The sequence below is a fragment of the Labrus mixtus genome, chromosome 8, assembly GCF_963584025.1.
Source record: "Labrus mixtus chromosome 8, fLabMix1.1, whole genome shotgun sequence".
NCBI lineage: Eukaryota > Metazoa > Chordata > Actinopteri > Labriformes > Labridae > Labrus > Labrus mixtus.
Genome location: NC_083619.1, coordinates 13,120,717 through 13,242,612, shown reverse-complemented (window position 1 = coordinate 13,242,612; position 121,896 = coordinate 13,120,717). Strand labels below are relative to the sequence as shown.

Below are 121,896 nucleotides of genomic sequence, written 5' to 3'. Positions count from 1 at the left end.
CATGATGGTTCCTATGTTTTTTTTTTCTCCCACTTATGTATGAATGAAATATCACATTTGCATGTCCTGAAATGCATTTGATCTCTTCTATAAAATTATTTTAATATTTTGTCCTTCATGCAACTTTAGGCCTTTGAAATTCTTCCCTATGTTTTATTTTTCAAAATGTATTTTTGGGCTTTTAGACTTTATTTAGGTGGATAGGAAAGTGTATAGAGGAAATTTGGGAGATAGTGCGGGAACAACATGTAGGTATAAGGAGCTGCAGGTTGGACTTGAACCAGGGCTTCCCGCTTGGAGGACTACAGCCTACGTACATAGGATGTGACCTAACAGCTAGGCCATCATAGTCCCTCTTCCTAAGTTTTTAAAAGCCTATACATTACAATCCTTGACTGTGTTTACACTGACAACAAAAACGCAATCAACTTTTTGCTTGCTGAAATGCAATAATACAAAAGTAAAAATTCCCTATATAGGCCTACATAAACCATCACTCCTTCTCTCCAGCTGGTAACCTGTTGCTTTACAGTGACTCCTTCATATGTGATTTTCCACTCCACTATCAAGTTTCAGCAGGGAATACTTCCAATTAAAGAAGCAAAATGCTGTTTCATAGGGACTTTAATTGTGGCACCACTCTGACGTTGAACCACTGGAGTCTATTTCAAAGCAATGTCCCAGAATGATTAAAAAGGAATAAGTCCTTGGCCTAATTCACGTGCAGTAAGAAGAAAAAGACACTTCAGTTTGGATGGTTTGGAATAAACCAGTGTGTATGTGTAAGAAAAGAAATTGTGCATTGTCTTTTAATTCTAATGGGCTTCTGACACAAACTTTGCAGGGAACTTATCATGTTTTTGAATCTATACATGGAGATGGAGATTTCATAAAGAAATAAAATATTCTGTGGATACTTTAGACATTATATGAGATTCATATTTACTATTGTCTCTTGTGATTTCTCTTCATCAAGTTTGTGTTGTGGTTCAGTTTTTAGGGAGAGTTGATTTTTGCAGAGCAGAAAGAACAATATATCTGAGAGTTAGACACTGCCCTCTGTTGGAAGAAGACTAGAACTACAATGTACTGCCAACATGACTTATCTCTCTTTCCTGTCACACACTTCAGCAGTTTTGTGATGAGTCATTGAAAACAGTGTCAAAAGATTAGGCTACTTGTTTCCATGGAAGAAAAATGTGCATCCTCATATCAGTAAATATGGGCGTGTATTCGCTGCTGTTTGTTGCTGCCCAGCATACAAACTCATCTGACTCCTTTTCAATTGCACAAACATGTTCAGGCAAGAAGTCAAAAGTCATATTTCCCAAGTAAAGCTTTTACATGGTTCCTCCCCAATGAGTGGGGTGAGCACAAACTTCACACTCAAGCCGTTATAAAAGAGAGTACAAGATATTAGGGATGGGAGATTTAGTAAAGTTAGATAAACATTTTTAATTGTATGCACATTCCCCTATTTACTCTTGATGTCTTGATAGCAATCAAGATTGTGTTTTAAGTGTCCGCAGCCATTATCAAACATCTCTCCATTCCGTCTTCTAAATGTCCTGGACTAAAAATGAGTTAGAGTAGGCTACGTTACCGGTTTTGGTAGAGTTTAATATTCAAAATCAAGCTGAGTAATGTTTTTTTCTGTACAAAGCTGCCTACCCCAGCTTTGATCTTATTTACACAAGTGTAAAAAAAAAAAAATAACTCAAATAGCTTGTTTCAAAATCGAAGACTGCAATGTTTGGAAACTGATGAAGAGTCTGCAGAAACCTGTCAGGTAAAGCTGCTACAAAGGACCATAGACTAAATATTACTAAGGGCCCACAGTGCTTCGTGCGCAGCCGCAGTGGTGCGCCACTGTCCCTCAGTGGGCGGGAATAAGAGGTCACGTGACAGTGGATTTAAGACGCAGTCATGTGGCTATTGAGACCCACCGTGTTGTTAGGTGTGTTGGGCAGCAAAGGATTGGTAAGAGGCATGGTAAGTGTAAAGACAATATTAATATCTGTCACTTTGTGTGTATTCCAAGGGTGTTAATTAAAGTAAATATGTTGCCTGCATGCTGAACGACGTGTAGGTCAAATAAAGATTTTCTATTTTTAAATGCTGCGTAACAAGTAAATGGGTCCGGTGTTGACGCAGCAGAAACGCTAACATGATGCTAGCTTAAGGATGTAAGATAAAGGCTCACGGACGGTATCTAATTTTCGGTTTATTACTTTCGGTTTTCACAGACAATTAACTCAAACATCTCGGTTTTTCTGTAATGAAAGTATGACTGGTGTTGGTAGCTGTCAGCGCTCATCATGAAGGGATGCATATGGCGATAACTGTGCCAATAATTCTGAACACCGGTGATGTTAATTAACATCAGACAAACGCGCTCCACCGTTTATGATATCCGTTTAACTCGTCCACTATTTTAATATGATCAAACCTCTAAATTGTGTTTCTATGTGCCGACTTCCTCAATCCTTAGTGAGATGGCCTTTTTTTGCATAAAGGTGAGTAATTGTGAAATGTGCAGTCTAAACCTGTTCTGTGCGTAAATTCAAGGGTTGAGTCACGTTATGGTGAAACAAATGGGCCAAAGTGCACTTGGTAATAAACGGGGCCACGGTTAACATCCTTTCATCTAATCTACTTGCATGTGTCTTATTAGGCTTGAGCTTACTTATTGCCCTTTGGTCTGTTTTACTTATTGCCCTTTGGTCTGTTTTACTTATTGCCCTTTGGTCTGTTTTACTTATTGCCCTTTGGTCTGTTTTACTAATTGCCCTTTGGTCTATTTTCGTTGTGTTCATCTGTGACACTCTACAAACCTTTAGCTGTATTACTCAATCGTTCACACTTGCTTATTCATATTATTTGTCATTTTCCTCTTTGCAGTGTGCTCAAGCAACTGACTGGCAGAGTGCCAAGTCAATATACGAGTTTTCTGCCGATGATATTGATGGGAATGAGGTTTCCCTGGAAAAATACAGGTATTAAATGTTAATGAGATGGATTGCTTGTTGAATGTTTGAATGTAAGCAGTATAAAGTAGAAAATACTTTTTTTAATTTTTTTTTTTATAAAGAGCTGTCATTTACATATGTTTACGTAATTTAACTTCTTGTTTGCTCTGTTTTTTTTTGCCAGAGGATATGTGTGCATCATTGTAAATGTAGCCTCTAAATGAGGAAAGACCAAGGTAAACTACACTCAGCTAGAGGGAATGTACGCCTCCTATGCTGAGAAGGGTTTACGCATCCTGGGCTTCCCATGCAACCAGTTTGGTGGACAGGTAAAAAATCATTCATGTGATAATTCACTCTTTAATATTGTCAATGTTTTCATTAATAACAAACTACTCTTAAATGGTTAAACTACAGGTTGTTCATCTTAAAACTTCCACCAGCTCAACACTCTAAGAGACTAAACTCATATTAATAGTATTGTCATGCATGTTATTGTCAAATGTAAAACGAGACCTTGGGCCGTATTCACGAAACCTCGTAAGTACTGATTGTTACTTCTAGTGACAAAATACTCAGAATCATGACATTATCTTACAATTTCCATGTGAACATGAAAGTTATTCACAAAGCGTCTTAGCCCCAAAGAGAGCTCCTAAGGTGTAAAACTGTTAGACTTTTAACAGTCTTAAGAGTAGAGAAACTGGAGAAATGTTCTACGAAGACATCATGAAGTATATTCTTATTGAATCATAGTTGGGCCGAACAGACAATTATTTATGCAGGCAAATCAATCCACCGATGACATTATTCAGTGCAAAGTTAGACATGCATGTTTAGTTTCTCTACATGTGGTTAACTCACATGTGCATCCAATCACTAATTAAAGCTCTTCACATGCTGATGCTGCTGCACAAGTGGTCATGTGATTGCGAACATCTTGTAGGCTATATTAAATGTCTTATGATTGATCAGATAGCGATGTTAACTTCATAGTGTTAATTATTACACACTGTCTGACTAGATTCTATGCTTGGGCCTAATCTACTTCACTGTCTGTCTATCTGTCTATACCTCTTTCTTTCAATTTGTTTGCATCAACCAATCACAGCTTCCGAAAGTGTCATACCTAGCCAAGGGGTCAACCACACCTCCTCACAAAGATAAAGTTGTATCTCTTCCTCGCGCTGAGAATGTTGATAAATCACTCCTAAGCTAAAAATCTGTGCTAGTATTTTTTTAAGCTAAGTTAGGAGCTCTCTCCGAGAGGAACGTTTGTCAATACGGACCCCAGACAGGATGGAAGTCATCTAATTTCCTATTTCCCTCTTTCTATTTAATATGTTTTTGAGAAGGATTGTTGATTAATTAAGATGCACTAATAGAGAAAATGTGCCATATCCTGTTAATTTGCAAAACTTCCATGTTAAATTTGAATCTTGTTGTTTTTTGTGATCTAGGAGCCAGGGACTAATGAACAGATCAAAGAGTTTGCCAAAGGTTACAATGCTGAGTTTGACCTCTTCAGTAAGATTGATGTGAATGGTGACAATGCTCTCCCTTTGTGGAAGTGGATGAAGGCGCAGCCGAAAGGCAAAGGACTGCTGGGGAAGTGAGTTGTTATGTTTTTTATATTTATTTAGTTAAATAGTCTATCAGTCATGATTGTGTATACAGAATTTAAGTGAGCATGCATTTAATTTGTATTCATCTAGAATGTGAACTGTCATACATATGGATGAAAGCGTCTGCGAAGTGAATTGTAACTTGTAACATATCCTCTTGGAGTTTCTATTGCTTCATCAGACTCTTAGCTTCCTTTTTTAAAGTCACTTTGGTTGAATCACAAGTTTTTAAACTATCGCTTAGATAATGCTTTCTTCATTTTTCCGTTGATTTCTTTATTTCATCTTGTGGTTTTGTTCATCGTATTCTTCTACAGTATGATTTCTTTTAATGGAGTAATATGAAAGATATGTACTGAATTTAATCATAAAATGACCATTCTATATCATCAGACATTGAGGAAACATGTTATGTTACCAGTATGTCCGCCTAAGTTTAAATTCCAGTCAGAATTGGTCTGTATTTTAACTAGTTTTGACCAGAGAACTAGACAGTTTTAAAGCACCCCCAAGACCAGAAACGTAGTAAAACTAAGATAAATAGAAGAGGAAACTAGTCTATTTATTCTAATAAACTAGGATAATTGGTTTCAAGACCAATGCAGAGCTGACTGAAGCTTCCCCCGTTCTCGAAATGGCAACCCACATGTTAACGTTATCATCACCTTAAATATTAAACTATAAAGATACCAAATAAATCTTTATTATTCAAAAGAAATTGATGCAATTTTGTAATCTTGATAAAAATGTTTTTTGTGTTTTCATTTTCACATCAAAGAGTCACTTAATTTATATGTAAGAGGTTGTTTTCAATTGGGACCAAGCTGAGTCATGACTGACCAAAGACGCTGTCATCAGTGAGGAAGTTAAGGCAGTGTTGTTGTGATGTAATGCAAGTTTTTTTTTTTTTTTTTTCTCCTCTCTTCACAGCAACATCAAATGGAACTTCACAAAGGTGATTTTAATAATAAGCTGTTTAATCTAATTTTTATATTCAGTAGAGTGTTGCTTTCTTGTTCTTCCCCAAACCTGATTAAAGTACGAGTTGTGCTAATATTTTGATGTTTAATTTCTCCAGTTTCTGATAAATAGAGAAGGACTGGTGGTGAAGAGATATGGCCCAACAGACGATCCCAGCGTAAGTGGCTTGTGCTCTTTTTTTTTTTTTTTTTTTTACCTCTGTGGGCATTCATGTTGGCATTTTTTTTTTTTTTTACTTTAGCTATTTTTACAGATTATGAAAGATGATTATATTTAAGGTGGTTAAAAAAAAAAAAAAAAGGATTACAAGAGTAGAGGAACTGGTAGTTTATAATTCCTTTATCAGATTTGTGCCCTTTTGTCAAGTGTTATGTCTTCATATCAGACAGTTTTTCTCTGTCCATGGTGCGTTTCCCTGCTCACCATCTCGGTCAGTAAGATATCTTCTTATTTCTTTCTGCAGGTTGTTGAAAAGGATCTGCCTACGTACCTGTAGTACTGCTGTTTACCATGTGTTTTGTCTGACTCCTGACCTCTCTCATGGACTCGAGGGTGTTGATGTGTGTATCTGGACCAGTGACGGCCTGTCTGTAAACCCATTACTGGGTAGGGCAAGCCTGATGATCCTCAGCGTGCAACAAAACTCCAGAACCACCCACACCAAACCCATAAGACCATGAGAGAGGACATTTACAAGTTTTTCAAAGTGGTACTCTCCGCCTTTCACTTACTGCAAAATAGAAATGGCTTTTCCTTTTTAAATACCAACTACTGAATTCCTAAATGTTAAGTACCAGGTTTGTTCATGTGTCAACGTCAGTTTCTTTAAGAACATAAGATGCCATACATTGCGCTGATTATTGAAAGCTACTGATATTGTTTGCACTGATTTCTGTAACTCATGACTTATCTGTAAAAATTGGAAAATAAATGCTGTCTTAAACATTAAATTGTCTCTTAACATGTCCATATTTAATCTAATTGAACAGTAGCTCTCCGGCCGAATTTGGAATTGTTACTGAAAGTTTTTATGTATATTACAGAATGTTTACCACAATACCATTAGAGTTGATAAAGTATAAGCAACTATTTTATTAGTATTTATTTTTTAGCCCTTTTCATAGATGGGTCACAAAGTGCTTTACATCCACAAAACAAACATGAGAACAGGACATGTTGGTAAAGTGTTTGCCTCTCAACCGGTAGGTCGAGGGTCCGATCCCCAGCAACATGTCCGATGTGGCCTTGGATTTAACCCCGCTGCTTCAGTGGTGAAAAATAAATTCTGGAGCCTGACTACAATGTACTGAGTTGTTGTTTCTTAACCTAATCATTTCATTAATGAATGAATCAATGTAAAACGTTGTTACTAAGAAACCTGGTACAAGGTAAATATGTGAAAAGTTCACTATTATCCAGATGCTGTTTATGGAAAATGGTACCTTTTCAAGTTTTCAGGAGACAATTGAGCAGCAAATAGGGCCCTATTAATTATTCTTTTGATATAGGCTACATTGGTATACGTTTTAAATGCTTCTGCTTCTGTGTAAATAGTTTACTGCAGAAAAAGATGAAACGTGAAGAAAAAATACGATTTTAAAACCTTAAAAGTCACAAATTGAAATATTTCAATTTCTAATAAAATATAAAGAAACGAATCAAGCCTTGTTTTTTAATAAAATATTAAACTTAGTCGCCTCCTTCCCTTCCACTGTTAAAAAAAAAAAAAAAAGCGGTGCGATGATCTAACGCTCAACCCGCTACTCGTCATGATGCTGTACGTTGCGTGAGAATGATGACGCACTGTAGCGGCAGAGATGATCAGCACCGCTGGATATGAACGTGTGGCTAAGCTTGGTTAAGTACGGCGACAACAATACTGTCGTGAAATGATTTAAATGTAGCTTAAAGAAAGGAAGATGGGGAAATGACAGGATTTCTACATCCTTTCTCAGCGCTTACCACCTCATCTTCTTGTCACTGAGGAAGGTATCTGCGCGTCGTCGTCAGGAACCGTCCGGGAGATGGACGGGGGGACTGCGGAAACCGGGAATGACGGGAGGACGAGTGAGGAGGCGGGCGCCGACCTCTGTTTACAGCTTGACCTGAGGGACACCGGTTTGTATGACTCATTTTGCGTTAAAGTCATGTAGGCCTAATTTCGGTCAGCAGCCGAGTCTAATCATTTTGGTGGGCTTATTTAAACCTCGCCTCCGGTGACAGCAGGTTCACTGTGGGTAGACGTGTGGGCAGCATCTTACTATACATCATTTGACATTGTCAAAGCACGTTTACCTTAAATATTACCTAAAACATGTCATTAAAGCGGTGAGTAACCTTTTAAATAGAGGAACCTAAGCTGTGGAGATGAATAATAAATTGCTAGGTTAGATGACAGTGTCAAGATACAAGTCAGTGCTGCTCTGTTTTAAATGGCTCACAGTTGTTGTTCGCTGCAGGCTTGCACACACACAAGGTGCAAATTAGTGATGTTTACACACCATTACACGAGACCTGACAAATATGAACTACACAGGGATGACTGTTGCATATCTCCAGAATGACTGTGGAGCTGTGTACATGTAGGCTCCACACGTCCAGTACATCATTTGTATGCAAAGCAACTACAACACATACTCTGCACCCTCAGGTGTCAATGCTCCTCTCTTCAACATCTATCTGTCTCAATTATTCTTACCAACTCCTTTTTGCTCTTCCAGGCTAAATCTAAAAAGGGCTTTACATAATCTGATATGGAATTATATTATAAACCACACACTAATCCCTTGTGGGTATCAATTCCAAGCATCTCTGTGGATGTCATGGCTATAAATATGACAGAACGTGCATGACCACTTTATGAAATGTATGTGCACATTAAAAAAAAAAAAAAAGACTTAAGGGGGTCCCACATGTTGTTTGTGCATTGTATGTGTATGCTCATATATATAAATGTTGCATATGGATAATTATTGTTAAATCCACCAGATTATATTTGTGTGCAGAAAACCTCTGGGCATGAAACCCGCTCCTGCATTGAGTGTCACATTAACGTTACAGCAACAAGCTGCCACTTTCTCAGCTAAGAGAGATATCTAATCCTCTTTACTTATGACACACACAAACAGGCCTTAAGGCAGAATTTTCTTACACTGGCACAAAATGTTTCATCACAAGAATATCTGAGTGATTTCTCTGTTATTAACATTTCCACAGCGTTTTAACTCAAACACATTCAGGTACATATTATACAGTACATGTTATTTGTTGACAGTTCAATGTCATATTATTCCAGCCTGACCCTAATCCCACAGAGATTCATTGTGTGTGTCTGCCCTAGGAAAATCCTACCCACTGTTCCACTTGACAGGCTTTGATACAGAGTTAATCTGCAGGTTACAGGTGTGGCCAAACAGGATGTCCCATCACTGCATGAAAATCCCCCCCCCCCCCCCCCCCAAAAAGGACATACCTATACAAACACATGTTTTTGTAATGAGCTAAAGTACTCAGAGAAATGCAATAAACTTGACATAAATTGAAGTTGCTATTAAACAGGAAATTTGTTTTGCATTTTTTAAGTGAACAAAATTAGTTTTTTCTCAAAATAGAATTTTATGGTTTGGGTTAGGGTTTAAATATCATGTAGTGTACAAAAATAAAACTGTCATTACATTTTAGTTGATTGCAGTGTTTCCCCTATACAGTGTCGTCCCCCCCCCCCCCCCCCCCCCCCCCCCCCCCCCCCCCCCCGCGCCCCCTGAAGGTCAAGTAAAAAAAAAAAAGAAGCTTTTTGTGCCTTTATTGTTGGGATAGGATAGTGTATAGAGTCGGAAATCAAGGAAAGAAGTCATTTAAAGATACCTTTCCGATAGAAAACGACAGCTGTCATTAAAAGTAACCCATGAACACCAAGATTCCTTCAAGTGTTTGTGTCGTCGTGTCGCCGTGTCGGCATGTCGGCTTGTCCCCACCCCCCCAACGCTGTAAACCTAGGGGAAACACTGGATTGCTTTCAGTTTGCACAAGTTTAACTGATTATATTAAATGGACCAGTGATAGTGTCTCATGTCATTGTATCAATATTACATCCTATCTGTGTCCAAAGGATCATAATAACATCGTATCATAAAGCTCTCAGATTTGGTACAGAAATGTACTTCCCTTATATCCCTGTCAAAATTATTATTTTTTATGTTCTTGTAACTTTTATATCTGTATTATCGGATCAAAATACATGCAAAAGTAAGGACACTTTCCATGAGCCTCAGCTGTACCTTGTATGTGTATTGCTTATTAGCAAATAGTAGCATGCTGACATGCTTAACTTCTACGGTGAACTGTAATCAGCAAGTTTACATTGCATAGAATACAGGCATAGCAGAATCATACTTTTAATATTCCAAATTCTGATTGCGTGATTTTGTTTGCATTGATTCCCCACTAGTCTTAATTATTATTATGGATTATATTGTGTATCAACAAGTAATGTGTTTTGCCATGCCTTAGTTTGATGTTATCTCTGCAACAGTGTGCTTTACTGTATAATGGCTTAAAGGTTCATCATGTGCTTCATCAGATGCACTTTCTTAATCTTCTCTCTCACATGACCTGCGATTTAGCACGATAATGTTAACCGAGCTGTTAGTGGTGCTACAAAGTGCTCTGAACTGTCTCTTTTCCCATTCATTTCCTCCCTTCCTGCCCTCTGTTCCTCTTCTACACAAATACACTAATGAACAAGTTGGCTCCTTCATGTCAGTGGAAACGATTCTTTCTAATCCTTACGTGTGTGATTGGTTGTTGATGTCATCTGGAGACTTTAGCCAATGGCAGCACTCAGATTAGAGAGGAAGTCAATCCAATCCAGAGTTCCTACATGCTCAGTGCAAATCTCACTGATCCCGGAATAGAAAACAAAGACGACACTCTGCAGTAGTCAACTACTTAATGTGAGACTTTCTGCACCACCAGAATATTGATAACCTGTAGACATTGAACTCATCTGCTGGTGAGTTGACCAACGATTTATTTTGAATGAGACTGATGATGCTGAATTATGATGAAAGTTGCTAAATTAGATAAAATAGTCTAACTGGAGGGTCAGTTAGGGGTTGGTCTGGAACTGATCATATCACACTATCTGGCCCTGCAGATTGCGTTCTTTTGGGAGGCTGGGTGGAATTTGTAAACTTGAATTTCCAACTTCCTGTGCACCCAAACCTATTCAGATGATCATACAAAGAATAGATATTATATTAGGATGATTTCACATGTATATTTCTTTTTAGGATTGTAAGGAATGTAGCTCTGCTGTGAGGTTTGTCTTGATGTTGCAGCTTAAAGAAAAGGTCTCAATATTTACACAAGTAAATGTTAAGCAAATCAACTAGACACATGCCCTAACGAAAGGCTTTCAAAGTTGGGATTTCATGCTAAATGAACATAATGTTATACTGTTAGGTGGTGTACTTACCAAAAACTTCTCAACCTATTTCTCCCTCCTATTTTCTGTGCGTCTCTGCTTACAGATTCAGCCAGGAGAGCTCAGATAACAGAGGTGAGACGCTACTTCAATCCTGGGACCTGTCTATCTCAGAATTGTCTCTTTTTCTGTCATTTGTACCGGTTTGCTGCATGTTTCAATTCAAACCTCAGTAGGGACAATATACATTATAATACCAATGTTAAGTATAACCTGCTATTGTATTTCTCTTTTCTTTCCTTGTGACAGATGCCGTCCCCATTCGGCCCAGGCCATGAGAAAAAGATCGGCCACAGGAGGGTTGATGCCTCCGGAGAGACAACATACAAGAAGGTAAACTTTTTCTCTTTCTTTGTCTGTCTCTCTTTCTACTTTATGCCATAAATATTGTTTGTAGGTTTACTTATCATCACGATTTCACTAACTCATTCCACCCACACCGGCTTTCTCCACCTCCAGACCACCTCCTCTGCCTTGCAAGGGGCCATCCAGCTGGGCATTGGATATACTGTTGGCAACCTCAGCTCCAAGCCTGAGAGAGATGTGCTGATGCAGGACTTTTATGTTGTGGAAAGCATCTTCTTCCCGAGGTGTGTTTGTGTGAGAGGATGTTTATGTACACAAGTGTGTGATAAGTAACCTGAATAACTATTCATCTTCATCTCCTCTTCCATTTGGTCTGTTTCTACAGTGAAGGCAGTAACCTCACTCCAGCCCACCACTACCCAGACTTCAGGTTTAAAACCTACGCCCCTGTGGCCTTCAGGTACTTCAGAGAGCTGTTTGGGATCCGACCAGATGACTACCTGGTGAGATATTTATCACGTTGTTTTTATTTTGAACTGGTGATGCATTGTGAGAGGTTGAATGTCTAAAGTGCTTTTAAAGTGAAACGATTTTTTTGTTACATACAGAATCAGCACTAAGGTTATGTTTTATGTATTCAAAGTTTATTTAACCAGGCCTCATTGAGATGAAGAATCACTCTTAAAACACTGTCCTGGCTGAGACAGGCAGCTGCACATTTGACCAAAGTTACAGACACAACACGTAAAAACAATACAGGTTAACATACAGCATACCACATCAAAGTGATTATTTGAATGAGAACATTGAGAATTCATGTAACCTGCTCATTCAAAATGTGATTATCATCAGGCTGGTACTCTCCACTGATGAGTCTGGTTCTGCTTTGGGTTTCTATTTGGGCTGGGCAATTAATCAAGTTTTAATTTAAATTACGATTTTGGCTTCCCAGGATCTTGAAAACGAGATAATCAAGATTAAACAATTACAGTGTGACGCATGCCATGTTGCGCTTGTTTTGTCTGTAGGTTTTATCATGTGTGGTAAATTAAGCGCACAGCATGTCCTCTGCCCCTCCCACTAAAACAGCTCTCACTTTAATTTAAGTAAGGAGCAGAGGGAGCCATGGCATGACGTACTGGACTCTGTGGCTACTACTCTTTCTGTTTTGTTTTTGTGTCCATGTCTCCATGTTTCAAACTGTTAGATGCTGGATTTTGGCCACAAGAGTACAAACATAGTTAATTTATTTGTATTTATTATTATATGTTATATTATAAATGTGATTATGCTTTTTGCCAAAAACTAGCAGCCCTAGTTTCTGTCTCTTAAAACAAAGTTTTTCCTTGCTACTGTTGCAAATATTATGATAATAGAGAAAGGTGTAGCCCTGCTCTGTATGGAAAGAGTCATGAAATATAACTGTTGTTGTGCTTAATAGATAAGAATCGTTGATTGATTATATCGTTGGATTGTAGCCGTCCTGAAAAATGTATACCTCCTGACAGCTCTTACTACAGTATAAGGCCTCTGTGATTTCTCACGCAGTCTCATCTATGACCTCAGAAAGAAGGATCATGTTATGCATCGCATTGCTTTGAATTCATGTGATATTTTTGAATGCATTACATTTTGTATAAATGTGAGTGTATTTTGAATGGATTTTGAGTGAATTGGTGTTAATTTATATTTTTTTCTAACCTTTATAATAACCTTAATTTGTAGAGCACTTTTCAAAATCGAAGTCACAAGGACAGCCAAATAAAACATAAAACTGGCAGATCATATAATCACAGATAAAGATAAAGAAATAAACATTTTAATACATCAAACTCATTCAAAATCATATTTTTATCAGTTGTCTGGAAAATCTCTGATCTATGCCTCCTGCTTGCTGCTTACAGCAGTATTGTTAACACCATACCACTTAACAATGGTGAACTAAAAGATTTGTCTGAAGTTCTGTTTGAAATTTTTTAAATGATGATAAGTGGATTTATCAAAGAAAACATGTTCACTCCCTTCATGAACATTAAACGCCTACTCACATGAAAAGATATCGAAGGCGATGAACAATGGTGAAAAAACACATGCTGTTACATATTTTGCATGGGAGGCAGCACATCTACAGTACAAATACACGCACATGCATCGACATACAGTATTCTTGGCCTCACGTTTAAGCTCACGGTCTCCCTGTGCCAAAGGGAGATTAACAGACTAAAGCTTTCTTTTTTAAACTCCAAGTGCTGACAGCAGACAGTCAGAGTGTTTTTTTGTCTGTGTGTTGGTGGAGGAGAGGTGGAGCACGGGTATAATTGAAATTGAATTACTTTGTTAGACAAATTAACTAAAATCCACGGACACGTCCTCCTACTTTACAGTAAAAGTGTCCTGATTATAACCAACTTAACAGAACTGATGCCGTTATTTATAAAGTCTTAACGGTTCCTCATCATTGAAAGACATTAAGTGTCATTTTAAGTCAGTTGTTGCCTACTTCAGTGTTTGTGTTCAGCGGCTATGTGTGCAGTTTAAAATGGTTAAGTTACTGATTCTAAATGAATGTGTAAATGTCATAATGAACAGTTGAGACTCTTAACAGTGTGGATGTTGCAATTCTTCCCTCCCACACACAGAACGCCTTTCTACTCAGTCGTGTACACAGTTGCACTTAAAAGCAAAGTTCCCTTCTTGCTCAGCTGCTGATGAGCAATGCCATGTGAGTGGGTAGAGGTGTTAGTCTTTTGGTTGGCTTTTTGTAAGCTCTGTTGGATCCCACATTAACAGCGCTACACAGCCCTGCTGTACCCATGAAGTGTTCAACTAAGGATGAAATTATAAACTCGGGTTAAGCAAATCACTCAATTAAACATTTTCAAAGACATTTGGCAAAGGGACACACTCTTCTTTTTCTAGTCTGCTTTTTACTGTTGTATGTTGAAACCGTCTTTTCAGAGATTGTGGGTCAGATTGTCAAACTTTACTGTAGGTTTTAAACACCAATGTAATGTTAATCTTGTCTCCCTGTGTCTCTATCCCCCCAGTATTCTCTGTGTAACGAGCCGCTGATTGAGCTGACAAACCCAGGAGCTAGTGGCTCCATATTCTACGTAACCCGCGATGATGAGTTCATCGTTAAAACTGTTATGCACAAAGAGGCCGAGTTTCTACAGAAACTTCTTCCTGGATACTATATGGTAAGTCAAACCAAGCACCTTCCTCATAAGAATCCATTTACCTAAACCAAGAACAAACTCCGTTAAGTGAACAGTTTTGCAACGAGCATGCATGAATGGAATTCACATCCCAGACATATGACACAAGAAAACATGAAAACTCTATTTTAGTTTTTATTAAAGCTGCATCTTTTGACAGAATATTGTGAATACATATTATATATTATATAATGATAAGAATCATCATCATTACTGCGAGCCAGCTGGCTGAAAATCTAATTAATATAAAGGTTGTTGTGTGGTGTGGCTGGAGAGGGTCAGTATGTGCCTGTGGTCATAGTAATATGACTGAGTGCATTAGACTGTTTGTCTATTCGTGTGTGCTAATGTATGTATTTTTGTGTATTTGTGTTTGCATCAAGTGGCAAACTCTGGTGTTGAGAAATTTAAGCCAATGCAAAAATGCAAAAAACTGTTAATAAGCACATTGTGTGTGTAGGTAGGAACAAAAATGGCTTCACATAGAATTACGTGACTATGAGAGCTTTCAGTTGCTCAGTTACATTTGGTTTCTCACTATGTTGTTCTTAAACGACAGAAAAGTCTATTTTAACCTGTGGTTGCAAGACACAAAAGGCGTTATAGGAAAACGTACCAAAAGTGACTAAAGGTAATTGTTAAGTACTAAACCAATAATGATAACAATAATTCTAATAATAGTGATGATGGTAATAATAATTATGGTTATTATTATTATTATTGTAAAAGGAAGCAGAAAAAACACTAAATCATTTAAAACAGTAATTTCTGCAATCAATAGGTCAACAGTTTACCCAACACTTGCTGTAACAGACTGATGTCACTGCATTAAATACATCTTATCAATTGTGTTGCCAGAAGCTGACCTCATATTGTGACTGTGTTCATTTTTTGTCATGTCCTGTAAGTGTTGTAATGTTGTGTTCTGAGGAAAGTGGTTATTTAGGATGTTGTCCTGTTGTGAGATGTCACCACACAGTCACACTCTAAAGGTGGTTTTGTTCCTCAGGAATATTTGGGCTAATTGGGATCCTAATAAACTAAAGTACTGTTAAACTTCAGAAAGAAGCCCGTACCGATTTAACGCCTAGTCCTTTTTACTGGCCTGTTGTTGATGCACGTTTTGACCAATAAAGAAAGACACGTCTCAATTAGCATCTAGTGTCGAAATATAAAAATAAGGAGAAAACGCTGCATGGCTCCAAGAAAGAAAGAATAATGCTCATATGTGTACAGGCCATGAAGCAGGTTTGAATGCTGTTTTGCCAGGAAGATTAAATAAGTGATTTCATTTTGTTAATTGATATGCTACGTTTTCACACAGCTAAATATTCTTTCTGGTGTCATTTTCTATTTCATAGTCTTTCTCATCTTTGCTGCCTGCATGTGCATGAGTTTTGCTTGAAAATAATTAAAGTCCCGTCTTGTATTGACGCCTGTCGCAAATAAAGGCAGGGCCATTTTATAGACTGAAGTAAATAAAAGACATGGCTATCACATGCATTGCAACCTCAGTAGAACAGGACATCGCACATCCACTGAACACTGACCTCACCCCACTTCCCTCAGGACGGAGGTACAGAGCACTGAGGTGCAGAAGGGCTCGCCTTGGGAAAAGCCTGATCTCTGCTGTCAAAGCGGCCCTGAACAAACTTCCTGAACAGGCCAGAGAGGGAACTTGATTGTTTTGTACTCTCTGTTTTGTTTATCTGCTGTTCTTTGGTGGGAATTGTCTGTTTGGACAGAGACGGTGCTGTGAAGAGGAGTTTTACGCTGCACACTGGAGTTTCCAATACTTTAGTTTCTACATGTTTAATATGTAATTCTAATCAATTAAATACATTTTTTTGGTTTAAAATTCAGTTGCTAGCATAGACACATTCATCAGCTAAACACAACACACACTAAAAAGGGTAAATCAATGTAAAGAATTAATATTTTCAATAGACTTTTTTTTTATCTGCAGGTACATAAAAAGGTGTGATATATTCTAGATTAACTCTTTGCCCCCATTAGGAAAGGCCCAACATTTTGTAATACAGTCTCTATTCAGAGTTCTGGTTGGGTAGACACGGGACATGAGCGCATGGTCAGTGGCACAACACTCGCTGAAACTTCCAGTGATCTTTATCCTCTTTATCCTGCCCCCTGTTGTTTGCCCAAGTAGCAGTGACGTCAGCAGGTGACTCTAATAGAATTGAGCGGCAAGGTTTGTTCCTGACAGAGACACGGGCTAAGTACTATTAACAGGTTAATCATGCTAACTGGAGAAACGCACTAGTATGGGCTGATGCCTGTGGATGTCATGCTGTCCTGCAGGTGCATGGTGCTGCAGCCAAAATACATCAGGCTGTGTGTATAGGTGCATCATTTGGTGCAAAACTAGGTGCAAAGGGCAAATGGGTTTTCTGTAAACTCTTAATAATTTGCATTTTAAACTTAACATGAATACATTTATTCAGAGTTGAATCTTCCTTGCCTTGTAGAATCCAGTTGCGCTTACATCTAATGCGTCTCTATTTGATGCTAGATTTGAGCTGTTTTTAAGGCTGCGGTCACTTAGACTCACTGTGCCCATGTACACAAGAGCACACAGTCAATGACATTTTGTGATGCACAGGTTTTAAGTTTTGTCTCCTGCACAATCCCACCACACCAGAACCCGTTAGTTCATTTCTACATTAAATAAGACGCTGTGCACAATTATGCACGAAGCACAGCAGCATAACTTCATTTATTATTTGAATCTACAAAAATGCAATGGGATTGGTTTGTATTTAATCTAAATGAATGTTATTTGGCATTTAAAAAAAGGTTTTCAGTAAATCTAGATCTGTTTTATCAGCTATTTCACATGGCTGTTTTCTCTAATGCATTTGTAAAGGACACTGGACAGTAATACTGTTTGTTAGCATGTTTGTTGGTGGTGTTAGTAGTTAAGTGTGAAGCAAATATTACATTTTCTAAGTATGTTTATGAGTGTGTTTGTAAGAGTGTCCCTCTCACAGAGAGTGTACGTCATAGAGAAGTGGGTGTTGGGGCTGTAGGAGAAAACTACCTAAGGTACCTGAGGTGAAGCATTATGGAGGGAGATAATGGTTTTGCGTGTCTCTGTCCTCCTGCACAATGCCAAAGCAGGATAATGATGTTAGGGAAACAAAGGTTATCTGCCTCTAAGACCTGTATCCTTGACTTTAGACTTTAGACCAGCAATTACGGTACTTTGGCTGCCTTTGGAAAGCAATAGAGCACACTGAGCCTTTATTTATTACACATCTCTGGTGCTGTGCTTTCCCTGCACTGTATGCCGTTTAGCTCAGGATGTAGGAAAGGGCTAATAGACTGCATACCATACTTAAATAATGCTTGTAATTCTTAAATAATATTTTTTTTTCTACCATTGTCTGTTTTATGAACCCAGAACCTGAACCAGAACCCTCGGACTTTGCTGCCAAAGTTTTTTGGCCTCTACTGCGTCCAGTGTGGGGGCAAGAACATCAGAGTTGTTGTGATGAACAATATTTTACCGCGCTCTGTACGCATGCACCTCAAGTTTGATCTGAAGGGGTCCACGTACAAGAGGAGAGCTTCCAAGAAGGAGAGAGAGAAATCAAAACCCACTTTTAAAGACCTGGACTTTTTGAATGACATTCCTGAGGGCCTCAATCTGGACCAAGACACTTACAGCGCTCTGGTCAAAACACTTCAGAGAGACTGCCTGGTGAGAAAATCTATGCAGTTGATTTTTTTTTTTTTTTTTTTTTTTTTATAAAGTCACACGGCAAACCAAACAGAGGCCATAATTGTTCAGAAGTTTAAAAAAGTGTAAATAAAAAGCAAAGGAATATAAAAGTATGAAGCAGCTGAAAATGTTCTCACATGTCATAACTGTTTCCCTTCAGGTTCTGGAGAGTTTTAAGATTATGGACTACAGTTTGCTGCTGGGGGTCCACAACAAGAGCCAAGCAGAGCGAGACCAGCAGTCTCAGGGCTCACCTGCAGGAGGCGGGGATGAAACCAAGCGTGCAGCTCAGAGAGCTTTATATTCCACTGCCATGGAGTCCATACAGGGAGGCTCCACATGCAGAGACACCCTGGATCATGATGACACGTAGGTCAACTCAGTTGTTGCCCTCATTTCACATTACATCTATAGATGATGGTAATTTACTCTTTCCTGTTTGCAGTATGGGCGGAATTCCAGCTGTGGGCGCTAAAGGAGAGCACCTCCTGCTGTTCATTGGAATCATTGACATTCTGCAGTCCTACAGGTAGGCAGCCCAAATAACAAATAAAAGGTTCCATGAAATATAGGTAAATGATTGACTTTAAGAAAAGGATAGTATTGCAGTATACATTAAGGATGTATGGTAAATGTAGATTTGATTTAAAAACACCACTAACCAAAACTAGTGTCCGTCTCTATGGTAACCAGTTGTTTCCAGCAGCATAACATTTTTCGTAATATTGAATCCAAGTTTTCAAAGTTAATTTAAAATGGAGGTGTATTGTCATTCAAAGTGCTCTACTAATACCTTGACTTCTCCTCTCGTAACTGCCGTACTCATCATTTCAGTCAAATACTCAAAGGACATTTCAGGAGATATTAAATGACAAAGTTGGATTTTTGTCTGGCTACAAGGGCAGGAAATGATTAGGTTTAGGCTTACAGTAATCCTGGCATTATGTGTCTACAAGGAATATTAAAAGGCAGCGAGAGCACAGCGGAAAAACTAATCCCAGATGTATCTGTTTCTACATAAATACAAGTAGAGACACAAAACAGCTGTTGCCAGGACAAACATGGACACAATAACTGTGTGTTGGCCTGGACGAAATCAAGTATTAAAATATGCATAAAAATTAACTCAGTGGGACTGAAGTTACTGATTCAGCCTTGTGTTGCCAGGTAACTACAGTTAATTGTTCAATGACTTTAACCAAATGATTTAATTGTCTTGTCTGACAGACTGATCAAGAAACTGGAGCACTCTTGGAAGTCCCTCATTCATGACGGGGTGAGTTACATAACTGTCTGTAATCAAGAAAAGAAAAAACAAAGTCACTGAACCGTTTCTACTTTTTTGTCACAGTGTCTGTTTTTATTTGAAAAGGTTAATAAAAGTAACACTTTTTTTGTTTTAAAAGTGTAACATTAATACAATATCTTGAATTTCCTTTTCTTCCATTCTGTTCATTGTTCTGCCTCAACCCTCCACAGGACACAGTGTCAGTTCACAGACCTGGTTTCTACGCTGAGAGATTCTTCAAATTCTGCAGCACCATCGTCTTCAAGAAGAGCTGCTGTTAGTGAACACATTTTTATGAGCTATATCCTCCTGTGCCAATGCCAAAACACCGTACAAATATTACACTTTTTTACTTTTTGATGTGAGAATATTCAAAATGTCCCGTGCTTTCACAGCACTGCGATCTTCTCCATCTAAGAGAGGACGAGGGCCTCTTATGTCCAAGTCCAGTGCTGGAACGGGTTCAATTGGAAAGCGTCCCTCAGTAAGTGATGACCAGCAGGAAAACCAGGACAACTTGGATAACTTACGAGGAGCTCGAAGCTTTCCCATGCTGGAGGACAACGGTAGAACTTTTACACTCTTTTACTTGTGTATTAATCAAACAATGAGATAAGTTACACACTGCATCCATTAAGGATTCTCAACCAAGATGTAAAAAGGGATCCTTGATACTATTACACCTAAACTGGGTACTATAGGACTCTTTGGCAATGTGTCAGTAGCCTTCTTCAAAGTTTGTGAGAGGATGCTTTTGCAGCTTACTAGTGCTGCTTGAATAAAATAGTTGAGAACAAAGAGAGACCTTTGAGTGCTGGTTCTCCCTTGTTACACAGAGCCTCTCTGAACTTGGCACACTATTAGCTTCAATTGTCTGCAGCTGAGAGCTCCATTTTCCCTCTAAATTAAATGAAGTGAGCCTCTATCGATCCCTGAGGAGAAGTGGAAGAGCAGCAGCAGTATAAAAGCAAAGTAAAACTTTTAACAAAGCGAGACAAGATATTCATTAGTAAAAAAAGTATGTAAATGTAAAGTATGATAGATGTAGGGAAAACATTATGTCCGGTCTACTTTTACTTAGCTTCCTGGTTGAAAGGTTTGATGGAAATACCAATAATTCATTTGTTAAAGGCTGATTTTGGTGAAGCAAATCATTTCAGATTTTGGTCTTTCTTTTTGTATTTCACATATTGGGTTTATAAATCATGATCTCTTTTTTTTTTTACTTCTTTGGTAAATATCAGGAAAAGAGCCACCCTGCACTCCTCCTTCTTTTGAAGATGCCACCACAGCTTCTATTGCAACCACCCTCTCCTCTAACAACTCCCTACCCACAACCCCCTTCGATACACCTGAGCATCCGCGCTACAGGAGACAGATGCATTCCCCAAGTGTGGCAAGGTAAGAATGATGACATAATTATTTACTAATGTATCTAGAATGATGATATTCTGAAAGACAATGTGCTCTTCCCTTCAAACATTAAACCCTGCATCATCCTGTGTGCTTTCAGGTCACAGAAAGTTGATGGGGAGAAGCAGGACACCATAACAGTTCAGGTTGAGCTCAGGTACATGCAATAAAGAAATTCTAAAATCGAGAATTGTCCATAACTGTGTTGCAAAGTTTGAGTCTTATTGTTAAAACTCTTTTTATTCTTGTTTTAAACAGTAAAATCCCAAAGAGCACAGAGCTCACACAGCTGACAGAAGAAACCTCCCCCAGCCACTTGTCACCTGATCGCATCATTCCTTCATCCCTCCCTCCCTCTACCAGTCCAACCTCCACACATTCCTCCTCCACTCTTCCTCCTTCTTTCATGTCTTCCTCCTCTACCTCCCAATCAGTCGGCCAAACCTCCGCCACACTTTCCTCAGCCATCCGTCCCTCAACCAAACCCCTGACCTCTCCAACAGCCGATCAGTCTTCCACTCTCTCTTCTCCAGCTGCAAAATCCATGTTTCTTGCCCCTGTCCCAAACACCTCCACAGTCCCTCCTGCCTCAGCATTCACTCCAATCTGCCCCGCATCTCCTAACTCCTCCACCCAGAGCTCACCTCACCACCTCCCCTCCTCTATTCCTGCAAGCCCCCAGAGGCCTCAGCGGGCGTCGCGTCCATCATGCAATCAGCTGTCTTTGTCAAGCAGCCACAACTCACTGGATGGGGAGGTGCCGGTGTCTGACATCTACTTTGTAAGTTTCTGAAATTATGTCTCAGCCTTCTCGTTTGTGCTGGGGATGTAAAAATAATAAGGAACTAATGGTTAAGCTGCTTAAAAGTAGTGAAACAAAACCAGAAAAGCTGGAAATGAACTGCCATGTGCCCAAAAAACGTTTTCATGTGTAAGAATGGACAATTACTTTAACTTGTTCAACTAAAGATTTAAAATATCAGATCACATTTCCGAGAGCGGTCAGTACCCTGCAGGAAGCCCTCTATGGGGTTGTTTTGTTGTCAGTCCTCTAACAGAGGGTAAAGACCATTTTTCTTCTCTGGGTCTCTTGCAGTGGCCCAGTCAGGACAGCGTGGTAGAGTTATGATGGTGAGGGGGTGGAGGCTGTGTGTGTGTGTGTTGTAGTCTGCACGTACTTGGGGGTTGCTCTCGCTCTCAAAGCAGTTTTTTTTTCTGAAGCAAGAGGCTGCCAGCAGTCAAAGTTCATGCTTTTGAATGACTCGGCAAAACATCAGGGCTGTCTTTCCTGCAGAGCATGATGTATTTATATCTGTCAATCTGCATTCCCGCATCCTGTCAATCTCAATGGCAGTTTCCATTATTCTCCCTTGTTGTGGAACTTTCAATACCATTACATTGTATTGGACATTCTCCATTCTCCTCTTGTTCTCCTCTTTCCTTTCTCATTCATATCTTACTTTTCTCTTTAGTAATAATTCATTCATTTATCATCCCTTTATTTTCCTGTGCACTCTTTATATGGATTCATGTGTTCATCTGTGTGTGTGTGTGTGTGTGTGTGTTCATCCATTAGTATGCAGATGGCAGATATTGGGTGTACTCTCCAGTTCTTGGCCGCCGTAAGCTAAACTCTAGCTCAAGCTCCAATGTAAGTCATCACCAAAGTAGTTAGGGTCATGTGTTCCATCCCAATGCTGGTAACTGTCAGAACGCAGCTTGTTATGGATCTTCAGAAGTACTTAAGGTTCAACTGTATCTCCCACGACTTATTTTGTGGTAATGCCTGCAAAAAAAGGCATTGCATATTAATATGTGCAGCTTCTGAAGGGCCATCATGTGCATTGATATGGAGCATGCATACTTGTGTAACATGTTAGCAGCAGTAAACTGTAGTTTCGGTGTGTGAGGACCTCGGAGCTGCATCTGGAGGCGACTGTTTCGTGTTTACAGTGCTCAGCTAGATAGAGATCTCCCTTCCTCACATTGAAAATCACCTGCTTATTAAAGCTCCTTCTCACTTCACGCTATTCAAAGGCAAAACTTAAATAAGAATGCAGTAATATCTTCAATGACATTACCAAAACTCATCTGAAGATTGTATGGATATTTAGGTTTCCACAAACATATGTACATATCAAGAACATATGTTCTTTGTAACTGACAGCCTGTAGAGTTTAGTTCAGCTGTAATCATCCCACCTCCACATTGAGGAAGAGGAAAATCCTCTTGATGCAGTATAAAGCTCCCAAATATAAACTATAACTAAAAAAGCCCCGAAACCATCTCTCTCTTGCTCTTCTCTCATGATTCTCCTCTTTTCTCCTTTCTTGTGCTGCTGCCCTCTGCTGGCTGTTTTCGAAAACCAGCAGAATCAGGAGGACCGAGGCTGGGTGTACTCTCCTCTGCACTGCAGCTCAGAGTCCAGAAGAGACTCAGAAGGGGAGAGCGATACAGTGAGTATATACAGCTCACTCTTTAATTATTATACTGTACATTCACTGAACAAACACGTTTAATTACAATCACCTTTCTTAAACTTCTCTCTCTGCTCTTTCAGTAACTCACAGCGGAGTCAGCAGCGATGGGTGGAGCCAGATGCCGTCTCCATACACAGAAGCTGGTTGCCAAAACTTCATGTGGAGGCTTGCAGAGGCTAAAGGCAAACATACACTAAATTAAATTTAAAAAAAAAGAAGAAAAAAAAAGACGCACTGAGTCTGCGAGCAAAAAAAATATGCAAAATAAAACCTCAAGGCATGGAGTCCTGGACAATCTGACTGACATTAATACAAGAAGTAAACAGAGATCACATGGTACAAACAGCTGGAGGGCACTGTGAACAACTTAGGTTGCTGCTGTAATTTGAGGGCCATGCTGCACTGTGCCAGCTCTGGCTATGCAATACCGACATATAAAAACTCCAATCATGCATTTATTTTTCACTAGGGGCGTGGCAAAGTTGTATATACTTTAATTTATAGCACTTTATACATGTGGAGTCTGCAGTCATTTTTCTTGTTTTGTGATCAGCTGTTGTTTGATGACACTCAAAACAAAGTTAATGTGTGTTATTGTGTGTGCTGTGTATGAACCGTGGTGGTCTGTCAGTGGTGATCCACAGAAGATCTTACTTCAAGCTGACAATGAATGGTTGTATTCAAATTGCCTTATTGACTAACACATTTTCATACCTGTTTTTGATATCTTAATCACATGAAATCATGAAAAAAAATATTGTCATTAACTACCAAGTCTTTTCAATCAGAGTCAAACGGTATAGTTAACATGCATTACAACCTTTCAGGATTTAAAACTAAGAGAATAACCGAGGACACAAAAAATTCAGTTTTCTTTCATAAAGTGTAAATAGAAAGTGTGTGTGTGCTGAAGCACAGGCATGTAAGTCTGTCGTGCCCGTTTGTGTTCATTTGTGCATGTGTTTGCATGCATATTGATGTGTGATTGGGAGACATGTAAGTGAAAGTCCTGCTTAGTTGTCAAATTGTCAAAAGGTGTACGTTCTATTTGTTGTTATGGGCCATGAAAGTCTGGAGCAGCTGTGAGCATGTAAGCTGTGAGGGAAAAGAAATATGCCGTGTTATCAAATGACCAAACTAAACATAATGAGCTAAACTGAGTTAAACTGTTTTCTGTACAGTTCAGTAGCAAAATAACTAATATTACCACAAACGGTAGCCTTCTTCTTCTGTACATGGTGATGCTTGTTGCAACAAGATTGACCAGAATTAGACTTCCTGGCTGTATCATAAGCAGAGCTGTAACATATCACTGTATTCCTTGAGTCTGTTGATGCTAACCTGCCTGTTTGTAGGCAACAGTGTTTGTAGCTGATCACTGTGTTAAAATAAAATAAATATTATATTGTGTAATAAAAAGTCTTAGCTGATTTTGAAACATACATCGCACACAACCAGCTCCAAAAAACAAGTGAAGAGAATATATTTTACGTCGTTTGCATTGTTTGCCCACTAGATGGAACCATTGTGTCTCAGAAGTATGGATCTCAATTTGACAAATCTCGAGAGGAACCTCACACATTATTTTGGACTACTTCAAAATTCAAGACTTACTGTAGTTTCACTTTAAACTTAAACAGCACAGAGACATATGCCAATATATGAGCTGCCATCAGGCCATAATTCATTTGATTGTGTTCTTTATGGACTATAAAAGGGAGGGCCATATTTCAAACCTCACACCCCCCGCATGTCACTGTCTTTTTCACACACACACACACACACACACACACACACACACACACACACACACACACACACACACACACACACACACACACACACACCATCAAATCTTGATTTGTTTCCTGCTGCTGGCATCTTATTTGTCTTCACAGGCTTTGGTGCTAAAAATAAATTGGCATAAAACAGATAAGGATCAATATGGCTTCAACCAATACAGCCTATTGGGATCCTAGCTGGCTCTCTGCAATAACACAGACTCTATTTATACATTTTATACACACAAATACATTGGTAAACGGGACAAGGAAGGGGAGAGGGAACATAACCATTTTGGTCAAAAATCGCCCCCTAACAAGTAACAGTGAAAGCAGAGTGTGTTGGCTGTATTCCACACATGTGCGGGTACACTTGCATTACTGTGTGCATGCGTGTGCTTTATGTGTAAGCCAGAGTTGTGAATGTGACTCAAGGTGACAAGTCAGCCATGTCGGTCCATGATGGAATGTGTGATGGACAAGGATCAGCAGCCACCTGCTCAATTGTACTGGAATGAAATTGTTCCTCTCTTTCCTTTCCTTCCACTTTTTGTCCTTCTACCTCACACGCACACACACACACACACACACACACACACACACACACACACACACTCACACACACACACACACACCTTTAAACCTTCTGCTCCATGCCTCCAGATTTCTTTCTCGCTAGCATTCAGCCATGGGTTTCCTTCATCAGTTCAGTGGGGAAACTGACTGACTTTCTGTGTGCTCATTAATGCACATGAGTAAAGATATAACATTTTGGTCAACAAATATAATTGACACAGAATGTTGTAAAGGCATGTGACCAAAATCTGCTGGTTTTCAGCCTGCTCTGCTCTGACCGGTGACCGGCCAGTCTTCACAAGTATAGCCGATTTGTGAGCACAAGAAGCCGTTTCATGCCGTGCACACAGCTACACACACACTAACGGACAGCCACACACACAAGCTAACATGTCGGTAGTGTAGTGTAGTGTAGTGCCAATCAGCAGAGGAGAAAATGGTTTGACATACAGGAGGATACACGCACCGTTTCCCTGCACTTGCTCCCTCCTCACCTGTCTGCCCACAGCAGATCCACGTGTATTGGGGGTGCATTGCACCTCAAAATGTTTAATTAATATTCCTGTAATATTATTTGGTCACGGAGGAACACTTAAGTGATAAAAGCTCAGTGTATGAGCGCGTTATTAAAAAGTTTCACCTGATATGAGAAGTATCACTTTGCAGGAAATAATATAGAATAGGCTAGTTAACAGACAAACATGATACAAAATCTTTGCAAACACAAATAGGCTACTGTTCAGTGAGGCAGTCAGAAACAGAGGCAGACAGGTACGAGCCTGCAAGTGATCATTTCTTCAGGAGTCGTGGAGAATTCAGCTGAAGAGAGTGAAGCAGTAAACTTCTCTGTTTCTATAATTTGATTAATTAACGAGATACATACAAAAAATGAGCTAAAGAGTGTTAATAATGGCTCTTTAAATCTGCTGCTTTATATTAGAAGATAATTAAATACCTGTTTTTGTTTTACTTTACATATGAACACTTCCACCATAAATAATTACATATAAAATAAAGGAGACTGCAGGTAACAAAGGGTTTGACACTAAAAATGTTCTATTGGAGATTCATTTGAGATCGAGAGATGGTCATGTTCAGTTTTTAAGATTAGATGTTTTATCATAAACATAAAATGTATTTAAATCAAAGAAAAGTTCCAAAAAGGTATTTGTTTTTGTTTGGCCAAAGAAATAACAATTAGTGAATCTCTACTCAGGATGATATCCTGTCCTCTGATTACTGATTCGTGATCCAGTGAGTTCAGTTTCTGTTTCTGTGTTTGTGTTCTTATCTGTTATCCAATGAAATGAGTCAGATCAGATGTCCTCTTGTGGCAGATCCTACATTGACCCCACCGCTTCCTTGACCGTCCACAGACTCTGGTTGGGCTCGCCATCATGGAATCCTCCAGATTCTACTGCCGATCAATAGAAGGAAAAACAATAATCAACCAGTTCTTTCTACTCTCTCACTTCTGTTTCTTACATGAGACCTCATAAACTCATTTTCTTCCGTCTCAGTCTCTTATCATGTTCAACCAAAAAGTGATTAAATACTTCAATAATAATAAAAATGAGTTACCATACAGTATTTCGAAACACAATAGCCTAAACTTTTTAACACCAAACAATGAATTATGTATCTTTTTTAACACCATTTATGGTTTTTATTCACTTTTATTACCTTAAATTATAATCTAACATATTCAGAGCTTAAAAATGAAATGAACAGCTTTTATCATGAATGTGAATTGAATTATTATGCGTGTTAAATGAACAGGTACATTTTACTAACCACTCAGGTGTGACATACCATTCACTGGGTGTGTGTGTGAGTTCCGGTGCTTCTGCAGGATTTTCCACTTCCGCATTAGCTTCATTTTTCCACACCTTAGGTTGGAGCTTGGCTGCACGTATCATCCTTGATCTCTACAGGATGTATAATGCGCCACCCTCCCAAAATGTATGATATTCACGGGGGCAACAATTTAGGTCAGATGGTAGACCAGGCATCCCGTGTGTAACCAGGCTACAGTCCTCGCACTGGTCACAGGTACGACTCCAGATCCTGACAAGTTTGGTACATGTCATCCCCCACTTCCGTCCCACATTTCCTGTCTCTCTACATCTGTCCTGTCAAATAAAGGCCAAAAAGACTAAAAAAGAATCTATAACAAAAAACAACGACAATACTTTTCTTTTTTTTTGTCATTATGTTGCAACTCCTTCTCCTGCATTTTGTCAAGCGCATGCTGGGATAGCTTAGGACACCTGTTACTCTGAACAGAAAAAGAATGGCAATGATTATCATAACCCCCCACAGAAAGGGACAATACAAAGCAAAAATTTGTTGACTACAAAAAACAGACAAAGTTGTTATTTTCTAAAACAGATATAAAGAAGAATTATTCGCATCAAAATCTAAACATGGGCTGGAACCATAGACTGGGTGGAACAGGCTGTCACAATGTGGAGCTTTTATCTGCGGGAAACATAAACAAATGCCTTTGTTCCTTCAAAGGACAGAGGGGCAAAAGCCACAACAAACTGTGTGTGTGTGTGTGTGTGTGTGTGTGTGTGTGTGTGTGTGTGTGTGTGTGTGTGTGTGTGTGTGTGTGTGTGTGTGCGCGCGCGTGTGTCTTCCACGTGAATGGAAGAGAAAGGGAGAAAGGAGAGAGAGCAGAGAGATCAAAGCAGGGGGTATGTTTTTGAATCTCTGTGTGGGAGGTGCAGCCTCACCTACCCAGAATGCCTTGCCTCACTCCTCACAACCCACTCAGGTTTTTCAGGAGCATCACTTCTTTTCTCTTAACAGCAGGCAGATTATGATACTTTCTCTTTGTCAGTCATCCCAGCTATTCTCAGAGCGCATTGAAACGGTGACTTGGTGTGAACCAGCAGTTGACCTCTGATCAGTGATACAGAAAATGCATTTCCTTTGCATAGTGTTAACATTTCAAAAGTTATATAACAGTTATTTTCTGACAAGTAATCTGATTGGATCAAGGTATTTATGAGTGCTGATATACAATATGACAGCACAGGGACTTTAAACCATTTTTGTTTACTCTGCTGCAGGAGCTAACTGACTTGGATGGAATGAAAACACACTAAGAAATGTGTGTAATAAAAAGAATGAGAAAGAAGAATGCAGAAAAATGTTTATTTATAGAAAGAGAAAAGGTTGAAACGAGTGCTGAACTGGGTCAAAAAATGTAGATGAGGTGCTCTTCAAGAACAGGGGACAGAAGTCAAATAGCTAATAAAGAGTTGACTGTCCTGACAAAATTTGTAGGGTGGAAAGGCAGTTTAAACTGAAAGTCCGAGGCACTCTGATGCTGTATAAAAATCCTTTATTGGACAGGGATGTGTCTAGGCGTTTCAACTCAACTTTGCAGTCTTCGTCAGGACATATTTAACAGACAAAAACCAGGTGTTTGAATACAATTGAGACGTCATGTAAGTGATAGTCACATGACACATTGTTAAGGTCACAGAAAATGTATTTAACCAACAAACACAGCAAGACATATCAAAAAGAGATTTCATGGAATACCTCAGAAAATGTATGTTTGAGTAGGGTATACCGTAAGAAAAACACGTCAGTGCAAACACTTAAAGGGTTCTTGGTTTTTCTGGGTGTAGCTAGCGCTGTCGCCTCACAGCAAGAATACCTGGTTTAAATCCTGGTCAGACAGGAACCTCTCTGTAACCATATTCCATCGACCATTTTAAGGCACAAAACGTTTGTCCCTTTGACCTTCAATATGAATGTTGCAGAGGCGTAATGGGGTGAGTGTTATCCCCCTCTGTACCACCTTCGGCGGTAGTAGCAGAGGTGTTAAAGGGGTGCGACGGTATCAGCAGAGCCAGCATGGGGAGCACAGTGCTGTGTGTTTGTGCTTGTCAAACTGTATGTGTATGTGGAGCTCCAGCTTTGCTGTGCTTCCATAACGCAGAAACCATTGTAAATTCCAAGACTGGGACACCAATTTTTACCAAAGTTTAGTTTTGGCACTTTTGCAGAAATGCAGTCTGAAAAGGGTTAGTCTGGCATTGTCTCCCAGTGCATGCATGGGTTCCCCCCCAGGTTCTCCAGCTTCTTCCCACAATCCTAAAACATGCTCATTAGGTTAATTGGTGACTCTTAATTGCCTGAAGGTGAGTGGGACTGCTTGTCTGTCTCGGTATGTCAGCCCTGTGATTGAATGGCGACCAGTCCCGGGTTTACCCCGCCTCTTACCCAATGACAGCCGGGGGAAAATATCTTCAAAAAAGAACAACTTTGTCTTGATTTAGTTTCACAGAAAATGATTGTTTGTCTGATCTGAGCCCACCCCCACTCTCAATCCAACGAAGGGATGATCAAAGTGTGTTTTTGAAGTCAGTGTGAAGATCTACAAACAGATTCCTGTCAGTCCACACAGAGCGAATGTTCTGCCCTCTTACACTCACATGAAAAGCCATGAAAGTCTCTGCGTTGGGTCGTCACTGTCTTAAGGCAGTGTTTATCTTTGGCAGGCTGAAGAAAACAAAGCCATCGATTTCTAATCCTAATCCCCTTCTACAGCTCTTCTCCTATTGATCATCTATCCATCTGTAATGAGATGGAGGAATAGAGGGATGGAGGGCTGATGAAGGACAAAACTTTCTCTCCCTGAGTGCTAACGTCTTCACCTTCCACCCATCTCTTTTCAATCTGTCTTTTTCTCTCGTTTGTGGAGGTGTTACTGACCTGTCGTTCTTTATGCTGGAATAGAAAATAAATGCAGCCTGGTGGTTTTTTTTAGAGGTTTATCAAACCTGAGGGCTTGCAGGTTTGCCTAAATATTGGAATTGGATGACACGGATGAGTGCACCAAACACACAGAGGCACATGCAATCATACACAGTGAGAAAGGATTGAGTTTCAGTCCAAACAGCAGTAATGGTATTCCTGCTTGTGTAGCACAATGTGTCTGAGTCAATGATATTCTCTGATAGTGACCCTTTTCCTCTTTGCTCTGCTTAGACACGACCTAACAATCATTCCATTCACCAGATGTTAAAGAAAAATACCTGAAGATGTGAAGGAGATGAATTCCTGAGGTTTTCTTACAGCTCTTCTTCACTATTTGTTTTCTTGACCTATCGACCTGTTATTGGTTTATTATATGAATTTATGGCGTGTGATTATCAAAACAATTTTACATGTCAAATCAAACGCTTGGGTTTATCTAATTTCTGGCTTAAAAAGGAATGATCTCTTCAGTCTAATAAAACTAACCACAAAGCGCAGGGTAAAAAAAAAAAATCATATCTTAAAGAGCGGGACAAATAGTTTTGCGATACAGCAAACAAGCAGACTCAAAAGGGAGCACAAGATGTATTAAATGCATAACTTACTTTGTTTTCCGAAGTTTAACCATTTCTTCAGCTAACGATTGACTGATTTATTAATTATTTTAGTTTTGTACACAGATTCTATACAGGTAAAAAGGTATAAAGGTAAAACAATGTCATGTCAGCTGCCCATGAGCTTTGTAGGTCATATTATTCTATGGACATTATTGGACCCTAAACCTGGACAGGATGTCAAACACTGAAGAAGATTGGGAGGAAAACTCTGGAACACCTGCTGTTGATGTTGGAGATCCTTGGACGGTATTTGTGATGTTTGTGCACGGACTTGTTGGATTAATGTTAATCACAGTGTTACTCCCTGTGGGATCACGAGTAAACAATGGATCTGCGGTGGGAGGTCCACTAAGCCACACCCAACATTCCTCAGGAGTCACTACAGAAAGCTTATAGACATCATGGTGTGCAGATGATAGGAGCTTTCAAAATGGAGCTAACTTTTGTTATCCGAAAAGTTGCTGTGCTTGAAGAGCTTTGGAGAAAATGGGATAGTTTTGAAATATAATGCATGTCACTGCAAAAACGGCACCCTGAGGATGTTTTTTTCCCCTAAGTGTGTGATAATGGCTGCAGAAGATGTCATTAATAGCGGGCTAATGTGTGTCAGATGGTACCTGTCCAGCAGCCGCAGCAGCAGCAGGGGAGAAGGATCCAGGACACGAGTGACTGACCAGAATAATGAGAGGGACATGGCCTGCCAACTTGGGCAGCTGCTTCTCTAGCTGGAAGGAGTGTTTGTGTGTGTGTGTGTGTGTGTGTGTGTTTGTGTGTGTGTGTGTGTGTGTGTGTGTGTGTGTGTGTGTGTGCGTGTGTGCGCGTGTGTGTGTGTCATTTTCCTGTGCTCTTTCTGCTTATTTCCTAAATGTATTTCCCAACAGCTTATGGGAAATACAGCTACACACACACACGTGGCCTCACACACAGACAACCTCATCAGGGTAACCGTGGGAATGCCTGTGGCATTATGTCAGTCATTGAGGTGATGCCTTTAATCCTGAAACAAATCTAGACTTTGTCTGTTGTGTGTCTGGCTGTGTGTGAGTGAGCATGCCCGTGTGTCAAGCCCCAATCTCACAACCATTAGATTACGGCTGGCCGCGCAGCAAAGACACCCCGCTGCCACTCCCACATGGAGGAGAGAGCAGGATTAGCCAGCTCCATACCCGCCCTAATCTGGGGACAAAAACACACAATCGCCTCCCACTGAGATCCAGAGACAGAAAGATTCAATTTGATCTGCCCTACTCAATATAACAAGAGTGTCTTTTAGGGTTAAAATGACTACTGCTCACTCAACCATCAGTCAATGTAGCATCAGCTCTAAACGGTATCCTTTTTATCCCTGTGATCGATCCCTTTTGTCAGAGTTTGGAACACATACAGGCCCCGTGGCAGTGAACACAAACACAAAATGTTTTTTCTTTTCTGATACTAGACTCCAAATTTAAATTGCCTGCTGCCTTTGCTTGTACAGGAAGGACAGCTGCAGAGGCAATCAACTATTCTGGCATGATGCATTGCAACTTTATTTACAATTTGTCTGTTTTAATGTTCCCATGATTCAAAAGTTGATGTCAAAATGGGATTTTTCTTTCACATATGTTTTGGAATGATCAATCAGTTTGGTAATAGTTTTTATTCTACTGCCTGGCTAATGCTAGCATGGGAAATGGCTACAGTTGGGTGATGTTACATGAAAGAAATGCTTAAATTAATGCTAACATCATTAATTTCATCGTATCTTATAAATGTTCAAAAAAAAATATTTTTGCTCATAAGCAGTCGGAAATACTGAAACACCACTATCATTTGCTGTAACTAGTAGTGTATCTAGTTTTTTTCAAATTCAAAAGCGCAGTTACAATTACAGAAACATTACATTTACATATTACTCGTTACTTTAAGATATGTGAATTAGCTGGCAACAACAAAAGATTGGGGGTTTAGTGACATTGATTTGGCAGGCAAGTTATGCTAACGTCATTACAGTAGCATGCTTGGAGAAAGAACGTCATGTGCCGTCACACACACAGGCTGATGATCATTCAGGTGAGAGCTTTATTCAGTCTTGGAAAGACAGTATGTAGTATATGTGCAGGAAGGAAAACTTCACCGCCAAGAAAAGACATTCTAATCTCACGCAGCACTGAGCTAAACAACATGCTCCTACTAAACTAGCTGTCAGAGAGTCCTGCGCTGCGAACACCGGAGACCCAGTTCGAGCTCACAAATGGCTACAATGTTACAAAATATGCAAGTTCTTTCTTCTTACATTGCCACAGCAACACGAAATAATCTGAACATCAATATGACAGTGAAATCACGGTATTAGCTGGTCGCCATAGGCCACCATATAGGCAATTGACTGACAATGACCCAAGCCTATATGTCTGTCATCTGCTCTTGCTGTTGGCAAGGCAGAACATTGGACAATATGACAAATAGCTCATTATTTAAGTCAATCAATCAATCAATCAATCAATCAACTTTTATTTGTATAGCGTCAACTCATAACAAGTGTTATCTCGAGACACTTTACAAGAAGCAGGTAAAAAGACCTTACTCATTGTTATGTTACAAAAAGCAGGTAAAGGACCTTACTTATTGCTATGTTACAAAGATCCGGCCTATCCATCATGAGCACTTTAGCAAAGCAGCAAAAGTTACAGTGGTAAGAAAAAACTGCCTTATTAAAAGGCAGAAATCTTCGGCCGGATCCCCGGCTCATGACGAAACAGTCTTCACAGGCCTAGACTGCGCCGGGCTTGGAAAGGGATAGGGGGAGAGATGGGATAAGATGCAGGAAGAGGGATAGAGAGCAAGGGGGTGGGGGGAGGTAGACCGTCCATCAGCAATCCGGTGGGGAGGGGAGGGGGTGTGGGGGGTTGTTCTGGCAGGCCGCCAACCCACGATCCGGTGGGGAGGGGGTAGTGGTGGGGTGGGGGTTGTTCTGGCAAGCCGTCAACCGATGATCTTGAGGAGCCTAGGGGAGCTCAAGAGCTCCCAGGAAAGTAGGTGGTTAGTGACTGAGATTTATAGATAGATACATGCAGTAATATGATGTACTGTATATGCACAGAGAGAGAGAGAGAGAGAGAGAGAGAGAGAGAGAGAGAGGAGCTCAGGGTGCCAGTTCCCCCGGTAGTCTAAGCCTATAGCAGCATAACTAAGAGCTGGTCTACACCAGCACCAGCCCTAACTATAAGATTTATCAAAAAGGAAAGTTTTAAGTCTAATCTTAAAAATACAGACTGTGTCTGCCTCCCGGACCCCGGCTGGAAGGCGGTTCCAGAGGAGAGGAGCCCGATAACTGAAGGCTTTACCCCCCATAGTACACTTGGAGACTGTAGGTACCACCAGCAGGCCTGCACTCCGGGACCGCAACGCTCTCAAGGGACAGTACGGCACTAGTAGCTCCTTAAGATAAGATGGTGCCTGGCCATTTAGGCGTGGTCCTGTAAATGGGCATTCACGACATTCACGACATTCGTCACCTACTCTCGGCCTGGGAGAGTAAGTGTGTCCTGAGTCCAAACAAATATCTATAAACCATTAATATGTTCCTGTTTTGAATAATCCCTGTCCCGGTTTTAACAAATTGAAATACCAAAATAACACACAATGCTTGCGACACTGATCTTACTGTAGGCTATAAATGTCAAACAATGTCGTTGCTAAGGCTGTTGCTGTTATAATCAATTGAAAAAACAAAAACATCACTAATGAACCATGAGTCGAAGTTCAATACTGATGAGCAGGTAGTTGTTGATTAGCATGCCTAGCTCGTCACACTAGCAGGATCTGCTGTGTGATCAGCAGGTAGACTAGCTGTCTACCTACCTCTCAGAGGCACACTAGTGCTTTGAGCTAAATGCTATCGTTGGAATGCTATCCAGTTGCAACAACAACATTTACATAATTTATTTACTTGTATTTAATTGTGCGTTGTTTGGCTATCCTTGCTCTTTGCTACTGTAACACTATACATTTCTCAGTTGTGGGATGAATAAGTAATAAAGCTGTTGGCTACTTGTGAAGTTAAACGTCTCAATTGAGTGTCTTTCAAGCAGCAACCTCTGGTGTTGAAAAAAAGCCGAGTCAAGTTGAGTGACCTCTTGAGGATGTTCACGTACACAACCCAGTCAAAAAAGCCAGTTTTTACAGCAGAAATCAACATGTTTACAGCCTGGTTCAAAAAAACAAATTGGTCTGATTAGCTCATGTCTTGATCGGCACACACTGTATGGGGTTGAACTTTTTGATAACTCATCCATTTTGATTTTATGAGGGATAAGCGTTATTCACAATAAGGCGCTTAGCTGACCTGATTTGTCCAAAGGCTTAAAACTCACCTCAGCTCCAGCTCTTAGGCCGTGTTCACATTTGACTTCTTTTTTCAGAAAGAAGTGCTGCCTTCAGCGCCTTTTGAGTGCTTCTGTGCGAGTGTTCTGTAACTTTAACCACGGGATCTAGCCTACAGCGCAACCGTTATCGTCAGATAGCTTTCTACCGATAACGTTGTCTGGTAAAATGGCGAATAATGTAATGATTGGAGTCCCATCAATGGTGGTCGTAACGTGGTAGTAACATATGGGTGATGTTATTCAGGCTTCATCCATTAATTTTTAGTCTATGGTGCCTTTACATGCCAGCAATTGCTTATTAGCACTTCAAAGTCTTTGTTTGTTTCAGGGTTTTTTATTTATATTTTACCCATTAAAAGAAATTGAGCTCAAACGATGATAAATCCGTAGTAGAGGATAATTTCACGTAAGTTAATACAATTTATGTAAATCCATGAAAAATAACTGTGATATTATATTACCAATACTGTCACCATGAGCCACAAACGCAGACAGCAAGAACAACAGTGAGTTTATCTACCATTTGCATGCAGATATTTTTTACGAGAGCAGATGCCATTGTCTCACTTTGAGTAGAGTAGAATAATGCATCAATACAATGCCTACCTGCTAAATGCGTTGTCAGTGTGTCATTATTTGACATAAGCTGCCTGTTTCATCGCCCCCAGTTAAACTGACCCTCCCTCTGTCTCTCTGTCTCTTACTCAGAGGAAACTGCCTCATTAACCACCATCAGTATCTTGTTTGCTGTGTGTGATTTAGATGTTTTGATAGTGAGGCAGGGAGTGCTGTGTGTGTGTGTGTGTGTGTGTGTATGTGTGTGTGTGTGTGTGTGTGTGTGAGAGAGAGAGGGAGAGAGAAAGAGAGAGCATGCAGCTCTCATTAAGCTGGGGAAACATTGACATTTTGCCATCATATGTTTTCTTCTTTTATGTATTGGAGGGTTCCTCCAATCAACTCCCTGGTGTGTGTGTGTGTGTGTGTGTGTGTGTGTGTGTGTGTGTGTGTGTGTGTGTGTGTGTGTGGTGGGGGTGGGGGGTGTGGGGGTATTTTTGGTAGTGGTGTAGAGGAGGACAGATGTTTGCTGATTCGACAGGTTTGCACCGCAAACTCAGCCCAATTTATCCGACAAAAAAAACCTGGTGCCACACAGACGCTAATGGTGACAGCACACTCTTAATTTTCTCTCTTCTTAATTCAAGCTCTCTTTCTTCTCTCAGTTTTTCTCTCCCACTCTTTTTTCCTCTTCGCTTTTCTCTCCCTGCCTCTCTTTCACAAGCACAAGTCCAACACTGTGTGTGGTTACACCATTAGTCTTCTTCAGGAGTTGTTTCTTGTGGTGGGCACCTCTAAATAAGCCTCAACTTTCAAATTCAGAATTGAAAAACAAAGTGCTTGAGGCTCCAAAGCACACTCTGTGTACAGTACAGTATACATTATATGCAAAAGTTGAGTTTAAATCAAATTAAAAGCTACGTGAATGGATGAATTTGGGGATTTATTGCAATGCAATACAGACATCATTACAATATTTCCTCAGTGTTTCTATTTTACAATGTACAAACTAGATTTAAAAAAGGCCATAAATAAACATTGCTTTTTGTAGCTAAGTTTTAGCATTAAACAAGAGACATATACATTTGACACAGACAGATGACATTCTACTCTTAATGTCTAATTCAACACAATTTTACAATTCAAAAATAAAAACTGAAAATATAAAAAAACACAAGCAAATCATACAGTGTGTTAGTATCAACAGAGCGTGTAATGATACATTCTGTCTGGCTCCTCCCTCTCACTCTCTCTTTATTACTTTGCATATTCAAAATATTCAAAGATGGCTGAAGTCTTGACAAAAGAGATTCCAGGTTGTTTACAGTCACGCAAGGTACAACACACTCACACTAACATCCAAACCCTCTCTCTCACACACACACACACACACACACACACACACACACACACACACACACACACACACACACACACACACACACACACACACACACACAAACACACACACACTCACACAAGTATGTTCATACGAGCAAACACATTTTATTCAAGTCAAGCCCAAAGCAGCAAAAAGAAAACGTTGGAAGCCATTCTGCTTATGCACAGCCTTACATGTCAGCCTTCACAAAACCAGAGAATAAAATAATGACAAATAGAAGTGGATAAGAGGATGAGGCTTCAGTCTAAGCTCGCAGTAGCTTAATGCGTTCTGCTGCCATGTCCAGATCATGGATTTCAGAAAACTCCCCAGGACGGAAGTTAACAAAAGTGCTGCTTCTCTCTCTCTTCTTTTCATTATGTCTACTTCACTCCGCTCCTTGAAAAGTCCCTCTAAAGTGCATGGATGAGGTAAATGAAATTCTTCTCATGAACAGGTTGGTATTCGTTCTCCTGCTCAGACTGGAACCATTGTGTGTTGCATGTGCTGCATTTGAGACAACATTTCCTGCTGCACACTGGCAATAAGTAAGTCCTGGTGTGAGGGCGTGATAATTCCAACTCTGTCCATTTCCCTGTGGGTGCACAAACATGGATTTTTTTTTTAAATCACATAAAAGCACAACATGCTGAATTCATTTTTCATTATCACCAAATTGGAAAAAAAACAATGTGACTTTTTGTCAAAGTTTCCCCAATAGCTAACCCAGTCTACTAATTGAACCACAACTGACTATCAGGTTGTCATTGTGCTTCAAACCTAAATTAATTTGTTTCATTGATCATGCAGATCTATCACAGCACATAAAAGAGTAATGACAGGGCTTTACATTACATACAATTCAAGGGCCACGTTCTTTATTTGGCTAGATATTTTTATGTGATGGAAGGAATTTGTCCCATTAGTCAATAAAAGTTAGTATGATTAATTCACTGTTGGTTTGAAAGTCTTCAGTGATATTGTACATATGAATAAAATATTAAGTTACAAGATCAAAGGTATCCTTAAATAAAAGAATAAACTTGGCGATCACAACATTTTTTATTTTATTTTAAGTGCAAGCGCTGCAAGGCTCAAAATGCTTTCTCGTCAAACACTGCATGTGTCATTGTGCTTACTGGATCATCTAAGAGCATTTAAAGTCTCCCCATCCACACGCAGCAATTAGCCAAATGAATACAGGTTAAAAAAGTAGGCAGAAGAAGAGATTTTTTCTCTCAACATCGTAACCAATTAGTTAGACCATACTGAAGCCTTGGTGCAAATAAATCACAAATAAAAATCACAGGAAGAGCTAATATAAATATTAATTTGGATCTCTAGAATTTTTACCCTGAATGAATCCTGTCATGTTAAAGCACAAAGAGAGTTAATGAATTCATGCAAACTGACTCTCCATTTAGTCCATTTTCACATGAATTTGCACTTACTGGTGTGTGAGAGCCAGAAGGCCGTCGAGGCTGGTGTAGCCAGCTGCTGCCAGAGTGTCTCTGTACCGCTCCAGCCCGATGGACTGCAGCCACACGCACACTGACCACTCAGGCACACACACCTCCGGTACAACAGACACACACACCTCTGACCCCAAACCAGACTCCAACATGGTGGCCGTGGGTCTGAAAGAACAGAGCGTGAAAGTGAGTAGGTTGTAAATCTACTTATCTGGTTGACATTTCTTCAACCATTTATGTCCGTGTTAACATGCTAAGTTTGTACCTCTCTCCTCTTGTGCGGCGCAGCGTGCCGGGGTTACGTATCAGTTTATCCAGCATGTTGAGGATCTGGCTGAAGGTGGGTCTCTCTGCACGTTCCCTCTCCCAGCAGTCCAACATTAACTGGTGCAGCACCACAGGACAGTCCATTGGAGCAGGCAGGCGGTAGCCCTCCTCGATTGCTTTTATCACCTACAGGAAGGACAGAGGGGGAGGATTTATATTTAATGATACAGCTCAACTCCAACTGTAAGAAATCCCAACACCTTGGCCAATGTAAAAATGTTTCACTTATTTCAGAATAAAACAAGAATTTAAGAATATATTTGCTGACTCAGGAATGACCATTGACTCCTTACTTATAAAAAACTGTGCATACTATACTGTACAGTTATTGTCACAGCTTGTTTGAAAATACATTGTTGTACTTTATGGTTTTGAACAGGAAATGATTTAATATGTGTCCCAGCCAAACTGTTACTTGGAAATGCCACTCTTGAAAAAAGAAAAGAAAGCCACTCCTGTTGTCAAAGATTTATGACTTCTTTATTGTTTTCAAATATCTCACAAAGCTGTCTCACCACCATCTGTAATCAAGTTCAAATGTTTAGCAGCTGTGAGCAGCTCCTCTGTTTCCTTTGTACTTTAAACTTGGGGACAATAGTGTTTATCCGGAGGCACAGACACTGAAGAGACATCTGAACCTTTTGAACTGCCAAAAATCTCTTCTTTTAAAAATCAAAGGTTAGTATCATTGGTTTCTGTAAATCCAAATATATAGTTCTTAGACTTACTTCCACCTTAAGAATAAACACCACCCAAGGTTGGGGACTCAAGTTTAAACAATCATCTTATATTTGTTTACATTTTGTGAATTAAGCTCAATTAAAAGTTGCTGAATAAGCTATTCCTGATTGCACTGTAATCACCGATGCACAGCCAATCAGGGGATTAGTTTGATAACACAAACAGTAAACATGGTTGTTTACTCACAATGGAAGTCAAAGATCTGAATCTGAGTAAAAATAATGTTTCATTAAACCTTAAATTCCTCCATGAGCTGTAGGTCACAGCCTCTGTCTGCAGCAGAGAGCTGGATGTGTTGATAAGAGGCACAAACATGTAGAGTTTTTAAATAAGACAATACTAAAAACTGCCTCAGTATTTCATATTGAATAGACTTTCAGCTAAGAGTTACACTTGAAATGAAATTGAAGATGCTTCACTTGGTATGTGGTTGTGGGATAAGTCTGTGCCAACAAATAAGTGAATAAAATAAACAGTAGAGCAGCTCAGCGTTTAGAAAAGAAAAGGGAAAGTAAATAAGCTGTTAGAAAGTGTATGGAGAGCGGCTCATCAGGAAAGTTTTCTCACACTTCAGCAGGGCTTGAGTTGAAATCAATCATGTTTGTAAATTTCCATATACCAGACTGGCTCTGTGACCTGCTCAGACTTAACAAGCTTTGATGGCGTAGATAGAAGTGCCATTTGCTCTCAAATAAGATTTAAAAAAAAAAAAACTGAATCATCCCTAAATTTATTTAGTGTGCGCTCGTCTGAGAGAAAACTCAAAGCAGCCGTTTTTTGGTCATTTTCTATTACGTCTAAATATTCATCTTCCATAAAATGTCCTTGTGACGGGTGGACACAGGCTTGGCCTGCCGCCCTCTCTCTGGATGTTAAAAGGCAAAAAAATAAAATGTTTTAATGGTGCAGAGCTCTTTGGGTCAGAATACATTATGATGCACAGAGCACAGTTTATTTGCTCCAGAAGTCCTTTCTTAAAGTATCTAAATCTAAAAGTGGTGTCTTTTTTTTATTAATTTATCTGTTAAAACGGGGTCCAATTGAGTTCAATTTGTACAGAAGTAAAAGTTTAATTTGACTTCTACCACACAAATTATATTTCAGAAAAATGATGCTGTCTGTGACTGGCTGACACTGCTGAAGAGTTATTTAAATATTTGAGCCCCCTTCTCTTTCATTTGTGATACTATCATCCATTAGATCTTCAAAAAGCCTTTGACCCTTTAAACCTGACAAACATGTAAGACATACTGTTAAACTTTGTTTTATAATTTGTAAGACTGTTTAAGATAGTATGTTTGAGATGAGGCTTTGTCATAATGCGTGTTTAAACTTAACTCTCTCACAGCTGTTTTATAACTATGTGGATAACAATTAGCTTTGAGTTCCCTCTGGTACAATACACCAGAAGCCACCATATGTTTTATTTTAAACATGAAGCCTTTACTAGTAGAATAAATACATGAAATGAAATAATCAGCTGGTGAAGTTATTTTCTTGTGGCTTATATAAGAGATCCATATTCTGCATCTTCATTTGACATGTACTTTAAAAAGTTGTGAAGGTGTCGACTGGTGCAGACTCATGGGCAACGGATATAAGAATGACTCACGTCTTGGTTGTTCATGTCCCAGTAAGGTCTCTCTCCGTATGAAACCACCTCCCACATGACGATGCCATAACTCCACACATCGCTGGCCGTGGTGAACTTCCTGTAGGCTATTGCCTCTGGAGCTGTCCATCTGATGGGGATCTTCCCTCCAGGGGAAAGATAAGTCCCTGTAGGCTCCTGAAAGAGACCAAGAAGAAAGTTAGCTCAAAGAGTAATGGAATATCTTTATTTAATGATGTGATGGGAGGAACGGTTTTACTGTGAGGTTTATACTTTGACTTATGCCTATGAGAAGTCTATAACATGAATTTATTTAAGCATCACATTTCCATTAATGTTTAATGTGAGGGTGGAAAAGTCATTGATTTTAAATATAGAGACAGACAAAAAGCAGAATATATCTTTAGTTTTTAGGATCTGTGCGTCTGTGCATCTGTGCGTCTTACCCTCGTAGTGTACGCAGCCTCTGGGTCGTCCTCCAGAACACGACTCAGGCCAAAGTCCGACACCTTACACACCAGGTTGCTGTTGACCAGGATGTTTCGAGCTGCCAGGTCTCTGTGAACGTAGCTCATGTCCGACAAGTACTTCATACCTGAGGCGATGCCACGCAGCATGCCGACCAGCTGGATCACTGTGAACTGGCCGTCATGTTTCTGAAGTAGAGACGTCATAGAGAAGGTTGGTATGGAGACCAAAGACGAGCTAGGCAGTCAAAACTAGATTCATAATGTTTTCATATAAAAAAATTAAAAAATAATTGTTGAAAGTGATACATGCAATGCCAGTCACATTTTTTGTTGTTGCTTGTTTTGATTATTTCAATGTATTGTTGTTTGTTTGTTTACTCTGAGTGCACTTGGAAGTCTTAATGAAGGGTGTGTATTTGATTTGTGAATCTCATAAGTTTGAAAAAGAAAAATTCTTATTCTTTTAAATGTTGTTTTTTCAGAACAATCTTTAGAGAAGATATGACAATGGTAATCGAACATTAGTGTGTATGCATCTCATACATGCTGCTTCTATTTGTGAAATGTGATGAAAGCATAAAGTTATAATAATAAATATTTTTTTAAATGTACCCGGAGAAAAGCATCCAATGATCCATTTTCCATGTACTCCGTTATGATCATCAACGGCTTGCCTAAAAACAGAGTAAGACATATGAGGCTGAACCAAAACAAATCAAAACATGAAAAACAACACGTTACTATTCGTTTTCAGATTCTCACATCTCGTGACAACTCCCTCCAGCCGGATGATGTTGGGGTGATCAAACTGTCCCATGATGGAGGCCTCAGACAGGAAGTCCCGCCTCTGTTTGTCCGTGTAGCCCGCCTTCAGACTTTTGATGGCCACGTATATCTCCCTCTTTCCCTGAGCGCGCAGCCGACCACTGCACACCTCCCCAAACTCTCCTACACACACAGACAAACAGCAGCGTCAGCGCCAAGTAAGCAAGCATGTGTGGGTTTATGCGTGTGTGTGAGCACTAATGCCAGCCTTACCCATGCCAATAACCCTCTCAATGTGAATACTGCTAACATCAATCTCCTTGGCAAACTCGTGGATGGCCTGATCTGGGTCTTCATAGGTGAACGGGTCCACGTAGATTTTGACTCCTGCCAAGGAGGGGGAGAGGAGGCGAAGAGAGGACAGGAAACGAGGGAGGAGGAGAGATGGAGGGATGCAGAGGATGAGAAAATGAGTTGTGTAACTGCTGCATATGTTATGTAAATGTCTTTGGCAGTATGTGTATATGTTGGGTGCAGGTGGATCGAAGAGAAGATGGGAAAAAAGGAGATCCATCTGTCTTTTCCTCGTTACAGTATGTTTGTGTGTGATTCTATCTGTGTATCAAATGTGTGTGTGTGTGTGTGTGTGTGTGTGTGTGTGTGTGTGTGTGTGTGTGTTACCTGGGTTAAGATGTTTCTCCTCCTCTGAATCCTGCTTTGTTTTGCTGTACTTACTCCTCCTGATGACACAAACGAAATAACGAACATTTGAAAAACACAAAAAGAAGAGGCACAAATGTAATTTATTTTTTCCTTGATCACTTTCTTTTTGTTGTGATTTCTACAGTTAAGAGGCCACACAAAAGGGCATGTGAGCGTTTTTTAGCTACGTATTCCTCTCAGTAGCTGTGTGCATTCATGGGGTTTTTCAGGATTTACAGCAATAGAAAGCGCTGACAATGAGAACAGAGGCTGCAGGAAAGACACAGCGCGAGTAGATGAAAGCATTTAAGGGAGCGCAGGGGAGGAGGGACGACGCCTCAGGTAGAGAAAGATAAAAGGTGTTTTCCATTAAACAAAGAAACTGTCAGAAACACCTTTGTTGGCGAGCAGGTGTGTATGTGTGTGTGTGTGTTTTTGTGGGCAATTGCGCATGCTTGTGACTGTGACACGCAAGCTGTGCTGCTGAAAAGACAGTAATGACAAGTCAGGGACAAAGGGATTATCACTGTCTCCAGTCTAATCCCCTTTAAAAGCTTCAGGTAACACACACACATTATTCAGGCATGCAGAGATGTCTGTGTGTGTATGTGTGTGTGTGTGTGTGTGTGTGTGTGTGAGATTTGGGCAGTTCAGCAGCAGTAGTTAAGTTAGGGGCAGTGACGTCAGTGATGTACTGCAGGGGAACCTCCAGGCAGCATAACAAGCATATAAGTGTGAACGCCTGCCTGTATCCTTAGATTAGTGTGTGAAAGTGAAAGTTTGTGTATGTGTGTGCGTGTTTGTGTGTGTGTGTGTGTGTGTGTGTGTGTGTGTGTGTGTGTGTGTGTGTACCTGCGGCTAATGATGAAGACAGCTGCAGATATCAGCAGTAAAATTCCAACCCCGCTGACAGACAGCAGCAGGAAGGCCGAGTTTACTCCTTCTCCAATCAGAGGGAAGGGATCTAAAAGAGGAAGGACACTAAAGTCATCAACAGCAAAGTGAAAAACTTCAGCACAACAAATTAAACACAACAAATCGTAATGCTTCCTGTTGAAAGACTGACTGTTATTATGAGGATACCTGAATTTGTGGAGAACTCAAATGGGGCACTGAACTCTCCGTATCCCGCTGCAGTGCGAGCTCGCACATGAAACACGTACACAGTGAGGGGGTTGAGACCCGCTACATCGACGATCCGAGAGAAGGTCCTCATTATGCGATAGGAGCGCTCTCTCTGGTCCTGATTAGACAAAGAAAGAGTCTCTTTTCAGCGCCTGACTGCAAATCCATGTTCGCCATCAGGGAAACATATACAGAGGGCCCACATATTGACAATCCAGACAGCTGCCTGAGCTGCATTAACCTGCCACCGCCTCACCTTTTCATAGAACTTGACCTCGTACTCCAGGATGACCCCATTGGGTCGATCCGGCTGTTGCCACGACAACGACAAACTGTGCCTGGTAACTTCGGTGGCGTGGACTGATGACACGGGGGAGGGAGCTGGGAGGGGGAAAACAATGGGGAGAGTTTGTGTTAAGTTTGTTTGGTTAAGTTAAGTTTAATAATTTAGTTTAAGTTTAATTTAGTTCTAAAAATTGATATAGCAGGATTCGGTCCTTTACCCTTTGTATGACCAACATCTTATAGGGGTTATATGGTTATTTTTCCAAATTAGTTGTTTCAGATGGCAGGACATTTTTAAGTCTCTTCTTATATGTAGACAACAACACAATTCAGTTGAAATGCTTTGCATTTTCATTTCAATAGAAAACGCTGACCAAGTGATGTTTTTACACGAAGGAAAAAGTGAAAAATATTGTATTTTGATAAAGATATATCTCTGTTATTATATATCACTTTAAAGACAAATGTACAGATTTCTAACTTGGTAGAAAAACATTCTGTATATTCTATAATAACATCTCCAGCTGTTTGTAAGCTCTATGTATAGGTTATAAAGATGTATGCTATCTCTGGTCAACAATCCCACTGACCCACTGCACCTGAGATCTGACCTAAATCTCCTTCCTTTCTGCTCCACAGAGAAACACTTCATTCTCTCTCTCTCTCCTCTTACATCCCTCCCTTTCCTGTTGCTTTATGGCGTTTCTCCTCCTTTGTGTCTGTTAATATGATATGGGGCCATATGGTGGTGCAGGTTGGACTTGACACATCGCAGACAGCCCTCGTGCTGTGCACACAAACGTTAAGTTATTTCCCCAGGCGGCCAGGAGCTAAGCAGGTATGCCGTTCCCTAAATGCCACCATAAAGACTTAAAGCATGGACAGTTGAGATGTAACAGCGTGTGCACACACACGCACACACACACACACACACACACACACACACACACACACACACACACACACACACACACACACACACACACACACACAAAAGAACAGCACAGGCTGAAAAACTAATGAAGAGCATGTGTGAGGAGTGCCACACACCAGCTGACACCTTCACAACTAAAATGAAACACGCTGTAAAATCTGGGGGATTTTTCAAACACTTCTGTGGTCCAGATTTGACACGAGTAAAATCCCTCCATTAGACACACTAATGCTGTCAACAGTTGTACTATGTAGTGTTTTAATTTACTGCTTTCCTCTCAGCAGCCTCTGTCTATTTGTATTTAGGTTAGTGATTTACATTTCCCTGAATGCTTTCTGACATCATCTTAAGAGCAGCCCTATAATTAAATCAGCGGTTCTTAGGTGTAGGAGGACAGAGTATTAACTACGGCAACTCTGGCAGTGTTGTAAGAGTCTCTATTTGAAAAGAGTCTGGTAGCTTTGTCAGTGTGGATGCTGTTTAAGGTGTTTTCCTCTATTCAACTCTGTTGTAGTATAAAGGTAAAAAATGCATTTGTGATGGACATATACAAAAAATCTGACCCGGGTAGAACGGCACGTCGGAGCCAGAGGGGAGGCCGAGCTGATCTATTGGCATTTCAAATTTAAAGCCCCTGTAAGGAGTTTTTAGCAGGTTATGAAAAAGAATAAATTAACACTGATGCCCATTAATGGCCTATAAAAGCAAATGAGACCATCAGCAGCAACACTGACTATTTGTTTGTAGTTATTTTTAATTCCTGGAACTGCTGCTGAGGGGTACGTGTACCTCTAACAAGATAATTAACTGCATGCTGCAGAGACAGTTTACCATCACAAAGATGGTAAAAACAATACTCCCATGTTCAATACAAAACCAGCAAAGACATTTTAGGAGACACTTTTTCCACACAGGTTCCCCAAACACTGATACAAAATAAAAACCTCTCACAGGAGCTTTAATGGTATTTCTTTATGTGCAAGTATGTAGCTTTAAACAGAGCTTGTTCATATCATGCCTCCCCACACAGCCCAGCATTACCCATGGGGCCTTGCTTCCCCCAGGGCTCACATGCAGAGAGCAGCATTTTGCTTTGTGCTGACCCAATTACAGACAACATCCATAAGCACATTTTGTTTTTTCATGCAACACTCAACCATCCTACAGATTCATTCATCAAATGTTTTCTTACCAGCTTGGTTGGTGGTGACGGTGACGGACACACTCTGGGCTACACCTGTGCCGCTGACCTGGGAGACCCCGTTGCGTGCGTATACAATGAAGGTGTAGTGCGTGTGGGCCCGGAGCTCACTCACCACCACCCTAGTGCTCTTTAGGCCCGTCTGACCGGGGGAGAAGAGCACGTCTGAGCCGCAGGGGAGGCAGAGCTGAGAGCTGGAGCCTGAATCTGAACCAGGTCTCGGGTAATCTTCAGGTACCTGCCCGCTCTGGTAAACCCCTCTCCCTGTTTGCACTTCAGATCCCACAATCCCTTGGTCTGACTGTATCCCCAGGCCCCCATACTGAGCCTCTGGAAGTGAGATGCTGCGATTCCTTGGGAGGACTTTACCGGTTTGACTGTGGCTTCCTGTTTGACAAATGAGACACTCCAGACTGTAGCTGGTGTCGCTGCGTCCTCCCAGCCGGCGAGGGGGGGCCCACTCCAGGACCACCGACGTCTCATTCACCACAGAAATGAGTTGCTGAGGGGCTGATGGTGGCTCTGAGGAAGAAAGAGGGGAAAACTTGAGCTTGAAGAAAACTTGCACATATGGGAAGTGGAAGTGTACAGGGTGTATGGGGAGGTTTGTGTGAGACGCTGGCACCGCTTGAAATGCAGACATCTGGCATGAGACTGAAAACCATACTGTTCAGAGAACTTTTTGATGGGTTGGATGTTTTCTTCTGTGGTATTTTTTTTTGTGTGTGTGTGTTTCTGACAGAATGTGTGTGTGTGTGTGTGTGCGCGCACACGCGTGTGTGTGTTCATTTTTCCCAGGCCAAGGAAACCATGTGCTGTATATAGGCATAATTAAGTTTATGACACACAGATCGAGGTCTCCAAGTCGGTCACACAGGACATACTCAGAGACTTGGAGACAGAGAGAGAGCACATTTATTCACTTCTCAATGTCTTTGGTTATCTCTGGCAGACAGGATGAAGATGGTGGCTTAGTCATAAGTAATGGGATCATGAAACAGGGGTGGCATTCAGACAAGTTTGTGTCTCCCTCTGTTTGCTCGAGATAGAGAGGTTTGGGAACAATGAGCAGGCTTTTTGCTTTTATTTGAGGCAATGCAAAAACATATTGTCTGTATTTTCCCTTTTCTATTGTCTTACTAGGGTGCGTGTATTTGTGTGTGTGTTTGTGTGTGTGTTCTTACGGGTACAGGCCATGGAGGGAGGGTCACTGTCAGCACGGTAAAAACCAGAGTGGCAGTCACAGGCGGTTGCCCCGTCTCGGAGCGAGTGGCTGTGAGGAGGACACTTAAAGCATCCAGCATCCGAAGCTTTCGCTTTGTAAAAACCAGCAGAGCAGGCTGCAGAGACAACGAGAAAGACATGTCTTTAGAACACAGCATTTATATCATATATCTATATCCAACACTTGCATCAGAAACCATCAATAAATCACTGAAAACATTTTTTTTAACTTTCTTCCTCTTTTGAGCTGGAGTAAGACAGAAAATGTGGGAGAAGAAGAGAGTGAGGGGTAGACATTTATGAAAGAGCCTCGGTTGAGTCTGTTAGTAGTTAACTATTTTTCATATGGTTTGAACAAGAATATCATTAAAATGTGTCAACAAAGGTACTATTATTAATACTACTTGATGTCATATTCTGGTCTGGCTGCTTTGGGACAACAAACAGGTTATCAATTAACAGATTCATTAAATAAAAGTTAATATCTAGTTACAGCCCTGGAAAGCAAAACCAAATGAGCGATGATGCTGTAACCACTGTGGTTCATGTGGTTACATAGACACAAAAAAGCCAAACAATTCTGTTTTTAAAGAATTAAAACAACACATTTCCATTTTGGTTGAAATACTCCACAGGTAACCTTTACATATCAATGCATTTGCTTAGTTTTTAGAGCTTAAAGTCCATCTTGATGTGGGTACTTCAAGTTTAGATTGACTTCAAGCGAGCTGACCTTTGACATTTGATAAGAGTTTTTATTGACAGCTTCGACGTCCTAGAAGACGAGATAATCAACACACAGACTGCGTTTCAATCTAGAGATAAACAGCTGTAAAGAAACAACTAGAGGGAGAAATGGATATAGCTTGAAGAGGAGGGGCACTATGACTTCTTTTATCTCTGATTTTGATGAGCAAAGAAAGAAAAACACATCAAGGAACACTTACTGATCAGCACCCACTCATACACAAACACACAAAAACACACACACACACACACACACACACACACACACACACACACACACACACACACACACACACACACCATAAACAGTAGAACTGAATAAGTCCAAACTTCACAGTACTGCAGCCCACACAAATATAATTGACATTTAAATATATGAAAGAGAAGAGACAGAGAAAGAGAGAGGGTGGGGGAGGGAGATACATCTTCTCTCTGTATACCATGCATTGACAGAGCAACAATACAATAAATGAGAGCATAATTACACTGCTTGACATCTACTGGTGAAGCACCAGAGATGGCAGATCAGGGCTTGTTTGAGACATTTTTTTTCTCTCTCAAATTTCTGAAGGAAATCCTTCATTTGTTTCAGCTGCAATCACTTTTTCAACACCTTCTTTTTCATCATTACACCCCATTCATTCTCCTTCCTCGATCCCGCCATCATTCCCGTTTCTTTCCTCTTTAAAATTTCCAAGGGAGATGAAGACATCCCAGTGGGAGTGGAAAGGAATGTGGGAATGATGTGTGTGCGTACATGTGTGTTTGAGTGCTTTATGACACTCTCATCAGTGGATGAGAGGGAGGAAGTCTCCCCTGTAATCTCCTCACACCGACCATCCTGCCCCATCTGCATGAGCCTCTGTGGATCTGCTCTTTCACACACTCGTCTACTCCAATCATGTCTTTTTTTTCTGTTCACAACCTCCCTCATTTGCTCCCTGTGCACTTCCTCCTCGACCTCTACTTTTCTCAGCTTTGTGTCTCTCACTCCTGCTGTATCTCTGTGTCTATCCCTCGCCTCTCTGATGATCAAACTAGGAAAGCTTTTGAGGACACGATATCAACAACAATTCCAACATGGCCGCACGCAAACACATGGCTGAAAACCATCCTGTCAAAACCCGTAAATTCATAATCACATTTACAGCTGATAAGGCTGGCTTTCATCTGCTGAATGACTGTGAATGTGTCAGCTGGTGCAGGATAAAATATCACTCAAATTCCTTAGTTTTTAATCATCCGTGTAGGTCCACACATGCATGGGAAAGAGAGTGAACCAAACAGAGGAATACAAAGTGAAGTATTTGACCTGCTAAGGACTTAAGGCTTGATTACAGGCCTCCACAAGACTCTGCCAGGGGGGGTAGCGCACAGCCTTTGTCTCTGTTCCCACCCAATACTCTATCCTTGTCTCCATCATAGAGGACGGAGTGAAGGAGGAAGAGAAAGAAAGAAGCCATAAACTTCCTTCAGAGCCCTCTCATGTCTCTATTCGCTCTGTTGTCTGTAGCCTTTTGTGTCTTTTTAGCGCTGGTTTCTAGAAGAGGGGGTGGGGGGGGGCGAGTGTTGCTGACCTGGAATAAGAGCTCATGAGGGTGTCATTAACCCGACATTAACCCTACGCTACCGGGCGCCTTGCTGAGCCTGAGCTAGGAGTGAAAAGGACACAAACATACGGATAAGATGAGCATTAGCGTCTATTAGCATGTTTGTGTTTTTAGCCCACTAGCTTCAGCATGTGTAGTCTATAATCAGCTGTCTGACCTGCCACAAACAAGTAAAAGAAAGTGACAAAGTGTAAAGTATGACGAAAGGGTGACTTGGAGAGACTGCAAGAGAAAAAAGACTGACAAGGGGTGAGAGATAAAGAGGTGAAGAGAGGGGAAAAGAGCGAGCGAAGAGGAGGGAGACTAGCAGGAGGGGAAGGTGCCCTTTGATTACTATCAGCATTGTCGACATTTGCATATGCATTCTTCTGCTACCTAAAATGCAAATGCTGCTCCCTGTAAATCCAACTAAAGAGCCTTGTCGGCACACTGTATGCATGTGTGTGTGTGGGTGTTAGTGTGTGTTCTCCTTGACCCCGTGTTATCTGTCATCATCCCTTGTTCCTTCCCAGCAGAGGGGTGTAGATGGAGGAAGTACCCCTGACCGCTCCAGTCTGACACCTGTCTGCGTGATGGATTGAGGGGAGGGCGGGACAGATTGACGGATGGGTGGACCGATTGATAGACTGTCACCCGAAGAGGCGGGACACTATTAATCACAGGGGTCATGCCCTGTTAATTAAAACCCACGGTGATGTTGGAGATAAGATTGAAGTCTTGTCTTCTCCGTACTGTATGTCTTCATTGAATGGAGAGCCCACCCTCTAAATATCAGACTCCTTTTCCCACAGAGCTTGGCATTAAGAGCTCGTCCGATATCGTAGCCAGTATTGGTATCGACCTCTGATACTCCCTAAAATATCGGGTATAGGTGAGTGTACTTGTTCCATTGCAAATTAGCCCCCCACCAAAAAAAAATCAACTGGTTTGAGGTAAATTAGAAGTGTGACGATAGAGGAGAATGTAATCGAAAAGCAACACTATCAAGATCATGCTCATCAGTGTTTTTCCACCCAAGTTTTGTTTATCTTTTTAAATCACTCGAGTAGCAGACAGATACTTCGTACCGGTCAATGTTCTTGGTATCAGAACATTTCTACTTGGTATCATCTTATCCGAAGCCTCTCACGTCCCTCTGCTTTTAAAACCTTAGGAATGTGCTCAGTGGAAGCCGCAGCTTTAAGTTTGTCTAAATTTAAATCCTCACAAAAACTGGTGGTTTGAAGAGAAACGTGTGTGGATTTATGTGTGTGCGTGATTGCCCAAAGCCAACAGTGCTAACATTAGCATGTGAAAGGGGCCTCTACAACAATGACCCTCCTCCCCATCACACATGGAGCACCCCCTGCCACCAGCAGCAGTAGAAGCAGACCCCTCCACCTCCACCCGCCCCTGATTCTGACCGGGGATCAGGGAGAGGAGTTGGAGAAGAGAAAGGAGGGATAATGAGAGCAAGACAGAGTTGTTCCAATGCCAAGGCGCTACAGACGGACTGGTGGAGCTGGCAAACCTCCTCTATGTTAAGAACAACCTGGGAGAAGGAGACAATAGCATAAACACACACACACACAAACACACACAGCACACACAAACACACACACACACACACACACACACACACACACACACACACACAAACACTCACGCACACACGGTATGATTGTGACTGTGCAAACCATTTCCCCCACCTGGGATTGGCTCGCTTCAGGCAGTCCCATTCCTTTGCATCGCTTTGTCACCTGCCATACGTGCGCCTACATTTACACACATACACACGAAAAGAACACACACACACACACACTCCTCCCTCTCTGTTTTTGCCCCAACACACTCTTCTGCAGGCATTCCTTTCCTGGGCAGTCCTCCAAACTGTGAGTACATGGGAGGGAGGGCTTTGTTCGGCAGAAAATCAGAGATACAGTACACACACATGTACACACATGCACACACACACTTTAAATCAGCAATCCAACATGTCCAGAGTCCAGAAACGCTATGCAATAATTAGAGGGGCTGAATACGGCGATTAGGCTCTCTTTCTATCATCCGCTCACTGCTTTCTGTCATCTCTCTTTCAGCTTTTCTCTCTTTTCATCACTCTTCATCCAAACGCTTTCTGCTGTCGACGAGACACTGCAGGTGCGTTGGAAGGAAGCACAACCATGAAATCTCTCTGGACGCAGGGAACACATGAGCACATGAAATGCAAACACAAACACACACACACACACACACACACACACACACACACACACACACACACACACACACACACAAAACATTCCAACCCTCCCAGGCAGTGAGCAGTGTTGAGCAGAATCAGACGACAGAAGAAGAAGGAGGCCAGAGCAGAGAGAAAGAGAGACACACAAAAAGCAGGAGGCTCCTCTTATTCTGCCTCTCTGTCCGTTTTCATTTCAAATTCTCTCTGTTGTTTCTCCTCTTTTCTGCCTCTTGTCTCTCCTCCCTGGTTTCCGATCCTCCCAGACGGATCGCAGCTGTCAAACTTTTGACGTCTTCATCTGCCTCGGTCATGACCCTGCACTCTGCAGCTAAACTCTCTGTGTGCGAGTGTGTGCGTTGTGTAGCTGTCAGTCAGAGTATTTGACGTCTTCATCGGGGCTCAGTCATGACCTCGGTCTTAACCACGGGTTTCATAAAAGAAGGGGAGTTCCCTCTCTCTTGTGTCTCCCCACTCGTCCCCTTTGCACCCGATGACGGACCCCCAGCGGGGGAGGGGCGTCTCTGTATTGATGCCTTCTGCTGTCAGTGGCCTTCTTTCAATCCCCCTCTCGCCCCATTCAACATCTAATCCCTTCTTCCTCTCCCAAGCTTCTCCTCTCATCCTTTCCATCCTCATTACTCTGTGCCGAGACATAAAATGAACTCTTCACATTTCACCACTTTAGCTAAGTCTACTCGTGTTTAAGTTCATTTCAGCAGGAGTTCTGGGGGGAAGCTGAAATCTAATAAAGCTAGAGTTAGGTCTACATTGAAAACATTTACTGAGCGGTCCGAGGAATCTTAGCATGAAAAATGTTTTTGAATGTGTTGTGAATGATCAACTTCTTTGGATTTGACATAGAAACAGATAATAATCTAAACACAACATGCTGAATGAATTATTTCTAGGATCCACAGTTTTATAATCTCCCACAAAGGTCTGGAATATTATTTTTGCTTGATTTCATGTAATTTATGTATAAAATTAAAGCATAAGGCAGATCTTGGAGAAATCATCGTTATGCTTTCTTGCTAAGAGTAAGACAACAAGAAATTTACGATTGATATATTTGTCTCTTAAATAGGAAGCCGTTAGCTTAGCATAAATGCTGGAAACAGGGTTTTTTGAAAAACGTACTAATAAACAGGTCATATGTTGTTAGTTTAAGAAGTATAAAAACTGAAGACAAAAAAACAACAAGTTAGGGCTGTAAGAGTGGGTTATTTTAAGGGACTGTGCAGCACGGGGGCTGTGACTTCCCTAATTGACAAAGAGCATGCTTTCCCAAATGTTGCAATGTCCCTTTAAGCTATTTGGTGCACACATTATATGACATTTTTGCATTGTTCAGTTTGATTCCATCAGTTGTCCCAGGTGTCTCTGTCTCAGCTTTACTCACTCAGTTTCTGTCTTTGCCTGTGTCTGTCTGAGTAACTCAAACTGACTGAGTGAAGATACGTTCGTCTTCAGGATCCAGAGACCTTTTGACATCAGACACAGCGGTAGAGACAGATGATCTAAATCTACTCTCACACCTATCTGCCTTTACCGACATCTCGCTCTCCCCTCCCCTTCTCTTTCTCTGCAAATCTCAAACTTAAAATGGGAGAAGCGTTAAGGGCTCTATCCAATACTGCAGGGTCAGAGTTTTTCTTTTTTTTTTTTCCGCCGAGCAGCAGCATTCTGTATTCATCCAGACTTTGATGGATTTCCATCGAGGCAGCTGAACCCGGCCAACAACACTGACAGGCAGTGAGAGCGAGGGAGTCGTACAAGTGAGCAGCAGATAGATAGATGGCACTTCACATCTGCTGGAGGTTCAACGGAGTCAAGGGTCTCTCTTAAATCTAGTTGAGGAGGAACATCTTTCAGGCCTCAGGGACCACCCCGCCAACCTCCTCCTCCTTTTCACGGAGAACAAACGGGCCAAACGGGGTGAAGGTTTAAGAGAACGTTTGTCACTCGGAGAATTTTGGCTTCTTATTGCAAAGAAAAAAAGTCAAGTTTATTTCTTTCCTCTTTGCCAAATGGCACCAACAGCATCCCGTCTTTCTGTCCATCTCTTTCTGTCCTTCTCTTTCTCAGCATTTCTTTTTTTCTCTTTGAATTATGGGTCTGTTTGTTATACAATTAGCCTGCTGGGACAGGCTTCATAAATAAAACTGAGGGAGCAGATCAGTGAGCTCTCCCTTTTGTCTATTGGTCCATCTGCGTATGTGTGTGTGTGTGTGTGTGTGTGTGTGCGTGTGTGTGTGTGTGTGTGTGTGTGTGTGTGTGTGAGCGAACATCTTGTGTGTCTGTTGTGTACAGGACTGAAAAGGGGGAATTGAAGGGATGTTGTAAAAATGTCTCCACCAAGTCTGTTGTCCTGCGTTCACAAAAAAATGTTCACACACACAAACGAGCCGATTTAGAAGTCTTCACTATCACAACAGTCACTTCCAAACATTACACGTCATCCCCGCCACATGTATGTTGGTGTGAGGTGTGAACAGCTTGAATGCTTGCCACCGTAAAGTTCAGTCCACATTTGTAAGTGATAGAAAGACATTTCTTTGTCCAGATGGTTCCTGTTATATCAGCACACCTCACACAGAGACCTCAGAGCTTCTCGTGACTCCAACTGCAGTATTTCAAAAACTTTTAACATCCTGGCAAGTATACTAATCATCCTGATAAAAATGGAGATGCGGCAGCTGTATAAAATAATGTATTATTCAGATTGACAAATACAATGTTATTATGGATTTATTACTAAGTAACTATGCACAGTTACTATCTTGGTTACTATGAAGAACAACTTGCCATTTTCTTCAAACATACAAACCACTCAAGCAAAGCAACATCAAGCTTGGTTATCTTTAAAAAGTCACTTTGCAATGAGGAGGCAGTTAGCTTAGCTTAGCACAAAGATTGTAAAAGGGGGGAAACAGCTAGCCATGCTCTCTCAAAGGTAAACAAAATCAGGCCACGAGCACATTTGGCTTAGTAATAACACATTACACATTTATAACAACTGTGGTCCTGTACCTTCTTTCTTGCATGGAAAACCAGCAGTGCCCCTAACTTTAAATAAACTAGGCGATGGATTTTGACCCCTTTCAGAAAGAACCAGACAAGTTCTCTCCTCCTGTTTCTGATCTTTATGCCAAGCTAAGCTAACGACATTCTGGCTCCAACTTCATATTAAACCGGCGAATGCTTTTTGTAACAATATTGCCAAAGAAATCTTCAATCATAAAACCAAACGCCCTTTATGATGAGCCATATTTCTGTTTTACCAACTTTTTGTTAAAACCACCAAGAGGAAGTTACTTTAATTCTGTGCAAAAGGAGAAAGTTCATAATTGAATCTTTCTTTGGTGTCAGGGAACATTCTGCATATTTAGACTCTTATGCGATGGAAACCATGACACTATCATTTTGAAGACAACAGCACTACTAAATATAAACCTTGAAAATAGTCAAAACAATCCACATAACTATCAGACAGGTGTTAAATACTGCACAAACCCGAACTCTATCACTGTTTTCCATCATTAGCAAATAGCCTGTTCATTTGAGAACTAATTATTGTTTCTTAAATCAACATTGGTCTCAGCAGTGGCAACACAAGCGGGGGTATTGATCATAGTGAGTGCAAAACAGAGAAGCCAGATCAACGAAAATAAACAACAACAACTAACCTTTACATCCTCCGCCTTTCTCCTGATATCCTGGGTGGCAGAGGCATCCACCAATAGGAACCAGCCATTCTCCATCAGCGCCGCAGTACATTTTAGGCTCCTCTCTCTCTTCTGATTGGTTTACACATGACCCCCTGACCTCCACTAAGGAAGACGTATCAGCTCCGGTGACAGTGTCAGGAAAAGTTGCCAGGTTCCGTATGGTGAGTGGGCAGGTTTTGTAGAAAACTCGGACAGAAACCAAAGCGATGCAGGCACCAACGTCCTGAAAGGCCAGGTAGAAACCTTTACGGGTCGTCACTTTTACATCCCTCACCTCAGTGTTCAGTTTCATGATGCGGTCACCAACATCCACCTGGATAGAAGAAGAAGAATGGAGTGTTATTAATGAAAAGTGCAGAAAAATGTGTCAGATGTTGATTTGATTTCTTTCAAACTTAAGTGGGAGTGTTTATTGAACTGTGACTGATCTTCACATTATCAGCATTTGGCACTCATCCAGATAGACATTCACTGATATCAAAGGTAAATCAAGCTGTAATGCCGACAATGTTAAAAATCTGTAGTAATTTTAGAAAAGACTAAATGGAAAAACCCAGGGGAAGGCAGAATGGACATCCAAAATACAAATACAAGATAAAAGCAAATTAAAGTGAGGCGAGGAGGGAGGATAACGAAGTCAAAGCCTGACTCAGTTGTTGAGTGTTACCTGGGTGAAGCTTTCGTCTGCTGCCACGGTGTCCACCTTAATGAAGCTGCTCTCTTTGATGTAGCTCTCTCTGTCTTCGTTCGACTCGTGGTAGTACAAATTGAACGTCTCCTTCAAGACAAGAGGGACAGGAAAATGTCAGACTGAGGTGTCTATTCATCATCATCAGCGCTCATCTTTTCTCTTAATATGATAATGAGTCAAAGGGGGGTTTTGTGCTTCAATAAACCAGCAGCTGTAATACATAATAAAGCTCCATTAGCGGCAGTCTGTCCTTCAACTAATTAGCTAAAAAGTTAGCTTGTAAAGATGTCGAAACTTTAGCAGAAAATAAGACTTTTGTTAAAACTTTTGACTGTTCTTTACCAATACAATGACTCCTACGCCTGGAAAAACATCATAAGTATGTTTTATTTTACCTTGCAGGTGCCGGTGACCCCCGGCAGGCTGTTACAGTCTCTCAGGGTGAACTTGACTTCGACGTAGACCCTCTGAGCACCAGAACGAGGAATCCAATCCGTCCTCAACCAGTTGTTCTGATTGGGCTCCAACACATTGCACACCTGGTATGTCCTGATGGGGATGTTCTTCTCATCCATAATACTCACCTCTTCCCACTGCCAAAGAATACAAAAGATTTTATCTAGGGAGGTCGTCAACTGATTACTTAGATTTTAACTCCTTAACAAACAAGATATTCTTAAAATTACAGACCACTCTTATTCAGAAGAAGAAGAATAAGAAGAAGAATTTATACTTTATTGATCCCGCGAGGGGAAATTCGTTTTTTTACACTCTGTCTAGTAAACATGCTACACAAACATGAACTGAAATACACACACATGCACAAACAGGATCCTGTGGACATGCACTAATGGAGAGGTCTCAGAGTGAGGGGGCTGCCCTACGGCGGGCGCTCCTGAGCTTGTGGGGGGGGGGGGGTTAGGTGCCTTGCTCAAGGGCACCTCGGCAGTGCTCAGGAAGTGGCCTGGCACCTCTCCAGCTACCAGACCAATTTCCGGACTTGGTCCGTGCCGGGACCTGAACCGGCAACCTTCCGATTCCCAACCCAAGTCCCTACAGACTGAGCTACTGCCGCCCAATATTCATGCATCATGAATAGTATTAGCTTTATGCATTGAAGGCATCTACTTGTTTTAGTTCATGCAAACAAAAGGAAACCCATTTGTAGATTGTTAGCTCTGCTGCACTGAGGTGATCAACACTTATCAATCATTGACAACGTTATGAAACTGTTTCTGGGCAAAACAGTTAAGAAGAGGACAAAACCTTTTCTTGTGATATATGAAAGGTATTAGTAGGAAGATGCCATGTTGTAATGAAATCTGGAAAACAAACGATATACACTAAACAGCAATATAAAACCGTGTGAATGAGGAAGTGTCTAGAATCTAAAAGGTTTCTGAAGCCCTTTTCATGGATGCACTCATGACACTTTCCAGAGGCAGGATTTGATGTAAAAAAAAAGAAAACTACAGAAGTCATATTGGCAAGCAGAAAATAGTACAAAGCAGCTTCATTACGTTCACAACAGTCGAACCAGTTTGGCAGCAGTTGCATGATATACACCATCATCCCAACCCAACTCGTTGGCCGTGTTTTTTTCCTAAATATTTCCTGCTACGTTCCCAAATCAGCTCACCCCGACTTCTTGCAGATATTTTAGTACGGGGCTGGCAGAGAAAAGTCCAGATACAGTCAGGTTGAACAGTATGACCACTTCTGTTCACAAAGGCACCCAGAAAATTTGTGGAAATTTCCAGAGGTGCAGTGCATGCATGAAAGGGGGTTGACGAGCCTACTAGCCAAAGTTTCAGATGTCATAGTTTCTGACGAGCATCAACAAGTAAGGATTTAAAAAAAAAAGAAAGTAATCTGACGCAGTAGCAAGTAAAAATAAGACAACATTTTAAAATGTATTATCATTTCATACTGTAATAACTAAACTCCATCTTTAGCCTGAGCAGACACAAGCTTTAACACAGAAATGACCAACAGGCTCACTGAGGAGAACTTATCTTGTGTTTCTATCCACGTGAAAACATTTTACCCTCATAAAAACAGAAAATCAACAGAACAAACTTTTCAGAGATTAAGGGGAATCCTATAATTCACTGCTGTCGTTTGATACCACACACGTTCGCATTCACTCTTGCATCAATATTCTGCAGTGTACAGTGGTTCAGATTTGTTGCAACTCCAAGGTTTTTAAAGGCATATTTCCATACGAGTGAAGCCCTGCTCAACCTTCGCTGCACCATCCATCTCAATAGAGCCGACTGTTTGCCTTGTACTGTGACCCTTCAAATGACCGCTGAGCTTCCCAACTCTAAATTGGCTTTTTATTGCCCCTGAATAATAATCTGCACTAGTGAGAGCTGTATACACACTAAATGCACCGTGTCCACTGAGAGCAAAAGAGAGGGAGAGTCAGGGAAAGTGTGCGTGATAGGGGGTGGGAACTATGTGTGAGTGTGTGTGTCTAATTGGGCTTGATCTAGGCTATATGTCATCACGTCGGATCTTATTTGCAGATTTTGGCTTATCACAGATATAATGATAAATTGACAGATGTATTGGCAGCTATAGAAAAAGAAACTGAAGGTAAGAAATTACTCTTTTTTTCTGTAAATTTCACCCCTTTTGTTTGTTTGCGTAAATATGTAAAATAGAAAGCAAAATTACATTGCGGTTAAGTTTGATGTTAATACACTGACTTACATGTTTTATGCATTTTTATTTAATTTAAAAAATCTAAATATTGGCCTGTAAATAGAATATCACTCAAGCTTTCCAGTCTGTAACAGTGCATTCCTCCACAGCACAGTACATGAATAAAAGACCGTCTACGCATGAGCGAGGGCATGAGCACATGGTCGTGTCTTTGTGTGTTTGTGTGTAGTTGTATGTTTTATCTGCCTGGCGTTGTCGGGTATGTGTGTGTTGAAGAAGATAGTTGTAACAAAAAAAAGCTGTCACGGGGGTATGATGCCTCCTTTTTTTGTGTTCATCTCTTTCTGAGTCTTTGTCAGCAGACAGAAATCACAGCTGTGTAGCTGGGTAAAAAAAAAGCTTTGCCCCAACCACACAGAGATGGTGTTTTGTGTGTATTTGTGTGTGTAGCTATGGGATGCAGGAAGGTGGGGGTGCCTGTAATCAAAAGCCCAGTGCGTGCAGACCAGGACCCCGTCAATCAAACAGCATGTGTAGAGAATGAGAGCATGGTGACGGAAGAAATACAAGTCAAGTTCACCAATAACTCTTAAACCAACAAAGACTGGGAGAGCATAAAGAGAGAGAGGTGAAGAGGAAGACATAAAGATGGCAGATCATAATGTACTGAAATTTCAAAAATGATGAGAAGATGTAACATCAAACAAACATTTCCAGGATTCATTCTGGCTTGGTAGTGAAAATCCCTAAAAAATGACACCCACCACCAAGCTGGTTAATGTTTTCTGCAGTGCCAAACACAACGCCAGCAAGCTCATATTAGCACTTAGGCTCGCTGAACAACAGCACATTTCAAGATCTGTGGGATGATTCTTTACAGTTTCCAGACCAAGTGTGTGCAAGTATGTGTTTGTGTGAGATAGGGGGTGTGTGTTTTTGAAAAGAGAGAACACGCTGTAAACAGTGTATCTGTAATAAAAAATGATGAAATAATAAGTAAAAGAAGAAGAAGAGCTCCCACTCACCCCTCCCTCTGAAGGACTGGCAGCCCATTTCAGCTCTCCTGGCACTGTCCGGGTATCCAGCAGGGTCACTGAAATGCACAAACACATACACACATGCAGTTGGTTTAAGAGCAAACAGCATACAGTGCTTTATTCAGCAATAGATAAATGCATATTTCTCCAGCAGTGAGAAATGAAAAAAAGAAACACTATAAACACCACAAGATCACCAGCGCATAAATGAATTCCAAGTTTGGCAACTCACTTGATTCTCAATTTATAACTTAGAACATAAACTTCCTTATATAAAGACATTCAATACATATTTAAATTGTTTTATTAGGATACATATCAGATGAAGAGTCCACACTTTCAATCTAGATCTATTTTAATGCTGTCAGAACTAAACGCATTAAGAAACAACCTGTAGGTATAAATGTACTCTTTTATACAGTCTATTGGTCAAAGATTAGTCTTACATTTTGTTTTCTGCAGTTGCAGACATGTTAAACTATCCAAGCAACAAAAGACTTGTGTTATGGTAAAGAGGCTGTGCATGTGCATTAAAAACACATGAAGGCAGAACTGTACAAAAAAAAAAAAAAGATTACATTCTTTTCCTTAAATCTCCCTAAATTGAACTTTTGAGCGATGTTAAGTTGCATGTATTTCTCTGCGCTGCTCGTCACCGCAGGACGCGCACGGAGCGGAGTCTCCCAGCAGTGCAGGACAGCGGAAACCGGACGATCCCCCTGATTTAACTCACCTTCGTTGGGTGGATATATCCTCGTCCTCGAACTTGAAACGAGTGTAATTATCCAAATGAAAGTAGAAAATATTCGCCTTATATTCGCGGCCATGTGTCCCGTGTGAAAAGGTGCGTGTTCCGCGTTAGCTCCGCGCGCTGCACGAAGCGGCTCCATCCCGGTGGGAAAAGTGTGTGTTGAATGAACCCAAGTGTGGAAGCGAGTTGGATGCAGCAGCGGATACTGGGGCGGTCTCTCACACTCAGATGCTTCCCTTAATGGTGAGTCAAACGGCATGAGCCAAATGACAGACAGCACTGTGGTCCGCATCAGCGACAATTTCTCATCCTTACAAACTGTTTCAGCTCAAAATGAAGAAAGAGAAACGAACATGGAGGAACTGTTTGACTTTTGAGAAAGCTATAGAGATTAAAACAGGGGACCTTGAAGAGAAAATAAAAATCTTCCCTGCTTAATAACTGATTCGTATAATGTTAAATGAACAAAAAAAAAAAAATACTTTTCTACTAAATCTTTCCAGGAAAAACGTGATTTCATAGAGAACCTTTGGTAAAGGCCAGTTAGGACCCTTCCTCTTGAAACCCACTATGTCAGATAAATAAGATATAGTAGCTTAGTGTTAACAAGAGCAAAAGTCTTTAGGCCTTTATTTGAACGTCTGAAGTGACTTTAAACAGTCATTACCCTGAGGGGTGCTTGCACGCACGGGGGTCAAAATGTCATATCACGTTTTATAATTCATTTTTTTTAATCACATGAAAAATAAATAATGCGTGTGTCACAATTTCCTGATGAAAAACAAAAAACTGCATCAATCTGGTTTCCCTCACAGCAACTAAAGTTGTTGAAATCTCTTTGTCCACAGGAGAACAACACGACGGTGTGACTACAGCGCCACCTGTTGATGGTTGTTGGGGGAAGGAGGAGAGCGCCAATGAATGCTCAGGGATCTTTTATAGCACTTTGTTGGATATTTTTAGGCTAATAAGATGGGAGTAAGCTTCAATCATTCAACCACCACCTGCCAGCACAATCTTGATCATTTTCATCTTCAAAGTATGGACATGATAAAGAAAAAGCAGCAGATACATTCATCGTAATGAGATGCATAAACAAAAAGGAAGGAGGACTATGGCCTCATGTAGAAGCGTGGTGGTGCAAACAAAGAGCAGGCTCATGACCCGTCCTCCTACGCTCTCCCTTTCTCGAAAATGATGGAGAACAATCGCACTGGATGGAGGCACAGCTTGAAGGAGTAAATACTTTCAACTACATTTATCTATTTGAGTTTTCCTGTTTGCTGTACATAAACAATAACCACAAAAAATGAAATAAACGACAGATAATAGTCAGATTTTCTAATTTCTCATTTGATTTGAACCAACAAAGACGGATAAAAAGAGAGGTTTGGCTGATTTCAAGGAGGTTGTTGTAAACGAGGATCTGTCTTCATGTGCCTGCATTTGCATGTATGCGCTTGTGTGAGTCTGATTCGTCTCCATCTCGCTTTGTGTCTTCGCAGTTGCTACGACGAAACCATCTCGATCCCCTGTAAGGCATCATAAAGGACCCAGGAAGAGCATCTGGCGCTTTGAGACGCCAAAAAAAACGATCTCCCCGCTTCAACCTGCCACTCTTCCCCCCCCATCGACCATAATACGGTTTTCACGTTTCATTCTCCCCCAACGCTACGACAGACTGCGCAATCACAAAGACCCAATTAGCCGAGATGGGATCACGATTTCGCCAGAGGACCGAAGGGCCAATCATATCGTGCGGCGTATGGCGAGGGCCTATAGGGCATGAGCACAGGTGGGTGGGACATGGCTGTTGGGCGGAGGAGACACAGTGACATGGATTGAGAACGGCCCCGTTGTTTCTGGTCATTTGTGTCACAGAAGTTTTGATTGATGACCGTCGGGATGTTTTTCCCACTCTCCCTTGAGATTCCCAGCACTCCAGAGGGGGTTTCCACATCGGGCCCTCAGCTTCGAAGCTCTTCTTTAAGTTCTTCAAGCCTGTGACACACAAAAACTACTTTTTGGTCCATTCAGGACCCCAGATGGCTGCTGCCCACACATCTGTATTGTAAAGCACCAAATTTAGCCTGTTTCTATTTTTGGCTGAACCTACACTCAGACAAATAAAGTATCTCCGAGAGTCTTAGTGAGGAAGAGATTGATAAGGACATGAAGAAATAAAGTAAAGACCATGGGAAGTAGCCAAATGTAAATGCGTGCGTGTGTGTGAGAGTGTAAAGAGAAAAGCCCGAGGGACGGTAGGTGTGTGGGCGGCTGAGAGAGACGAACAAAAGAAGCAGAGAAGAGAGATGAGGAGCAGCGCACTGCCAGGGAGGATTTGATTGGAAGGGTGGGTGGTAGTGGTGGTATAGTGGTGGTGGTGGTGGTTGGGGGTGGGGGGGGGGGGGGGGGGTGTTGTGTGTTGAAAAAGGATCTTTCCTCAAAGCCTCACTAAGATATTCCTGGAGCGAGTCAGGGTTTCATTTGGCGAGTGCATACATCGTTCTGGGAGATGAAACCATTTAATATTCACACGCCTTGACTGATATTCTCCGGGTTTGTACGACAGACAATATTCAGATTGTCTGAATCTGTGTAGTCTGAGCATGTGTGGTTGAACTCCTCAGGACGACAAAAGCGTCATCAGCGTGTCAGAGGCGTTTTGCCGTCAGGACCCAGATCTCTACGTAACAGCTGCTTGTCTGGCGAATGACTCAATTCATGTGTGTGGATGTGTGTCTGTGTTGTTGTTGTTTTTTTTATATTTTGCATGTGTGTGTACTTGATAAACAAAGGAAGAGGCGAACAGAAGGTTTCATCAAAAACACCAAAACACCAAAAGTGTTTGTGTATGTGTATTTGCATCATGTGCACACTTTGATGATTGAGGAAATCTCCATCAGCATCTTGCTTTAGAGCGTACATGTGTGTGTGTGTGTGTGTGTGTGTGTGTGTGCGCACGAGGAGTGTATGCGTGTGATTGCATAAACATGGTGTCAGAGTGATGAGATGTTCTCTGCATCCATCTGTTCGGCTGGCATTTACATCTTTAAAGGGCTACCATAGAATAGAGGTGGAAAAAGACAGAGAACACAAAAAAATATCTATAGACAGAGATGAGCTGTTGAGTGAAGAGATTCTACAAAAAATTGTGTTTTTTTTGTGTGTGAAAAGAGCAAAGTATCATTTAAACTTCACCTGTGGAGCTCAGGGGCTCATTCTGACGTGATCTTTGAATAATTCTGAGGGTTTGTGAGAATCTATGAGGGAGTGTGTGTGAGTGTGAAGCAGCAGTGTGTCTTCCTGTGGTTGTGGTTAGGAGGGTGTTTTTTTTGTACCATTGTGTGTTTGAGAGACAGAGCTACAGCTCAGTGTTCTTGTTCCTCCTTATCTGCCGTCTCGGTGGAGAGCCAGGGCTGTTTCCCCCCTCAGCGATGTGACCTGGCTGTGATACCGCATGCCCTCGCCTCCGCAGACAACAGTGCACCCTAAAAATACTCGTCTTTCCACCACTCTACACGCCTGCCCCTTTATTCTGCTCACCTCTTCTGGCTCACTGTATTCTCCAGGAGGAAGCTCTGCCAGATTAAAACACCTCGGGGCTCTTACTAATGTCACAGAGGTCCTTTACTTTTATATTTCCCCCTCTTTTCTTCTTCTGCTACTCATTCTGCTCTTGCAGCATCGGCTCAAACAGCAGAAGTGCAACTCAGACTGTTACATCACAAGTTTCTTATCATTTTTCCACAATAATTCCTCATTCACCGCCCCCCTGCAGCTACTTCAGTCACCCACACTCTGGACACACAGGGCAGATGGGATGTAGGAGGAGACGCTGAGGACAGAATCTGCCCAGCTCGCGTAATTATACATCCAGTAATTGACCATAAGTCCTCAATAAAACATTGAAGAGCATTGTTTTCTGCGGCTCACGGGTTTGACAGCCTGGAACGATGTTAATTATGATAAACTAGGCCCTTTTTTGAAGATAATGCAACAGCTTTTTTTTTAGATCTCTGTGCTGCCTTACTCACTGCTAAAGCTCTGCTTTGTTGTTTAGTGCTTTTAAGGATGCTGACAATTATCCTTTCTGTAGTTTTCAGGAAGTTTCTCCCTAATTTAAATTGCTTTTAAACAGTGATCCTTTGCCACATTTGACGTTAGAGGTTAGAAAGCTCCTCTTTTATGTTCTTTGTTCTTGTGTGTGTGTGTGTGTGTGTGTGTGTGTGTGTGTGTGTGTGTGTGTGTGTGTGTGTGTGTGTGTGTGTGTGTGTGTGTGGGTCCTAGCCTTTCCTTTGGCCCAAACCCACGCAGGTGACCAGAGGGGGTCCTGTGTGGGTGGACAACTCAATAGTGACCCCCCCCCTTCTCTCCTTACCCCCACCCTACCGCCCCTCCATGCCCCTTCTCTCTTTTCTTGCCGTCCGTCCACCAGAAGGAGTCCAAAGAGAAAAAGAGGAGGGAGGAGAGGAGAGGGAGCCCACTACTTTTTTTTAGAACCACTTTCAACATAACACACTTGCAAACCTTTCGATATGGCTAGAATGAAAGCTTAACGAAAAATGATATTAACATGCTTGTTTTCCTTTAACTAGTAGCTGCTGTTAATATGAGATACAAAGCCTGAGATGTGTTGGGAAGAGTTTCTTGTAAAGAAGTGTTTGTTGTATAGAAACCTAGTAAATTACAACATTGACCAATTATTATTTTTATTAGGAATTTTCTGTTAAAGCTGCAATCAATATGTTTGAATGATCAGTCGACTAAATGACTCATGTCTGATGCTAAGCTAGTCACTCAGAGTGACAAACTGATCAGCAATTATAATCTATATCTCTGCTCTGTTCTCTGAAGTTCAAGTGAGTATACATAGAATGATGCTTGTGATGCTCTGTGTTTGACAGATCGGCTAACAGTTTAGAAATCGATTTTCTCACCAAAAGTTGAGAACGCAGACTTGTCAGTGTTGTGTTAGCAGTTTGTCTGCCCAGTGGCTTGAATAATATAATGTCTGCTTTAAGTTACTAATGGTGTAAACACATTTTTTGTTTTGTTTCATTGGTTAAACTGTTACTTTCCACAATGTTTTGGAAATAGAAAGTTTTACTTTTCCGCAACAAAAAGTCCCATATTGAATATAGAAATGGTAAATAGTTAGAGCAGACATTTTTATTGATATGTAAAATGTGTTGTTTTATGGGCCCCCTTTAAACATGATCAAAATTAGATGGTGGCCAAGGGAGCTCTTGGCCACCATAAAACTTGGCAAGGGTTCATGTGATGTGCTAAACGGAGATGTGTGGGCAGAACTTGCCAAGTGGGAGTACAGAGGAGGTTTCAAGGTGGCCACAAGTTGGGCAAGTCATAGCGAGAACATAATGAGTCATGATCTCTGAAGTCATGATCTCTGAAACCGTCACAAAATGACAGAGCCCAGAGCTCAGACTAAGATATGTTTAAAGGTTATAACAAAAAAATAAATCTGGAGTATTTAGATTTATTATCAATATAGATCTGATATGAATATTCTAATCTGCACAGAAAGAAAACCAAATATTATATTATTGGACTGTCAATCCTATGCAGTGTTATTTACTATGAATCTTGCTAGCCTACTGTTAGCCTTCTGGCTAATAGCTGAGCAGAAGTACTCTTTGCGATATATCTCCCATTGCCAGATAGATGAGACTTGTACTATTTACTGGAGTAGTGCACAATGTCTAGTACGCTGCACAACATTTCCACTGCATTGGCATTTCATGGTATTTTTTTAGGGATGAGTCAGATCCCAAGGTGTTTTTAGGAAAACAAAGCTTTAGAAAGGTAAAATTATACTGCATAATGCATGAAAACACAACATTGTGGTCTTATCTTTAGCAAGTAACCATGGTGTAAACAGGATAAGACTGACAGACCCGTCCTCAACCTTCTTGGTTTTCCCTATAAAAACCTTGCTCAGTGTAAAGTACCCTTTACTCTATGTAGCGTACACCTAACCAAGACATTTCTGTTCAAGCTTTGAGGAACAGGAGATAAAAATCCACAAATTAATTATAGCTACTGTTCATTTATTGAGACCTTGGCGAGTCATTCAACTGCAGCACAGCCTTCATGCTTTGACAGCAAGCAACTATGTTTCTGAAGTGCCCTTGAGCCAAAAACACACAATCCCCATCAGCTACAGTGGCTCTTATCTGCTGCTGGCCTTCACACTCTTGTGGGATCTCTGTGTGCAAAGGGCCACAACAACATAGATTTCTCCCGAGTATCACTCTGAGTAGCGTACTAATAAAGTCCCTTGCTTCAGTCAATGACGAGGTGTAAATGGAGTTACAGGAAAGGAAACCCTTTGTGACTTTACAGATTTAATTCATGCATTCATTCATGAATGTCGCTTACACACTATCTACTGTTACAACTACTCATTTTCAGCTGGTACATGCTTTTTTTTGACATTTACATGATGATGTGAAGCGTTTACAACTTGAAGATGTTGTGTCTATCTAGGTCAGCTGAGCTAGATTTGGAGTTGTCAGCTTTCTGCACATTAAATAGGTCATGCTAACAAGGAGGGGGGGTTGACAAGCCGCTCATACTCCATCAGTCCTCACCACAAAACAACCTCCAGATTGCTGATTATGTAAAAAACCCTGACTCTTTAGCTTAAGGCTACAACATCAAATTATAACAATGGTTATGAGTCCATTTTGTCTAATGGAAAATAGATGAAGTAAGAAAGGTCAATATTTTGTTCAACAAATTTCATAGAAGTGTAATTATGCATGCATGTGCACCAAGAGCTAAAGATGCAGTAATGTGCTGTAGCAAAGGAGAAATCTGATGAAGCGGAGAATTGGTGATGATTAGAGTCAGCTGCACTGTATATGAAGAGCTTCACAGCACAATTATTCAAACAGAAAGCATAGATATAGATGACAGCCCAAGGAGACTGCATGAACTTAAAGCATCAGCCTGCCAGCTCCACAGTGAAACTCTCAAAGGCCAACACAGACATCGAGGTGTAGCTAAATGGCACAGTGAGGGTTTAATTCATGATCAAAGTGCAACATATGCATATTCGCCTGCCATGATGCAATAGTGAGCTTCCTGTCCTCAATTAGGAGCCACAGGTTATAAAAAACAAGAGCACCACTAAAAGTATAAATATGTGTGAGGCTGTATTTTCAGTAAGTGTTCAGCCGGATTCTTCCCACCATCAACATGTCTCCAAGATGTCAGATCGCCATTTGTGTCGTTCTCTTCTGCATCATGCTGGGTCTGGTCAGTCCGACTCCAGCTGCCCGTAAGTTTATCTCATAACATTTTAATGCTAACCATTAACTTTTAACACAAACGATACAATTTTAGGCCAAAAGGGCCAATGTGATGATTAGTAATGTGGAGTGTCTGTTTGTTTTTGTGCAGAAGACTCTCAAAAGATGTGTTGTACAACATTCAACAGGAAGCCAATACCTTTCCGGCGTATTACGGGCTACAAAGAAATAACTCCTATGGAAAACTGTCGCAAGGAGGCGATCATGTAAGAGTCTCTGCTACTTTGTGTCCAACCTGCGACACGGGCCAGCACCAGTGGGACTCGCTGACTATGAAATTAGAATGTCATGGTCCCAAAATGTGAAACTTTTGAAAATGTGAAAATGTGAAAGGTGTTGAAGACTGATTGTGTTGATTGGATTTATTCCAAAATAATGAAAAGACACTAGTGATTGATGAATGGAAAGAAGTTCTATTGCTGTATCAGTAGAATTTCTTGCCAAAAAAAGTAAGCCATCTGATAAAGTCAACAACAGCAGTTTGCAATAAAGACTGTTTGAATTTCATAACTCTAAACAGGATGTTATTCAGTCGGCGCCAAATCTCCATAAATCGCATCAAGCCTTTAGGGAAGACAAAATTAAATAACTGAATATTAAATCACAATACTTTTTGAACAAAATTGTTTCAGTGAACAATGTCCAAAAAAGTACATGGTCAGATTTTTTTGTAAAAAAAAAAAAAAGGTTGTTATAAAAGGTAAAATGACAAATTTGAAACTGACAGATACTAATAACCTACACTTCTACACTGTCCTACAGTATAATGCTCTGTGTGTCTCATGTCTACAGTTTCTACACCATAAAAAAACAAGCGATATGTGCAACACGAAGGGACCAGTGGGTGAGGAACCTTCTGGATTTACTCAGGTATGACACTTCTGCTCACTTTAAATACCAAAACGTTTCAGGTTAGACTTTTATTTCAGGAGTAGCTTTTTTGGTGAATTGTGTTTTCTTTGTCTGTAATAACTCGTCTCTCTTTACAGTTTGAAACTGAAGAAGTTGGCCAAAGCCGCGTCTGATGCAGGTCAAACTCAGACAGGTCCCCCCTTCATTTAATCATGGAAGTGGATCTTTCTTCAGCACCACACAAACCATCGCGGACAGCACTGAAGGTTTCTATGAGTAAAAAAACAAGCTGTTTGTCCAATAGACACGGAACGTATTCAAAGAATTAAACCTGCTGTGATTTAGTCAGGTATAATCTCTGAAAAAGAAATGCTTATTTTATTTACTTGCCTAAACATACACAGCTTCAGACCAATACTCAAGTATATAACAAGTATCCTATAAACAAGTAATCATGACTTAGGGGGGACCTGGAAGAACAGTATACAGGCCACAGATGTGTCAATAAACATCTGACATAATAATAACATGACCCTTTTTGATTTTTGTTGATCGTTGTTTTTAATTACTCATGTTTTTATTCTACTGCTTGATCAAATTAATATGCAAAACATGTCATAAATAATCCTCATTAACAATAAAGTGAATTCATAATCCTCCAACATTGTTGTCCTTACTTTATAAAATTCAATTAGAACTTTTCTCACTGAAGTGAGCGTTACTTTCAAAGAAGCCATCCCTGACTCACTTTTTAATATTCATTGTAAACAGTAAATAAAACGAGTCTAAAACAAGCCAATTTATTGGATAGGAGGCTGAAGAGAGACAGGAAATGTTGAGAGCAGCAAAGGGCCGAGGTTGGACATGAACCCACGTCCCCTGCAAAGAGGAATTGGCTAGGCTAGGCAATCCGGCGCCCTACATTTTTTAATATTCTTTTAAGTAATACTAATATACATAGTACAGGGAAAGCTGCATATCATCAGTGAATAGTGTATTGTTCGCAGATCTTCTTCAGATAGTGCTAAATGAGCAGACTGCTGCTCTGCATGCTGTGTTTTGGTGGCGTGACATGTTTGCATGGTGTACTTAGAAAAGGATGCTGCCAGCACATCTGCTCCAAGGTGTCTGAAAACTTCTCGATGAGCTGTCCCGCTCCCTCGAGCTCATGCAAATGCACGGAATGACTGACAGGGAGGCTGTCTCTTGTGCTATTTCAGATCAACACCCCAAGGGGGTTGCTGCTCCAGTCAGACAAGGTGACTCCCTCAATGACACACTGCTCTCATGTCAAGACATGACCTCATGTCCCCACTAGGTGGCACAATAGAACTATAAAAAAAAAAAAAAACCTCTGACAGCCACACCATCAGGTCTTGATAGTTAAATGGTAAGAAGAGCGAACTAATCAACCAATAATCAACCAGGAACAGAAACATGTGTGGAGGGGACAAATGCATTTATTTAGTTTATAACAAACAACAAAAAAACGTTCAGATCTCATAATTTAGTACGCATCATTAACATCTTTGTATCTTCTATCTCTGTAAAGCCAAATGTTATCTTGGCTATCTTACCACAAAATGGAAAGAAAAATAAATATAGCTAGTTATAAATAATAAATATCAAAGAATAACAAAACTTTTAAATATTATAAAATATTGAATATTGGCTTGGAATATTTCTTATTTCTTCAGGAGTGCTCTCAGAGGGCTGGAGGTTGTTGTAGCAGTAGCAGACGTAGCAGACGTAGCAGACGTAGCAGATGTGGCAGGTGTACTGTTCTTCTTCGCTCTGCGGACCTGCCTGTAAAAGCCACAAAGAGGAAATAACAGGTTAAACATTAGTTCATGCTACCTCTGAGCATACATGAGAAATTCTGTCTAAGAGGACAAAGGTTGACTCACTCGATCTCTCTGATTTTGGAAAACACCCAGTCCTGTTGGAAGTGGCTGCACACTTCTCCCTCTGAGGTCTCAAATCTGTGTGGACAAAATTAAGAACATCAATCACGCAAACCAGTTTTAATTGATAGCTGCACATGTCTCTGTTTGACATAATGGATGTGTGATTCTTACATGACAGCGCGGACACATGGGGGGCTCCTCCTTTGGATCCTGTAGCCCAGGATGGGAGCGGTGATGCTCTGGACACTGACCTCTGTGCAGCACTCGTCCACCTTGATTTCTGATTTTCAGAAAGAAATCCAGGATTGGTTGTTATGAACACACATTTCTTGCATTTGCTGAATAAATACACATTGTTGGTCTTCATTTTCCTAAGAAGTAAATATCTTCAATGTAAAAGAACTTCTAGCTGGCTCATACTGCATTTTATTTTACAGGATCTCCCATAGGTGACTTACGAGCTTTTGCTGCCATGACGAAAACACCCACGAGGAGAGCAAGGCCTGCGAGTCTTGTGATGCAGAGCTGCATGGTTACAGAGTGAGATGCTCCTGAGGTTCTTTGCAGAAAAAAAAGGGTTTGATTTGGCAGATGAAGCCGACTGATGATTTCCTCGGACCAGACATCTAGTTTTTATACAATGAAAAGAGGAACCAGGGAAAACTGAACGGACAGTCTGCAAGGGCTTTCTACAGAATGTGTTTGCATGAGTGACTCCGGATACCAGGAAAGGACGCACTTGGGAAACACGGATGTCACACATTTCCGTTTTTTGATTGCATCATGACCTTGACTGAGCTCATTGAGAAAATCAGTGACTAGGAATCTACAGAGCAGCAGAACCTGCTTCTGTTTCTTCCTCTGACCTTTAGTCAAAGTTTAGTTTGTGTCGATTTTAACAAACAAAGCAGTACCTCTCTTCTAATGTCTTGATGAGTTTGTCCTGTACATGTGTTAGTAGAGTTGTTTCCCTCGGCTCTCTTTTAACAGTCAAATGTATCACTCATCATCAGTCTTTGTGATGGAAAATGCCCCAAAAAATCTGCAGCTTGATATTAATCACTTCATCTGAAACCTTCCCCATGGCATTAAAATGAACTATATAGAAATCATAAATCTTTATGCTGATGATCTCATTTACTCTTTTGGCTCATAAAGAGTCATTTCATAAGAGCTTAAAACTCCTCAAAGGCTCAAACATAAATAAATATTTCGTGAGGAGCTTGCATCTTTCTGCCATATTCATTCACGTTTTAAGGCTTTCTTCTGACGGCCTTCTTACCTTACCATCACTATGTGACAAGCGTTTGGCCTGTTTTCTTCCCGTGAACTGTTCATTGCATAGTCTGTTTGGTTATGTTTAAGCAGAAACTACATGGTTATAGTTAGGGAAAACAGCTTGAGTAGGGTTACAGCTATTTTGTTGTAACCCTACTGTAAGTTTGGATTTGTAGAATATTAAACACATTGAACATTTGAATGAATATTTATATTGTGCCTTTCTAACAGAAATATTATTTATTAACTTGTCAAGTGTACTATAACCTCTGTCTGATGGTGTCTTCAGTAAGTACATTCAGGTATAAATCCTGCTGATTTCAGCAGGAATGTAAAGGCAACATCATGTGCTGGTCACTCTGCCCTATGTGTCATATTTCTGTTCCTTTCTAGCTGACAGCTATGGTCCGTGCAAGGGCAACAAAAGAGGAAGGAAGGAGATCTTTAGACTTTCAACCACAAACCACACATTTCCGAGCATCCACCACCCAGATTTGGACATTTGTCCTTGCATGATCCGTTGTTGCAGTTCCAAGTCTCAACTTGTTAAAGGAGCCTCATGTGATTTTATAAAAAAAAAAAAAAAAAGGCTGAAGTCCTCAAGTGTGAGCGGCCCAGGTTCAAATTCAACCTGTGGCTCCTTTCCTGTATGTCGGTCCCATAGACGGTAAATATTTATGGACAGAGAATAAGTGATGTCACACATCTGTTACTGCAGCAGGCTCTGGAGAGCTCACAGGAGTCACCATGCTGGAAGTCCTGTCTAAGCCTAACTTTCAAACAACCTAACGACCAGCTAAGAGCTGAAGCTGAGGCGGGTTTTCAACCTTCTGACAAAGTGTTACATCGTGCCCGTCTGTCAATCAGGTCAGCCTTGCGTATAACTATGGATAACACCTGTCATTCATAAAATCAAAACTGAGCCGTTGTAAAGAATTCACCCCCGTAAAGTGTGTGCCCACGCGGACAATAACTAATCAGACATATTTTGTTTTTTGTACCAGGCTGTAAACATTCACGTTCATTTCTACTGTAAAATCGAGCTTTTTAAATCAGGTGTTTAGGTGACTTCTGGGGCTCTTGGAGCCAGCCTCAAGTGGACCCTCAACGAACTGCAGGATTTTTCACTTCCGTATTGGTTTTAATTTTTCAACAATGGAGGTTGCCGCTGAGTCGTTCCCCACTCTCTCTCTCTCTCTCTCTCTCTCTCTCTCTCTCTCCCAGATTTCTGAGTCTGTCCACTACCACTATGATACTGTAAATATCATATCCCAAAATAAAACTTTAAAAAAATGCCTTCTTGAGTCAAAATGTATTTCTTGAAATATTGAACATTTGATTTAACAAAAATTCAGGGGAGATCATTTTTTCATGTCAGTTTACTCGCAGCTTTTCTAAAACAATCTGCAAAAACCAAAATTCTGCCAAAACAGTAAATATTCAACTCTTTGCTGCCACTGCCAGTAAAAAAAACGGCTTCCTGTCTGTCCCAAAACACTTGAGGTGGTTTACAAATGAAAAGCTCTTTCTGCTATTTGTTTGACCTAAATGTTTGTTTGTTTGATTTTTCAATGTTTTATATGTTTTACATTTAAGCTTTATACGATTTATTACATCCATATTCATCTGTGACCTTTGACAAAGTCTATTCATGACTTTACAACAAGTAACTGACACATGAAAAATGTTCGATCTCACACTGGACTCAAATAAAAGGGTAAAAAATGGTAATGTTTGTAGCTATTTAGATTTACACATTCGTCTGCCCCCTCTAAAAGAAGAGGGACTTAAAATGTATGGGTTCTCTACTGTGAATAAACTGCATGTGAAATAAACGATTAAAAGATCTCTTTCAGTGCATCATAAAAACATAGAGAGGCTGCGTTGACAGTTGCAGTGTCAGCTGATGTTGAACTAAAGGAGCATGACTTTACTGGATTGGTTTTCTGTGTGAAACAGAAGTGATTACTAAAAATGAGGAAGGAAGCATGAACAATGTGATTGTTTCCATTAAAATCAAAACTATAATTACAAAATGTAGAGGCTTTAGAGGCAGTTTCTCAATCTTAAGTTAGAAAGAAGGTTCTCCCTGCCTTTATGCATATCTCATTCATAAGCTTTTTTTTTTTTACATCAAGATTGTATGTCAATCAAATAAAATCAATTACAGCTCTAACTGTCATTGTGTGGGAAGAAAAGTCAACAATTTACTGGATACTTGTACACACAAAATGGCACATGACCATTAAGATGAGTGAGTAATATTATTTTCTTTCTGATCTGCTGCTCATTGTACAATTAAAGCACAATAACTACGGGAATAAAGCTGCTATAACAGACTATAACTCGCCTTTTAAGTTTAAATGTGAAATTTGTTAGGAAATTGCCACTTCATTTCATTGTTATTTACATCTGTTGTGTGGTGCCAAAGCAACATTACAATAATTCAGCATTTGTTGACAACAGAATAAGAATCTTAATTATGAAACTTATCAGTTATTGGCTTCAATAAATGCTCTTTTGTGGCGATCTCATTGAGACCCTAGCTGCAGCAAGTAGCTTTCATTTCTGTAGTTTACAACTTAGCTATAGAACATTGTAAAAGCCAAATGCAGTTTTAAAGAGCATACCTGGGATCCAGTAGGAAAGTGTTTGTGTTTGGGTCCACATCTGGGCTCATCCCTGCGTTTCTTCATCATGTAGTTTTTCTCAGTATCTCTCTGGCTCTTACATAGAGCCTTCATTAAAAAACATGTGTAAGACAAATGTGACATTTAAAACCATTTTCACTTTTAACTTGTTAACTATTAACTGAAAAGGCAGCAGAAACAATGTAACACAGCATTTCTACTTATTATCCTCCCTCCCCCCTATTACAGTCAAGGAAATATACCTAGCTAACAAAAACAAGCTAGCAAACAATGTGATAAGCTAACAAAAATATATCATCCTTAAAACTTCAAACAAACCACTGTGTCCATACCTTTAAAAATTAGCATTTTTTAACTTTAAACATTAACCAAAATATCAACTTTTACTTTATTTGTTCTTTATCGTCAACGTCTTGTTTCTTCCTCTTTTTAAAGGACCGACGTCGTGGATGTGTTAGCGCCCTCTGCTGGACACTCAGCAAAACTGGAGTTATTCCTGTTTTTCATTTCATGATATAATGAATTTAATTTTGCCAAGTAGTCTATCTATAAAAGAATGCTTACGAGTTGCAAGTTTTAAGCAAACAAACAATAGCTAATTAAGTGTACATTGTCCTTCACCTAACATTATATAACTAAAGATAGTGTGCTGATAGTGACCTTATATTTCCAATATTGGCTTAGCCTAGCGGTAAGCTAGCTATGTATACATTATTTGACAAATAATTTCCAGTTAAATCATTACCATTAAAAAGTTTTATATCTAATGTACCAAAGTCAACCAGGCTCATCCCTGCATGGTATCTACTGGCTGCCCTGTAGAACAAAAATCGTCCTACAGCCTGATTTTCATAGTACAATTCACATTCTGGTGGTAAAAATATCTTTCATAGTGTTATTTTTTACGGTAGGAGGATCATTTTTCCTTCCACTTGATTTTGTCAATTACTATGTTTTCAACCTAAATATGCCGGTGTTTAGATAAATCCTATGTTACTTTTAATCTCCAATATAGCTGAACTACACAGTGCAGGTAGACATGAAAAAAACAGCAGATGACAGATGTCAGCTCAAAACAAGCATAAGAAGGAAGTGTTTCATGCTTTTTCCTCTCATGCATGACATTGCTCGTACCAAGCATGTATGTTTGAGTAGAACAGAAGAACACGGTTTTGTATAAATGTACGTTTTGTATGTGCATTTGTTGTTTTTTTCACGTGTAAACTTGCATGTGCCTCCAAATGTAAGACGAGGGGATCTTTCTAGCCCTGCTTGCACTGTGGTTGAGGAAATGAGTATGCTAGCATCAGAGGCAGAAAGAAACCTCAAAAACCTTGTAGTAGAAAGCTTCTGTTAGAAAGTGAAAGTTTTAATAGACTTGAACTGAAAGAATTATTTGAAACATCACAGTTACAGACAAAGATTTACCCTGTGTGTTTTGTTTTATATTAAGGAACATTTATAGATGTCTGTTCAACTGATCTGTGTAGAAAAGGGCCAATGCACTTTCATTGATCCATACAAAATACTAGTACCAATATAGTTGGAACAGGTATTTTTCCATGCAATAATTTAAATTGTTAAAAAATAATAGGCCTTCAATATGCAAAGACCACATCGCTCTGCAGTGGAAAACTACTTACACCTTCAGACCACCAGAAATGAGTGAGTAGAGGGGTGAAGACCACAATCACTCAGGAAATAATGTGTACGCTACTTTCCACTATTGCATATATGTGGGTGCATAATGCTCAACCTGCAACATGCATAAATGAATGTGTCGTCTGTGTCAGTGGGCTTAAAAAGGGACCTGCAGTGTAGACTAACTTTCATATCTGTTTAAGCCAAAGACACAATGACAAGTCTCAACCTAATCGTCTCGCTGTTTCTTCTAACTATCATGCTGTCCACAGCCTCAGGTCAAGGTAAGAGCAATATAAAGATTTAATATGTGTATGTGTTACTTTCTTGTGTATGATGTATTATTTTTTTAAGACATGGAAAAGGTGTTTATGATAACAAACATCTCTTTTTTTTCTCTTTTCAAAGGGGGAATAAGCAGTTGTTGTCGAATAGTTACATCCACTCAAGTCCATCGAGATCGACTGAAAAGCTACTACAAACAGTTTAAGACATCGTGCCCTATTCATGCAGTGGTGTAAGTCTGCATTTCATAACAATATGTGATTAGTTTTGAACTCATCTTCAACAATGTTTCAACTTGTTACTGAATGTGTTCTTTGTGTGTTGTGATTTGTAATAGATTTACCACTGTGTACGGGAAGAGAATCTGCTCTAGCCCCAGCAGAGTGTGGGCAAAGACCAGCATGGCCTACCTGGACGGAAAGAACTGGAAGAGCCAACAAACTGTTAAACACTGACACAACATCCATCCTTACTCAGAAAGACTGCACAATTGAATTAAACCTAAAAGCCACTTTAAAATTAAAAGCATGTGTGCTGTTTGATTTCAACAGACTTTGAATGTTTTCCTTTTTCCAAAAATGTCTTACCTCATTCTATTCAAGATACATATTGTTTTTACATTTTTTATATCAATCATATTGTATATATTTAATGTCAGTATTTGAAAAACGTTTTTTTCATTGTATAATGACACTCAGTGATGTTTAGCCTTCTAATAAAATGGTCATAATGTAATTGCCGCGTCCTGTTCATTGTCAGTTGTGGAAAAACAGATTTCTGTCAAAGTGTGTGTACCAGGAAAAGTGGGATCTGTAATTCAACATGTGGAAGCATCATCTCCTCTAGATCCACTTTTCTCACCTTTTTGTGTTTCCAATCTACAAGAGATTACTAATATTGGAATCACCCTGCTAACATATTTGAGTCAGAGAGTAAACGCTCTTAATAAAGTAAAGTTTGGAGAAATTCTTGAGTGAGAGAGCAACCAAAATAATTTCTTATGATCACAGTGAGCACATAGTGGAGGACCCATTTAGAGCCTTTATTAAATTAAAACATGTGAGATGCACATGTACTTTGTAAAGTATCAAAAGGGCCCATGAAAAAACACTGCCCTCTGTAATTTACAAAGTATTGCATTCTTACATGATCAGACCATTAACACTGATGCACTTATCTGTTTTTCAGCACATTGACTCTTATCATGGTGGAGCTGATTGTCGTTCTTTTTTTTGGGCCATTTGCCTTTATTTAAAAAAACAGATCAACCTTAAGGTTCTTCCAACTGAACTACCGGCCTAATTTTAACTGTCACATGTGCTCATAGGAAATTTGATGTACAAGATTAAAGTATTTTTTTTCTTCATTCAGAATTATCTACAAACTTCAGCTGTCAAATGTAGTAGAATGAAAACTAAACCTAAATCTTGGGATCTCTTCAAAACAATGAGTGAAGTATTTCAATTTTAATGCAGCGTTAGTGTCTTGAAATCTATGTTAATGTTTAGAAGTGCATCGTTTATTAAAATGTGAAAATGCTGCTTTGTCAACCCCAGTTCAGAGAGGTGATACACTATGTGCAGTATACATACATAACATAGTGTACTGTTATATACTTTATACCAGTATGCTGTATGTTAAACCAATATATGCTGCTCTGTTCACAGAACTATCTCTTACCACACACAACCTTTAAAGGGCAAAGATGAACTGTAATTAAAACAACTTAATTAAATGTGAACCTCAACAATCTGAAATCAAAAGTGTACACTATGTGTGGTTTCATGGTTGAGTCACTCCTAATGTTCTCAGTCTTTCTTCTCTATTAGCCACCATGTTCCACCTCCCCTCATTGTCATGATGTGACAGGGGGGCTTCAGGCTGACCAGGTGGAAGCTTTGGGGGTCTCCAGTTAACATGTTTCCATCACCTGGTGTTCCTAACACCACAATGGGTGATTTAAAACTGTATGTGAGAAACGGTTGCTTGCTTTGCGTGGGAAGATGTGGAATGAATAGCTCAGCTTCAGTGTGTGTGTGTGTGTGTGTGTGTGTGTGTGTGTGTGTGTGGTTGGGGGGGGGGGGGGGGGGGGGGGGGGTCAATGGGTTTTCCCCACCCCTCACCTAAACTGGTGGCCAACCATTGTTACCACTTGTATGACTATGCTATTTATCACACTAATGCAACAGTTACAACTTATCATGAAAGTAGCTTAAGTGCAAAATAAAACAAGCGTAAAGTATTTACACAGCAGCTATTTTCCCTTGAGGCAAAAACTACTATAATGTTGTGCTGCATGTGTTCCGGGTTGGACAATAAAAAAAAAAAAAAAACGTTTTATTCTTTAAACTTCCCAGATAAAGGGAAACTAAAGAGACAATGATGTGAAAATGTGAAGGAACACCAGCCCATATTTCAAGATAAGCAACATCTTTGTTATGATTGCTAGCCGAAGTAAGAACTCAATCAATTTATTTATTTTTTTTTTTTTTTTAAGATTTATTTTTGGGCTTTTTTGTAGAGATAGGACAGTGGATAGAGTTGGAAATCAGGGCGAGAGAGAGTGGGGAATGACATGCAGGAAGGAAGCCACAGGTGGGATGTGAACCCGGGCCGCCTGCTTGAGACGACAGCCTCCATACATGAGGCGCGCGCACCAACAACTGCGCCACCAGCGCCCCAAGTTGATTTCTATCTTTATCTATTAGCCAGAAGCTGTGTGGTGCAGAAAAGTGCAAGTGAAATTGCCCACACACCCTCTTCTTGGGTTAACCGCAAAGGATCTCTCCAATGCTTGCACACACACACACACACACACACACACACACACACACACACACACACACACACACACACACACACACACACACACACACAAAGTAATGTCACAGATGTATACACATCCCTGACTCCCATGACTCTGTGCTTTCCACACTATGTGCCTCTTTTCATTTAAGTGCTGTGGAGATAGCCAGTGTTTTTAACTACTCTTGCGATGATATCCTTGATCGCGCCTCTCATGGCAAGATGCCCTAAACCTAAACCTGAGCAGTGGCTGAATGACACTTCCCTGATCTTGGACAAACATGCACACACGTTGGGTTTAAGTCGAAAAGGGACAAATTTCAAGTAGTCCTGGGGGTTTCAAGAGACTACTTATCTGAATACCAGAGAGCCATTACATCTGTAGGGACAGATGCATTTCCAACCTTGTATCCACAGTCATAGGCACCGCAGGTCCATTTTAACACTTTTAGCTGTCCTGTAAATCCCTGTAGTTCTTCTTGTGTTGTTCAATCATCCAATCTTCATGAGAAATGTCTCGCATTTTTGTATTTATACAATTTCTGAAATTAAGTCTTCACCCTCTCCTTAGGCTGTAGCTGTGCCTCCTGTGTACCCAGCTGTCTTTGAGCAGTTGGAGCTTATGTCACTTGTTTATAATTATCTAAGACTACTCAAAGATATTTTTTTAACACTGTTGGTTCATGCATTCTAAGTTTGATAGATACCTCTTTTACCTCAGGTTGTGTTCAAACTGTTTTTAAACATGCTTTAATGCAGCCTCTTACCAAAACATATTTACTCTAATTTATTATGTTTTACTGTGTTATTTGATTCTTTTAATTGTTCTTTTAGATTATTTTCATTTTATTTTAAGCCTGTACAGCACTTTGGTCAACTGTGGTTGTTTAAAATGTGAAATATTAACAACTTTGATTTGAGTATTTAAAGGAGTCTGTTTTTCTTGACTTTGATGTCCTTGACTCCTATAGGTCAGTCTTTCATCTTGAATTATTTATTATGTAGCGGTCTTGGGGGCAGTTTAAACTTTGTGGGCATGTAGAACATGAGCTGTAAATCCAAAACTGCTGAAAGAGGCTAAAATGCTCCTCTGAGCTGAGCTGCAGAGTCAGGTAATAATTATGTTACATTATAAAGTAGTATATCACTGTTAATGTTGTTAAGTGTTTAATAAGTAGTCTTGTAAAAAAAAGTATTTACTTTTAAGCTTTTACCCACAGTAGAATGTAATACGTATGTGTTTGAAAGTTCTTGAATTACATATCAACAGTTGTTGTACCATATATTTAATTTTCTTAGAATTAGGAGCACAGTCACCTCTAATATTCTTCTGTGAATTAGGTGACCACAAAGACGCATACACCCATATTCACAGCTCAGCAGGCAGGAAGTGGTTTCAACTGCATGGCAACCCATGTTTTCATCTGAAACCAAGCGGAAGGGCAATAATATCACAACCAAGGTACTACATCGTTAGTGGGGGGTTTCCGTGCTCTTTTGTTTGTGCCTCATAGTAGTCTTAAAAGTTGTTGTGATAGAATGTGAACATTACAAAGAGACTCTGAATTTGAGAATGCTGAATAGACAGCCATGTATAATTTTGAGAATATGTGAGTCTTAGTCCACACACTGGACGTTTAGGATCATCTGGGATCTGTGCATGTTCCCAAGTTATGACCGGGGAAATCATTGCAAACCCCTAAAACCGGAAGCAGTTTTTCAACACATGCCTAAACAGTTATGAACATTGTGAGCTGCCTTCGTGAGTTCCCAACACAATCCATATTTTTTAAAACAAAAGCAAAAGTTTTCTTCATTTCAGCTTTCGAAGTTTAACTGATGATAATGATCCAAATTATTATGATGACATCTAGTCATATGTCACAAGCCATGTCTGGGTAACTTGTTGTACCTTTAAGCAGCATAGATAATATCTCTGTCTCTGGGATGTTTGTCTTTGACTAGCTTTGTTGGCTCTACTGTTGGTCTATGTTGGTTTCCTTCTCGGTCTTTTATTTGAGTGTAACAACACAAAGCGAGCCCCCAACACCCGTCAAATGTATTAAACTCTGATAAGTTTTCATTTATACATGACATGGACACTTTTTAATTAGTCAAAAATAGTTTTATTATGAAATGTCATGGTACAGACAAACACATTTACGACAATTAGCTTGGGTCAACATATATTTCAATATAAACAGAAATATTTAATGATCGATATAAAAACATATAAAGTCTGTTGTTTTATTTGTTTGAAGTGTCTTGGCGGTTGATGCAATATATCAGGACAACTCCAATCGGAGAGAGTAACGTTTGTTGTCTGTGGTAACTTTCAGTTGTGTTACACACATTTCCTTTGGCCCCTCCTCCTTCCTTTGGACTTTTTCCCCGGTCTTTTCCTCCCATTCCTGCCTTTCTCTGGTCTGGCCCTGTTGGATGTGTTGGCCACTGCTGGGGTGATGATAGTTGCTGATCCGCCTTCTTCACTCTGGCTCTGCTGTAGCAATTCTTTTGTCTCCCTGTCGACTTTCAGCATTGCTCTCTTAGTCCAGCGATCTTCAGGATTGGAGCAGAGTCTTCTCCCTGACTTTGTCTGGAAGCTGCAAATGATTTTGGACTTGTTAATGAAATATTTATGCTGATGTATCATATTACATTTTCTTATTTAATAAATACTAGTTTCATAAATGATGAGTTACAATCTTTTAACGCTATCAATCCATGCACATTGTGTTATTATATCCAAGGTAAATGCAACTGGTGGTCTCATTGCAATCTATTTTCAAAGTTACTATTTTCCTTGAAAACTGAAAGCTGTTCCAATGAAAACTGTCGACACTTTCTAAAAAAGATGATTGCTGTTATATGTCCTTTTCGTAAATATAATTCTCAAATAACCAGAGCATTAAAAAAATAAATTCCATTCGCAAATAGTGGATTGTTGTAACGGCAGAAATCTCACACACAAACGGAAGCTGTCTGCGTGTCGAGAGCGGTTAGGAATTGTGCCGTTGGTTTTGTGATTCAGGTCAGGTGCACCAATTATGCAACCAAAATATGTACCTAACTTTTAACCCTGTGAATGTATAGGACCACTTACATTACGGCTTCGATTGGACAGGCACCGCCAGACTGGATGGTGTAATTCATGATTTTGTCTAATTTGATTTTGGTGTTGAAGAGACGGTCGCAGCAGTGTGACAACGGTCCATGGGCTGAATAAGGCAGACATAAAAAAAAAAGAAAGATTAAGTACTCTTCATCTATCCTGCCAAACTCACAATCAAAAGTTTTTTACATGTTTTTGACAGTATACTCACTTGCACTGGCCAGGCTGGACCATGTGGTGAAGAAGAGAAGAGCGACTGACTGCAGGCTGGATCTCATCTTTAAAGGAAAAACAAGTTGTTTTTTTTCCGTCAGTTGCTGGTTGTTGTATCTCTGCGTACAAATTGATCCAATCTGGATCACTTAGTCTTACTCATACAGCGGGTGTGGAGTGTCAGTTCATTGCTTTGCCATTCATCAAAGTTCTCTCTGTCTTTCTGATCATTCAAGTCAAGATCTTGTCTCTTATACAACAAAACCCCCACCCCCCACCCTCCCAGCAGGAGGACAATCGGAAAGGAAACAATGAGTTAAACTTTCGAATGCTAGAGTGAAGAACGGACCCTCCACCACAAACCAGCCCACAACTTAACCATTACAACTGAAGCGTCACTCCTAAGTAGAAATGCTCATAGAGGTGTGTACTAACCCAAACACAGATAGCATCACTTTCCTTTACACTCACTCTAAAAGCCACAACGTGCCTCTACTTTTAGAGCCACTGAAAGTATCAGCCGAAAGGAGGTTTGAATTTAAATGAAATGTTCGACCAGGTCTCGGGGAATTTCTTGTAGTGGGTTAAATATGATAAACTATATTAGGAGTGCTTGTGCCATATTATTTCATACAACCATCTAAAAAAAGTATCTGTTGAGTGCAATACACCTGACCTTTAGACGGTCTTCATGGAAACAAGTAAATGTGTTAGGGAACTTTGTTGAACTTTGATATGCAAATTCAGACAGTTTGACAAATGTGAAGCCTTTTGACAGCACTAACCTTCGAAGATAGGAGACCACAAAATACTAAAGAAGTACTGCATCAGGTAACCTGCACCATCCAGTTTTATGTAACCCTGCCATGACAGAGCACATCAATTGGTCATAAAACCAACTGTGGAGACTTTTGAACTGATTAACAGTCTAAATCCAAAGCTCTTGTGAAGACCTTTTGGTTTGTGTTGATTTTGGCGCCACCTGTGGACTAAGCTGTACGACTTATCTCTTTGCTGATTCTTTCTTGTATGTATACACGAGTGAAAAAATAATCCTTTAAAGGTCTATCATATGATGTGAATATTTTAGGTATGTAAAACATTTTTTACATGTAAAACAGGGTGCTTCTTCAGCATGCTGTCAATAGTATTATCTGACACCTACCCTAGCAGCCAATACAGACACTATAATCAACTGAAAGGATCAATCTTCCTCTGAATGCTCTCATTTGCCTTTTTTAGGTTATAAAGAGTCATCAATACTAAATTCAGTCTCTAATAACCAAAATGCTCCCATGTGGTCTTATAGGCTATCAATGCCTTTTATAATTAAAAAATAGACTATTAGCATTAAGTTTGACAACTTATATGTATTTTGAATAACTGTCACTGCTGCCATTATATTTGATTCCAAGAAAATAATTTACAGCACAAAGACTTTGTCTTTGAATATAGCAGGACTATAGGACTGAAACAACTCCACTTTTTTTTTAATTACCACTGTTGGCAAAAGAATACGATTGGCAGGACAGAAACAAGAAAGTTATTAAATTTCCAGAGTGATGACAAGTTCATTTTTTAAACTGTAATGTGTGGCCTTGTATGTTATTTAATTCCCAATCATCCAAATGGTTTGGTTTTCTGATATGTTTATTTAACAGGACGTAAACATGAGCTGTTCTTCCGTTTTTTTTAACATCACATATGAATACCATGTCTTGACCTAATTACGCCATGGAGTCCAGAAACATGATTGTATAGTTAACTCAGTTTTATGTTAACCTACGAACCTTTAAGAAGCCAGATTGTATTATTGGAGAGACACAACTCTTGAACTTTAACTACCAGGGGATTGAAAAGTTAAATACAATTTATGAACATACTGGTGGATATAGTACTGAAAGGGGTATTCTTATTGTAGTTAAAGGGAGAACGATGAGGAGAGAGAAAATAAATGCTGTATTTAGAAAAGGGAACTCGGAATTTTTACCAAACCATTTAGCCAAACATACTGACCATATCATTGACTCAATTTAAAGCCTTAAATAAGAAAGAAAGAGTGGCGTGACAGTAAGATGACAACAAGGAGGATGTGAAAGTGTGGGGTAGGGGGAAGTACATAAAAAGCAACGGGAAGATAAAAAGAAATGCAAGAGGATCCTTTGGAATATATTTAAAAAGTGTTGAACAAAAACTCGGACACTAGATAAAAAATCTAGAAAAGAGGAGAACTTTAAGCCAGAAGTCTGCATTTGGGCCTTGTGCTACATCATTATACCTACTCAACATTGACAGCAAAAAGATAAACAACTGATTGGCTGTCCACCTGCTGTCAGGATTGAAAACAAATGTTAGCTCACTCCTGAGTCCTTCTGTCAACAACGGCAAATCCCAAGACACACAAACGCTTGACGTCCCAAATGTCCGGTCATTAAAACAGCTGAAATCCTGCAAGAAGCATACAAACACACAAAATACACACATTTTATAAAACATAGGACATACACAAACCCACAAAGGTAAGCAGACACACAAATACACACACACACACACACACACACACACACACACACTCACACAGACAACTCCACACTCTGTATTCCAGCTTCATCATTACCATTCCTTTGGCAACCTGTTTGTCAGAGCAGAAATGCCTGGCTGGATTATTCGTTCCTCTCTTATTCATTAGGTGTTGTCCTGGGCAGCAGCCCGCGCTGTTGGTTGGCTGACAGCTTAACTGATAGAAATTAGTCTCCTGATAAAGCCAGAGAGTGGAACGTAGCAGCACAGGAAATTACAATCAATACTGACTCTCATATCCTCATCCGATATTGACCCTAGATGGGAATGAGAAGCACATTGTTGAGGCCCTTTACATGCACACCAGGGTATGCTAAAGAACATATTTATACGGTATATGGATGTACATTTTAAAGCTGCGATCAATGTGGTAATTGTTTTACAGAGACCCTCTTACCAAGCAAACAGCGCAAGTGAGCAAAGTGATAATGAAAACAAACTTCTCTTTCTAAACCACAACTTTCTGATCACACTCCATTTGCACCAACTCATGTATGATTCACACACACAAAATTGTGGTTGTATCCTCTATGAATCTTTCATGTCAGTCTTTAACAATAGCTGCTTTTAGGCTCAGGCTGAGGCAGAGAGGAGTGTTTCCTGGTATGAAATACTTCACTGGATGATACACAGTGCAAAGCAAACACACTCCTACAGGCACAGACACAATGTGAGTGACATGTCTAGAAGGCGCCCACTAATTAAAGCAGTGTCTCATCAGATGGATATATTTGACTTTGTCTGCTCCCGCTGTTTAATAAAGAACCAGCTCCAGACAGATCAAGGTTTGGCTTTATCCTTAATCCAACAATGAAAAGTTGTATTGATTCATTTTGAAAGATAAAGATATGATTCTGTCCCTTTCTTTCTGAGAGTTATACGATCTGACAACCCGATTAACTCCCACTGTCTCATTTCTGTCTGTGTACACACACTGAAAAGTTTATCTGGAGTATGAAAAAAAGACAGGAAACTTCCACAAAGGCCAGGTATGCTGTAACAAAGAGCTGTGTGTTTGAGTCTGTGAGCGGTTGGAGCCGCCACGTGACCAGCCAAACGTTTGTCTGGGGAAAAGAGCAGTGCACTTCAGGTCATTTTAAGAGCTGGAGACGTGTTGGAAAGAGCAGAGATGTTTCTGATATGTAACAGTGGAGCCATATGCACCGATCAATACGCCGACCTTTGTTGGAGTGATTGCATGATGTTCTGCTTTGCCCCCAGCACCAGTGCCCACCAGAGGTCCATCAAACATCAAACATTGTTGTTCCATGTTTCAGCAGGAAAGGTAGAACCATTTTTCCTTTTGTGCCTTGCTCTTTTCTTTTACCTCAGGATTTTATTTTTGTATGCTCCTATCTCTGTGCCTTTATTTCTTCACACATACACACATGAACTCAAAGAATACTTTATGGAAACATTTTACAATTTCTACACTTCATTTAGCAGACACTTTTATCCAAAGTGATATAAATCAGAGAGTGAATACGACAAGGATCTAGAAAGGAAGAAACGATGTTAGTATAGTGCAAACGAACAGCTTTAAGTCTGATCAGACACACAGGTGCTGACAGGTAGTGTACAGAGGCAAAGCACGACATCAATGGCTGCTGTCGATGGTTATCAAATAAAACCATCATCATCATCAGTATCATTAAGTGCGTTGGTGTTCATGAAACGGCTGGGTCTTTAGCTTCTTCATAAAGGTGCAGAAAGTAGGCATAACTTCTTTGATGATCTGTAACTATAATTAACCACACAGCAACCTATATTATATGTTTCATATTTGCATAAAAAAAGTCTCAAAAGGCACATACAACACAATCATGTCCTCAGACGGCTGCTATAAATGGGCTAGCAGGGCTAAGGCCTTCCTTTCTTATACAATGAAAATGAGAAAATCATTCTTCAAATAAGTATCAACAGATTGTTATAAATTTTTTGGAAAGTAGACTAAACTAGACTTTAGTATAGTCTAGGTCTATATAGGTATATAGTCTAGTATAACACATACAGAGTTAGACAACAGTCAAGAGTACCCACTCTGGCCTGTTCAGCCAGTCCTTTTGTTCAGGGCCGCTATAACAGCAGGGATCAGGCTGTTCCCAAGGCAAGCCTTTCTGCAGCTCATTGCTCTGTACCTCTGTTCTGAGGGAAGTGGTTAAGGTGGGTGTTCAGTGGATGTGTGATATCCTGTTCTATTGAGCTTGCGATGTGTGTGATGACCCTGTTGTTGAGTTTTGTTAGGTTTGGTGTGGGGAGACCTATTATTCTGGCAGCTGTTGTTGTGAAACTAGAGTACCAAAAACTAGAAACTAGAACAACCCGAAAATAAACCAAATAATTTCAAGAAAAAACATGCAATATCTCAAGCACTGTAGCATCCTCTTCCTTTCACTTCCATCCTGTAAATGACTGACAGATGTCATGGCATGACCCCTTGATTTGCTGATATTATAACCTAAATTCATTCAGCATGCAGACTTTTGACCAATTACACAACTGTACTGTTACAAACTGTAGATGCTATGAAATCAACTCAGCGTACCTTAATTTAAGAAATGATCTATTATACTTCACATTGCTCAGTAGAAAATAATGTTTCTTAAGTTAAAATGACCACGATCATGATGCTAAACCTGTTAGGCTGTTAGCCATGCCCATAATTAGACATAACTTTAATGACAAACAAAATTCCAACACATAAGTTACATAAAAATCACCCCAGTATAGTTGTAATGAAAACAGAAATTAGTCATAGAAGCCAAGATTATGGCTGCAGCCTCTAAACACGTTTGATTCTGCTGTAAAGTCTTGCATTTGAATATGCAGCCTATTGAGGATTGACTCATTTTTTGAGGCAACCTCAAGTGGCCACTTGAAGAATTGTAGATTTGGGCTTCCTTTCTCTAACTTCTCCCTGGTGGTTGCTGCTTGGTATACACAAAAATGATACCTGTGCAAACAGAAAGATATATATATATATATATATATATATGCCTAACTGAAACCAGTGAGAAGTTGATAGCCAACAAATGAGGGTCTCTAGCCGGTTCCCCAGGGCCCCCATAGATGGATCTTGTACATTTCTACTCGATACCAGGGGATGAGCAGAAATCCCACTTGGGGTTGTGAAATGTCGTTTACTTTCCAATTAATATTTCAATTAACAAAGTCATTTCCAATTCATCCCCAAAAAGCGGTGGAGTAGAAATGAAACTGACCTCCTGCCCCGGTATCAATCTCCTTTCTATTGACCCTCAGCACAAAGCTTCAATTGTGGATCAACCGTCCATTTAGGCAAGCCGTCAATAATCGACTTAAACCGGGGGGCTGCATTACCATAGACATTAGCATAGTGAGATGGAGTGACCCGCCCCGTGCCTCTGGCTCACGGTCCAGAGGACGCAGGAGCGCGTAAGGTCTAATCAATAAGTGCTTTAATTATGGCGGCGCTTGGGCCCACAGTTCTTCACGGATGGAAGACGCGCAATACCACAGCTGATCCAGCACGATCATTTCCGAAGGAGAGGGGTTTCACCGCCTCAGTAACCTGTCTCCTTAGGCCAGTGCTATTATAGACAGCAAATTGTCCAGCTCTCTCCTTAGATTTGGTAAAATGGGTCGATTAGTGAGGCGGTGGTGGACACTTCTTTCTTTTGTGCAGCTGCTTTGTGCTGTCAGCGTTGAAAGGGCTGATTCTTGCTTTTGTTAAAAGTACTACAGCACTCGTTTTGCAGTTCTTTTGACGCAAAGTTTACACTTTATAAGGTGTTTAAGAGGAGATTACGGTTGTCTACAATTTCCTATTAAAGCAAAGTTTGATTGATCTTATACGACTGAAAACTGTATTACTGAAGTTCATAGAAGTTACTAACCAAGCTCTATTTGTGTGTTTTGTTTTTATTCACTCTCTGTTTCATGTATGTAGGCCTACTCAGGGTAAAGCAAGAGCATTAAGCATTACGCATTACGTTTCAAGATAAATAAACAGCCTGTTTGGTTTTGTGGTTTTACATCACAAAATATAACTAATAAACACAGTATATCTCTTTCGATCATTCTGTACACAAACAGAGATGGTAAAAATGACAATCTTTACTGCCACAGAGGATTAAACCTGGTCTCACATTGTATTTAACTGACAGAGATTAGTGATTTTAATCCGATTATCGCTCTCTTGTCAAGAACAAAAGAAGAATGAATATTATGTCTTTAATATTTGTTCTTTTTTTTAATCCTTTGCTTTGTTTATGATCTTGTGATTGCCTGTTTTAGTTTGCTGCCTTTGTGAAGAAGTGCACTTAAATAATGGTTACTTCTTGTCTAATGCCACTCTGATCAAGACAGACTCTAATATGCAGTGGAAAAAGAGTAGTCATTTTTAAATTCTCCCTCCTCTTTAAAAAAAATCATTATGAATCGTTATCAGAGACTTAAAAAAGCTTCTCTGTTCAATCTTTAGAGACATAAAACATGTACCAGATAGGATCTTTTTAGTTTGAATAAATCATTTCTTCTTTCCCCCAGATGATGTACACGATGATCTCCTCTGTGTTTTCATTGTCTTGGTGAACCTTCATACCAGCCCACTAGATGGCGTACTTCCCCTGCAGTGAGTGAACAGACAGTCTGCGCTTGACAGTTTCTGAGAGAGTCATCCAAATGTAGCCCTGTGGTCTACAGTGGCAAAAAAATACAACAACTGCAACCCTGAGGCGACATTATTCTGCTCTCCATGACAGTACGGTAAACTGTGAGGTTAAGAGATGTACTGCCAGACAGCCTTGAATAATATAGACTCTATAGTGTTTAGCAAAGGCTACTTGTTTGACATTGTGCTTACAAAAGTGTTCAGAACCAGACATGTCTTTTCACAGGCAGCTGATGAACGTATGAATTGATTTTTGTGTCTGCTCGTCACTCATTTGTCTCCCTTTGGCGATGGCATTTCAAAAGACGCCGTGCTCCAGGAATAATATTAGAGGAGGGATCAAAGAGCTTGTGTCCCTTTTAGACCGCTTATTTCATTCATCACTCACTGCGGCAAGGTCTCCCTTGCTCTTCATCTCTCTATTTATTTGTCTGCTTTGATCTTACAGTCCATTCAGTCCATAACGCAACCTCTTGCTTCATGTTTCTGTCTTTAAACGTCCCTGCACAAACTAACTCTGTCTGCTCCCTGTCTGTCGAGCACATGTCCAATGATTGCCCCTTTTTATCCCCGCCACAACTGCTTTTTTTGTCTTTCTGCCCATGTAGACCCCCCCAACCTTAGAAACCTTCAGCCTAAAGCCCTCTCTTCCCACCCCCTGACACCCCACCATTCACTCCTCTGTTGGGTTAAGCAGGGTCATATCAAAGCCTTAATGCCTAAATGAGTCTGTGTTCTTGTGTGTGCGTGGAGGAGAAAGCATGGTCCCTCCTGCACTGGCTAGATTATTCTAAGTTCCTGACCTCTGGGTGGTGAGAGGGGCCCATGTTTGGAAACAGCCACTTGTCTTTGTCTCCTAAGCCCAGTGGGGGAGCTCCACCAGGGGCCTCTCTTGTCAGGCAAGTCCATGGATGCACTCGGCCCATCCTGCCACTGCTGGTCCCACCTACAGCACCATCTTTACGTTAATATGCCGTGAATAAGCAGACAGCTGGCTGGGCAGGCAAAAAAAAAAAAAAACACACACTGAAACACATCACACACAAGCAACAGAAGGAGTTTAGCTTGCAAGCAAAAACATTGATCCAGCGTCCCCTCACTGTGAGTCAATCTGGCCCCAATAGGCATTCAAGTGTATCTAGTTGATCTGATGTTTCCCGATAAGAGAGATTCCTCCTCGGGTGTGTGCAAGTGTTTGTGTGAACTAGTGTGTGAGTGTGTAAGACATATTGATTATTGAGTGACATGGCAGTATAGATTCCAAGCAGCTGCTAAGAGTTTAAATGAGGCCTAGAACGAAACATTAAATCTCTGCGATAACATCAAAGGAAACTCTGGTAAAGTGTTTCCCTTTTTAGCCCTCTGAGTGTGTGTTTGTATTACCCCCTTTTAAAGGTTCTCACACTGTAAATACATTCAAGGTTAGATGTTTTTAGGTCAGAGGTAAGGAATCCTCCTCACCTTTGGGTACAGTGGCCTCGACCATTTGGGTTCAAAGGCCTAGCTTCCTTTAAACTTCAAATCAGTTCCCTTGGTTCTCAGTTTCCTACATTTAATCCACCAATGAACAAGGGAAAAGTCAAAATCATTCAACTATGCCAATACAGGCTCCATGTTGGTGCAGAGGATCGTTCATTGCATCTCATATGAATATACTCAACTTCATTCTTGTACGTCATTCTCTGATTAAATATACTTGAAAAGTTTTTATAAGGTCGATATTGAACAAGTACAGTAAGTAAAATTGTACAGCACTATCCAAATTATTCTAGCTGTGTTTCAAAGGTTAAAGTTGACTTGTTGGCACATACAATTTAATATCAACATTGAACTAAATCAAGCTCTTCCCCTCACCTTAACCCCAGCACTTTAGGTGAAAGTGTTGCTGTAGTCCCTGGACTCTGGTCTTGCACTTTGTTTGCTTGGCACTTCCTGCAACAGCCACTCAGTGTGGTATAAAATCAGAGCTTTTAATACACTCTAAGAAATAATGCCCATTAACATAATAGAGATAGATAATACTTTGTCACAATAACATAATTTGAAAGGCGGTTTACTAATTATAAAAGCAATTTCTATCAGGGTGCTCTGTGACGTTTTTTCTTAAATGGTTAGTCCACCAGTTTGAGTTGAAGGCTGGGCAGAGTGTGGCCTGATGGAGTACTTGGAGCTTGACATATTATTGGAAGTAAAAGCCAGGGGGACAAGTGCAATTGAAATCATGAACTATTCTTGTGATAATAGCAATCTTTATCCCAAGGTGGTGGAGATATTCAGCTTGTTAGAAAGAAAGACTGTTCATTGAATTTTAAAGCCCCTGGTAACCTGACTAGAAATATTTGAAATTCACATGTGGTATTAAAAATGTAATGTATCATTAAGTATCCATAAAAATCCGGGTGAAAATAAACATTCATAACTACTAGAAAACCTTGTTTAAATACAGCTTATTTAGCAGGTAATTTCTCAGGAGTGTGTGGGGGCGTGGCAGATCCTATATGTCAATCAAAATGTTCCGCCATTCATTGTGTATTGCAACCGCCCGACTCGCTGCTCATAGCATCCTGGGATATCTAGCCATGCTAATGGAGCTAGCGGCGTCACTTTTAAACATATTTTCTCCCTTGTTATGTCAAAATCTTCCACATAAAGTAAACAGCGATATTCTGTTTGAAAAATCTACTTTGTGGAATGTTGGTTTGATTGAAAAGAAACTTAATTCAGCACACTGTGCAGCGGAGGTGGACAGCAAGAGTCTAGCCGAGCTGTTGGCTTTCAGAGGGCAGGCACAGAGAGGCTGATGTGCAGGGAAGCAGGACACCGCTCCGCTCCCAATAAATGAGTGATAAATAACAAGTGAGTGCTTTTCCACGACTCAGGCACATCTCACCAAAACACAGCCCACACTTTCTCCAAATCTACCACGAGACATGCTGTCATCCTCACTGGACGAGCACGAAGGCTGAACACAAGCAGAGTAGTTTTGTTGCACTTGATTGGGAAGGACATACTTGTATGTTTTTATCATTGGTTTGAAAGTACTGCGCATTAAGTCTCTGATCTATCACCGACCCCTTAACACTCCGAAAATGTTCAGAAACTTTAATTACAACATTTAAAAAACAGTTTGAAGGTAACCTCTTGTACTTTTAGAGAGTTGATATTTTTTACACAAGATGGTCATTAACATAGTAAGAAGCTTTTGTGGATTTGGCTTTCCAGGGGATTTAAAGCATGTATCCTCCCCTGATGTAAAATTGAAATAATACTGCCATCTGTGGGACACTTGCAGAGCTGTGATACGTGCTAACCTTTAATCATTTGCAAATTCTATAATGCTGGTTTTGAGCAGGTATAATGTGGACTAATGATCTCCATGTTAGACCTCATCTCATCATTTGAGGCTGATGTGTTTTTGATGATTAAAAATCAAATTAAACCTGATTAAAAATTAAAATTAGACCCTGATGATGGCACCTAACAGAAGGGGAAATCAATGATGTCTAATGAATTATGTTCTAGGGAACATGAATATGTTTTGCAAAAAGTCATAACAAACCATTTAATGATTGTTATGATATTTTAGACTTGAGCATAGCCAGGCCATCAGAGCCAGAGAGAAGGGGAACGCAATCGATTCAAACTGAAGGGAGGAACTCCGTTTTATAAGCTGCCTAACCAAAAATCAAACCTTAGGGCATAAAAATGGGCAAACTACGGGACATGTTCGGACGACTGTAGAAGTTAGAGCTAAGATTTAAGGCCTGTTAATCATTTTGTTCAGTTTATTGGCTTTCTTTGTTTCGTCAATCAAGTAGTTATAAATAACAAAAGTATATTCATGCTGGCCATTCAGACAGGAAAGGAGACTGACACTGAGATGGACACATTTAAGTTGTAAATATACCGTCTGTTTTCACTCTCCCTTCATATAGATTAGGTTTTGTCTTTATCGACCAAAGGAAAGTAGAGATCTAAATGAAAATTAGTAGAAGAAGGAAAGGTAGGATGCTATGCAGCTAATGCATTTAGAACTGGACATTCCTACCATCAGACTCCAGGGTGGATCACATTTACACACCCTAAAATGTAACGTTTTTCACAAAGATATAAAGCTCTGTGAATAATGGCTTCTTTCTGGTTTCTATCACATCAACAGCAATCAATCCAAAAAGCAAGAGATGTCTCCAGGTCAACATTTATATGAACACTGTGAGCTGTGCTTAAAATTGGATTTTCACTGGGTGGTCTTGATAATATCTCTGTATTCACACAGCATGTCAGTGCTGAAAAGCATCAACCTTCCTCTTCACACACTCGTAGTAACACCAGGGGAAACATTCAAGGCCACTACAGTCCACCAACACGGAGAGGAGAGAGATTTTGTGCTTCTGCTTCCATTCACACTGACCATACAGGGCATGTTTCTGTACATGTTCTATAGAAAGAAAAGTAGACTTGTGCACACACACAAACACATACACAGAAGCACACACACACACACACACACACACACACACACACACACACGCGCACGCACACTTGCAGATGGCAGAGGGGCTGTGGTGGTGAGCACCACAGGTAATGCGATCACGGCGCAGACAGAATGATGTGTTTATATGATAAAGAGCAAGACAGGAAGGGAAGTATCATAAAGGGGAGGGGGAGGACAAACACGACGCTAAGAGGGAGAAGGAGAAGGAAGGAACAGAGGGATGTATACAGCAGGAGGAAGAGGAGGAGGAGAGGGGATAATGAGAGAAAATAAAAATGGATGACCAACGACGAGAAATCAAGGAGGTGACAGTGAAGAGGAGGGAGTCCACCTGTCAATCAGATTATGATCCAATCATCTGACAGAGGATTGCTTTGACCTGGAACCTGGCAGATCACGTTTGCTCCTTCCACCACACACATATGCACATACATAAACACACACACACACACACACACACACACACACACACACACACACACACACACACCTACACACATAAACACACACACACACCTACACACATAAACACACACACACACACACCTACACACACACACGTTGAGAGAGGCACTCAGCATCGTTTACACACAGTTGCATGGAGATAAATGTGTCTCGCTCGTATCCAGTCTGGTGTTAAGTGCACGTATTAGGGAGTATCAGCATTCATGTATGTGCTCTGAATGTGTGTGTGTGTGTCTGAGTGTAAGTAAGTGAATGAGTAATGAGTGAGTGATGGATGGACGATAATGCACATTTAGCCTCTCTCACCAGGGCTTAGATGTCTAGCTTGGCTCACACATACACACTTGCACAGAAATGTTTGATAAGACGACTTGCTCTGTTATTCATGTGTAGCGAACACAAATCTCTACCCTGCTCCTCTTCCTCCTTAAACTCACCTCGCACTGCATTTATCTTCCTCTGTATCCCTTTTTTTTTGGACCTTTGCTTCTCTCTTTCTCTCTTTATCTGTCCCTCTCACCCTCGCTGCCTGTCTCATAGTAATGGAGCTAATTTGTTTAGCACACAAAGAGTGTCTGTCCATTAGCGCAGGCCTGTCCATGCAGAGAGAGATGGTGACAAATCACACCGATGTGTGTGTCTGTTCTGTGTACATAATTGTTTTGGTGTGTGAGAGAGAGGGAAAGGTGGAAAGGGAAGGGAGAGTGTTTATTTAAAGCTGGGACATACTTCTTAGGATTTTTACATTAAGTTAAGAGATATTTCTAACATAAAAGCAGCTTTTAGCCACTTTGAACTCGTTGTTTCGGTCTTACAGATCCAAGCGAATATTTTCCAATGGACTGCTCCTGCACTTCATTTTATTGAATTATGCTAGCACAGCAAAAAGCTTGGCCGCCATGTCCGTACCTGTAAATGCATTTATTTTCTACTTACTAAACTTTCTGCCCTTTAGTATACAGAAGTGACTTAATGCAGCTCTAATCACTCGAAACCACCATGTTGTGAGTTACTTATAAAACCAACAACAATCAGATTCACAGTCTCTTTGTTTAAAAGCTTTAGCCTGTTTTTTACCAGGCCATAAGTCATCGGCAACCCATATCTTCTCTAGCATCAGACTTTTTTCCGTCATTGCGGCATTTCTTTTAATTCATTCATACTTTTAGAATGATATCTTATTTAGGAAAGTTTAGTTTCTTATTCTATGAAAAGGTATTATAAGAGAGAGATGGAATGAGAATATGCTGCACTGTATGTAAGTTGAGCACAGATTTACCTAAAAGGTACATTTAAATGTGTTGTGTAAATCAGGGACCAGTGTTGATGGTAAATGTAGTAAAAAAAATAATAAAAAAAAAGCTCAGTTCCACTGTTTGCAGGGCCATGTTGGCAGGGACTGCAGAACCAGACTGCATTTGAAAGAAGGAAGCGACAGCATCATTTTAAATAAATCTGTTGTTGAATTTATTGAATAAATAGAGCTGATCATCTGGGTCACATTTTGGGATGGCATTTGATTTTGTTTGTATCCTAGTTTTGTAGCTAATTTCCAAGTCGAGTGAATATGGACACAAGAAATCCAGGCTGAAATAGCCTGCAGGTCTTAAAGCCTTGGTGTCTGAAGAACAGTAGACCTTGCAGCTGTACTGGACTTCACTCCAGAGCCAAACAGACTCAAAACAGACATCTCTTTATCTCTGTAATGAAGACATCAAAATTATATCAGTAACTTTCATAATTCTTGTCCAAAAGAAAGTGCCTCTTTCACTCCCTGTAGACACTCAGTGGTTTGCAGAATTCTGAGTTATTGGACACTCATAAACGATAAGTCATAAAAATGTAGTATTCTGGACATTTGTGAAGCATTGCCTTTATGGGGTTGTTGATTCTTTTTTCATGGCTTATAGGGCATGGATTTCTCTCTAAGGATTTTAACACTCAAAACACACTTCATAATATTGCAGAGGGTAAACAAAGAAGGGGCGCGAGGAAGGGAGAGTTATCAGAATAGACATATAAATAGAGAGGGGGTGTGGGACACTGTCCAAGAGTCTTTTGGGGAAAACATTGACTTGTCAAAGAAGAAAAGGGGCATTAAGCTATTAAACACATTCACAGTGACTTTGTTGTATTCAAGCGTTCCTGTAAGTCTAAAGTATAACAAAGACCCAGCAAGCAGGAAACTAAACTGAAGCAGCTGCATGGAACTCAGCTTTATTTCTCTTGATCAACATTCATTACTTGGCTATGTAAAATACTCCATTGTGATTGGTCAATTACGGCATTCCTAGGTCTGCTTTTTCTCTGAAAGAGACTGCTTCTTTGAAGAAAAGCGGTTGCTAAGTCTGGTACAGTTGGCATTGGTCTGTTTACTGTTGGGAAGAAAAGACTAAAAGACAAAGAGCTGTTAAAGAGTGAATGAGGTTAAAAGTCATAAAAAGGCTATGACAGAGAAGTCTTAAAAATGGACAAAGGCGCATGAAGTACAGAAAACAACACAGAAACACAATATATCATTCAATAGTGTTTGGAGACAGTGGAACGGAAAATAAATTGTCAACAGGCTTTGTTGACCGTTTCACCTCGTTTCACTTCGTCTCACTAACACATCAACTGAAATGTTTGATTTGATGTGAGTTTTTTTTAGTTTACTGAATTTAAGGAGGCTTCTAGTTTACTGTTGCCTTGTAAGCACTTCCAACCATAAGTACTACTTCTTTTAGCAGCATAATATACATACTTTATACATACTTTTTAAATGTTGACATTTCTGGATAACTTCAGGACATTCATATCCTGACATTTTCAGGGAACCTGCACCTCACAGCAAGATATTATCTGTGTCGATGCACTCTCACAACTTTGAATACTCTGATAGGTTAAGGTATGGGGGGGCGCGGCTGGTGAGCGCAGGCAGAAGGAGGATGAGGAGGATCTTCCTAGAAAGGCAACGCACAGAAAGGGAGGACCTTGTTGCAAACTGCGGTAATCGTTGAAAAAGTTGCCCATCACTCCCAGAGGCATGTATTGACATTGATGGATTCTGAGACTCTGTAATACCTGACATATACGTACCTGTGGTTGTCCTTTTGCTACATATCAAAATGTCATAAGTAAAAAGGGCCTTTTGTTATTATCCCAAATGTTCCTATTCACTGAAATAATGACCATTTAAGGTGGATTTTTCCCTCAGCAGCTGTCTCATTCCTCTATCCATGTCCTGCATAGTTCCTGGCACTACACTGGACTGAGGATTAACTGTCACTACGGCATCAGCAGCTACAAATCCTAATAAGATCAGAGACCTAATGACAGCAGTTCTGTGTGATCCATATGTATGACAGTGAGGACTAAATCCCTATTCATATTCCCCGTGATCTCAGCCAGTGTATCGATGTGAGGCACTAAAGCAAGCATGGAAATGATTGAGCTCTGAGCCGGGCATGTCTCCCTCCTCTCTCTGCCAACAGACTGTCTCTGTTTGGGCGAACTCCAATTCGTCATGATGAGCCCATACTTCCTTTTATCCCTCCATCCCCCTCTCTTTTAACGCCTTTGATATGATGTGACACTGGCTGATGCACATGACATGAACGTCCTCAAGTGCTCCCACATTTTTAGTAGCACATTCAAGATAAATTTATGGGGGGAAAAATATTTTTATTTTTCTCTTTGAAGGGAAAATTTGCTCAAAAAATGACCTTGTTTCCCCTTAGATGTTGTTCAAATTGTTGCTATCCTCACCTCACCTGATTATTCTGGATGTTGTCTCGTCATCGGCTAATAGATCGGCTCTGACAGGAATGTGATACAGGAAGGCAAGGTCGGTTTTCATTGATTGTTAAATCATTCCTCTGTTTGAGAAGGACACAATTGAGACGGTAAAACACTGACTGCTCTTCCCCCCTCAGACTTACGGTAAACATCTTTCCTGTGCGCTCAGCTATAAGGCAGACAACATTCACTTTGCCTTCCAGTCAGCAGTTAGTCTGTGTGTGTGTGTGTGTGTGTGTGTGTGTGGCAGCGTGCATTCGTGCATATGGCTTTGCTTGTGTTTACCCCCAATATTTCCTCTATAGCAACCCCAGAGAAATCAGGTGCAGAAAATACAAGCTAGATGAGAATAGACTTGGAACAGTGTGAATATCCTCCTTTCAAGCAGTCCGTCTGTCTGTTTGTTTGTTTTTTGCTCTGTCTGCATCGCTGGTGTCACTCTCAAGGAGATCCTCCTCCTCCGTCTTGCACTCTCTCTCCCTCTTTTTTTTTTGAGGCTTAAGCTGGCAGAATTTCCTCCCTAAATAGCTGTTTTTATCTTGTTTTCCCTCCCACCGTCTCTTCCTCCCTCTATCTATGTGGATGAATGGCCGTCTGGACTGAGCCAAGGTTTTTTTTTTCCGGGGCCTCCAGAGACCTGATGTTGAGATACTTTGTGGACACTATCTATGAAAACATTCGTTTTAGAATCAGTAGATACAGTACCAATGTTGACCTCACTCTGGCACTTTTACAGCCTAAAAATATGGTGCTATACTCACCACAGAATTAAAAACCTAAGTACAGATATTAATGTACTTATATGTGAGGAGATTGGTTGTGTTTTTTTCCGACAGGGGCCTTGAAGACTACAGGATTGGGGGGTTGCTGGGTGAGTTCTCAGCCCGCGTATGCAATTGAGACAGGGACACAGACAGGGGCAGGGAGGGCTTTGTGCACCAGCCCTTTCCCACACTCCCTTTCACCTTTTGTTGTATGGCAGCACCGAGGCTCTCTGACATGACGAATCGCTCCGGCTGCTTAACTAAGATGCTGGAAGTATGAACGTAAGAGTGGAAAGAAGAAGAATGACGTGTGCGTTTTCATATGAGTTTTTGTGTTTGTGCAAGTTTTGTCCTTTAATCTTGATGCCTAGAACTTCCAATGCCTCTGATCCAATTGTTCTACAACTCTCAGCTCGTCTCTCTTCACTCTGGAACGAAGTAGTCAAGGTCTAACTGTTTCAAGCTCTACATGGGCACAGTAAGACACACAAACATACACACAAACACACACACACACACTTTCACACATAATCACGCACATGCTCGTATGCACACTAATGCCTCTGCCCAAATGCCAGCACCAAGCTGTTGCCCATAAAGCGTTCAGGCTGTCACAATAGAGACATTACCACATGAGTGAGTGGCTCTGAATGGGGCTGAGGGTGTGTGTGTATATAGAGAGTGGTGGCTATGGGGGAAGTTCCTGGCAAGGCAGACGACCCTGTCATCACCTCTGCCCCTTGTCAAACAAGCCCCCGCCATCAATGGCACAAGCATGCAACACACACACAATTGGTACACACTCCTACCACTCATCTGAGTTTCATCTCTGCTTGGTTACAGTCTTTTATTTTCTTAGACAGCGGCTCTGAGTCAAATATGGGCAGGAAGGGAGAGAAGAAGGGTGGTTCATCAAAGGGAACCAATCCCAATCTCCACACTCAGAAGCTTCTTTAATACATGCTCTGTGCTCCGGAAACTTTCCAAATATTGGGTTGAGTGGATGTGTGAATGTAAGCATCAAAATCTGTTTACCCCGACTTCATATGAACTTTTCCCTCCAAGGCCCCTGGTAAAATGTTGCGAGAGAGTGAGAGGTAATGATGTTCATGTTGAGCGAAGTTTTTCTGCTTTATACACTTTGATGCTCACACTAGATGTCTGTATATGGTTTGCTACTATTGGGTTCCTATTGCCTAAAAAGACCTAAAACAATTAGCAGTGGTATTAACATGGGAACAGTGCCTTTTATGGAAGACTCTACCTACTCCTTCTACATGCACTACCCAGGCCCATACGCGAAAGGGCTTGGGTAATACATGAAAGTTTAAAATATATATATATATCAGGACCAGAATGTCCTGAAATCATACAGAAAATATCAGGGGTACATTTGTGAAAAGGGCTATGGACAGGGCTCAAGGCTTGTCAAATCATCAAGTGCATGATGCAGACATCCATTGCCAGTTTGTGCAGTTTGTGTGAGTCCCGAATCTGTAGACTATCCAGTGGAACTTGTCCTGAGTTTATTGCAAAATTGGTGATGGGGAACATCCTTGTCCAGCCTCTGAAAAATGTATTCAAAGCAGACATTGACAGTGAGAAAAAAGAAAACAACAGAAGTTTGAGATGATATCATAGCCCACATGGCTTCCTGACTTTTGTTAACTATCAAATCTATATGTCACAAATACAATAACATATTGACATGTTGCGTTTTTCTTCTTTTATTGAATGGCATCGCTTGTTACCAGATAACGTTTGATTTTGTGAATGTGTTTCTTATTTCTTTGAACATTTTGAGCCCTCATTGATTGACAAAGTCAGTCACTATAAGCCAAACATCAGTATTGTCCATAGAGGTTTCAGTGCTCAGGCTTTAGGGTGGAGATTGGGATTGGCCCAGAGAATAGCTGACCCATCCAGGCTGAGCAGGGTGAAGGGGTGACAGTCTAGAGGTCGAAAGAGTAGGAAGAATGAATGAAAGAGGAATTCTTTTTGAAATTAAAGTGAAAGAGCAAGGAAGAGATCAGCACTTCCTAGTGGAAACAGCACAGGGGAAAAAAGACAGAAATATGTGAGGAAAGACAGCAAAAGACACAATTTAAATATTTGTTGTAGGCTACTGTCACTCGGATCTGTCACTGTGTGTGTTTGTGTGCAGCCTCAAAATGTCATTATGTAAAAGCAGTGCCAAGCGCTGGCGAGACCATTCTTCCACAAGGCATGCCGGATGTGTGTGTGTGTGTGTGTGTGTGCGTGTCTGTGTTTGGGTGCATGCATGCGTGTGTGGTGGAGGGAGTGACAAGGGTTTAAGGGGCCGTGTCACGCTGTCACTGCTGGAATGCATGACAGCAATGTTTTGTCATTGGATGGATGAATGCAGCGTCATGGCAGCAGAAGAAGAAGAAGAAGAAGAAGAAGAAGAAAGAAAAGGGAAGGAAGGAGAGAGAGGGGAAGAAAAAAGGAACTAGTATTTTTTTTCCTTCCCTGCTACACTCAATGAGGAAATTAGGTCATCCAAGTAAAGCCATTGCAAGGAACAAATCATCATTATAATTGGAGCCTTAACAAATCTGTGGAGGTGGCTGCTTCACACACACACGCGAGAAAAAAACACAAAAGCCGACACACGTGTGCAACTACACACAATGCCGAGAGCGTGTAAAAAAGAATTTCCGCATAAATCAGGGAATATTTGACAGCTTTATAGCTCTTTCAGGAGCCTCATTTGGGACAGGAGCGTGATAGAAGAACGTTGCTCTTGGTAAATATAATTGTGGTCATGATCCTGACATAAATCACAGTGTTGTTACATCACAAAGCGGTAAGCTGCAGGGGAAAAAATCCTGGTGTATCAGGGACCTATGGCATCTCTTTAACCCATTCTATCAGCTGTGAAGAGCATTGACAGCAAGAGGAAATTATTAATGATAATGAATTCTGATTTTGCCTGATATACATTTAAAACCGCACACAGAACTGAATACTAAATATTGAAAGTGAAAGTATAGTTCACTATTTTGGGAAATTGTTCATATAGTCGTCGGCATAGAGTTAGATGGCCGTGTTAGTAGCTGGCTTAGCACAAAGACAGCAAAACAGTGGGAAAAGGTAGCTTGGCATGTTTAATGGCAGTCAAATCTGCCTGACATCTCCCCCTTGACTTCATTTATTAATATTTTTTACCTCACACATTATATGCCAAGCACCGAGCGGGGATTCGGGAAATTAACTGCACACAGAAATAGTCGACATATAGCCAACAGTGGAACAAAGCTATTTCTACTCTCTGGTTTTCTATGAATTGCTGAAAAGAGATGTGGCGTGTTAATAGGTGAAGTGTTGGAAGGCTGAGTTTGTTTCTTTCAGACATGGCTAGGTGAGTTATTTCTCCCTGTTTCTAGAATTGAAGCCAAGCTCAGCTAATCGGAAGCTAGTATTAATACTAGCATCCGATTAGCTAATTAACTTTTTGCAGCACATAAATGAAAGTGATATTCTTCTTGTGTAAGAGAGACGATAATATTTTGAATGAATGATTTCACCTTCCCTGGATCTGAATCTCAAAAAAAAGAAAAAAAGAAATGGTACCCTATTTACAGCTGCTTTTAAAATATAATGGTTAGATTTTACCTACCTCTCAATTACCTGTCAGATCATTTTTATAATTATTGTTTAACCTTTAAAAATGTTATCATATTTCCCCACTAACAGTTGCTGTTTTCTATGGGATATCATATTTGTGTCACCCCAACCAGCGGATGATCACATGGGTTAAATCCGATGAAGAGGAACTAGAGGGATGAGAAGCACACTACTCTTTGTATGAACACAAACACACTCCAATGGTTAAGCAAGAGATAACACTTCCCTCTTAAAGGTATTTTCTCTCTGCAGGGGACAGAGGTTTCACCACATGAGCTCTGCCAGGAGGCTGTATTGAAGAGGAAGAAGATTGAAAGGTTGACCTTGCACACTCTCAGCTCCTCCTCGCACATTTCACATGACAGTCTGCACACGTTATTTATTCATATTTAAACACAGCCTGCTCCAGCCACACAACAGTGAGATTCACACACATACTCACACATTATTCCTGATGTCCAAACTGCAGTCAAATACATGTAAAGGCTGAATAAATCTCCATAAAGTGTTTGAGTGGGATCTGTTGTGCATGTCAGCTGTTGCTGTTAAAAGATTCTGCAGGAACCAAATCAACAACCAGAAGGAAGCGAGCCTGAGCTGACACTAATCCAGTAATTGCCATGTGCCCATGTTGCCTATCAAAATAATTGACAGTTTATTTTCTGCAGTGAGAAGGACCCGTTTATCCCAGGGTTACGATGAGATGGATAGGTTTGTTGTGGTTTGTTCTAACCAAGAGAGTGGGTGAATCCCTCGGTTTATTGCATGAACATTTTCATTAACTGTATTTTATCCAACCATGGTAATACATTTCAAGTCTGTATCGGCCTGCGTACGTATAGCCTGACGTGCACTTTCTCAAAAATGTAACTACACGTAGAAACAACGCAGACTGCTCGCCCTGTAATTGGTCAGCTGGGTAGCATCGTATATCCTGCATCCAGTATCGCCGTTGTTTTTAAAATTCTGCCTTGGGAAGAACACTACAAGCCAGTTTAATCCACTGCTGCTCAATATTTATCAGCTCAAACGCCAACATGACACGCTCGATTTCAGTGGCCACGGTTTCCTGTACACAAACAAGCAGAAAATGTGGCGGAACTGGACACTGACGCTATAACTAGCATCGTAACCGCACTGCCAACTAGCGGCTGTATATCTGGAGTATTGCAGAGCTAAGCAGACACACCAACCTGCTCACAGTGGCTTAGGCCACTGATGCATAGACTACTACTTTACTGCATATGATTTGAATCAGAAGCGTAAACCAGTCTCAATATGCTCCTTTCTGTTGAATGTATTCAAAGATGTCCCTGTTTGTTGTGAAATGAGTTGAATATGAACTTTCATATCAATATGTTCTATCAATATTGTATCAACATTTATCATCTCCAAACTTTTGGCATCAAATAGGCTCTATAGAATAAAAAAAGTGAATACTACCAAAATGTACCTAAAATCAGCAAATCCAAAGAAATGTTCCGACATATATTAATTATCTTCACTCTTGAAGCTCACTTTTGAAGGGCTTTTAGAAAAACAATACAAAATGCTGATTTTGTCCTTGAAGCTTTAGAAGTGTTATTCAGGTTTTTTATGCAAGAAAAACATTGCCTCTATTAAAAATAAAAAATATACTTTTAAACTCCATATGAGACGGTGTCCTATACATATTACTTTTACAGTGAAACCGCGTGTGAGGAGAAGAGGAGTCTCTTCAGAGGCCACTTTACCACCCCGGGAGTCATGCAGCTGATTGACAGGATTTGGCTGACTGTGGACCCTCCTTCCCAGCGTCTCCTCCTCTCTCTCGCTCGCTCGCTCTCTCACCCTTCTCCTCTCCTCTGCTCTCTCTCCTCAATCGCAGGGCTGCGCTCACCGACTCGACACCACCGACAGGGATGCAGCGAGGGCGCAGCGCAGCCTGAAAAATGGCACCACCACGCGTCCTGTGGATCTATCCATCCTTTTCCCTCCTGTCCTGCCTGCTTCTACTTTTTCAAACCTTGTCGCCGTGTCGAGCTTTACGGAATTACCCGGAGAATGAAGGTGGGTGCCCTGACGGGGTCGTGCGCGTGTTGCCTTGCTGTGTTGTGTGTTTGGCGGATGTATGGGGGAGCCCGGGCATCCCGCGGTTCCTCTCGCCCGGGTAGGAGCGGAGCGAGGCGGCGGAGACTCCCGTTAAGTGCTCGGCTCGGTTATGAATCATGCATTGAGAAAAAGCGGAGAGAAAGGGAGGGAAAACATTGTTGGTCACGCTTTTTTTTTTCTATTCCGAGGACACTGACATTAAATTTGTATGACATATACACACATAGGCAGCTCTACCATGCTGGAGATGGAGGAGACTGATGTGGACATTTTGACTTTCTGACGTTTTATTAATCGGTTCAACTATTTGTCTTGCTTTAAACTCGCCTAACTAATAATAATTACGCACGCACAACATTGACATCTCTGCCAACATCTTTCTTAATTATAGATATCTGTATTTAAACACACTGATAAATGTTGAGGACTGCCTCAGTCTGAAAATGAGCAGCAGCAATTACATGAAATTTGTCACACGCTGCTGCTGAGCCTCTCTCACTTATTGTATTAACATTGATGCCTGGCCTGAAATGAGCCAATGCATTCACTCACTAACTACTTATGACTGCTTGCTGGGCTGAAACATGGAGGGCTGGTTTGTTTAATTTAACGGGAAGTTGCACTAAAGAGAGCAGCATGCAAAAGTCACATTCACTTTTATTGGTTTCTGTTTAGCAACTTGTTGGGTATTTGAAGTGAAAAAGGAAGCGTCTGTATGGTCATGGTTGCCTGCCAGACTGTCTGATCGGAGTTGATACAGCTGTGACTAGATCTGTGACTTGTTTCATTCAGTGTTCCCCAAAGATCCACTCAGTCCTGATCTGCAGCTCTCCATCCCTTTCTTTTCACTGTCATTGACATTTTCTGCTTCTTCCCACTCACTTTCTCTCTTCAACATCTTCAGCATTAACATGATACGTTTAAAAGTCAAACAGTCCTCATTAGACACACACATCATTGACAGACCACACAAGGTTTCCACGGGATATCTTCGGTGTGCTGAATGTATGTCACAGCCCCGAGGAGTTCACACAGAACAAAGGAGGCTCCTGAGGATAGATAGGGAGCGAGCGTGGAGGAGAGCTTTAACAGCGGGAGACAACACACTAACACCCTGCTGAAATATTTATTAAAATGAGCAGGAATGATGAAACTGACTGGAAGCTGAAGAAACTGTTGATTTAGATAAACGGGCAGGCGGTGGGCTTCTATGTCTGTTTGTGTGTTTACAATATTCAGCAAAGACGTTTTCGGTTAGAGGGCTTTTCATCACGTCTACACACCTTTTATCTTCCAGGCAGGTGTGTATGTGTGTGACTTATTTGTTCTTTCATCCTCTGGTTATTTCTTTATCCTGCTGTGTCAGACTATTGGCCTAATTGGCACCCTTAAGTCCATTGCTCAGCTTGTGTATGTGTGTGTATGTATGTGTGTGTGCATGCCCCAATGGGACAGTAATCCAATGAAGCCATTTTTGCCCGCCACGCACTCTATGTAGTGCGTTTTACCTTTCGGGCCTGCCAGTTTTCCTGCTGTGACTGCCTGCTTAGCAGAGGGATTGCTCTATTTTGTGCCAGTGTGTGTGTGTGTATGTATGCGTATGTGTGTGTGTGTGTGTGTGTGTGTGTGTGTGTGCGTACCTTGTGTCTGTGTCTATGAGTGTGCATATTCTCCACCCACGCATCTCTGTAGTCGTGTTATTCCAGGAAATCCTTCCTCTGAGTCTGTCTGGTAGCAGAAGCGAGGCTGTCATAAAATGGAGAGATACAGCTCTCAAGGCTCAATTAAGAACACAGGCCCTTTGATGGAGCTGATAGTATTTGCAGAGAAACAGTGTTAAGCTGTCAACACGCTCAGTTTACTACTGGAGCGATTGATGTGCGCTCAAATAGTCACTCACGATAAATACATGTGCAAGAGTGGACCTTTTTGGAGAATTGATAGGAATGCTTGAAACTGCTGCTAGCTGCAAACCGAGGAACATGAAATTACATTGAAATGAGTTCATTCAAAAGCTGTTGTGATGAAGAGCCTCCTCTGAAGGTCTTTGTTAAAGAGGAAGGAGAGTAGTGGAGGAGTTTTTGTGCACCAGCAGAGGGAGCCCAACACCCCGTCTGTCTGCACCCTGAGGGCACGCTGATGTAACAGCAGGGTGGGTGCTCGCAGGGCTCCCACGGTCCCTTTTTGTCCTGCTGTCCTCATCCCCTCTTCTAACACAGAAACCCAGCAAGGGTCTCCTCTTCATGATCTTGTTTTTTTTTGCACCTTTACGCCACCTTTTATTTGCATCCTCCTCATGAAGACCCAAGTTTGGGAGAGGAGCATCACTACATGTATTTTCTATTTTTGGGTCTTCCCACCGACTCTAAATATACCTCCTCAATCCTAGACACACACTGGAGCAGCACAAGTAGAGCTGAAAACAGTGTTTTCTTCCTCTGCCAGTGTATGTTTATTCAAGTGCATTTTTACAGGCAAATTAATGATTTAAGTCCAAATTCTGCCTGTGAACGGTGTGCTAATGGATTTATAATTTCATTAATGATCAAGAGTGGGCTGAGTTTTTATTTCTATGTGGACATTAAATCTCCTGTGAGGAGTTTTTTGCAGGTTATGAAGCACACTGATATGAATACTGATGCCTCTTTATGACCTACAAAAGCAAACAAGATCACCCAGAATAAGGTCAATTTGTAATGCTTGTTAGCCACAGGTTCAGTGTCAGGCGAGGAGATTAACTACACAATGCCTTAAAAGACTTTGTTTACATTTACCACGGCAAAGATTCATAATGAGCAGCACCTCGGGTCTTTAAGATAAAGCAGAATGAGACGTTTCGTCTCAAAGAGTACTTTCACTTCATACAGGACCATACAAGATCAGCAAAGATCGGATGTACAGTTTTACCAACAAGAGTCCTGAAGGTCAACGTAAAATGAAAGTTCCTCACAGTAGCTTGCGTCATAAAGACTTGAAAAGTGATTTTAATACTTTTTCATGATTGTTTGGCCTAAAACAAAGAGCAAAGATCCAAACTTAGACACAAAAATAAAACACTTGGTCTTGAAAAATGAAGCCAATGCGGAAGAGCAAAAACCTGCAGTTTGTCGAGCGTCTGCATGAGGCCGGCTCCAGGAACACCGGAAGTCACAAACACACAACATGCAAAAAAGCAGTTTTTACAGCATTTACAGCCTGGTACAAAAAACAAAATATTGATTAGTTATTGTTATCACTGGCACATACTGTACGGGGGGTGATTCTTTTTTTTTTAAATGGCTTCGTATTGATTTTGAAAATGATACGTGTTATCCATATCTGCCTCAGCTCTGGCTCTCAGCCTGTCGTTAGGTTGACTGAAAGTGAGGTTGAGACAGCATTTCCAACATGGCGGCTGCTGCCGATGAGCCTCTGTAGCCCCCCCTGCCATAACAGATGGCTAACATCACCCAGGCTTTATCCATTAATATATAGTCTAATGTATAATACGTGTTGTATGTTGACATAAAACATGTTTGAAATATTTACATTTTCACCAATAAATACATTATATCTTTATAAAAAGAGAACAAAACTTTGGGATAATGTGGTTTATGTTTAAGTCTGGAGGTTTACTGTAATCTGTCAATGGCCTTCAGTACACTTTTCATTGGATTGGCCCGAGGGTGCTCGGGGGAGGGGGGGTGACTACCTTATTGCTCTGTAAGGATAACATGAGGGTGAGCAGTTAGTGCAGAGGCAAGCATATGTAAAGCGTGCCCTTCTTTCTTATGATTCACACAAGAGCCTGACTGTGGTATAATGTTGGGTCAAAGGTGGCCTCTGGTTTAATTGCTTTAATCTATAATGGTTGCTTGTAGTTATCGGCAGAACCATACCTCATTAAGTGGTTGTCAGCATGCGTATGTGTGTGAGGCTTGGAGATTGCCGTGCTCCCATGTAACAACCATGACCTTGGACAGGAGAGGATATAGATCTCGGCTCTCATCAGGGAGAGACAGCAAGCGCGAGCACCCCTCCTGTTTTTCTTTTCTACCTCTTTCACTGTAATCCTATTCTCTATTTTATATCAGCCTCCCTCCTGGCCTCCATCTCTCTCTCTCTCTTTCCCTGGTTGTTTTTTTCTCTCTCTCTCTCTTTTTTCTATTCCTGACCTCCAGTGGCAGTGTAACAGTTGGACAGGAACCACGAGCCACGGTGGAGCTTGTGATTTACCAAAGTCATACATGTGCACACATGATGTACTGTATGTGCGCATGCATGCACACACGTACACATGTACGCCCTTGCTATCGTAATGTACAGCTGGGGGGCAGCTTGGTGGTCTTGGTCCAGAGAATAGTGTCACGTATTCCCTGTGCTGGCTGATAGATGGGGTTATAAATACAGCTCAGTGACAGAGAAGGATTCTGCTGTGAGGGCTTCACCTCATGGATTCATTGTGTGTGTGTGTGTGTGTGTGTGTGTGTGTGTGTGTGTGTGTGTGTGTGTGTGTGTGTGTGTGTGTGTCTCAGAGAGGGAGAGACAAAGAGAGAGACTGGAATTACAGATAAAAGACAGAATTACAAATCCACAAGAGAGAGAATCTGTGAAACAAAGAAAGAGTGCGGGGGGAGAAAAGAACAAAGACACAGACGTTGTTCTAAACAGAGTATAACCCACCCATTTCTCTATGCTGTAGAGAACCCAAAACAGCACCCTCAGTGTCTTAAGGATCGTCTTGAAAGTGTGTGTGTTTGTGTAACATGGTTATGTTATATGTCTTCTTATGGATAAGTGCACTTTAATCTACTGCAGGTACTCTAAAAGACGGTTCCATCCAAGGAATACAAAACTCTACAAAGAAAAACTCAAAGCTCAATGATTAACTTAGGTGACACATACCTTTTTTGTTCAGTCTTAACTGTGTTTTCTGACAACTTCCCTCAGTCTTGTCATCTTTTAGATGTCCATTAAGTCAATGTGTGTTTTCAAGAAATATCCTGATAAATAATCCCAGATTTTTCCTGCTGTACCTCAACAAACCGACTATAAGAAGGTAATTACTGAGCTAGATATGCAAGTCTGGTTATTTACTCCTTCTTCCGGCTTATGTGCTAAGCTCAGCTAAGCTAACAATCCCCCCTTCATATTTCCTGTCAGGAGAGGAATGTCAGTGTTTGAGAATAAAAGAAACAATGCTTTTTTTTATGCTATGGCTGCTACTTCTTATGAATGTGGTAACGTCAATTTATGTGTAAAATGCTACATGAAAAAGCTGAAAAAAATCCTGTTTTGAGTTCGTTCTTACTCTCTATGTTTATTAACTTGCTTTAGAAACAGAGACCTTCCCTTATTTGGTACAAAGTATTACGCCTTATCAAAATATTTCATTTTCTAGCCTACTGCTAAAGTTAACATGTGTCCTTAACGGCTTAATCTACACTCGAGCAGTCATTAGGTTCACAGGCTTGAATGATTTCTGAGTTCATTAATGTCAAAAGAAGCCCCTCTGTGTCTGAGGTATGATGGCTGTAGTGGAGTTTTAGTATAAAAGGGCCCCCACCATGTCTGCCGACCCCTTCCCCCTCAGAACAAGCCCTTAACTGCTGGTCAAATCACTGATCACTGGGCCTTGACCGTTTTCTACCCGCCACTCGAACACACACATACGCTCCAATTCCTCTTCTCTTCCTCCCACTCCTCCTCCTCACTCCCAGCCCTGCATCCCTCCATCCTGACCTTTAATATTGCTAAATTGAATTTGGTTGTTTCCCTACCTCTCCCTCTCTTTCGGTTTTTCTCTTCTTGTTTGCTCTGCGGGCTTGGCTCATGCAGCGGCTGTGAAAGGCTGATTTCACCAGCTTTATAAACAAACAGCCGAGGATTTAGGTCAGAGGCAGATAAAGTATGTTTGCTGACCAGTGCTGCCATCTTTTCTCTGCTAATGAACGACTGTGAACTAGGTATATTATAAGACTGTATTACACAGCTGTGGTAAATACTCGATTCTGATTGGCCAGTTACGCCCAACGGTCTGCTATCCCTCGATATATCACAGTTGTTAAGAAGAACAAACTGTAAATGATAAATGGACTTGAGCTTATATAGCGCTTTTCTAGTCTTCCAACTACTCCAAGCGCTTTTACACCACATGTCACACCCACCCATTCACACCCTTTCACACACTGATGGTTGTGGTCGCTATGTAGTATCATCCATAAATAACTAATCCCAGTCATACACCACCACTGAAGCAGCGGGAGCAATTTAGGGTTAAGTGTCTTGCCCAAGGACACATCGGACATTTGGCCAGCTGGGGATCGAACCCTCGACCTTCAGGTTCAGGCGACGACTCTACCAATTGAGCCACAGCCGCCTGTTGCTAAGGAAAGCACACGGTTGCTAGGGGACGCTGCAGTCCGGTTCATTTGACGTTGGTCTGTATGCTGTGAGAAAAAGAGAAAGTAAAGAGGTTAAAAGACAAAACTTTGAGCTTTGACAGAGAAATCTACAGAACTGAAGATGAAGTAAACACATAGCAGAAGAGGCTATGAGATATGGTGGTGTCTAAACACTGCTGAATGGAAAAAGAAAATGTCAACAGACTCCGACATGACGAGGCAGAAAAGCAGAATCAGGTGCTGTGCTGATTCATGCATATCTGTTCAACTTCACTTCAGCATCAGCATGAACGTTTAGTTTACTGTCAGTGATGAGAGCTCATTCAGCCAGAGACAAGAGCCCTCGGTCAGGTTGCAGATGAAATATAACGTCTTAAAAAATAATGCAGAAAACAAAGCTGGGCTAACAAATGTTGCAATGTTGACTTGGAGAGATTTGAAAGTCAAATTTTCCAACACAGTATGTCATCCTTTTAGCTTTACCCTTGAGCTAGCTAGTAATGATTCTTTCCTTTCCCTGTTTGATGGTGTCCATTTCAGGGAAAATTGGTTTAACTTTGATTGACAGGGGGCAGCAGGGCGGACAGACACACAGCTAGCCGGACAACCATGGTTGTTGTGTTTGTATATGTTATATCAGTGTTTACCCACAGTGCCAGACATGTCAGCGCACACTTTTATCTGACATGTGATTTGCTAAGCGTCTCCACTGTTGCAGCTCACTTCTGAGATCCCCAGCAAATTTACCCTCGTGTGACCAGCCACTGTGTGACAGGCCTGAGTGTGTGTGTGTGTGTGTGTGTGTGTGTGTGTGTGTGTGTGTGTGCGTGTGTGTGTGTGCATGTGTGTGTGTGCATGTGTGTGTGTGTGAGAGAGAGAGAGTCTGTGAGTGTGTGTGAGCTTTGGCCATCAGCAGAAATGTCAAATAACTAACAAAGCACAAAAAAGGTTAAGAAAAAGGGGGAAAAAAAGAAGCACACACACGCAGGGAGACTTTTAAGCACAAAAAAGGTGTTCAACACTCCTTGAGAATATGCCCTCCTATGTCTTATTTAAAACAAAGGCTTTATTATTCACTCCTCATTCACTCTTTTCACTTCACAAGCTTTTTTAAAATCACTTCTTTAAATGAATGGTGTGATGCGTCACAGTTGAAGCAAGTGCGGAGGCGTATCTCTCTACCTTGAATCCTCAATGTCTCTGGTTTGGGTGTGCTTTTGTGTGTGTGTTATAGTTGATGTGTTTGTTGCTCTTTGCCGCTGATGAGCAGCTGGTATACTGGTGGATGAAGTTTATTAAAGAAAACAAGTGTATGGATGTGACTGGGAGTCACAGTTCAACCCCTGTAAGCATTCAACTACACACATACTGTACACACACACACACACACACACACACAAACACAAGCCTCTTCATGCGACAAACTAGGGCAGTGGTCCTGTCACAGTCTGTCAGACTGGCATCTTTTCTGTTCTGCTAAAGCTGTCAGTGTATATGAAACAGCAGAGTAGGCTAATGTACTTCCTGTCACAAAGGGAGAGGGGGGTGGGGGGGTGGTTTAAAAACGCTAGCTCGACAACGTCCACTTCATCACACACAAGAATATTTTCATTTTTATCTTGAAGTATGTGCACCATCTGTCTTTTGGGTTGATGTTTAGTTTTCAAGGCTTAGGTGATACAGATTTGAATAACCCATGGACATCCTTTTTGAAACTCACATCACTGAAGCAGCTGCCCTGAACATTGCAAAGATTTGAAGGATTGCCACATTTTTTGTTACCAAATTGCAACAGGAGAGTAAAAAGCTTCTGACTATTATGTTGACTTATTTTTTATATGACTTAAGGTTGGATGTAGATTTCTGCTGGCTGTTACAGTTGTTATTGGTGAATGTTTTTGATAAATCACATCTTATAGTTTGTTCTTTTAGTCTCAGAAGGCCTTGTCTTTGTTTCACTGGGAGAGTATATCACATAATTATTCATTATGTTTCGACGACAGTATCATATCATGAGTTAACCTGTGATTGCTGTTTGACGTTTCGGACACTAACGTCATTACTTAAATTGTGAGGGTGTCAGTATTTTTCCGTTTAAAATCAGCATTGCAAGGCCAATGTGTCAGGTGGACCCGCCAAATGAAACTCAACACGTTTGTTGCAATACAGATGCACACAGTGTTCTTAAAAGTCACAGATTTTGACAGAATTAAAAGTAGTTTAAGATCCTGGGCAACCTGCATACATGCATACTTGTAATGTGAAAATTCATATTAATGAAAAGTGAAATGAAACGTATTTATATTAAACCGTACATATTAAACAAAGTCATATTTAAGGGAAAGTAATTACGAGCTCTGATGCACTTTTCTATCAATTCATAATTCAAACAGACAACTAACATTTTGCCTTTAGAATCTTATTGTATTTTGAAAATCAGCTTCAACGTTCAGTGATCTGCTCCTGTCTATCGCTCATTTGGATCTCCATGTATGCCTGCCGTTTTTAATTTATACAATTCAATACGACCCAAATAAATTTAATGTTGTGTTTGTCCAAGTGTGGAACATTTCCCTGAACAGAGAAGGGAAGTTAGAAAGGCGGGGTAATCGAGCTGAATCAAAGAAGAATCAGGATTAGAATTTAATTTAAATCCACTGAATTATTCATACACACGTTTGCAGACAGATATCACACTCAAAAGAGAATAACACTTTTTCCCGCCCTGAAATCCCGCTAGATCCCCCCACATCCCTCCGAAAAGTGTTATTGAAACATGAAATTAAAAATACTGCAAATGGGGATGTGGCTTCTCGAGGCAAAAACACTTCCTCCGCACACAAACAGCATAATAGAGTCTGGAAATGTGAGGTGTGAATACAAATGTGTGCAGTTTGGTTGGGAAAACATTTCTATCATAACTCCACCTTTATGCATGTGGGTAAAAAAAATGTTCAGAATACCTTAAAAGGGTTTGGAAATAAAGCTTAAATTTTAGGGTGTAAAAGGATGGAGGTCTGATAGTTCACCTGACAAAAGGGGTTAATGCATGTGTTAATGCATGTGTTCAATATTCCCTCTACAGAATTTTGTCTTAATGGAGGAAGCTGGATAAAAGCATTATAGAGAAAAAAAAATAGCCTGAGTATAAAATAATAATGACAAGCTAAAGTCACTTGAGGTAAGGAGAGGAAGGACGTACACTAACGCACAGCTTTGATAAAAATAGTCCGAACAGAAGATGACAGCGCAGACGGAGAGAGAAAACTGGAGGAGAGGAGAGGAGAGAAATTGAGAGCCTCTGGTGGTTTGTGGATGAGTGGAGAGACGACTGATGAACAGACAGTGAGAGGGAAAGACTCAGTGTGACGGCAGTTTGGTCCTAAAGTTCAGAGCTCAACTCTCAACACTCCTTCATCCTGCTCTCCGTCCTCCCGTTTGTTGCCCTGACAACTCTCAACTGCACTCTCAGTGGAGTGGAAGCAGGGGGAGGTCTGTGTGTGTGTGTGTGTGTGGTAGCACAGTTATAGCTGTTTTTTTTATTGCATTTGTTTAAGGGTTTATTTTTGTATGCCTTTGTTTAGAGATAGGACAGTAGATATTGTCAGAAATTGAGGAGAGAGAAAGTGGGGAATGACATGGTGGGGGAAAGAAGCCACAGGTCGGATTCTAACCCCCCCCCCCCCCCCCCCAGAGGATTTCAGCCTCTGTATATGAGGCGCACACACTAACCACTAGGCTACCAGCGCCCCCTTTATTGCATTTATAAGTGTATTTAAATAGCCTTTAAGTCATCTATCTCAGCAAAAAGCAGGCTAAAATATGTCCCACTAATAACATCATAAATTCAACGACTGCAAAACAGTGTGATATGTTTTTATATAATATGTACCTAAAAGAGATGATCAGCATCTGATTTGCATTTCTTTTTTCCCCTCTTCACTCTCTATTACCTTGATGACTGTAAACTGTGCATGTCAGCATTTTCTTGCAAGGCGAATAAAGGCTTTAACAACTTTAGGGTGTGTGGGGACATAAAAACCTGGGTGAAAATCTGTTTAGCTGATGTTGTCTTTTTTTTTAAAGTATTTATTATTATTATTTAAAAACAACAACATGTGAGGCTCGTACATGTATATTAGCATGTTGAATGTGACAGAGAGTCTAATTCTTTATATATAACAACTTTACAGCTCCAATGTAGTATTTGTCTCTGAGCTGAAAAGAGCTCATTTTGCAGTCACATATTGTTCTCTATATTGGGTCTGTTTGGTGGTCTTATTGAGCAGTCTTTCTGTCTGCGGCACTGGCACCATCTGAGAGTGTGTGAGTCCGTTTTGTGTTGGAGTGAGTGAGTGTGTGTAAGCATCCTGGTGTCTTTATGTGCCAGTCTGGCTGTTGGCAGCGCTGTTTGATTCTTGGCAGGTGGATCACAGCTTCTCGAAGCCCATGCTGAAGAAGTGGATACCAAACCAGAGAGAGAGAGAGAGAGAGAGAGAGATGGTAAAGAGACATAAACAAACAGAAAAAGGAGGAAGAAAAAGAAGGGAAGAAAGACAAAGCTAGAGTAGACATCCCAGAGGGAGGAAACAGGAGTGAGAAGAAAAATAGACAGCAGGAGATGAAGAGGCAAAGAGAATGGAAATATTTTCAGCACATGGCTCTATACGTACTCTAGCTGTGGTTTCAGCGTTTTATTGCGTTGCCATCCTTGCACTTCCCCTTCTTCCTCATCTTTCACTCTCACAATGTAAACCTCATAGTTTGATGCTGAAAATCAATAAAACAGCATGTCTCCCTGTAAGCGAACAACTCTCACAGTAAGCAGGCCACATGTGCGTGTGTATGGATTAGTTTATTTATTCCCTGTGAATGAAATGTCATTTTTAGCTGGTAATTTTTTTATCGCTGCAGCATGGGTGAAGAGCCCAAGACAAATTTCTCACTTTGTGAGAAATAAAGTTAATCTTGATCTCTTAAAAAAAACAAGAGATGTGATTTAAAATGTGTTTGTTTGTGTGGAAAGGAGATGGAGAGAGAGAGTGAGAGACAGACTGGTCATTAGATCGAACATGAGCCTGATCTGAGTGACTGAGTGATGAGGCTGGCTTTTTTTTTATCAAGGACCCAAGCTGGCCTGCCCCTGGCTTAGATTTCACACACACACACACACACACACACACACACACACACACACACACACACACACACACACACACACACATACACACACACACAAGCTGAACACTCACTCACACAATTTAGCCAAATCCCTGGTGAAAGCAAAGAAAGAGTGAGAGGAAAAACACAGCATAGCATTAAATCACTAATGGACAAATAAATAGAAGATAGAGGTGTGGCTTTGTTCTTCTTTGGGGAAGATATATTTTCACAATTTGTCTGTTTTCTTCTTGTTTTCACTCACACACACAAACATACATACTGTATATGCATACTGGCTGTGTCAGCAGACAGGAAGCTATAGCTAATACATAATTTATGAGTCCAGTCATTGATTACAGGTGATAAGTGGTATTGACAGGAGGTGTGAGGAGGATACCAAAAGTGTCGATCTGTAGGTTTATGTATGTGTGTGTATTCCCAGTGGGATGCAAAATGGTTACTGAATATGTAATAGTCTCTTGAACATTAGCTTACTTAGCAGAATTTTTAGGCTAGTTTTTACATGATGAGTGACTCCAGACTCAATAAAGTCTTTATTATAATAAAGTAAAGTATTTAAAGGATCAGGTTGCACATTTAGGCGTGCAGATCATTTTTGTCTTATTTTTCTAGTTTTGGAAACAGTGATGGAATGTCTTGGTCTTCACATTCTCAGAATGATAAAGTTAAAAGACAAATTAAATGATAAAAATGAACTACCCCTTTACTCATATTGTGTTTTCTTTCCTGTGTGTACATACTTGCTTAACAAGAAATGACACTTCAGAGCATACTTTAGAGCACAGCTTGCTCTTTAGTCCTGCTTTTTGGTGTTTATGCTAGGCTAGTTTAACTTCTAATCCGGTTGCAAATAATTTCGCTGGTTAAGTTTCTCCTACGTCATAAAGATACAAAGAAAAAGAGAATGAGGGGAAAATCACAGAGAGAACTTGGTGAGGTTTGTAATCAGAACTCACACACACACACACACACACACACACACAGACACACACAGACACACACAATGGTCTGTGTATACGCTGCTGGCTAGCTGGCTAACAGTAAACATCTGTAGGCTTTATGGAGTGAATTAAAGCAGATCGCTCAACAGTCTGTTTCAATTCTTCACTAAAGTTGATATTCCACAGAACAATGAGGTGATTTTCTTTTATCAAAATGTTTGGATTTTGTCTTTAATCTATGATTTTGTCTTCTATGGAACTAGAATTACCTACTTAATCTGGACAAAATATCAAAGTATTTCATCTGTGTGCATCCGCTTTAACAGGGAACATTTCATTTGTAGTAAGCTCTTTTAAAGGGAAATGATCACATTAAGGTTTGTGTATTATCTAGACAGATGAACTAGGACATTGTTCCTGGAAAGACATACCTATACAGCAGAAAACTCCATTCCACTCTTGTATTGCATTGAAGGCAGGAAAAACCTCTGAACTCTCTGTTAAACTTACAAGTCAATGTTATACAGGAAAATGTCTCTGTTTTGGTCATTTGGATGAACCTACCCTTTAATTTATCCCAGTCTTACTCAGCCATCCTTTTTTGTGGGACAATTGAATGTCGTATTACTGTAAGTGAGTCAGACAGAGAAGAATTATCCTTTCTGTACATGAAACAGTTTTGCTCTATCAAGAAGCTCAATGATAACAAGCTTTTCTCTAGGAGTAGAAATAATGTGTATGGACTGTAGTTGATGTGTGTGTGCCAATAATGTGTATGGACTGTAGTTGATGTGTGTGTGCCTCTCTGTGTGGTCCTTTATTCACATATTATATCATTATGTCCTATTTCTGTATGCTACTCAAATGCCTGTGAACAGAGTAAAGTGGTGTAAATTGTCTTTACTGTGTGTGTGTGTGTGTGTGTGTGTGTGTGTGTGTGTGTGTGTGTGTGTGTGTGTGTGTGTGTGTGTGTGTGTGTGTGTGTGTCAATACACACCTGTGCTGGAAGCTGCCGCTGACCTTTACTGCTCAGCACCTCTTCTCTGCTGTTTCTCATTCATCCCTCTCATTTACAGTAACCCACCTCTCTATCACCCCTGCAGCCAATCTATGCTTCACTTTATCATGTGCACTATTTTCTCCATACCCATTTTCTCATGCAGGCTGCAGACACACACGTATGTGCGCCTAGCTGTGCCTATACGCGTGTACGCTAAACGCAAAACATGCTTTCCTGCTTCCACGCTGTGCAGAGCTGAGCTGAATGGCCATGGTTCATTGAGAGCTGGTGAACATTATGAGTGTGAGAGGAAAAGAAGGGATGGAAAGATAAGAACAGAAGAGGTCCTACCCATTTTTACAGAGTTTTTGTTCCATAGTATTGACACACTGAGGGGCTTTTAAACAGATACTTCATTGAGTGATCAGTCTTGTTTGCATTCAGGAGAGAAAACTCTGTTTCCTTTTTACTCTTGAATAGTTTTTTCAGGTCACTGCTTGTGAAAATTGACGGGAATATGAAAGTGTCCTGCTTTAAAGTGATGCAGTCAGTTTAAATTGTTTCAGGTCAGCGACTCACTCATCTGATCTCGGATCCGTGGGTTGAATGTGTACGTTCAAAGATTTAAATGGAGGGAAGGTAACTGTAGAGAGCTAGGTTAGAGCAAGGAGAAGAAAGACCGAAGCAGCAGCCTCTGCAGATGGATGCTGATTAAATATTGATGGTCAGCGGTGTTGAAGGCTTGATTACGACCTGACTGAGCCAAGGCCTCAACAAATACACACATACACAAAAACACACAAACACACACACTCTCTCACACACACACACACACACACACACACACACACACACACACACACACACAAAGGTTGAGGTCCTTACTTCAGGATCTGAGCAGGTTCTCATTATGCCGCCCCGCTGGTCACCTTCCTCTCTTTACATTTCATTCTCACCTTCCTGCTTCCTCCCCTCACTTCCTCCTGTCACACAGAGATCACTCACAGTGTGTAGCACATTCAAGTCAGAGTCAAGTGTTGATTCATCACACACAGTATGTGCTTGTCCTTGATAAAAAAATTTTTTTCATTTGACACACTAGCTGAATCTTTGTTCTTTTATAAAACTCTATTAGAGTCTAGAAAAGGTTTTGTCACCAAATAGACAAAAAAGGGCACATTTTCTCAATGACCTGCTGGGTAAGCCAGCAATGGAGAGAGTTAATATGTCGCAAGGCTTTCAGCTACAATCTCCAGAAACAACATCTGGATAATCCACAGACCATGTTTTCAGCAGTCTCTCTAAGGACTATTTCTCTGGTTGAGTTGGATGAAAAGTGTTCAGAGAAGGGTTGATAGACTTTCCAGACTAACCAGTGCGTATTAAAAGTTTCTTCTGACTGTGTTTTATTGCAGGGTTTTTTTTTTGTCTTTGAAGACAAGGTTACTCTTGAAATCAAGTTACATTCACCTCCATTTGTGTCCATTGGCTTAAATCATGGCTCTGTATACCTAAAAACATCTAATTTATTCGCACAGGGATTTTTTTTCTTTTTGTTATTTAGATAAATGGAGCTGGAAAGGAAAACAGTCATTGTGATGATCTTGGATTCAAAGCATTTAGGTTTGTTTTCAAATGACAACTTTTAGAAAAAAAGTGAAATGTTGATGGAAACTTCTCAGATTTCTCCTGGCGTAAACACAGCCAATGATTGGCTCGGATAAAGCGAAAAAATTGGTGCTCTTCGAAGTGGGCTATTTGGCAATTTCTATGTAAAAAATGTGACTTTTTGTACACTACCGATCATACAGATAGATGAAAAGCAAAGTGGATGATTATGCTGCATGTGTGGTTGGAGGAGATTTGGAAACATTTTGATACTTCTTTATGTGGCATGAAAACTTCACTTTTACCACAATGAATACAACCTGACCGCTGTCTCTTTTCCCCACAAAGA

At 40.6% G+C, this 121,896-nt stretch overlaps 7 protein-coding genes and 1 long non-coding RNA gene across 15 annotated transcripts in view; 6 read left to right on the top strand and 2 right to left on the bottom strand.

Annotated features, from left to right (window-relative positions):
- Positions 1–1,867: 1,867 nt before the first annotated feature.
- LOC132979002 (phospholipid hydroperoxide glutathione peroxidase-like) lies at positions 1,868–6,525 on the top strand. Of its 2 annotated transcripts, XM_061044432.1 has the most exons (8): positions 1,942–1,992; positions 2,485–2,516; positions 2,902–2,996; positions 3,154–3,298; positions 4,430–4,581; positions 5,525–5,549; positions 5,673–5,732; positions 6,039–6,525. In XM_061044432.1, the coding sequence occupies exons 2-8, from the start codon at positions 2,496–2,498 to the stop codon at positions 6,069–6,071; spliced, it is 531 nt and encodes a 176-aa protein (XP_060900415.1). In that variant the 5' UTR covers positions 1,942–1,992; positions 2,485–2,495; the 3' UTR covers positions 6,072–6,525. The 2 variants fall into 2 exon arrangements, with proteins under 2 accessions (XP_060900414.1, XP_060900415.1); XM_061044431.1 differs by lacking the exon at positions 2,485–2,516 and having other exon boundaries at positions 1,868–1,992.
- An 849-nt stretch (positions 6,526–7,374) lies between these two features.
- Positions 7,375–24,291, top strand: LOC132979001 (phosphatidylinositol 4-phosphate 5-kinase type-1 gamma-like). Of its 6 annotated transcripts, none has more exons than XR_009674005.1 (18): positions 7,375–7,693; positions 11,107–11,135; positions 11,310–11,393; positions 11,520–11,650; positions 11,752–11,869; positions 14,414–14,566; positions 18,006–18,305; positions 18,487–18,695; positions 18,772–18,855; positions 19,554–19,602; positions 19,806–19,890; positions 20,010–20,180; positions 20,859–21,015; positions 21,128–21,184; positions 21,286–21,808; positions 22,124–22,158; positions 23,400–23,483; positions 23,588–24,291. XR_009674005.1 is itself a non-coding variant. In XM_061044426.1 (18 exons), the coding sequence occupies exons 1-18, from the start codon at positions 7,600–7,602 to the stop codon at positions 23,588–23,590; spliced, it is 2,406 nt and encodes an 801-aa protein (XP_060900409.1). In that variant the 5' UTR covers positions 7,375–7,599; the 3' UTR covers positions 23,591–24,291. The 6 variants fall into 6 exon arrangements, 5 of the variants coding, with proteins under 5 accessions (XP_060900409.1, XP_060900408.1, XP_060900412.1 ...); XM_061044426.1 differs by lacking the exon at positions 22,124–22,158 and adding an exon at positions 22,604–22,678; XM_061044425.1 differs by lacking the exon at positions 22,124–22,158 and adding an exon at positions 22,604–22,678 and having other exon boundaries at positions 23,397–23,483.
- Positions 24,292–37,108: 12,817 nt separating this feature from the next.
- On the bottom strand, positions 37,109–62,126 carry LOC132978998 (ephrin type-A receptor 4-A-like). Its single transcript, XM_061044423.1, has 19 exons — positions 61,862–62,126; positions 61,117–61,184; positions 57,817–58,014; positions 57,398–57,508; positions 56,689–57,043; positions 48,382–48,537; positions 47,189–47,719; positions 45,034–45,158; positions 44,736–44,895; positions 44,505–44,616; positions 43,632–43,690; positions 43,224–43,337; positions 42,948–43,133; positions 42,798–42,859; positions 42,162–42,371; positions 41,716–41,892; positions 39,301–39,488; positions 39,015–39,200; positions 37,109–38,158 (listed from the first exon to the last, which is right to left on the bottom strand). The coding sequence occupies exons 1-19, from the start codon at positions 62,016–62,018 to the stop codon at positions 38,041–38,043; spliced, it is 3,273 nt and encodes a 1,090-aa protein (XP_060900406.1). The 5' UTR covers positions 62,019–62,126; the 3' UTR covers positions 37,109–38,040.
- LOC132979000 (uncharacterized) lies at positions 62,025–64,208 on the top strand. The gene is made up of 3 exons (XR_009674004.1): positions 62,025–62,122; positions 62,728–63,117; positions 63,385–64,208. It is a non-coding gene; the product is annotated as an uncharacterized LOC132979000 (long non-coding RNA).
- A 4,832-nt stretch (positions 64,209–69,040) lies between these two features.
- LOC132978999 (C-C motif chemokine 2-like) lies at positions 69,041–70,730 on the top strand. Its single transcript, XM_061044424.1, is given in 5 exon segments — positions 69,041–69,185; positions 69,308–69,422; positions 70,009–70,086; positions 70,206–70,256; positions 70,258–70,730. Coding segments are annotated over 5 exon segments (417 nt in total). The 5' UTR covers positions 69,041–69,103; the 3' UTR covers positions 70,349–70,730.
- A 6,912-nt stretch (positions 70,731–77,642) lies between these two features.
- LOC132978458 (monocyte chemotactic protein 1B-like) lies at positions 77,643–78,565 on the top strand. The gene is made up of 3 exons (XM_061043677.1): positions 77,643–77,829; positions 77,954–78,062; positions 78,168–78,565. The coding sequence occupies exons 1-3, from the start codon at positions 77,760–77,762 to the stop codon at positions 78,283–78,285; spliced, it is 297 nt and encodes a 98-aa protein (XP_060899660.1). The 5' UTR covers positions 77,643–77,759; the 3' UTR covers positions 78,286–78,565.
- A 4,303-nt stretch (positions 78,566–82,868) lies between these two features.
- Positions 82,869–84,197, bottom strand: LOC132978997 (regakine-1-like). Its single transcript, XM_061044422.1, has 3 exons — positions 83,959–84,197; positions 83,739–83,853; positions 82,869–83,238 (listed from the first exon to the last, which is right to left on the bottom strand). Exons 1-3 carry the CDS (start codon positions 84,023–84,025, stop codon positions 82,980–82,982), a joined length of 441 nt encoding a protein of 146 aa, XP_060900405.1. The 5' UTR covers positions 84,026–84,197; the 3' UTR covers positions 82,869–82,979.
- A 21,991-nt stretch (positions 84,198–106,188) lies between these two features.
- epha4b (eph receptor A4b) overlaps positions 106,189–121,896 on the top strand; it is an 88,796-nt gene continuing 73,088 nt past the window's right edge. For both annotated transcript variants that reach the window (XM_061044421.1, XM_061044419.1), the window contains exon 1: positions 106,189–106,389. In XM_061044421.1, coding sequence (XP_060900404.1) covers positions 106,272–106,389 — 118 coding nt within the window. In that variant the 5' untranslated portion in view covers positions 106,189–106,271. The remainder of the gene's footprint in view (positions 106,390–121,896) is intronic.

Coding starts and splice junctions, on each gene's coding strand:
- LOC132978458 (XM_061043677.1), top strand. CDS start 77,760: ATGACAAGTCTCAACCTAATCGTCTCGCTGTTTCTTCTAACTATCATG. Junction 77,830..77,953: donor GTCCACAGCCTCAGGTCAAG/GTAAGAGCAATA, acceptor CTCTTTTCAAAG/GGGGAATAAGCAGTTGTTGT. Junction 78,063..78,167: donor TGCCCTATTCATGCAGTGGT/GTAAGTCTGCAT, acceptor GATTTGTAATAG/ATTTACCACTGTGTACGGGA.
- LOC132978998 (XM_061044423.1), bottom strand. CDS start 62,018: ATGGAGCCGCTTCGTGCAGCGCGCGGAGCTAACGCGGAACACGCACCT. Junction 48,538..56,688: donor GAAAGGCGGAGGATGTAAAG/GTTAGTTGTTGT, acceptor TTGTCTCTGCAG/CCTGCTCTGCTGGTTTTTAC. Junction 47,720..48,381: donor TCCCTCCATGGCCTGTACCC/GTAAGAACACAC, acceptor TTTCTTCCTCAG/AGCCACCATCAGCCCCTCAG.
- LOC132978997 (XM_061044422.1), bottom strand. CDS start 84,025: ATGAGATCCAGCCTGCAGTCAGTCGCTCTTCTCTTCTTCACCACATGG. Junction 83,854..83,958: donor GTCCAGCCTGGCCAGTGCAA/GTGAGTATACTG, acceptor TGCCTTATTCAG/CCCATGGACCGTTGTCACAC. Junction 83,239..83,738: donor TGTCCAATCGAAGCCGTAAT/GTAAGTGGTCCT, acceptor AATCATTTGCAG/CTTCCAGACAAAGTCAGGGA.
- LOC132979001 (XM_061044425.1), top strand. CDS start 7,600: ATGGACGGGGGGACTGCGGAAACCGGGAATGACGGGAGGACGAGTGAG. Junction 11,394..11,519: donor GAGAGACAACATACAAGAAG/GTAAACTTTTTC, acceptor CTCCACCTCCAG/ACCACCTCCTCTGCCTTGCA. Junction 18,306..18,486: donor CACTTCAGAGAGACTGCCTG/GTGAGAAAATCT, acceptor GTTTCCCTTCAG/GTTCTGGAGAGTTTTAAGAT.